General features: G+C 47.4%; 3 protein-coding genes across 5 annotated transcripts; 2 read left to right on the top strand and 1 right to left on the bottom strand.

Annotated features, from left to right (window-relative positions):
• Positions 1-12,722: 12,722 nt before the first annotated feature.
• UBASH3A (ubiquitin associated and SH3 domain containing A) lies at positions 12,723-49,394 on the bottom strand. Of its 2 annotated transcripts, XM_065943317.1 has the most exons (14): positions 49,282-49,394; positions 47,073-47,126; positions 42,478-42,664; positions 39,824-40,022; positions 35,164-35,333; positions 33,652-33,860; positions 26,992-27,118; positions 22,508-22,607; positions 20,836-20,958; positions 19,756-19,848; positions 17,306-17,450; positions 16,571-16,677; positions 14,297-14,403; positions 12,723-12,860 (listed from the first exon to the last, which is right to left on the bottom strand). In XM_065943317.1, the coding sequence occupies exons 1-14, from the start codon at positions 49,392-49,394 to the stop codon at positions 12,723-12,725; spliced, it is 1,872 nt and encodes a 623-aa protein (XP_065799389.1). The 2 variants fall into 2 exon arrangements, with proteins under 2 accessions (XP_065799389.1, XP_065799390.1); XM_065943318.1 differs by lacking the exons at positions 14,297-14,403; positions 16,571-16,677 and having other exon boundaries at positions 12,797-12,860.
• Positions 49,395-61,355: 11,961 nt separating this feature from the next.
• TMPRSS3 (transmembrane serine protease 3) lies at positions 61,356-82,887 on the top strand. Of its 2 annotated transcripts, none has more exons than XM_065943120.1 (13): positions 61,356-61,373; positions 62,714-62,855; positions 68,046-68,156; positions 68,999-69,115; positions 69,494-69,617; positions 72,755-72,880; positions 74,235-74,278; positions 74,855-75,020; positions 75,722-75,891; positions 77,711-77,806; positions 78,873-79,015; positions 79,654-79,806; positions 82,870-82,887. In XM_065943120.1, exons 1-13 carry the CDS (start codon positions 61,356-61,358, stop codon positions 82,885-82,887), a joined length of 1,428 nt encoding a protein of 475 aa, XP_065799192.1. The 2 variants fall into 2 exon arrangements, with proteins under 2 accessions (XP_065799192.1, XP_065799193.1); XM_065943121.1 differs by lacking the exon at positions 61,356-61,373 and adding an exon at positions 62,143-62,265 and having other exon boundaries at positions 62,711-62,855.
• Positions 82,888-108,994: 26,107 nt separating this feature from the next.
• Positions 108,995-113,418, top strand: TFF1 (trefoil factor 1). Its single transcript, XM_065943183.1, has 3 exons — positions 108,995-109,070; positions 112,661-112,804; positions 113,241-113,418. The coding sequence occupies exons 1-3, from the start codon at positions 108,995-108,997 to the stop codon at positions 113,252-113,254; spliced, it is 234 nt and encodes a 77-aa protein (XP_065799255.1). The 3' UTR covers positions 113,255-113,418.
• The last annotated feature ends 8,478 nt before the right edge of the window (positions 113,419-121,896 follow it).

Below are 121,896 nucleotides of genomic sequence, written 5' to 3'. Positions count from 1 at the left end.
CTGATAAAGAATTTTCTTTATATTTTTTATTATGTGGCTTTGCTGGTGATAAATTTCTTTAGCTTTTTATACTTGAAAAAGTTTTTATTTCACTTTTTTTTGATGCATGTTTTCACTTGGTATAGAACTTTATGTTGACAGGCTTTTCCTTCAATACTTATAGATGCTTGTCCACATTCCTCTTACTTGTATTATTTCAGACACAAAGTTTACAGTCGTTCTTATATTTGTGCCTATGTATGTTTTGTATAATTTTACTCTTTCTGCTTTTAAGATTCTATTTATTCCTGGTTCTGAACAATTTGATTATATTTTTTCTCATGTAATTTTCATTATATTTCTTGTATCTGGAGTTTGTTGAGATTCTGGGCTGTGGGTTTGTACTTTTCATCAGACTTAGAAACATTTCAGCCATTGCTTTTCAAAAATATTTTTTCCCCTTTCCCTTTCAAGGACTCCAGTTCTTCATGCACCAGCCCACTCAAGATTTTCTTACAATTCACCAAAATTCTAGTTTTGTTGTCAGTCATTTTTCTCTGTTTTTATTTGGCTGGTTTTTATTGTTATGTGGTCATATTTATCAATCTTTTCTTCTGCAATGTCTAACTGACCATAAATTTTATCCAGTGTATTTTTAAGCCTTAGTTTTAAAACTGTGGTTTTCCTCTCAAGAAACTTGATTTAAGTAAGGGTGCCGGGGACTTCCCTGGTAGTCCAGTGGTTAAGAATCCGCCTCCTAGTGCAGTGGACATGGATCCTATCCTCGGTCAGGGTACTGGGATCCCACGTGCTGCAGAGGAACTAAGCCTGTGTGCCACAACTAGAGAGCCTGTGCCCCACAACTCCTGAGATCGTGTGCTGCAACGAAGTCTCCCCCAATGCAATAATGAGCCCATGTGCCACAACTTAAGACCTGAAACAGCCAAAGAAGTAAATGAGTGCACCGCTGAATGATTGAAGTGTGCCCTCCCCATATCCCTGGAGTTCTCTCTGTGCAACGTTCTTGTCTGGTACAAGGTGAATTCTTGCTGCTTTGTCGCTACAAACCCTCACCCCATCTCACCTACTCAGGCAGCCTGCTGGGCTTACCTAGGCTCTCCCTCTGTGTACTGTGATCTGACCCTCTCTCCCCAGGCAGTAAGACAGGCAGTGGTATGGCCTACCTTGTTTGCCTCTCTCTCCCAGAGTTCATTGTCCTCTGTTGCCTGGCATAAAAGATCTCAATAACCATTATGTTATATATATATATATATATATATATATATATATATTTCCATTTCTGGGAGGAAGGAAAGCCAATCCCTTTAATTCCATCTTGACCAAAGGTTGAATTCCTGTCTAGTAGTTTTCGATTATACGTCTGACATTGTCAATTTGATACTGACCTCTAATTCCATTTTGACCAAAGGGTGAATTCCTGTCTAGTAGTTTTCGATTATATGTCTGGCATTGTCAATTTGATACTGAGCTCTGGGTTTTATTGTACTTCATTAAAGACTGTTGGAGTTTTTTGCTGTCTCACAGTTAAGATATTTGAAGACTGGCTTGATGTTTTTGTTTTATATTTGCTTGGAGCAGGTCTAAAGTGTCCTTTTACTCTGTTTTGTCCCACTGCTAAGATGTGACTCAGGCCATTTATCAGTTGTTTGCCTCTCAGCTCCTGCTCCACCAGGGGTTCTCCTTTGCTGCAGTAATGAAGCTTTAAGCCTGTCTCCTCTTCAATGGGCCTTCCCAGGTGACTCAGATGGTAAAGAATCCACCTGCAATACAAGAGACCTGAGTTTGATCCCTGGGTTGGGAAGATCCCCTGGAGAAGGGAGTGGCTAACCACTCCAGTAGTCTTGCCTGGGAAAAAAAAAAAAAAAGGGGCCTGGCAGTCTTCAGTTCATGGGGTTGCAAAGAGTAGGACATGACTGAGTGACTAACACTTCTCTTCTTCCTCTTCAAAAAGCACAGTATTAAGTTTTGTCAGCAGAGGGTGCTGGAGGGAAATTTCAGGAGGAAAGAGCTTCTATTTCTGGTTCTGGCATGTTGTCTTTTTTTTTTTTTAATGCTGAACACAGTCTGATCACCACCTGGATATGGCCGTCCAGACATGGACACCAGGCTTCATGCCACCCTGCTGGCAAGTGGACTTCCAATGTCCCATCCCTCTCTGCACACTGGCTCACCAGCTTTGGTCCATCTGCAACTGCAGGGTGTTTCCTGTTTCCATGGTTGCCGTGAACCAACTCTGGATTGCACAATCTAGCAAAGTTCTTTGCACCTAGTGACTTGCAAATACTGTCTCCAAGGAGGTCTGAACCCCAGCCACAGGGAGGAAGCCCTCCTCCTCCCACAGTTGTCCACTCTTGGATACTGACCCTCAGCTTTAAGTTGTTTTTTAGTATTCTCTTTCAATTTTTATACTTACTCCCCGGTTACGGTTCATTAATTCTTTATGTTAAATGTTCCTGTTCAAATTACTGAGTGGTATCCTGATTTGCTGTTGCTGTTGTTGCTTACTTGCTAAGTTGTATCCGGTTCTTTGTGACCCCCATGGACCACAGCATGCCAGGCTCCCCTGTCTTTCACTGTCTCCTAGAGTTGGCTCAATCTCATGTCCTTTGAGTCAGTAATGCTATTCAACCATCTCATCCTCTGCCACCCTCTTCTTCTCCTGCCCTCAGTCTTTCCCAGCATCAGGGTCTTTTCCAATGAGTCAGCTGTTCACACCAGGTGGCCAAAGTATTGGAGCTTTAGCTTTAGCATCAGTCTTTCTGATAAATATTCAGGTTGATTTCCTTTAGGATTGACTGGTTTGGTTTCCCTGCAGTCCAAGGGACTCTCAAGATTCTTTTTCAGCACCACAATTCAAAAGCATCAATTCTTTAGTGCTTAGCCTTCTATGTCACATCCACATATGACTACTGGAAAAACCATAGCTTTGACTAAATGGACTTTGGTGGCAAAGTGATGTCTCTGCTTTTTAATACACCATCTAGGTTTGTCACTAACATGTAAGTTTTTTTGGCCCCTAATGAATGCCTTACATATTCAGTGAGGATCTCTGCATGCTGACTGGTGGAACTTAAGTGTTTCATACACATGTAAAGCTCTGAGAAGTATTTTGCTTATGGTTCAGTGGCCATTCATTGCCTGACTTGGTGGAATTTCTCTCTACTCTTTCTCAGATGGGAATTCAACCAGAGACTCAAGGGAACCTCCATGTAGTTTCTACACCTCTTTCTCTGTGTGTCCCTCCTTTTGTGTTGCTTGTCCTACCATTTCTATCTGCTTCATCCATCACTCACCTCTGGAAGATCTCTAGATTCTGTTTATATTTCCTTCCCTGCATTCTGGTTTAGAAATTACTTCTAGGTAGAAAGCTGCAATGATATTAGGGCTCATTTCATTTTCTTTTTTTCCTTTTCAATCATCACAGTCTCACACTGCCTCTTGTCCAACATCCGAAAAAATTCTATTTCATATATTTTTAAGACCAGATTTCTAGTTGTTCTTGGTGAGAAAGCAAGTTCCATAACAGTTACCTTCAGGACTCAGTCACTTTTGATGCAGACTCTGCATTTCCATAAGCTCCCAGGTGATGTCCATCCTACCACAATTTTGAGAAGCAAGATGTTAGATGGCTTATTCAGAGTTTTTTGCTTTTCCTCAAAGGCTGGTTGTGTTTCCCCAGATTATGAGCTCTGAGATCTCCGCTTTTTAATTATGATGATATGAGCCAGGGTACAGGGTCTGTCCTTCTGTTAGCACCTAGACCAAGGAGAGCAAAATTTGTTCAAGGACCTCTGAAGGCAATAAAACATGTTTTCCAGAATCGGCTGCTAAAATAAGCTGGGCTCTCCTTCCAGGAAGGGTTCTAGGGAAGAGCTTACCTATAGCTCATTCAGAGCACCTCTCTTTGGGGTTTTTTTTTTTTTTTTTTTTGCTTTTGTGCTGTAGTTTCTTTGGGAATTGCAGTATTTGGCCTATTGCACTAACAGATCTTCATCTTATTGTGAATGGAACAGCATAAAGATAATGAGTTATGAGTTGAAAGAGACACTTTTGGAGGGAGAAGGAGAAATCTGAGATTTCCAGATCATTCATTTGGAGAATGCTTTCTTCCAGGACATCTTTACTTCACTGAGAAGATTGTGTGCGTGTGTGTGTGTGTGTGTGTGTGTGTGTGTGTGTGTGTGTGTGTTTGGTTTCTAGCTTTTGGGGAGGCCGAAGTCTTAGAATAAAATGGTACCCAACAGCTGGAAATGGCATTTCCTTGGAACCAGACAGGAACAAGAAGCTAAGGATTCTGGGAATTTCCTGCAGACACTTGCAAAGACCTTGAGACATAGCTGGCTTCCTATTACCCTTTGTGATGGAGCAGCCTTGTAAAACCTACAAACTCTCTGAAAGTCAAGTTCAGTTGGTAGTTTGACGCCTCCACCTCCCAGAGTTCACCCAGCGTGTGGAGTATTTGGCTTTGTCTTGCCTCGGAGGAAGTGTGTCCGTTTCCTGTGTGGGGGAGGCAGCAGGTCGGGGCGGGGGGCGGTGGTGGAAGGAGGCAGCACCCAGTTGAACGGGGTGACTGGGTACAGGCAAGGGGAGGGTTCCCTCCAGGCAGGGTGCAGGCGCCAGCATCGCTAACTGGGAACCCAAAAGAGACAACCTTGGAGGGATCTTAGGCGCCAAATGTCTGTCTCCTAGCTAGCATTTCACTCTGAACCCCAGGCCCAGCTCTTCTGAGTCTTTCCCCCCAGCCCAGGGCCTCGGTCTCTTCTGATCTGGCCCTTCCTCCTGCCCCTCCCCACTTTGTGAAAGAGGCTGGTTTTCCTCCGCAGGAAGTGGGCACCCGCCTGACGCAGGAAGCCCCTCCCACTAAGCCAACGGAGCAGTGGTGGGCTCAGCCGGTTCACACTGGATCAAGAGAGTGGGTTTTGAAATTCTCAGGCACTTTGTAAATCAACTGTTAAAACACCGGTGGTGGCTCAGAATCAACCAAGGTGAGACGAGTATTTGCCCCAAGGAAATTAACAAACATCAGAGACACTCCAGATCAGTCCTCCTCCCCCACCACGCAGCGGTGAGAGAATGAGGCTTCTTCCAGAACAGAGTGGAGGACGTTGCCCCGTGTCACAGTGGTGAGCCCAGGGCACACGGAGATTGTGTCTTCAGTCTCATGAGTAAAGGATAGAATTGGAGCTCACACCCAGGTCCCTTGAACCCCATGCATTTCCTCTGCTAGAGGAAATGTTTATACACAATGCTGGAGGTGATGTTTATACACGTTGAGTAATTAACGTCTCCTTCATTATCGGAAACTATTTCAAGCAATTCTGTTAATCTTTGTGCATCCACACTCTCTCCTAGCCCTTGGTGCCTGGGGAGGGGGGAATGTAGGGAGGGATTGAGGAGAAGCTTACTCTGATTTAGGATTGAGAGAGTCATTTCCTAGGCAGGTTGATAAGAAGTCTAGGGGTCCCCAAGGAGAGAGGTCTGGAATACTCAAGGAGGAAGAAAGGACAAACTTTTTACTTTTTCCCCCTCTACATTCCTTATGATTACATAATAATAATGTATCCTGCCTGAGGACAGTCTTTGGATTAAACCTTCTGGCTAATTCTATTATTTTAAAATGTAAATTATGTGAGTAGGTCTGGTGAGGCCTTTACAACCTCTAGACATTCTTTGGACTCATTGGAGAGTATATAACTCCATTGCTAACACTAGCAAGCGGGTACTCTTTCTATCCCCTTCTGATGTCTATGTCAGAAGCTTTCTCTATCTCCTTTATACTTTAATAAAACTTTATTACACAAAAGCTCTGAGTGATCCAGCCTCATCTCTGGCCCTGGATTGATTTATTCTCCTCTGGAGGCAAGAACCCTGGCGTCTTTGCGTGATTCAGCAACAACCTTTCAGGATCATGTGCTGGTTCCAAGGACTCTACAGCCTTTGGGTGTTCATGGCAGACTTTCATATGGTATTGCTTTTATGTGGAATCTAAAAATGCGAGCAAATGAACTTACTTACAAAACAGAAACAGACTCAGGAAACAAGATTATGTTTACTAGAGGGGAAAGACAATGGAGAGGTATAAATTATGAGGTTGGGATTAACATACACATACTACTGTATATAAGATAGGTAATCAACAAGGACACATTTTATAGCACAGGAAACTCAATATTCTTTGGTAACCTGTGTGGGAGAAGAATCTGAAAAAGAATGGAGATATATATATATATATATCCTTTCAAGATCTAGAATTTGGTTGGAAGATTCAGTCAAACAGACCGAAAGACTAGAAGCAAGGCTGGGCTGTCACCAGGACTGGCCACCAGGACAGAAAGCTCTGGTCACTGGACAGAGCTTATCCACGCTCCTCTCGGACATCTGTCAGAGCAGCATATCACTGCCACTCATACATCTGTTCACGGGCACCTCTAGGCCTCCTCTGTCCACTAATTCACAGAGCCTTGCACTTCAGATCATCACAAGCTGCTTAGCTCAAGAAGAGTCCTATTCATTCGGACATCTGTCTCCACAGTAGCACGTGTACCCAGCAGGGGTTCTGCTGGCACACCTGTGTGGGTCCTGGGGAGCCTGAGTGCCTTGATATGTCATCACCCAGGACCAGGGTATTCGGCATCTCTGCCAAAGGAATGCATCAGTGGTTTTCAACCAGGGCTCTTTTGCTCCCAGGTATGTTTGGCAATGTCCAGAGACATTTTAGGGGCTTCCTTGGTGGCTCAGATGGTAAAAAGAATCTGCTTGCAATGCAGGAGGCCTGGGTTCAGTCCCTGGGTTGGGAAGGTCCCCAGGAGAAGAGAATGGCTACCCACTCCAGTATTCTTGCCTGGAGAATCCCATGGACAGAGGAGTCTGGCAGGCTACAGTCCTTGAAGTTGCAAAAGAGTTGGTCACGACTGAGCAACTAAGCGCACACAGACACACACACACTTTTTGGTTATTGTAATAGGGAGGAGGGGTGCTTCTGGCATCTCACTGGGTCTAGACCAAGGATGCTGTTGAATGTCCCTCAATGTGCATGGCACCCCCCACAGCAAACCGTGAACTCTCCCCAGTGTCAATAGAGCCGAGATTGGGAAACCCTGGGCCATGTGAATGGAGCAGGTTGGCAGGTGCATCACTGTCTCAGAGGTGACTGGGTGCCACTCTGTGCCCAGATCCTTGGCACCCAGTCACTATTGCACCCTCTGAAACAAATGATGTCTATGCAAACAAGTGACAGCAAACAGCAGAGCAAGGCAGAGCATGGTTCAGGGCATGGGGGTCCCTGGGGTACAGATGGCAGAGGCTGGGAGGGTTGGACAGCAGGAGAGCTCCCAGGAGGAGGGGGCTGCAGGTAGGGAGGAGCAGATGGCTTTTCCAGCTTGTACTTTTAAATTTTGTTTAAGGTGCCTTTTAAAGCAGATTTGAAAAATGTTTTAGTTGAATTTATCTCTTTTTCCTTTTACAGTTCTAGATTTCTGTGTCATGGTTTTACAAAGCCTTTCCTCCTACTCTGAGATACTTTAAAAAAATTCTCACATGGTGTATTCGACTACTTCTACAATTTCACTTTTTACATTTAAATCTTTGTGTTTTTTTTTTTTTTTTTGCAATGAGTGAGGGATTTTTGCAATGAGTGGCCCCACATTTCCTTTCCCCAGATGGTGACCCCATTGTCTCAACATCACTGACTTAACCACCCAATTACCCCCAGTCAACCCATCACCCAGTTTAACAAACATAAACCCCTGTATTCTATTTATACCTCTGCTCTCTCTGCCTGAAACCCAGCATGTCTACCACACTGTTTTAACTACAGTAGCTCTGTCGTGTGTTTCCTATCTCTTGGGGTTACTTCCCTTCCTTCCCCCATCGCTCTCTTTGGAATCTGTTCATTGTTTCTGGGATGCTTGTTTTTCCACATGAACTTTCAAATCCGCTTATCTTCCTCAAAAGTCATTTTCACAATTTTCATTCAACTGGGATCCCTCTGTGTGTTCATTTGGGAGATAGCATCTTTGTGGATATTGAATCTTCCTTTCCATGTGGGAACTGTCCCGGCCTTCTTTGTGTCCCTCAGGGATAAGCTATTTTCACCAGTCCTGTGTAAGTGTATTCCTAAGGCATTTATGTTGTGCTGTCATGGCCATGCAAATAGGACATTTTCTGCCTTATAGCTCCTAAGGATGTGTCCATAAAGAAAAGCTATTTCCATCTGAATTTACCCTTGAACTCAGCCATATTGCTGAATTCTCTTCTTGGGGTGTGAGGATTTCAGTCTATTTCATGGGGTTCCAGGCTTGTGGTCCAGGCATCTGCAAATACTGACAATCAGGTTTCCATATGACAGTTGCCTGGAAGGAGCTGGGGTTCTGCACATGTGTGGGTGGGAAGGATGTTTCTGTTCCCACTTCATCTTCCACGGCTCCTTGTGCTGATATGGATGGAGTGGGAGGAGCAGTTACGGCTGTTTGTAGACCTTTGTGAGCCCCTGAGACCAAGCAATAAAGGGCCTGGGAGAAGGTGAGAGCCCCAACTTGTCTCTGTGTAAAGAGGTTCTGGGAGCCCTGGCTGTGACCTAGGTGGGTGCCTGGCCCACCTCCAGGTGGCAGGTTGGCAAAGACACCAGAGTCTCATGAACTTGGGGGCTGAGAAGGGCAGTGTCCCACAGACCCCCTCCTCAAGCACTCATGCTCCCTTGAGGACTCCGGGAAATACATGGGGAGGGGGGAGAGGAGCTCAGGGTGTCGGCACAATGTCCCCAGACCTCATTCTTCCCCAGGACTAGGGCGAGAGGACCTTTGTGTGGCCTGGGTTCTTGCCTTTATTCCTTGCAAGAGCTGCCCACAGGGAGTCAGATTTTTGTGTTTGCTGTTTGAAAATAGGTCCAGCAAGAGTCAGAAGAGGTCATGAATGAATCTGGATGCTTTAAATGGGGTCGGTTGGTGTGACATTTATTATCTTCCTTGTGTGGAGCTGCACACCTCTGGCTGGCCCAGCCCTTCAGAAACATCTGTTCTTGGCATTTGTATCATTGTTTATCATGCTCTGTATCAGTGTCTTGGGGCTGCCTTGACAAAGTGCCATAGGCTGGGCAGCTCAAAAAATAGTTGCTAATTACAGTTTTACACTCTGGAGGCTGGGAATCCAAGGCTGAGGTGTGGGCGGGTCTGGTCCTCCTGAGGCTTCTCTCGGGCATATGGATGGCTGTCTGTTCCCTGTCTGTGGTTTTTCCAGTGGTCATGTATGGATGTGAGAGTTGGACTATAAAGAAAGCTGAGCGCAGAAGAATTGATGCTTTTGAACTGTGGTGTTGGAGAAGACTCTTGAGAGTCCCTTGGACTGCAAGGAGATCCTAAAGGAGATCAGTCCTAGGTGTTCATTGGAGGGACTGATGCTGAAGCTGAAACTCCAATATTTTGGCCACCTGATGCGAAGAGCTGACTCATTGGAAAAGACCCTGATGCTGGGAAAGATTGAGGGCAGGAGGGGAAGGGGACAACAGAGGATGAGATGGTTGGATGACATCACAGATTCAATGGACATGGGTTTGGGTAGACTCCGAGAATTGGTGATGGGCAGGGAGGACTGACATGCTGCAGTTCATGGGGTTGCAAAGAGTTGGACACGACTGAACTGAACTGAACTGTTCCCTGTGTCCTCACATGGTCATCCTGTGTGTGTCAGGGTCCTCATCTCCTCTTCTTATAAGGACACCAGTCATCTTGGGTTAGGGCCCACCCCAATGAGTGCATCAGTTCAGTTCAGTTCAGTTCAGTTCAGTCGCTCAGTCGTGTCCGACTCTTTGCGACCCCATGAATCACAGCACACCGGGCCTCCCTGTCCATCACAAGCTCCCGGAGTTGACTCAAACTCATGCCCATCAAGTTGGTGATGCCATCCAGCCATCTCATCCTCTGTCGTCCCCTTCTCCTCCTGCCCCCAATCCCTCCCAGCATCAGGGTCTTTTCCAACGAGTCAACTCTTCACATGAGGTGACTAAAGTATTGGAGTTTCAGCTTCAGCATCAGTCTTTCCAATGAACAACCAGGACTGATCTCCTTTAGGAAAGACTGGTTGTATCTCCTTGCAGTCCAAGGGACTCTCAAGAGTGTTCTCCAACACCATAGTTCAAAAGCATCAATTTTTCGGCGCTCAGCTTTCTTCACAGTCCAACTCTCACATCCATATTCTTTAAAGGCCTCTCCAAAAAAAAAAAGAAAGAAAAAAAGTCCCGTTCTGAAGTGCTGGGGTTAGGACTTCATCTTAACAAATTTTGGGAAGGGAAGACAGGATTCAGCAACATGACTTGTAGCTGAAGCATCTCAAATTTGGCTCTAAAATAAGACTGGCTTCAGTGGAACGTGACGGGTCTTTCTTCTCAGAGAAACTTAGCAGAGTGTTTGCAGGGACTGATGGCCCCAGAACCTGTGGTTCAGTGCTTCTCCATCATGGGTACGAGTTCAGGAACCCCAGCTCCTCTGCAACCCAGCCCTAGGCCAGCTCTTCTTCTGGTTTCAGCTTCCTCCCTTCTTCTGAGAAAGCTTGGCTGGGAAGAATCCCAGTCATCGTGGCCTCAGGTTCATAGACAGTGTTTGCGGGGTCTGGGATGCAAGCAAACCATGCTGGAGGATTCTTTTCCAGTTTTGTTCATGCCCATAGGTGAGGACATCAAAGAGATGATGTGGGGGGTGGGGAGGGGGTTGGAGGTGGGAGCTTATGGGAACAAGATGTCTGTTTCCAGATGACGTCAGCAGGGGTCAGATGAGGCTTGTGAACCCTGAGGACCAGCAGGGTCAAAGGAAAGAAGAAAGTGCTCAGAAATATTTTTTTTTGGTTTCTTATTAGTTCATCAAAAATTTATGCCAAATAATGAAACGCTTCCAAAGACACTTCCCTCCTTGCCCCTGTCCAGCATAGTTTTGTGCTCCAGCCAACCCCCCCCCCCCCACCTTCCACTTGAGGATCATTCTAGAAGTCAAGAATGACAGAAGAGGGCTTTTCTACCTTTGTTGCAGGAAGTCTTGTCAACCAACATTATAGGATATAAAGACAACTGTGTTTCTTGCATACTTGACCTCAAGCTCTGAGGTTCAGACCCATCTTGTTGTCCCATGTGGACCCCAACAGGTAGTCCAGTGAGGAGGAGGTGGTCGTCTGCCTCCTTCATCAGTCAGGCCATGAGACTCAGAAGCCTCACCCCACAGAGGGTGAACCCAGCAACCGCAAAGAAGTGGCGACTATGTAAATAATATGAGTTTGACTTGTGACATTTTTATTCACCATCATGATTAGGAATGTCGGTGTGGCACTGGTGTATCCAGGAAAGAACAAAGGTATTGGGGTCGGGTAGCAGGTCTCAGCATGACTGCGTCCTCCCTCTGAGCACTCTGAGGGCTATTTCTTCTTCTTGGGCAAGGATGGGGTGAGAGGACACAGCTGGGTGCCCCCTACATTGACTGCCTGGACCAGCTTGTTCGAAGTCAGAGCACCCTTGGATGCACCCTCCCTGGAAGCTTCGCTGTGCCTGAGTTGGGGGTCCTCTCTGGTTTCTCTCTCCTGATAGTCAAGGCAGGACCCCACCCCCTCCATTTACAAAGCCCGCCTCCCCGCTCCACTTGATCAAAATGGAGAAAAAGAGAAACGGAGTGAGCCCTGCACCAAGGGGATGTCACAAAGCCTTCCAACCTGGCCTCTGTATAAACAGCCCGATGTGCTTAGGAGGACTGGGGGTGATGGACTGAAGGGTGGCCTCTGGGAGGACTGGGAGTGATGGGCTGAAAGGTGTCCCCTGAGAAGTGCACACCCTGATCCCTGGGCCTGTGACTGTGTCACATGGTACAGTGAAGGGGACTTTGCTGGTGGAATTAAGTTAAGGGTCTTGAGATGGGGAGATATTCCTGATTATTGGGTGGGCTCAGTGTAATCTGAGGGTATTCACAAAAGGGAGATAGGAGAGTCAGCAGCAGAGGTGACATGACTGTGTAAGGGGAGGAGCAGGGGGATCTGAAGGGGCGCCACCGCTGCCTTTGAGGATGGAGGAAGGTGCCAGGGGCCAGGAGTGTGGGCACCTCTGAAGGCCAGAGAAACAGAGAATCAGACTCTCCCTCAGGGCAGTGGAAGAAGAGTACTCCTCTGGCCCATTTCAGAACTGCCGGCCTGCAGGGCTGCAACAGAGTAAACGTGTGTGTGTGTGTTCCAAACTTGTGTCTCTAATCACCACTGTGGGCTTACTCGTTACAGCAGCAGCAGGTTACTGATACCTGGTCTGTGGACACCAAGCTCAGTTCTTGGTTTTGATCTGGTAGGTGGTTTCCTTGCTCCATTTTAGTTCAATATTTTACCTCCTTCAGCCTGTGTGGAAACAGCCTTAGAGTGTTCAAAACAGAAAAAGGAAACATAGCTGGGAACTTGACAAAAACATATAAAGTGGAATTTTCCCTGGGGTGCGCTTGGGGTGGGTCTTTAACTCCTGGAATCAGAGTCACGGGTCCTCATCCCCTGCCAACTGGCACAGCTGATGCACAGGGTACAAGATGGCATCCCCACAGCCCAGCTCGCAGGACGGCGGTTGGCAGATAGCCAACACTCTGGTGTCTGAAAGTGCGTTTTGTGCTTCTACGAATCACCTCGGGGAGACCAGCATCCCTTCAAGATAACAGTGTCTCACGGCCTCTGCGAAGTCCCTTCTCTCCAGTGTGAGTCATGCAAACACAAAGCTGGCATCAGTTGCCCTGGATCCAGTTCCTCCAGTTAAACGCGGAGTTGGAGCCATGAGTCAGCGTCTTCACGGGCGGGTTCACCAACTCCCATTTTCCTTCCTCTTTGTTTTCTTCGCAGAAGCACATACCCAGAGACGGGATCTGGAGCAGAGTTAAATCAGTTATTAATATTCCATACCAGGTCGGTCGATTTTAGACTTGTTCTCAAGCCCGCAGCCTTGAAGCCTGGCGTGATACATCCATGCTGGTACTGTGACCCTGAACTTGGCACTGACATCCAACACAGCGGCCCCCAGGGGGACTGCCCGCCCCTTCCACGGCAGTGGGAAGTGTCTGCAGACCTCATTGTCTGTCATAACTGGGGTGCCATGGCATCTCAGGGTGAGGGAGGGCTGTATTTTTTCCTGGCAGTGCAGGGAGGGGCTCAGAGACCCAAGGGCTTTGCACAGCAAAGAGAGGTGCTGGTTCAGCCAGGCCAGGCCAGGGGTCTGCTCTTCTGCAGCCCCCAGGCCACTCGGGCTTAGAGACACCTTGCTGCCCACACCTGTGGCAAACAAGCTGTGGCCAGCAATGGCCAGGTCAGGGACCTATTGCTCATCACAGGTGTTGTATGCACTGCTGCATTCCCAGCCTCAATGTCATTGGTCAATCAACTGATTAACTTGCTGAAAAGGACAAGGGCGGAGGGCAAGTCTGTCCCTGAGTAGGTCTCTGGGGCAGGGAATGGGGAGGGCTGAGTCCTGAGTTTGGCTGCCTCCTTCATCTCGCCAATGCTGCTCATCCTCTCTGCTTTGCTGGGTGATGCTCCACAGGTTGGTCCACCTGTTATTCTTCTCTACACATCCAGCACCCACTTGATTTTTCAGTATGTGTTGAGGGCAGGAGGAGAAGGGGGTGGCAGCTGATGAGATGGTTGTATGGCATCACCGACTCAATGGAGAAGCATGTGAGCAAACTCCTAGAGATAGTGAAGGGCAGGGAAGCCTGGTGTGCTGCAGGCCATGGGGTCCAGAGAGTTCATAACTGAACAGCAACAGATGACTCCGGCCCAGCACCGGGTGCTCTGACAGCTTCGACAAGCTCCTATGTTTCATGGCTTGATGACTCCAAAGGCTAGAGGGAGGGGCTGCTTTCTGTCTGTCTGCAGCCTCCCCCCTCACCCACCCCATCCCCGGAGCAAGCCAGGCCCCAAACTGCTCTTTCTCTTCTTTCTTAATTAGCTCAACCCCCGCACCTACCCTCTCCAAATGGACCGTGTGCTCGACTACTACAGTGGTAAGGAATTATCATATGACCTGATTATAAAAGTCCTCTGTCTTGTTGTTTATATTAACTTGGCAGCAAGTGGCCAAAGCTGCCATGATGATAAAGATGACAAACATCTTCTGACAGTCCCTTGGCTGCAGCTACCCTCTGCAAAAGAGCCAGTGGACACCTTCTCAGGGGACAAGGGGGATGGATCCCTGCTGCCCTGGGTTGTTCAGGACATTTATCTCTGTTCTGAGAAGGGGGTGTGGGGACCCACATCCTCAGGCTGCCTGCTTCCATGGGCCCAAGAGAAAAGAGGGGGCGCTTACCTTTCTCACGAGCTGGGCGAAGTCCGCGCAGTCCCGGGGCGGCAGCCCGAGCAGCGGGCGGGTGCAGGTGTCCAGGGCAGAGCCATGGCCCACGACCAGGATGACGCCTGTTGTGGAAGGAAAGCACCCCGAGTCAGAGCAGGCACGGAGGATGCCCCTTATCAGACGGTGGCCCCAAAGTGGCTGGGTGGAATAAACTTGTGGTGCCCTGAGGCCTTGGCAACCCCGGATGGAGGTAGGTGTGGTTGGTAACAGGTTAATAACACTGGCAACTGGCCTTTGGTTTGCGTGTAAGGTCTTCTGAGCCCGTCACATCCTCACGCGGGGCCAGCACAGACATACCTGCCCTCGAACTTCAGGAATGGCACAGTGCCAAGCTCTGAGCTGTGTCGTCCAGGCCTGTGAACTTGGGCTTGATCAGCTGGTCATCACAACGGACCACGGAGGACTCTCACTTTATGGAAGGACCTCCAGAGTCCAGGGCAACGTGTCCGGGCAGCCAAGGCTGGGATGATGCCAGGCTGGTGAGTTAGACCTGCTGCCGAGTCAGGGAGACCCTGGGGCTGTACCCCCTGCACCGCCTGAGGAGGAAACTGGAACCCGAGCTTCCTTGGAAAGTCCTGGCCCACAGAATGGCCCATTCAGTTTGCGCTAACGTGACTGTAAGGACTTCCCAGGTGGCATAGTGGTAAAGAACCCACCTGCAATGCAGGAGACACTAGAGGTGAGGGTTCAATCCCCAGGTCGGGAAGATCCCCTGGAGGAAGGCATGGCAGCCCACTGCAGTGTTCTTGCCTGGAGAATCCCATGGACAGAGGAGCCTGGCGGGCTACAGTCCATGGGGTTGCAACCGCACCATGACTTTGAAGGCCACATCTCTTGCATCTCCTGCACTGCAGGCGGGCTCTTTACCACTGAGTCACAGGTGAAGCCCGTAACATTCCTGCTCTTCCAGATGTGTCCGCCCCTTTCCTCTAATAACATTCAAGTCCCTTGAGGGTAGATTATGTGTCTTCTTCACTGACATTTTCCCATGATGTTCCATTTGATGCCTGACATATGGCTGATGTTCACACTTGCTAACTTAAATCTTATAGTATTAGCTTTTCATGTTTCACCATGGACATTTTCACATATACCCCAAAGGCAGGTCTGATGAATCCCCGTGTCCTCGTCAGGGAGCTCCAACAGTTGTTGATGTTCTGCCCATCTGGTATCATCTGTCTGTTACCTGACATCCTTCCCCGTGAGGTATTTTTATTTTATTTTTACTGAAGTATAGTTGATGTACAATATTATATAAGGCATACAATATAGTGATTTGCAATTTTAACAGCTACACTCCATTCATAGCTACTGTAAAATATTGGCTATTTCCCCCATGTTGTACAATAGATCCTTGTAGCTGATTTTATACCTAGCAGTTTGTATCTCTTACTTCCCTCTTCCATCTTCCCCCTCCCTACTTCCCTCTCCCCACTGGTTCATTCTCCCACCACTCATTCATTCCCTATATCTGTGTGTCTGCTTCTTATTGTGTTATATTCACTAGTTTGTTGTATTTTTAGATTCCACATACAAGTGCAGTGTTTGTCTTTCTCTGTCTGACTTATTTCACTTAGCATAATGCCCTCCAAGTCCATCCATGTTGTTACAAATGTCAAAATTTCATCCTTTTTATGGCTGAGTGGTATTCCATTGTACATATGTACCACATCTCAATTTGTTGATTGGATGATGGACACTTAATGCATTTTTTAAAGTGTAACCCAAATATCACGCTGCTTTGTAGGATGTACCACAGTTTGCATCTCCAAATGAGGACTTCTCATTTTTACACAACTGCTATGCCATTACCCCACTAACTAAATTAACAGTGCTTCTTAATTATTTCTGTATTCAGCTTCCATATTTAAATTTCTCTAGTAGACTTAGCCATCAACTTAAACAGATGTTTTGTTTGAATTGTCATTTAGACATGATCCAACATTTGGTAGTTTGGTTCTTAGCTTCTTCTTTTGCTTCCTGGGAAACGGGCATGGGTGGTCTGTGTTGACCCTACTATCCTGGGTCCCATCGGTTCCAGAATCGGGGGTCCCAGGGTGGGGGGTGGGGCGTGTGTTTCTACAGAGGCAGTGGTGTAGCACTCTGGAGGTGGGGAAACTGGATGGGGGAGGTCGGGGCACGCCTAGGTTCAAAATCAGCCAGTTCCAACTCAGAGGTGGGTGACCCCGACCCCCGGGGCTGCGATACCAAGGTCACTTGGGCACTTACCGTCCTGTGGGCAGGTACTGACGATCTGTTCCATGCTCACTGCACACCTGTGCACGTAATCATCATAACCCTCGGCTGGCAGGAGAGAGGCAAGGGGGAAGGCCGGCCTGGAGGAGGAGAGCGGAGCTGCCATTCTGACCCAAGTGTCAACAGAAGGAGCGAGATGGCTTTGCCTCTAGCTAGGGCTCACGGTCAGCAGTGAGCTTCCAGTTCTGTGCCCCAAACCAGCAAAGGGCTGGTGCTGGGGGCTGCAGCCTGCATTATCACTGAGCAACAGGCACACAGGCTTGTGATGGCAGAGCTGGCGACGGGTGGTTCTCTGGCTGACAGATGCTAGCTGGTCTCCCTGACCCTCATCTCAGTGGGCCTGACCTGTAGGTTTCACGTCCAATCTTGTGGACTCAGTTCAGTCAGAACCCCTCACCCCCTGTATCTGACCACCCTGGATACCTGAGCAAACTCGGCTCCCCCTCCACCCCCAGATGTGTCTGTCTCCCTGCCTATCTGCAGTAAGGATAGTTGAAGGTCTGCAAGGATCACCCTATTCTTATATGAACTGCCCACCCCACCTCTCTCCTGGCTGAAAAATTCCCACTGGGCCTTGTATTTGGAGAGGAGTCCGATCTCTCTTCTTCTGCCACGCCCCACTGTGGTGGTCCCTCGTAAATAACACCTTCTTCACCATCTTTAACAAAAAGGAGGAAGCCTAGTTGCAGACATCGTGAGGTGCCTCACCTGTAATCCAGGCTGACATTGAAATCCGCCTCCTTCATCTCTTCCAGGGTCATGAGGGTAGGGGTGGTTTTGCCGGCCTCCCACTTGGTCCATTCAAAGATGCCAGGTTCCACTCTTATCTTAACTTTTTTCTCCAGTTTGAACTCTGAATTCAACAGAACACAAGTGTTTATCATCTTCAGGGTTTATTTTGACTTTCTGTAAATAAGTCTCTTCACAGGTCTAAATCAACCCTTTGGGGGGGAAAACGTGATTTTATATCACTTGGTGAATATTGTCCTGTGATGACACACAGTCATGCTAGTTCTCAGACAAGAGCCACGGCAAAGTTGGAGGCAACAGGATGACCCTCTGTCCATCAGGAAAGACCAGAGTCTCCTGGGATCTGGAAGACACCAGCAGCCCCCTGGTGCTCGTCCTATCCTTGCATGGGCCCCACTGCATGTGGCATCTGGGCTCATCCTCAGGTTAAGAAGGAGCACACCCATGAGGACTTGGTCGGTCCACTGATCCTCGGAAAAGACGAACAACTGTGGAGCCTGTCAGTCACACAGTCACACAGAAGCGTCATCCTGGTAAACACTTAGCCCAGACCGAGCCAAAGCAGAGGGTGGATGGGAGTCATCTTCCAGAACATTCTAACTCTATCAACTCACCCTTCCCTAGGATATTTTTTAAATGAGAAAAGAAAAAGTTCCACTTTCTATTGTAAATTAGAAAACTGGAAATGGAAGTCACGATCTATTTTGCCAAAAATAGTACATATTTTTGCTATAGAAAAACACATTCCATAAACTGACTTTTTTTTTTAATACCTTCATAACTCCTCCTCCAATGACATCTTTTCCACCACACACCCGACCCACACCGGCCAACCTGATCCAGTCTGTCATTCCCAGCGGTTGCAACCCTCTCCAAGCTCAGTGCCAACCTCTCTCTTCTCTGTGTCCAGCCAATCCCCCTTTCTCTGCAGCTTTCTCCCTCTTGTATCTGACTCTAGCCTTCCTATTGCCTCGAGCCCACTCTTTTCTTCGAATCCTTCACCTTCCCCAGCCTCTAACTCCCCGCTTCGGCAGTTTAAAATCTCAGCTCCGTCTCCTTGGCCCTCCCTTGTACACCCTCAGCATCTCTTGCCCTTTCCTGTTCCATCGTGTTCACTCCTCAGACTTGTCCGGGGTGAGCCTGGCTTCTCCCTGCCCACACCTGCCCCAGCCCGGCTGATGGGTCTCGACATCAGGCCGTGCCCACGGTCTCACATGGTCATCCTGTACATCCCCGTTTCCGTCCAAGTCCCCTTCCTGATTGGCATGTCCCAACTTCAGTGTCTCCTGCCTTGTGCTCACCTGGTGACCTGACTTTCTATGTCTCTGAGAACACGGAGGCAAGCCCCCTGCTCACTCCTGCCCCCAGGTCCACACACTCTGCTCTTGGTCCCATCACTGCCATGCTCCTAGGGTGACCCAGGTCTCATGCCCTCTTCCCCATATTGGGTGGGGGTGGAACTGGGGTCTCCAGGGCAGCTGCCCCTCTGGCAGGGACTTGCTCCTTCCCATAGGTGGATACCCACTCAGAAGGGTCTGCTGCTGGCTTCCTGACACACAACAGGCTTTGACAGCACTGGACAGCTCCCAGGAGCCCCTTCCCTTGCTCCAGGGAGGCCTGCATTTCAGACTTAAAAAAAAAAAAAAAGTATGTATTTTAATGGAAGGCTAATTACTTTACAATATTGTAGAGGTTTTTTGCCATGCATTGACATGAATCAGTCATGGGTGTACATGTGTTCCCCATCCTGAATCCCCTCCTCCCACCTCCCTCCCCATCCCATCCCTCAGGGTCATCCCAGTGCACCAGCCCTGAGCACCCTGTCTCATGCATTGAACCTGGACTTGCCATCTGTTTCACATGTGATAATATACATGTTTCAATGCTATTCTCTCAGATCATCCCACCCTCGCCTTTTCCCACAGAGTCCAAAAGACTGTTCTATATATCTGCGTTTCTTTTGCTGTCTCGCATATAGGGTTATCGTTACCATCTTTCTAAATTCCACATATATGCGTTAATATATTGTATTGGTGTTTTCCTTTCTGGCTTACTTCACTCTGTATAGTAGGCTCCAGTTTCATCCACCTCATTAGAACTGATTCAAATGTACTTTAGAAGGGACCAGAGCAGTTCCCAGTTCTCCGGGAAGAACCTCACCCTCAGGTTTTTTAAAAAACGCATGCATAAGTTGGTCAAAGGCAAATTAAAATCTTGACCTTCCAGAAATGCTAACAGGCTCAGTGCCTCCTCACAGTTCTCAGGGGCTGGTTTGCAACTGTCTTGTAAATTTAGACAGTCATTCACAGCCATCCACTCTCTTTGCACCTCTGCTTACTGCCCTCGCCCCCCAGAGAAGAACCATGAGGTCACGGCCACGTGAGAAGGTCGCTGCAGTTCTCACTGACCTCCCAGGATATGTTTGGCCGTCTGCACACAGCGGAGGGCGGGGGAGCTGAAGACCGAGGTGATCCTGATGCCGCTGTCCAGCAGAGCTTCCCCTGGAAAACAGCAGTGGGAAATGTGCCCTCTTCATCACTGTAGCCGCCCAAGGGGGAAACTCCGGGGGGCAGCTTACTACCTGTGGCAGGAGGGCTCTTATGTAGCTCCAAGATTCCCACCCCCAAGTGTATGCACCCCATACAATTGTGTGTGATGAGTGGGTGGAAACTGTGATTAAGGTCAGCTAGCATGCCCCCAGGGAGGAGCCTGTTTTAGTGTGTTCCTCCAGTTAACCAGTGCGTGACTTGGGAAGCCCATGAACCTTCCCGATTCTAGATTTGAGTTTCTTAACTCATAGAATGCAGACCAGATGAGCTCCATGGCCTCTTCTCTGCCACAAGGTCAATCATGTGGAACCAGAACCTCAGACAAAACAAAAGCCCAAAGGGACAGATTTTGAAATAAAATCAGACAGGATGTATCTTTCAATTTTAAAATGACATCCTTAGTGTACACAGTGGTCAATGATTTTTTTTTCCTTTTCTTTCTTGTTCTTTTTATCCCTTTCATTCCTCCTGACTTCCCCACCAACCCACTCCCGGGTCAAGTCTCTGAGCTTCCACTTACTTGCTGTGTGATCTTGGGTTGCTATGTGATCTTGGGCAACATACTTAACCTCTCTGGGCCCCAGTTTCTTCAGCAGCAGAGTGAGGATAATGCTATTACTGCCCTCAAAGCACATGGCAAGGGCTTAGTACAAGTGAGTGATAATCACTGCTATAATCATTGTTACTCTTCTCTTGGTTGTTGCTGTTTAATCGCTAAGTTGTGTCTGACTCTTGCAACCCCATGGACTGTAGCCCACCAGGTTCCTCTGTCCATGGAATTCTCCAGGCAAGAATGCTGGAGTGGGTTGCCATTTCCTTCTCTAAGGGATCTTCCCAATCCAGGGACTGAGCCCTTCATTTCCTGCCTTTTCAGGCAGATTCTTTACCACCGAGCTACCTGGGAAGCCCCATTCCTCCTAGGTTGAGCCTCAAACATACCTGTCATCCTGGATTGGAAAATTCCACAAGAAGATAATGGTGGATCATTTTCAAAGTCTTTGATACCACGGCTCCGTTTGGGCAGGCTGCGAGGGAAGTTCAGGTCTGGCCGGTAGTATTTTCCTACAGCATAAATAAGCACCAGTTGTTCAATTCCATCAAGTTGGTTCATACCTGTCCCACTAAATGCTTAAGATCAAGAACCACATTTGAAGCACAGTAATTAAACTGTTGTCAACAGCGTTTTTTCTTCAACGTACTCTGCAATGTAGATTGAATTTCAGGAGGAAATTCTACTCTACCCAGCACACATTTCCTCAAAATCAGAAAACCTGTGTTTCATCTACAGGCCCCACCAGACTGTCTTCATCCTCTGAAAACCCCTCCCAAAGATACACTTGTGCAATTGCCCTGATTAAGAACAAGCATCTCCATGACTGACTTAGCTTAACTCAATAAGAATCTCAAATTGGCATTAATTAATTAGATGCAATTCAACCCATCTCCTTGGCTTTAAGGTGTCACATTGCCTGTGGGCCAGAATACAGATGGCAGGAGTGGGTCCTGCATTGTGTGTTGTTAGTCAATTGCTTCAGGCTGGAGAATTCCATTTGGACAGAGGAGCCTGATGGGCTATAGTCCATGGGGTCACAAAGAATCCAACACGACTGAGTGACTTCATGTTCACTTTCACTTTTCAGGGGGGAGTGGACCTCAGGGGGATTCACTGGAACTGCCCCACCCCCACCCCAATCCATTCAGAGGCTCAGAGCACTTTGGTTCACCTTGAGTTTGACCTTGAACTCTACGCTTGGACGGTCTGGTGCACATCTTGGCACCACCAGTGACTAGTTGCGTGATTAGAGGCAGCTGACTGACTCCCCTTATCTGTAAAACACGGGTGATGATATAGTTGTTTGAATGAGTCAGTAAGGAGATGCCTGGAGTCCAAGGCCTGGCTCAGAGTAAACAGTCAGTAGGGTTAGGTCTGATCTCATCCTCAGATTATCAGTGATCCCCACAGAGGACTCTGTAACACACCAAGCCCTCACATCCTCTCACATGTCCCCCAAACGTCCTGGCCACAACAGATTCTAGCGGCCAAACTCCTGCCCCAAGACCTGCTCTATGGATGTCATGTGGCCGGTCAGTCACTTGTGCCTGAACACATCAGACCAGCCTTCCAACAGTTCACCAATCAGAGAGAGGTAGTGGCTGTTTTCCATGCCTTGTTTTTTTAGGTTCCATGCAAGATTTTTTAGAAGCCGCCTCCCCAGAATTTCCATTGACAGAGACTTTGTTGGACCTGGAAGCCTTAAAGGCCTTTCTTAAATGCCAAAGTGTTAGCTGAGTCTGCATGGAAGGTGGTATTTGTTTTCCATTCAAAGAGAAGGTCCATCACTTTTATCATATTCTCAAGAGCATCTATGACTCCCCAGATGTGAACCTATTCTTTTGAGGTCTTCTGCCCTCACTGATGCTTCATCTGTGGTCACTTTGCGAGGTAGAGGGCAGAGCTCCAAAGAAGCCAAGGATCTAGGAGGAGGTTAGGTTCTGATGGGAGTTCAATCTGAGTAAAGAATGGTGCCCCAGCGCTCTGACTAAGAATATTGAGACGTGATCTGTGTTAGCTCTAATTCCTCCATTTGGATCCTGCCAGGACTATACTTACCATCGGGTGTTGTACACTGCTGCAGCCAGGACTTCCCAAAGATCTGGTCCACCCGCTCCCCATGGCGTACCACCAGGATGCTTCTCCTCACTATCGTGGCCTGGGATGGGGGGAGGAGAGGCACCTGAGGTTTAACACTGCGTTCTGAGACTTGTCCCCGGCCCCCACTCCAAGGCATCCCTCCTGTCCTTGTTCAAGAGCTATGCTGTGCTGTACTCAGTTGCTTTAGTCGTGTCCGACTCTTTGCAACCCCGTGGACTGTAGCCCGCCAGGCTCCTCTGTCCATGGGATTCTCCAGGCAAGAATACTGGAGTGGATTGCCATGCCCTTCTCCAGGGGATCTTCTCAACCCAGGGATTGAACCCATGTCTCTTATACCTCCTACATCGGCAGGGGCGTTCTTTACCACTAGTGCCACCTGGGAAGCCTGTTGAGCAGCTACAGCCTTAACAATGAAATGGGACTAGGAATCATCTATAATTTCTTGCAGCCTTTAATGTTCTGGGCACTAGAGCACACACAGGAAATGCAGAGAAAGTGGAATGAATGGCCCACCCCTCAGCACATCGGTTTTCCACCGTTCCTACTCTTCCAAGTGCCTACCCTGGTCTTGGTCCCTTCAGGCTGAACTGGAATGAAACACCCTGCATGACCAACAAACAACAGACATTTGAGTCTCACAGTTCTGGGGCTGGAGTGTCAGGTGTCCGAGGTCAGGCCCAGCGGTCGGGGGAGGGTCCTCACACCGTGGAGGCTGGGGGTGCCTGGGATCTTGGTCCTAAGGTCACTGACCATTCTCGTGAGGGCCCCACCCGAGTGGTCAAGCACCTTCCAAAGGCCCCACCTCCAAACGCCATCATACTAATCAACAGATTTCAATATAGGATTTTGGGAGGGGACACAGTCTTCATCCCTCCAGAGTGACTACTTAGGATATTGTCTGCATCTACCTAAGTATAATAATATGCACATTATTACCATATGACATAATATGTAACTGTAATCTATTCTATCATATATTAGAATATATAATTATATATAATCTATAGTGTATGAGTGTGTGTGTGTCCCTTGCTCAGTCATGTCTGACTCTTTGCGACTCCATGGACTGTAACCCTCCAGGTTCCTCCGTCCATGGGATTCTCCAGGCAAGAATACTGGAGTGGGTAGCCTGTCCCTTCTTCAGAGGATCTTTCTGACTCAGGGATTGAACTTGGGTCTCCCGCATTGCAGGCAGATTCTTTACCTTCTGAGCCACCAGGGAAACCCATAATCTATAGTATTAACATAAGAATATAAAATACATATTACACGATATAATAGATGTATATATATGATACATAGATAAATACAGGTCTTTTCTCAATTTGTGATGGGTTACAGTCCAATAAAACCATCGTAAGTTGAAAATGTCCTAAGTCAGAAATGGATTTAATGCATCGAAACTAGTGAACATCTAGTTCAGCCCAGTCTACCTTAACCGTGCTCAAACGCCTACATTAGCTGACAGCTGGGCAAACTCATCTATCACAAAGCATATTCTATAATTGTGTTGAATATCTCCTGCGATTTGCTGGATACTGTACTGAAAGTGAAAAATGGAATGGCTATCTAGGTGCAACACGGTTATCAGTGTATCAGTATTTCACCCTTGTGATCACGGGCTAGTGGGGCTGCTGCTGCCACTGGCAAGCGTCAGCGAGAGGACTGGACTGCATATCACTAGTCTCGGAAAAGAGCAAAATTCAAGTATTTAAAATTCTACTGAATGCATTTGCTTTTATATCGTAAAGTCAAAAGATTGTAAGTTGAACCTTTAAGTTGGGGACCCTCTGTATCTAATGTATCTATCTATGCATCTTCTATGCATCTATTATCTGTCTATCTATCTATCATTTATCCATCCATCCAACCTAGTCTCCTCTGTTACTGACACTTGTCTTCTTCTGAAGGGCCCTCCAGGACCACCCAGGAGTTGGTATGTTAAAGATGGTTCTCTGCTTGGTGTCAGGGTATATGTTTAGCTCTGAGTAACCAGGGGAGAGGGGCTTCCCGGGTGGTGCTAGTGGTAAAGAACCCACCTGCCAATGCAGGAGATATAGAGAGACATGAGTTTGATCCCTGGGTTGGGAGGATCCCCTGGAGGAGGGCATAGCAACTCACATGGAGAATCCCAGGACAGAGGAAGCTGGCAGGCCACAGTCCATGGGGTCACAAAGAGTCAAACATGACTGAGCGACTGAACAGCAGTTCTGGAGCAGAATGGGAAATGCCACATCAGCACAGGCCCGTGGTCTCCTGTGACTTGCGCCGTCAGCATCCGGAGCACCTGTGCCTGATTCTGGTACACAAGGTGTCGTCCACAGGTGCCCCACTTAGGGGGTCTCATTGGGGGCTGAGGACAAGTGTGGAAAGATGAGTCACAGATGGCAGGGGATGGGGGGGCAGAGCGGATGGTGCTGCCACAGGAGGAGGGCTGGGGGGACTCCACGGAGGATGCAGGACTTGGTCATGCCTGGAGTCAAGGTCACCAGGGATGTTTGGACTGAAATCACCGTGGATGTTACAGCACCCACTTCAGGGGCTGGAAACAAGAATAGCTCATTCCCTTCCAGTTCTGAAGGCTCAAAATGAAGGTATCACAGGGCCAGGTCCCCTCAGAGGCTCTAGGGGAGGGTCCTTCCTGCCTCTTTGAGCTCCTGGCAGCCCCAACATCCTTGGCATGTGGCATGTATGGCTCCATGTTCTGCCTCCTAGGCACATGGGTGCTGAATCTCCTCTTCTACGAGCATCACACCCCTGCTTTCGGTGATTCGGTTTAGAACCACAGGATAATCCAGAACAACCTCTCCACTGAGATCCTCATCTCAGCCCCACAGGCAGAGACACGTTTCCTTGTAACTTTCACAGGCGGCAGGAACTGAGACCTCACTTCTCTGGGGCTGTTGTTAAGCCCACTACATGATTGTTTTAGCACACCTGCGGCCAGTTTTCCTTTCTCACTGCATGGATGAAGTGGTCTCAGACCAGGGGAGGGTTCCGCCCACAGGACTGGTATCAGGGTCTCACCCACTAAACACCAGCACGTTCACACAGAGGCTGAGCCCAAGGCTGAGCTTTTCCACCTAACTCCTCTCCTTGTTCAATCTGAAAAGAGGGGGCTCAGCCTCAGGGAGCCCCCAGCCCTGGTCCAGGCCAGTTCTCCCCCTCCCCAGTGAGACTGAGGCAGGCAAGGGGTGGCGCCCATCTGTGACTGCCTGGGGCTAGCAGGCCTCTGGCTCCCAATCCGTGGCTCCGCTTCCCAGGTCATTGTCCCCCTGAGGACCTGGCTAGAGGTCACCATGATGCCCTCACACTGTTCTGGTGTCCCCTGCCCTGTGTTCAACTTTTGTCTGACCTAGAGGCATCCTCTGGGATCTGGTGGGTTCTTGGAGCAAAAGTCAGCTGGCTGATGGCAGAGTTAGGGAGAGAGCATGGCAAACTGGGAGGGCTGGGTCTCTGCCCCTTCCCCACCATGTGTCCTGGCCCCGTGAGTGAACTTTGGTCACGAGCACCGAGCCTTGGACAAGAGCTGTATGTGGACACTGTGGACCCTGTATGTGTCCTGTGGACACTGGACAGGTTCACAGCCATGTGTATGTGTGTATGTGTGTGTATATGTGTATATGTGTGTATGTGCATGTGTGTATGTGTATAGTGTGTATGTGTGTGTATACGTGTGTAGTGTGTATATGTGTATATATGTGTATGTGTGTGTGGTGTGTGTATGTGCATATGTGTGTATGTGTATGTGTGTGTATATGTGTGTGTATGTGTATATGTGAGTGTGTGTATGTGTATATGTGTGTATATGTGTGTATGTAGTGTGTATGTGTATATATGTGTGTGTGTATGTGTGTATGTATATATATATGTGTGTATGTAATATATATATGTGTGTATGTAATATATATATGTGTATATGTGAGTGTGTGTATGTGTATATGTGTGTATATGTGTGTATGTAGTGTGTATGTGTATATATGTGTGTGTGTATGTGTGTATGTATATATATATGTGTGTATGTAATATATATATGTGTATATGTGAGTGTGTGTATGTGTATATGTGTGTGTAGTGTGTGTGTATGTGTATATTTGTGTGTGTAGTGTGTGTGTATGTGTATATGTGTGTATGTGTATGTGTATATGTGTGTGCGTATGTGTATATGTGTGTGTATGAGTATATGTGAGTATGTGTATGTGTATATGCATGTGTATATGTGTGTGTGTGTGTATGTGTATGTGTGTGTGGGTCACCCTCTTTCCCGGGGTGGATGGAGCAGAGGGACCCAATAGCAGAAGGCTGGGCCCTTTGCTGGTCCACCCGGGCCTGAGCTCTGGGAAGCAATGTCTGAATGAAAGCTGCTCCTGGGAGGCCGAGTCTCCCCGGAGCTGACCCAGGGCATGGCTATGTGGCTTGTTTGATATCAAGTGCCCTGTCACCTGTAGGGACTGCAGGCTGCTGAGGCTCCTGGATGAGGATTGTGGGTTGGGCTCCCCGTTCCGTCTGCTGCTGGCCTCACCGTCCTTTCTGGAGCTCATGTCAGGGACTACACTGAAGGTGTACGTCCTGTGGGAGAGGAAAGGGATGTCATGTCACGTGGACGCTGGGAAGTACCTGGTCGTCATGTGAATGAGAATGCAGGAGACCAGATGTGTGGGTGGGGCCAATATGAGGGTGAAACAAAACAATGGTTCAGAACAGCTCTGTGCCCAAACGCATGGCATCTCCAGAAGAATGGTGGTGGTTTATCTCCATCACCACCTGTTATGGACTGAACTGTGTGTCCCCAAATGTCTAGTCATGACACTCAGGACTTCCAACTGGGACTCTATCTGGAGGTAGGGCCTTTGAAGAGCAGATGAAGTTAAAATGAGGTCACCAGGGTGGGTGCTCATTCAACGTATCCAGGTCCTTCTGAGAAGAGATCAGGACACAGAGAGGAGACGACCATCTATGCACCAGGAGAGAGGCCTTGGGAACTTGAGCTTGGACTTCCAGCCTCCAGGACTGTGAGAGAAGGGACACCTGTTTAAGCTGCCCCATCTGTGCTACCTTGTTACTGGGCAACCAGGGCATCATCCTCTTAGATTCACCTTCCAAAGGCATGAAGATGCTCGTGGTGGGGATGCAGGGCTAAGGAAGCAAAACAGACACATTGGTGCCATGGAAACACACAGAAAAGTCACCCATGCATGAGTGGGCAGGTGGGCAAACACAGTACCCAAGCAGTTGCAGACAGAGTCGAGGCTGCTGCTTGTCCAGGGGATCAAGAAAGCTGCTCTGGGTGGGCAGTTGTTTGGGACCTCTGAGGACCACCAACGGCAAAGATCACAGCACACAAGAGCTGTGAGAACTCCAGAAGGCCAGCGGGTGATGGTGCCAAGGTAGAGGACAGGGTAGGGGCCAGAGGAGGAGTGTGAAAGAGAAACTAAGAGTCAGTGGTCATGGAAATCCTCCAACAACAAGAAACTGCCAGGTTCCCCCAGTGGAAACTCAGTTTATAAAGGGAAAGGCCATCTTTTTTAAACTGTATGTAAGAATGATCTGGGCTTGCCAGGTGGCGCTAATGGTAAAGAACCTGCCTGCTACTGTAGGAGATGCAAGAGACACGGGTTTGGGCCCTGGGTCAGGAAGATCCCCTGGAGGAGGGCAGGGCAATCCACTCCAGTATTCTTGCCTTGGAAATCCCATGGACAGAGGAGCCTGGCGGGCTACAGTCTATGGGGTCACACAGAGTGTGTGTGACACTCTGTGTCACAAGACTGAAGTGACTTAGCGTGCACACACACAAGAATGATCCACAGGCATCTCTTGGTTCCCTTTCTTACTGGATCTGAACCTGGGTCCTGGTAATTGTGAGGGGAGAACTAGTTATACTGGAATATAACTATAGTTGAGTATAACTATATAACTAGTTATACTAGTTACACTCATGGGGCCTGTAGGCTGCTTTATAGCATGTGGGCAAGTTTCAAACAGGGTCGAGCAAAAGACATAGATGTTCAGAGCAACAAAATGAATAGTAGCTGGAGAGGGAAACAGGAAAAGAGAGCTTGTGTTTGATTTTGTTTTTAAGATGACAACATCTTTTTCTGCTGGTGGGAGCCATTGGGGAGGGTCGCATAAGGACAGGTGATGCTGGTACAATGTGCTTGGAGGAGGCAGGATGCCCAGGAGGTGGAATAAAACACTACAAATGGGGACCCTCAGCTCGGAGTTGGGACCGAGCATCACAGTGTGACGAGGGGAGAAGGGTGAGTGGCCCAGAGGCTGCAGGTGACCAGAGTGGGGGACATTCTCCCCAAGTTCACCTTTCATAGCAGACAGGAGTGGAGAATGCAGTAGGTGGCCCATGGACTAGATGAAAAAGTCAGACACAAAGCAACTGGTTCGCAGAGTGTCTGGGATTTATGGTGGGCGAGAAGGATGCAGACAGTCCTCTCACGTGAGTGACCGGTGGGGGAGCATCGTCTTTATCACTATTTACTTTCTGAAAAGCATTATCACCTTGCTCTTTAAATTGTAGCTTTGCCTATGATTTTAACATAGAGAAGGCTTACCATTTGGGCATTTAACAATCATGATTAAAGATGAAGGCTGCAGCCCAGGAGACAGCACCTCAGATAGCCCCGAGCGACTGCTCCAAAGAGGCAGTGCTGTACTTAGTCATTCAGTGGTGCTGACTCTTTGTGACCCCACGAACTGCAGCATGCCAGCCTCCTCTGTCCATGGCATTCTTCAGGCAAGAATACTGGAGTGGGTTGCTGTTTCCTTCTCCAGGGAATCTTACTGACTTAGGGATCGAACTTTTGCATCACGAGTGGCTTCTCACCGTCTGAGCCACCGGGGAAGCCCGAAAGATGGCTCTGTTACATCTCATTTAAGATATGTTCTATTGCTTCTCTGTTTTCAAACTCTACCCAGTCCAGAAATCAGAAATACCATCATTTAAACTGCCTTCTATTTTTTTTTTGCCTTCTATTTAAAAATAATTTTCATTTTCTGTTTAACTCAACTCAGTGTGTGCTATACGATCATACAGAATACCACCTATTTTATACCCATTTATTTTCCTATTTCTGATGCACCCGTCAGATAGGAACCCCTAACATACCAGGTCTCCTACTCTGCCATCTATTCTCTTTCCCTCATCAGTACCGTATTATAGATTTATAACATGCTTTTAATATCTGGTAAGGTAGATGTCATTACTTTTGTTTTCCCAAGTGTTCTCAGCTCTTCTCTCCTGTTTATTCCCCCAGATAAATTTTTCAAACATTCAGTGAATTTCCAACAAATGACCCCATTGGGACTGTCCTAGAAGGTACTTCACCAAACCTGGAAACGACTCTGACAGGATTCATCTTGCTCCATCGTGAACCTGGTGTGTCCTTACTTATTCAGCTCATTCGTAAATGTTTTCCTTGCTCTCTCAGAGAGGCCCCAAGCCCTCCAGTTCTTGTAAGGCTGATGGCTCCCAGGCCTGCATCCCGAGACCCTCACCGGGTCCTGAGCTGGGAGTGGAGTCATTTCTTCTGCATCTCAGGGGCCCACGGGCTTGGTCACCTGCCTTTCATCCTCACAACTGTACAACAGAGTTAAAGCATTTAACTTTGAATGAAGTTGTCTGCGAGTTGTACCTTCTCTTTCCATGTCTCTCCTATCTTGAGGGGTAAATCCTACTAGATGGGTTCAGGTTGAATAGATTTACTTGGCACGTATTCTTACAGCATTTAGGGCTTTAGCTGGTGGTAAATAGATGAGAACGTGATTCCTGTGCTCGGACCATTGACGTTTCCCCCTTCAAGCGAGCACGCTCTCAGTATTTGTAGAGCCTCACGTTGATACAGGAAACCCTGATTGGTTTCCCCTTCCTGAGGGCGGGGTGGGCCACCCCCCCCCCTCCAACACACACCCTGCTTGTGGCCCGCAGGGCAGGTAGTGAAGCTGCGTTATCTATAAATAACATCTGTGAAGCTTACAGTGAGAGAGAAGAATTTAATTTTTTTTTTTTTTTTGCTAGTCTGTCAAATGAAATACACCCTAGATTATGAAAGGGATGTTGGCAATGAGAAGAAAAAAGAAAGAATGTAGCATTTCGATATTTCTGTTTTCCTCTTAAGCCTCAGAAACCTACTTAATGCTTAACTTACACCATAGAGATAGATGCGTTTAAATGCTCCCTGACTTTTACCAGGGGCGCAGCTGCCATTTGTGGGTTGTGTGGACTGTGTCCCAGCGTGTCTTCCAGAGATTGCCAGAGTGAGGAACCATAGGCGAGGTGGCTTAAAGGACAGATATTTATTCTCACACAGTCTGGAGCTTGAGAGTCGAAGACCGAGGTGTGGTCAAGGCTGGTTCCGCCCGAGGCCTGTCTCCTGGGCGTGTGCGTGGCCATCTTCTCCCTGTATCCAAGTGTGATCGTCCTTCTCAATGTGTGTTTGTGTCCTCATCTCTTACTCTTCATATAAGGACACCAGTCAGATGGATCAGGGCTCATCCTTGAGATCTCCTTCTACCTCAGTCACCTCTTTAAAGAACTCCCCTGGTGACTCAGAAGGTAAAGCATCTGCCTACAATGTGGGAGACCCGGGTTCGATCTCTGCATCGGGAAGATCCCCTGGAGAAGGAAATGGCAACCCACTCCAGTAGTCTTGCCTGGAAAATCCCATGGACAGAAGAGCTACAATCCATGAGGTGGAAAAGAGTCGGATATAACTGAGCGACTTCACTTTTTCACCACTTTAAAGACTTATCTCCAAATATAGTCACATTGTGAGGTGCTGGGGCTTAGGATGTCAACATAAGAATTTGGGGGACCCAGTGCAGCCCATGATAACACCTTTATAACTGCTGAGCTACTTGCCACCAACTTGCTCTGTGGTTTTGGAAACTTACGGGAGTGTATGGCTTCCAGGTTGGGACTCTTATCCTGGCTCAGAGAGGATGTGTTCTCTGAGCTCTAATATTCCCAGCTCCTTGTTTGACGGTTTACTACATCCTCCTTCTCCATGGAGGGCTGAAAACTGCTATGATTCATGTATGAACTCCATCGTCATCACATTGGTGGCCTCTGATCTTTTTCTTCAAAGTAATGGGCAAAGTAATAGTCATTTTGTTGCCAAGTGAATCCAGAGACCCTGAACTATTGGCACAAGGATTGAATTGTCATACTGAAGATGGGTCACTGGTGCAGGAAAATTTTTCCTGCTTGGATTGCATGTGCCAAATGTGAATTCTGCACTGACATTTTTCAAGATATTTATCCACTGTCTGAACAACAGTGTGTCTGCCCATAGCCAAGGTAGCCTTGGGACAATGTCACTGAACTGCAATTTCTTAATTTCTGCTTAAGCAATTAGCAATGTGTCCTGACATTCTGGGGCCGGTTTCTGATTAAAAAGCTCTGAATGTTTAATAAAGTACACTTTTGGCCGTTTTAAAAGACATAGCCAGGACACCTGAGTCTGACAGCGGAGCTGGGTCTGCCTTTCTGAGCCATAATCACAGGCCACTGTTTGCCATGCGTCTTCCCCAGCATGAATGGGGCATTTCCAAAACACGGTCGTCAGACACCCACAGCCACAGCCCAGCTCAGCACTCCGTTTTCTCTTCCTTTGCTGTGATTCTTGTTAATGCTTATTCATTTCTACAGGAAACTTGCTTCTAGAAGGAACAGTCCCAGAAATGTCCAGCCTAAAAGCTGGAATGGTTATTTTGGTGGCAGGTGACTGACAGATGAACTGTAAGATGCAAAATGTAATAACCGCAAACTCATTTTCTATAGAGTCTTTGCAGCATAGTTCTAGCAACATCCAGCTTGCCAGTTGCCTGGTGCCAGTGAAGCTCTTTTGTCTTGAGCAAGGACTGGAGGACTTGCTAAAGGACAGTAGCCAGACGGAAGCCCATGACTCCTGGGCCTCAGATGGTCAGTTAGGGTGGAACCAGCATCTTCTGCCTGTTACTCCTTAAATGGGCTGACTGAACAGGTTCTACAAGGAACCAAGTGCTTCCTTAGTTGCATGATGAATTGGCCCCACCAGCTCCCTGGGCCCAAGTATTCTAACCTCTCAGAGAGGATGATGTAGCCAATTATCTCTGCAGTCCCTCGTGGTGCCAACATGCTGTGATTTCATTCTGGCTACTGGACCCATTGCCATAGCCACATCCAAAAAATTGTGCTTCTCTGGAATGACTGTTGTCCTTGCGCCTGGGATGACTGTGATGGTTTCGTGGAAGTTGTGTCCCGTTCCATGTTGGGTGTGGGAGGGCTTGGAGCCTGAGTCCTACAGCGTGCACGGTGGGCACAAAGCTTGGCCCCAGGCTTGTCTGACTGCTCTCCCTTTGACCCAAATTCCTTATATTCTTTTCTTTAAACTTAAAATTGATTATCTTATATTTTGAAGAAGCAATGCATTTCTAAGTTTCAAAAATTTTAAAAATTATGCAGTTGTAGAGACCTAAAAAACCATTCTCCCAATTCCACCTTCAACCCTGCAGGGTAGCACTGTTGGGAGTTTCTAGAGGTTTTCCCTTCCAGGGAACTTTTAGGCATAAACGTGCATTTAAATATATGTGAGTACAGATGATCATGTTTTAATTCATCTGTTCCCCACAATTAGTACTATCCTATATGCATTGTTCTGCAATTTACCTTGTATTTTTTTTATATCAGTGCGTAAATACCTCCTCGTGATCATTTTTATAAACCTCAAGTTTTCTATTGTATGGGCCTATCATAATTGATTTCAGTGGCTTATTTTTTAATTTAATTATCTCTTTCACAGTACTTGCATGCTTCCATAATTTATCAGGTTTGAAATAAGAAAGTGTATTTTGTAGTCCTCTGGGAATTATGGTCTCACAAAAGTTTTATAGAGTAATTGATGTCTTCTGAATGTTTTCAGTGGAAAGCCAAGAATTGGTCAAGACATTTATCAGATGCCTACAGGGATAATGCTGCCAGCATCAAGCAGGCCATTTTCACTGATGGTGGAATGATCTAGAAGCATACAAGCACTGGGAACACTGCTTCCAGACAGACACTGTCTGTGACTCCAGGAGAGACGTGTGGGCTGCGGGGCGGGGGCGGCACTCACCTGTGTCTCACCCAGGTGTCACACTCGCTGGCTCGCTCCGTGTAATTCTCCGGCAGAAAGCCCCGGCAGCCCGTCCGCTGCGAGATCCCCATCACCCAGCCCTCGCTGGCTTCCTCCTGCTGCGTGGGGTCCACAAAGATGTAGTCCCCGGGGCTGAGCGTCAGCTCATCCACGTTCTGGGGTTTGTACTGGAACAGGACCCGCAGGGTCTGGAAAGGAGGTGGGAGTCTTCAGGTCTCAAGTAAGGACAGGTTCTGTGTCTCCAGGACACACCCAAGCCTTCGGCTGATGACAGTGCAATGTGACCAAAGGATGCACAGACTTCTTGGGAGAGATTTAGAAATGGGTATTGGTATCTACCGGTCATGTCTCTGTCTCTCTCATCTATCTATCAAGGTATCTGTATTCCTGCTCACTCAGTCACGTTCCCCGGTGAAGGAAATGGCAACCCACTCCAGTACTCTTTTCTGGAAAATCCCATGGATGGAGGAGCCTGGTAGTCTACAGTCCATGGGGTCTTGAAGAGTCCGACATGACTGAAGTGACTTAGCAGCAGCAGCAGCAGTCACGTCCCACTTTCTGTGACCCCATGGATGGTAGCCTGCCAGGCTACCTGAAGGCTCCTGCCAGGCTAGAAGGAAATCTAGCCATTTCCTTCTCTGGGGGATCTTCCTGACCCAGGGATCAAACCTGAATCTCCTGCATTGGCAGGCAATTCTTTACCATTAGTGCCACCCATCTATCATCTATGTAACATCTATCAATCATCTATCATCTATATTTCTGTATCTATTATCTATCTATCCATCATCTACTAAACATCTACCTACCTGTCTATCCTCTATCTATCTATACCTATCTAATTATCTGTCTACCTACCTACCTACCTATCTCTGTTTACTTATTTCTTATGTGAAAAATCTCAAAGCATAACCAGATGTCACATCTGCCCCCATTGGAGTGAGGTTATTTACAGCTTCTCTCATGTGAAGGAACACAGTGGGTTCATTTATACTTGTTCCATGGGTCTGAAAAGGAGTATAACAAAACCTTCTAAACCAATCAATCTTACGGGGAGGAAGTCCTGGACTAAGGTGTCACTAAATCACTAAACAAATTAACAAGCAACATAATGCATTCATAAATCTTTGCAACAGTCCATTTTTAATACTGGTCTGGCGGGGAGGGAGTCCTGGACTGAGGCTTCATTCAAGTCACTATTTAAACAAATTAATAACCAACATAATATATTCATAAATCTTTGCAACAGTCCACTTTTAATACCAGAAATGTTCCTTTTTTCCCCTCCAAATTTCTGGACATCTACAACTCATAAACAAAAGAACGTTAATTCCAAAATGCAGGCAACAAAATGATTTTCAAGAAGGGATTCAAATTCTTCCTTCTACTTCCTTCTCCAGCCAAGGGCTCTTGGGGTCAGGGCTCTGTCGGGCAGGCAGCAGCTCACCTGATCCCAGGGTGGGGGACCCAGTCCAGCCTGGCCTTACCCACCTGATAGTGTACGAAGCGCATGTCCCGGGAGTAGAGCGCGGCCGTCCACTGGCACCTGTGGCCGGGGTTGATGGCTCTGGCCAGCTGCTCCAGCGTCCTCTGGTGGTGAGGGTAGAACTTGTGGGCCAGGGTGAGATGCAGCTGCTTGGTACAAGGCTTCACTGAGCAGTCTGTGAAAGGAGGCACATGGGCACCTTGACCCAGATGGCTGCACTGCACGCCCAGGGCTCCCCGTCCAGGGCGATTATGCGACCAGGGTGGCGGTGCAAATGCCTTTACACAGGGTCCTCCTATCTCTGCCCATCCTCACCCCCGCCCTCTGCACCAGCGCTTTCCCGACGAGGCGAGGACTCGGCCCAGATGGGCCGCTGCATAGAGGTCAGTTTGTGAAGGAGATGGCTGAGAGCATGCACATCTGAGGAAGCAGATGTGCATATCTGAAGGTGAGCAGAGAGAGTAGAAAAACAGGTTTGGGGGATATGCTTGGGCGAGGGGGCGGTCTATCAATTTGCAAGCTAGTTGCTCCAACAATTGATTTAAATCTCCCTTGTCCCCTGGGATGCACGTTACTTGGTGGCCTGGATGGGTGGGATCCCAGCCAGATCATGTTTTTTTTTTCAGTTGCCAAGTCTCTAGAGGAAAACACCTCAGCACCTCTAATATCCAACTGGCTTTGTGAAGCAGGAAGACTTTGGAGAGGCCAGGCCCTGGCCTTTTTGAATGACCTCTGTCCCCAGGGTCCCAGCTTGCCTGGTCCTCATTCCAGGGCCCTCAGGTCAGTGGGCGGTGGTGTCCCAGAAGCAGCCAGGATCTGATTTCAGCCAGGCCACAAAGCAGCTCTGTTCTGGGGAGGCGGTGATCAGTGGAACTGCATAGACTTGGGAATCAGATAGACCTGACTTCAGACTCATCTGCCCTATTTGACAGGTGACCTTGGGGAGCGTCTTGGTCTGACTCAGCTTCAGTTTCCACAGCGACAGCCTGAGGGTGAGGATTGCTAGGCTGTCCTGGGAAACCAGCCTCTTAACCATAAAGTCCCCCAAGGACTTGCAGTAGATATTAGTTGCGTGCTTGCTTCCATGCTCAGATGCTTCAGGCGTGTCCGACTGTGTGAGTCCTGTGGACTGTAGCCTGCCAAGCTCCTCTGTCCATGGGATTCTCCAGGCAAGAATATTGGAGTCGGTTGCCCTGCCCTCCTCCAGGGGATCTTCCCGACCCAGGGATCGAACCTGCGTCTCTTAGCGACTCCTGCATTGGCAGGCTGGTTCTTAACCACTAGTGCCACCTGGGAAGCCCAGATATTAGTTACCCACGGGCAACGCTGAGCCCAACACAAGGACCTGTCCTCAACCGAGCAACGTCAATGACGCACTTCCTGGAGCCCAGACTTGGCGGCCCCACCAACGTCTTTATCCTCTGTCTGAGCCTTTGGTAGCAAAAGAGAAACCGCTGAGGTCTCCATGCCCCAAGCTGTGGGGGTTGAGGCGCCCGAAATAAGAGAGTGTGTGGGCGGCAGGGAAATTCCTTTTCTCAGGTGTTCCAACTGCGGTGGGGAGGGCTGTCTTGCCGGAGGTGAGTCAGCACGGCCTGGGAAGGGCCCGCCACGGTAGTCATCCAAGAGATCACCGAGTCACCGGCCTTCTGAATGGGCACTTGTGTATCTTCTCTCCATGGCCCATGCCCCTGAGGACTGTGTGCTGGGCAGGCACACACATGCCGGCAAGGCCCCCCGGAGCTGTGACTGACCCCTCCCGACCCAACAGGGTCAGGCCCAGGGCGGTGGCCATGGAAGGCAGGGCAGAACCAACTCAGGGTTGGGTGATGGACAGGGGGTCAACACCAGCTCTCGCAGGACGTGGGGTCAGTCAGCAGGAAACCCAGGTGGGGCAGGAGAGGGCTGGACTCCAGGGCTGGCTGTAACACTCACTGGTTCGGGGACTTTGTCAGTTTCCTGGGCTGATGTCACAGATGACCACACACTGGGTGGCTTAAAACAATGGAGATTTGTTCTCACGGTTCTGGAGCTGGAAATTCAAAACCAAGGCGTCGAGGGCTGCCCGCTCTGAAGGCTCTCGGGGAGGGCCCTCCTTGCTTCCTCCAGCTTCTTGGCTCGTTGCGCGTCACTTCAGCGCCTGGCCTCTCCTCTGTGTCCCTGTGTTTCTCGTCTCACAGGGACACTGATCACTGGACTTAGGGCCTGTCCTACACTACTGTGACCTCAACTATTTACATCTACCAAGACCCTATTTCCAAAGAAAGTCCTTTTCGGAGGTTTTGGGAGACGTGAATTCTAGGGGACACTTTTCAACTCACGATAGTGACCTCAGGAGGGTCACAGCCCTTCACGGCCCTTGGTCACTCCACTTTTAAAATGAGAGGCCATTGAGAGTCACTCTTGGTCGGGGGCAGAGGGTTGGGAAAGTAAGTGAGGCACTGGTTCTGTGTGAAGGCTAGCAGCTGACACATTGCATCCTGACAAGAGCCACATCATCCTTTTAGAGACAAGGGGACTCCAGAGTCATCCTCTGAACTCAGGTTTGCATAAAGGAGACCACTCCTCACAAATGGCAACTCGCTCCAGTATTCTTGTCTAGAAAACCCCATGGACAGCGAAGCCTGGTGGGCTACAGTCCATGGGTTCGCAAAGAGTCAGACATGACTGAGCAACTGAGGACTCCTCAAAGACATGGATAAGTTTATAACTATCTGGAAAATATGATCCCAGACTCATCAAGCCAGGCTCCGGGTGGAAATCTGGGATGGATGAAACTATTCATGTGACCAGGATTGAAGTTCATACCCGTCTTGGGGGCAGAGGGGGGGTCCTCCCATCAGGGCGCCATGATCTCTCTGAGTCTAAGACACAGCAAACTCGGCAGTGCCAAGCACCTCTGTGTTCTAGGACCACTCGGAAGTTCCCAGACAGGTTGCACCGTTTGAAGGGTGGGCCCAGTCATTCGAAGAGAAAGACGACTCAAGGGTCAGAGGACACGATTCAGGGTCACATCACCAACCAGGAATGAGGGAAAATTCACACCTGAGGTCAAGTCCAGAACGCTTCCCACTATACCCCAGCTGAAGCCCCAGTCCCCAGACCAGGGCTGCTGGTTGAGAAAAGGAAATTTGGCTGATTCTCAAAGTGAGTCTAGGTATTGCACCTCTCCCCCATCCCCCTACCAAGAGGCCAAGGAGACTAGACTATGCTCATACCTAAAAAATTTAAAGAAATCAACTAGGACTTGTGTTTTACACATAGCCCTGGCCCCTTGAGGACAGGTGTCCCAGGTGGGATGTTGGGCTGGGGGAAGTACCCCAGCCTACAATCCCCATCGGCACAATGACTCCCAGGGCAGTTTCCCAGCAGCTGAGTGTTTTGAAAAACCACATCAATGCGACAAGGCTTTTCTCACTTAGAAAAGAGCTCTCTGCTTGCTCAGAGTCTTTCTATTTGCTCACTTTTCTTAAAAATTAATTTTTTTTGGCATATCAGTTCAGTCGCTCAGTCATGTCCGGCTCTTTGCGACTCCAAGGACTGCAGCACGCCAGGCTTCCCTGTCCTTCACCATCTCCGGAAGTTTGCTCAAACTCATGTCCATTGAGTCAGCGCTGCCATCCAACCATCTCATCCTCTGTCGTCCCCTTCTCCTCTCACCTTCAATCTTTCCCAGCATCGGGGTCTTTTTCCAATGAGTCAGTTCTTCACATTAGATAGCCAAAGTATTGGCGTTTCGGCTTCAGCATCAGTCCTTCCGATGAACACTCAGGACTGATCTCCTTTAGGATGGACTGGTTGGAAAGTCCAGAGTCAGTCAGTTATGCATATACATGTATCCATTCTTTTCAGCTTCTTTTCCCATATAGGTCATTACAGAGTATGGAGTAGAGTTCCCTGAGCTACACTTGTTGTTGTTTAGTTGCTCAGTCGTGTCCACCTCTTATAGTGACTCCACGGACTTTAGCACACCAGGCTCCTCTGCCCATAGGATTTCCTAGGCAAGAATACTGGAGTGGGTTGCCACTTCTACCTCCAGGGAATCTTCCAAACCTTGGGGTTGAGCCTGCATCTCCTGCACTGGCAGACAGTTCTTAACCACTGAGTCACATGGAAAGTCCCATACCATACAGCAGGTTCTTACTGGTTACCTATTTTATATGGAGCAGTGTGTGTATGTCAATCCCCATTACCCGGTTCATCCCTTCCCCCTTCTTGGTAACCATACGTTTGTTTTCTACATCTGTGACTCTATTTCTGCTTCATAAATATGGTCATTTGTGCCTTTTTTTTTTTTTAAGATTCCACAGATCAGCGATATCATATGGTGGTTGTCTTTCTCTGTCTAACTTACTTTACTCAGGTTTCTGAAGGGCATTCTGGCATTTTATGGAGGTTCTAGGTAATTGTTAAACCTCAGGCTAAGGCTAAGTCATAGTTGTTGGCCATAAAGGGCCAGGTGAGGGCAGAAGTGACCTGATGATGGGGCAGGCACCCCCGTGTCTCGCCACCAGACTAGCCCGCAGGCTGACCATCGCTGCTCTGGGGAAGAGCCTCACTCTTGCAGCCCTGGGCTCCACCCTTAGCATCCGAGCTCAGCCCCAGGCACAAAGGGACTCTTGTCTGTAAACTGGGGCTCTGCGTGCACCACCGCCCAGGGCTGCCTACCTGCCAAGATGGAGGCTTCTGTGGCGAACATCACAGCAAATTCCCGGATGACGTCTGCGGGGCTGTCGTCCACAAAGAAGCCCAGGTAGCTGATGGAAGAATGCAGGACCAGAGGCACGGCCGAGGGGAAGGCGCCCAGGGTCCTGTCCCCGGCTCTCTTCAGTGCCTCGTATAGACACTCCACCTTTTGGTCCTCGCACTGAGGGACAGAGACAGAACGGTCACCTGTCACCCTAACTAATGAAAACCAGGCAGCCGTGGGAGCCTCCTTTCTGCTCACGACACTGTAACACAATTTACCTGAACCCGGGATTTGGGATGATGGGTCTGTTCTATAGCTGGTCCCAGTTCCTTAGGTAATTCAGGTCAGCTCTTATTGGAATGGAATAGCCTCTAAGTGCCCAGGCAGGAAACCCTGGGTCCCTTGAACTTCATCCTTCACTCTACCTTGAGTTGACCCAACCCCCCCATATAGCATCCTGAGCCCTTCTCCCACTCCCATGGTGCACAGATGTCCTCAGCACTGCATTATTGGCTTCTGGGGGTTCCTGTAGGCTCCACTGAGATAGTCCTGGGGTGCACTGCTCAGAACTTAACCTATTGAGGAGGGTTGTAGCCTATTCCTTGGCTGTTGGCCTTCAGACTGGGCAACGGGCCTCGCACTTGGCCAGTGATTGAGCTGTCCTTGTCTACAAGGGTCTCCTCTGATGTGGTCTTGGCTTATAAGCTCCCTATCAATCCCCACTGTCACCCACACACACCCACTCTCTGACCACACAACTCCTGGCTCAGTGAGGAAGATTCCATGAGGCTATGGGGGACCCACTCCAACACAGCAATGCCCATGGGGAGCTGGCTGATCCCTACTCTCCCCAACAGCAGGCTCCCCCTGGGTTTCCCATAGCCCTCCTTGCTCTCTGAGTTGTGAACCTTATCATTGTTGTTAACATGTACCCACAGCTCCCCAATAACCAGGAGCTCACTAAATTCACCTCTGCCATATCTTTGCAGCCCTCACAGGCCTGGAAGGCATGGGATATACCCACAGGGCACTCAACTCATAACCGCCACATGGACGAACATCTCTTCACATGTATTTCTTGGCCTCAGTCATGTAACCTTGGAGCTTGGAGCCACATTATACACAGAGCTCTAGTTGATGCCACCATTTGGTGGCTGTATGTTCTTAGAATTAGACAAAGAGTGAATTCCTGTTATACTCCACTGCTGGAAAAGGACCCTCAGCCTCTAGGGCAGGGTGGGGGAAAGTGGGGCAGCTACCTTGGGAGAAGGGAACTGTGTGTGTGATGTGTGCATGTGTGCACGTGTGCCCATGCCTCAATGGGCTGTGAGGAGGAGCTGAATCCCCAAGTCAGCTCCCTGGTGGTCATGATCAGGCACATCCATTTCTAAGGTCATGTTTAGAGCTGGCTTGGCAGCCACTCCTTTCCCTGATGAGCTCCCAGGACAAGCCACAATGGAACCCGAGATCACAAATGCCAGCGATGTCCAAGCAGGGTGACCAACTCACCCAGCTTACCTGGGACTCTTCTGGATTCAACACCTGGGAATCCCTCCCCACCCCATGGCAAATGAGGGTGTTTATCAGGGACTCTGGGAAGCACTGCTTCTCCTGGGCATCTTCTGGAAAACGTCCTGCACAGGTTTGCAGCCCCCATTCTGTGTAATGCAGCGGAGCCTGGATCAAAGGACTCCTTGGGCCCCAGTGGGACACTGAGAGTTTGCTGACAGCAGAGCCAGGGTGGCATGGGATATGCCCTCGCTACATTTTTCTGGTCAAGAGCCCCAGTGGTGTCCTTCCCTCCTCTCATTTTCATGCCTCCCTCTTGTCCTTGAGCAGTCCAGTCCTTCTCACCTTCCCAGGACGCCTGTAGAACTGCCTCTCTGACCTCTTCCGAGTCAGAGAGCTGATCCCCAGGGCAGGAAGAAGTCCTGCATCTGTGACTGGTCAATCTGTTCACTAATTGGTCCATCACAGGTTTGTGAAGCCCCCACTCAGGCTGAGGCACTTGCTAGTCTCTGTGGGTACAATAGTAAGCGAAGCCTCCTCCCTCCCTTGAAGGTTTCAGTCCAGTGAGGGAAGTCAAGTTGCATCAGACACACTGCCATGCAGCAGGAAAAACGTCACTAGATAGAGAAATGAAAGGATGGTGGGAGCACAGAGCGCAGCAACGCTTCTAGCTGGGGAGATGTTGCTGTTTAGTTGTTGACTCTGTTACAACCCCATGGACAGTAGCCCATCAGGCTCTTCTGTCCGTGGGATTTTCTAGGCAAGAATACCAGAATGGGTTTCTATTTCCTTCTCCAGGGGATCTTCCCGATCCAGGGATCAAACCTGCATCTCCTACAATGCAGGTGAATTCTTTACCAAAGAACCATCAGGGAAGCCTGCCTGGGGAGGTGGGGAAGACTTAAAAAGGGAGAGGATAAATGAGTTGGGTTCTGAAGGATGAATAGGAGTTGACCAGATGAAGATGAGGAAGAAAGTAAAGGCTATCTCATGCAAACATCACTGTTGTGGACCACTCTGTGAAAATAAACCCCTTAGTTTTGCCCCATCACCACCTAGTTATTACAGGAAATGACTCAGCTGCTATGTCAATGAGAATTAAATGTGCCCTGGGCCAACTCACCGTGAAGAAGTCACAGAGCGTTATGTGAGGAAAGACCTCGTGGGCTCTGTTCTTGGCGCACTGCCGCCGGCTCTCTCTCCAGAAGTCTTGCAGCTTGTCCAGCAGGGGACCCGTGGGGCAGAGGAACAGGGCGTACTCCTGGGGGATGGGGTCATCCAGAGAGGGGTCATTGCGATGGCAGTGTAGCCTGGAAGAGAGGAAGGGACGCTGTCACCTGGCACTGTGGCCAAGCGAGTCCTTCCCCAGGGAGGGCAGAGGGCAGTGCTGACGGTGACTCGGAACAACCGGCCATGTGGAGAGCGCCAGGTTGTCTGGGCCCAGGCAGAACCCACCGAGCACAGGGCTGAGTGTGATCGCAGAGGAGCTGGGCATCCACCCAGGTCTCTCTGCTGGGCTGAGTCACTTCAGTCGTGTCTGACTTTGCAACCTCAAGGACTGTAGCCCCCCAAGCTCCTCTGTCCATGGGATGCTCCAGGCAAGAGTACTGGAGTGGGTTGCCATTTCCTTCTCCAGTGGATCTTCCTGACCCAGGGATAGAACCTGTGTCTCTTATGTCTCCTGCATTGGCAGGCAGTTTCTTTACCACTGGCGCAACCTGGGAAACCAGGTCTCAGACCCTGGCTAGTCTGTCCCAGGCTAACAACCAAGACAAGGTGAGCAGGTGACCAAAATACTCAAAACCTGGTTTTCTAATGGTCTCTCTGGGTCAGATATCTCCTTAGGGTTGAAGTTTTCTGGGAAAAACCTGCATTTTAATTTTATCTCAGTCTTCAAATTAAGTATAAACATCAAAGCCCCAAAGACCTGGACAGGACTTAGGGAGCTACTCTATTTTCTCCCAGTTCAGAAAGTCATTTCTTTTTCTTTGGCTGTTGCAAGCCTTAGCTGCAGCACGTGGGGTCTTTGGATGCAGCGTGTAGGCGTCAGCATTTGTGGCTCGTGGGCTTAGCTGCTTCTAGGGATGTGTGATCGTACTTCGTCCACTCCGTTGCAAGGTGGGTTCTTAACTACTGGGCCACCAGGGAAGTCCCAGAAAGTTACTTTAAATACTATGAAAGATGACATGCAGCCCCCAAGTCAGGTTCATCCTCACCAATAATAAAAAATGAATAAAACTGAGGCAACCACGAGATACCACTTTTCTCACTTGTAAAATTAACAGAATGCCTTTCAGAGGATTGAAGCTATGCTTCATTTTGTCAATGGTGCCCAGAGACTGAAGGATGAATTTCTACAACCTTTACATAAAGCAATTTGTCAAGATGTATCAAGAGTGTTAAAATACCCCTTCCATTTGAACTAATAAATCCTTTCCAGAAACTTATTCAAGGCAAAAAGTGTAGATAACACTGCCTGAATAAAATATTTATTATACCATTATTTATAACAGGAAAGAAGGAAAAACTACAAAAGTGATAATAGCTTTATCATGTAGTCACTGGAAATTATAGATTCGGATAATTTTTAATGGCTCAGAGAAATGTTTGTGATATAATATTAAATTTAGAAATCAGGGTACAACCACTGGAGAAGACATGAGATACACACAAATACCTTCTTCTTAACAATTAAAAAACCCCAAAGAGAAAGCTTTGCTCCCTTTATCATAGCTCACTTATCTACTCTAGAAGAGGAAATCTCAACTCTTAATCTGCTTTGTTTCCTTATAGACATTTAGGTAACAGGTGCATAGATAGCACTTGTGTATATTACTTAAATCATAAGCTATTGCTCAAATTATACTACAACTCGCATTTTTTACTCAGCAATATGCTTTTGTAATTTCTCCCTGTTGATACACATACATCTGATTAAGTATGTCAGAGTGAACCTTCTAAGGGCTGTAAAACAGTCCATACTTCATCCATCCACACCACTGATGGACAATTAGATCGTTTTCTTCTTTTAAAACTTCATAGCACTGTAATTAAGATCTTTTCACATTCTTTATTTTTTTTGGCTACTCTCTGAGGGCATGTGGGATCCTAGTTCGCTAACTAGGGATAGAACCTGCAAACACTGCATTGGAAGCAGAGTCTTAATCACTGGATCAAACACCAGGGAAGTCCCCTGCACATTCTTTTTAGGATCTTTGAGTTTCTCCAAGGAATGCACAAAGACATGAACTGCCAGGCAGCATCTACCCACATTTTCAGTGTTGATATTCATCCCAAATTGCAACCAGGAAAGTAAGAGAGAGAGACCCCCTTCCCCTCATCCTCACCACTACTTGAAGCTGTCTTTTGTTGTTAACGGCATACTAATTTACACCCCCCTGATTACCAGTGAGGTTGGGCCACTCTTGCAGAGTCCAGGGGACTCACGGTCTCCCTAATCCTTGGCGGGTCTGCTGGTGTGTCTGGCTGAGTCACTACCAGCAGGGACCAACCACGACTTTCACAGTGGTACGTTCGTTTTTTAATTCCAATTTGGCCACTGACTTTATTTTTTTTTTATTTTTATTTTTTTGGCCACTGACTTTAAAATAAACTCAAAATGGATAAAAGATCTAAATGTAAGACCAGAAACTGTAAAACTCCTGGAGGAAAACATAGGCAAAACACTCCTTGACGTAAATCATAGTAGGATCCTCTATGACCCACCTCCCAGAACAATGGAAATAAAAGCAAAAATAAACAAATGGGACCTAATTAAACTTAAAAGCTTTTGCACAACGAAGGAAACTATAAGCAAAGTGAAAAGACAACCTTCAGAATGCGAGAAAATAAGAGCAAATGAAGCAACTGACAAAGAATTAATCTCAAAAATATACAATCAACTCCTGCAGCTCAATTCCAGAAAAATAAATGACCCAATCAAAAAATGGGCCAGAAAACTAAACAGACAGTTCTCCAAAGAAGACATACAGATAGCTAACAAACACATGAAAAGATGCTCAACATCACTCATTATCAGAGAAATGCAAATCAAAACCACAATGAGGTACCATCTCATGCTGGTCAGCATGGCTGCTATCGAAAAGTCTACAAACAATAAATGCTGGAGAGGGTGTGGAGAAAAGGGAACCATCTTACACTGCTGGTGGGAATGCAAACTAGTACAGCCGCTATGGAAAACAGTGTGGAGATTCCTTAAAAAACTGGAAGTAGAACTGCCATATGACTCAGCAATCCCACTGCTGGGCACACACACCGAGGAAACCAGAATTGAAAGAGACACGTGTACCCCGATATTCATTGCAGCACTGTTTATAATAGTCAGGACGTGGAAGCAACCTAGATGTCCCTTGGCAGACGAATGGATAAGGAAGCTGTGGTACATATACACAATGGAATATTACTCAGCTATTAAAAAGAATGCATTTGAATCAGTTCTAATGAGATGGATGAAACTGGAGCCTATTACATAGTTCGAAGTTAGAAAGAAAAACACCAATACAGTATATTAATGCATATATATGGAATTTAGAAAGATGGTAACAATGACCTTATATGTGAGACAGCAAAAGAGACACAGATGTAAAGAACAGACTTTTGGACTCTGTGGGAGAAGGCGAGGGTGGGATGATCTGAGAGACTAGCATTGAAACATGTATATTATCATATGTGAAATAGATCACCAGTCCAGGTTCAATGCATGAGACAGGGTTGTCAAAGCTGATGCACTGGGATGACCCTGAGGGATGGGATGTGGAGGGAGGTGGGAAGAAAGGTCAGGATGGGGAATACATGTACACCCATGGCTGATTCATGTCAATGTATGGCAAAAACCACCACCATATTATAAAATAATTAGCCTCCAATTAAGATAAATAAAAAAAGAAAAAAAATAGGCAATTCAAATAAAATAAAATAAAGTCAGCCTAGTCTAGAGGGTCCTGGGTGTTTCTTTTTTTCCTCTACAGGGGTTGCATTTTTGCCCTTGGCCTAGAGTTTTTGGAGGAGGAGGGGGTTCCTGCTGAGGACACGCTGAGCCCCTGGTGTTCACCATCCTGCTCTGGGGACGGCCCCCCAGCTAGTGGGACCTGGGGCTTCTGTTTGATTTTCTGTAGCTATTCCAGGGTGGAGCATGAGGGGACTTCCCACTGCGGGGCAGAATGATGGCATCATGGCACATGAGGGCGGGCCCAAGTTTTAGAGAACAGGGTGTCCTCTTTGATTCCTGGGGCAGGAGAGCAAGGCTTGTAGCAGTGGGCGGCTGGTAGAGCCGCAGAGCCGGAGGCTGGCAGGGCTGCCTGGAACCCTGAGCTCCCTTGCACCCAGCACCCTTAAGGTGCAACGTGCCAAGGCCTGGGGGCTTTCACCACCACCTACCAGTTCTCCCTCCATCAGAGGGGGAGAGTGGTGACCTTGATTTCACATCAGCAAAAATGTCTCTTTCTTGTTTATTCAATAAACCACATGAATGTTTTTCTTCATTGATAGTCACATTGGGATCAGATCAGAATTTTAAGAAGTCTTAAGAAAGCGTTGTTCAAAGTTTTATCTCTTTTGTTTTCCGTTCTAGCTGGGGGCTTTTTACTGCTTTCCCTGGGCACCGTGGGCTGCATGGAGGTGCCTGCATGCCCAGGGGATCCTGGGGACCTCCCAGCTCCCCTACAGAGACCCTACAACACCTGCAGGCCCCCCACTCACCAGTTTGACGCCTCCTCTGCCGTCTTCCTTCCAGTGGCTGCCAAAGCCTTGAGCCTGTGGGAGGCAGAGCACAAGGAGTTCTCAGAATGCTAACTTTCATTCTTTGGAAAAGGTTGGGGTTGGGGGATGTCTCTACAACACCCTGGACCTTCAGGAGGGACTCCAGTGGGCTAGATGCTGAGACCTCAGAGGCGGGATGTAGTGCCCAGGCCTCTACCCTCTGTTGCAGCATCACTGTGGTTTTGGAAACACAGACTGCTTGCATCTCTCCACTCCCACCCATGATTTCCCTTCCCTGGCCCCCACCCCCAGTCCCTGGCATGGAGACCAAGGGTTCATGTCCTGAGGTTCTCTCATGCCTGAATCCCACCTTCCTGACCCTCCCGCATGCACTCTCAGATCTTCAAGGCAGCTGTGCAGGGCCATGTTCCTGGCTTGTACACGTGGCTCCCTGACCAGATGCCCGAGGGGAAATGGCACAGGGTCATCCAGGCTTGGCTCAGGTGTCCTTCCTCCAGGAAGCCCTCCCTAAAGTGCTCAAGGAGGGTGCCCGTGCAGCTCTCCTGTGCTTCCCCACCAGACACATGATCACCTTGCCCCTCATCTCAATGGACTTGTGTTGCCTGTCTGCCTGTCCAACCATCTGCGAGCTCCCTGGGCTTAACCGTGTCTTACTCATCCTTGGAACTGGGATGTATGTAGAGTGAATTGAGTGTAACCGAAGGGGCCCAATCTAGACAGAATGAAGTTTGATGAAGGCAATTCATCCTCAAAGTTAGCCTGGATATCGCCAGGAACCTGAGATGGCCACTGCCCAGTGGGGCTATTTCAGAGGATGCTGGTGGGGCTGAGGCCACCTGGAGAGGTTAGCAGGAGACTTACCGGGGTGCTCCCACCCACCCCAGGGAGACATTTAACACATGTTTCTCCACCTCCAACGCATAGCGAATGTTTAAACTGGAAGGAATAGGGTTTATTTTGGTCACACCTTGCGACACATGAGATCTTAGCTCCCCACACCCCTTGCATTGGAAGTATGGTGCCTTAACCACTGGACCATCAGGAAAGTCCTTAAATTGGAAGGAATTTTCAGTATGCCTCCAACAGCAACTTCAGTCACATAATAAAGAGTGAATTTTACAGGCCCCGGGACTGGGGTTCCAGCCCTGCCGCTCCACTAAACTTCCCTTTCTTTTTATTTGTCCTCGTCTACACCTGATGGACGGTGCCCAGGATAATGTCCAGACTACGGCAGGCACCTGCACATGCCTGATCCTGTTCCTGTCTCACACGCCCCGGGTTTACTATGAACACGATGTGAAAACAAAGTCTTGATTTGGGTTGGGGAGAAAAAGGGTCCAGCCTCAGTCATTCCGCGCAGTTGGGCAGGGGTTTGTTATCTGTTTAAGGCAAGTTTGACCCCTCCCACATCCACAGTCACCTAAGGGGACTTCTGATGCATTATCCACGTGAATACAGGCGTGAAAAGGACCAGATCTAAGAACAACGTGGAAGCTGCCACCACTGTCAGGGTCAAAGCTCGTCATCCTGGGGGGATCCTTCCCTGCAGGAGGGCATGGCAACCCACTCCAGTATTCTTGCCTGGACAGTTCCATGGACAGAGGAGCCTGGCAGGCTATAGTCCATGGTGTTGTGACTAACACCTTCACCTTCCCTCTCTGGCGGGGATGCTCAGGGTGGAGTTGTCTGTGTGTGGCCCTTCTCCTAAGATCACATCCTCCCTACTCTGGGGGTTTCTTAACCATTTCAGTCCATTATCACACAGTCAAGATGCCTTACCCACAAGGGGTTTCTCCGCACATTTAGAAGTAACATTCCTGTGTATTTCAACAGGTCCCAGCATCAGAGACCGCCCCCGACCGACTTAGGGGCTTTCAAAACAAGTCTCAAAAGCCATCTGTGATTATCCAAACTGCCCACAGAGGGGGTACAGCTAGGCATCTCCAAACCCTGGTTCCAATTTCAGAAACTTCAGGATCCCACCATTACCAGACAGCAGAGTTTGTCTTTAAAAGGCAAAGCTCGTGTCATTTATAAAAGCAGAAAAAGCCTCATTTTGAGATGAATCCCGGGCCTGCAGGGTGCACGCCTTGACAGGAAGTCAGGGCTCTGAGCCGCCCACAGTTCTGTGGCCACAGCAGGGTCAGCTTGGGGTCTGGGGAGCCGGACCAGGCCGGGCGGTACTCACGCGGTGTGCGCCGGGAAGCCCATGCCCAGGAGGGGGTCCAGGAGGGAGGGGGTGCTGCGGCACTTGAGTTTGTTGAAGACCTTGGCATAGAGCTGGGTCTCTCCCGCTGCCATCGCTTCCTGCTACAGACTGAGGCGAGCAGATAAAGCTGAGAGGCTGAGGCTGAGAAGAAAACCTCAAGCCCTTTCTGATCTTTCTGACAAAGCTAATATCCTGTTTGCATGAGATACTGCTTTTCAGAGTTCTCTTTGCAGAGTGTGGGTGCAGGGTCCACCAAGCCTCTTCCACAGTGGGGTTTGGAATCAGGAGGTCATGGGATCGGCCTTGGTTCTGACTTGGGCTGCACTTGGGAGGAGTCTGCCTGGCATGGGTGGGGAGGGAGGCTCGGGGAAGAGAATCTGGGGTGGGGTTCTCTACTGGGTTGGCAGAACCGTGAGCCACCTGGATCTTAGTTTGCCTATCTGTAGAAGACATTAAACTACACTGTATCTGTTGTCCCTCACAGTTCTAAAATTTTTGGCTCTTTTAGTTGTTCATTGTCTTCTTTTCTGTAAAAACTTCATGAAGTTTAACATGCATGCAGAAAAGCTGATGAATCCTACGTTACAGTTCCTTGCATTTTCCTAGTCAACTGACTTCCCCAATCCTCCAGGACCAGCAGTAAAACAGAGGTCCTCGACCTGGGAATTTTGGCCCCCATTCCCTAGGACCACTGGTATTGTTGGGAGACATTTTGATTGTCACAACCAGATGAGGGGGTGTTTGCTAACGGTGCCTAGTCGGGGGAGGCCAGGAATACTGCAGCCTACACGACAGCAAAGAAGGGTCCAGTGTCAAAGCTGAGATCCTCTGTTCTAAACATCATCAGAATCTGGAAGCCCCCCGGGCCCCAGTGCCCCACCCCCAGCCTCCTCGTTTTCTCCTCCCTTTCCCACTAAAAGGTAGCTGTTGCTCTCACTTGTATATTCATTTTACTCATCTTTGAACCTGACAGAAACAGAACTGTATAGTGTGTTCTCTCCCATGTCTGGTTCCTTTTGCCCAAAATCACGAGCATGAAATTTATCCATGTTGAGAGTAACCTTATTTCACTGTATTGCTGTATAGTGTTCCATCAGATAAAGGCACCATGCTTTATTTCTCTAGTTCCCAGTTGATGTACATTTGGGTGCCTTTCAGTTTTGCCGCTTCAGACATTCTTGGTACATTCCTTTGAGCACCCGATGCACGCATTTCTGTTAGGCACCTGTCTCAGGGTAGGACTGGGCGATCACAGGACGTGTGCATCCTCCATCAGACACTGCCAAGCAATTTCACTCAGCAGTCGTACCAGCTCGCTCCCTCGGCAGCAGCGGATTGAAGCTCCTGCCCACACTTGATGTTATCAGTCTTGCAGCCAATCTGGGGGTGTGTCGTGGTATCTCACTGTGGTTCTAAATTTGCATTTCCCCAGAGGGCGATGACATGAGCACCTTGAGATGGGTTATTGGCCATCTGGACTTCCTCTTAGGGGAAGGGCCTCTTCTAGCAGTTCGCCATTTTTCAATTGGGTTGTTTGGGCTTTCTTATCCATTTGTGGAAACTCTGGAGAGGAATCTTTTGTTGGATGACTTCATTTATTATTTTATTTTTAATTAATTTTTAGTGTTTTATCAGTTTTAAAAGATTTTTTATTCGAGTATCACTGTTTATAATGCTGTGTTTCTGTGGTACAGTAATCATCTATATGTGTAGGTACATCCCCTCTTTTTTGGATTTCCTTCCCACTTAGGTCAACACAGAGCAGTGAGTAGAGTTCCCTGAACTGTGCAGTAGTTTCTCATTAGTCATCTATGGTATACATAGTAGTGTGTGCATGTATAAAGCACCTACTTCTGCTTCAGTGACTATGCTAAAGTCTTTGACTCTATGGATCACAACAAGTTGTGGAAAACTCTTAGAGAGATGGCAATACCAGACCACCTTACCTGCCTTCTAAGAAATCTGTATGCAAGTCAAGAAGCAACCGTTAGAACTGGACATGGAACAACAGACTGGTTCCAAATTGGGAAAGGAGTACGTCAAGGTTGTCTATTATCACCCTGCTTATTTAACTTGTATGCAGAGTACATCACGTGAAATGCTGGGCTGGGTGAAGCACAAGCTGGAATCAAGATTGCCGGGAGAAATATCAATAACCTCAGATATTCAGATGACACCACCCTTATGGCAGAAAGTGATGAGGAACTAAAAAGCCTCTTATGAAAGTGAAAGAGGAGAGTGAAAAAGCTGGCTGAAAACTCAACATTCAAAAAACGAAGATCATGACGTCTGGTCCCATCACTTCATGGTAAATAGATGGGGAACAGTGGAAACAGTGACAGACTTTATTTTTGTGGGCTCCAAATTCACTGCAGATGGTGACTGCAGCCAAGAAATTAAAAGACGCTTGCTCCTTGGAAGAAAAGCTATGACCAACCTAGACAGCATATAAAAAGCAAAGACAATACTTTGCCAACTAAGGAGTGTCTAGTCAAAGCTATGGTTTTCCCAGCAGTCAGGTATGGATGTGAGAGTTGGACCATAAAGAAGGCTGAGGCTAAAGAATTGATGCTTTTGAACTGTGGTGTTAGAGAAGTCTCTTGAGAGTCACTTGGACTGCAAGGAGATCAAACCAGTCAATCCTAAAGGAAATCAGCCCTGAATATTCATTGGAAGGACTGATGCTGAAGCTGAAGCTCCAATACTTTGGCCACCTGATGTGAAGAACCAACTCATTAGAAAAGACCCTGATGCTGGGAAAGATTGAAGGCAGGAGGAGAAGGGGACGACAGAGGATGAGATGGTTGGATGGTATCACTGACTCAATGGACATGAGTTTGAGCAAACTTCAGGAGATGGTGAAGGACAGGGAAGCCTGGCGTGCTGCAGTCCATGGGATCACAAAGAGTCAGACATGACTGAGCAACTGAACTGAACTGAATAACTTTTTCTGGCCTTCCAGCTCAGTGGGTAAAGACTCCTACTGCAATGTGGGAGACACAGGAGACTTAGGTTCAATCCCTGGGTTGGGAAGATCCCCTGGCTGAGAGCATGGCAACTCACTCTAGTATTCTTGCCTGGAGAATCCCCATGGACAGAGGAGTCTGGAGGGCTACAGTCCATGGGGTCGCAAAGAGCTGGACATGACTGAAGTGAATGAGCACATGCAATAATTTCTTCCAAGCTGTGGTTTGCTTTTTAAACATCTCTTAGTAATGTCTTTGGGAGGAACAACATTTAATTAATTTAGCAATCTTTTCTCTTATTGTTAGGATTTTCTACATCTTGTTGAATAAATCACTGTTAATACAATATGGATGTAGATAGTCTCCTATGTTTTCTTCTTGGCACTTTACCAAGCTTACAATTCATATTAAGCTCTACTATCCATTTAAGTTAATTTTATATATGGTGGGAGGTAGAAGTGAAAGTTCATTTATTTCCCCACGTTTTTCTTCATTGAAAGGAGGATCCTTTGCCCAGTGAATTGCAGTAGAATGTTTACTGTAAGTCAATTGATTGAATAAGAATCAGCCTGTTTCTGACTCTATTATGCTTTATTATTTCACTTGTTCAATTTTGTGTCCACATTACACTATTTTAATTACTGTGTACTGAACCCTCTGATATTGTCTCCTTCTTCAAGGTTGTCTTGCTGCTCTATACCCTTTGATTTTTCATATAAATTTAAAAGTCAGGTTGCTGTAGTGAGCCATTGGAAGGTGCAGAAAGACTCTCATATGTTGCCATACTGGTTCTCAACAAAGAGGCCAATGTAATTCCTAAAGTGTTAGTCACTCAGTCGTGTCCAATGCTTTGTGACTCTATGGACTGTAGCCCGCCAGGCTCCTCTGTCCATGGGATTCTCCAAGCAAGAACACTGGAGAGGGTTGCCATTCCCTTCTCCAGGGGATCTTCCTGACCCAAGGATCGAACCTGGGTCTCCCACATTGGCAGGCAAACTTTTTACAGTCTAAGCCTCCAGGGAAGCTGATGTAATTCATAGGGGAGAGGATAATGCTTTCAACAAATAGTGCTGTAAACTGCATTTCAGTATGGAGAAAGTATGAATCTCAACACTTTCTTCACATCATGTCCCCAAATTAACTCAAAATGTATGATGGACCTAAATGTAAAAGCTAAAACTGTGGAACTTCTAAAAGAAAAAAGAAATCTTTCCTATGTTGGAGATTGCCAAGTTTTCTTAGTACATAAAAAGCATGAATCTTACAAGCAGAAAATTGATAAATTTGGCTTCAAAATGGAAAACATTTACTCTTTAAAAGGCATCATAAGGAAAATAAAAAGGCGATGCACAGACAGGGATAGGATATCATCATATACATGCCTGACAAAGGACTTAAATCCATGATATAATATAATATAATATAATTGTATATGTATCTACTGTGGGTATAGTAGTGTTAGTCATTCAGTCGTGTCCCACTCTTTGCAATCCCATGAGCTGTAGCCTGCCAGGTTCCTCTGTCCATGGGATTCTCCAGACAAGGATACAGGAGTGGGTTGCCATTCATTTCTCCAGGGGGTCTTCCCAACCCAGGAACCAAACCTGAGTCTCCAGCATTGCAGGCAGATTCTTTATCATCAAGTCACCAGGGAAGCCCCAAAATGAAAGTGTTAGTCGCTCAGTTGTGTCCCACTCTTCGTATATATATATATATATATACTTTTATCAATAATAAGAAAACAAACAATCCAGTTTAGAAACAGGCAAAAGATCTAAGTGAACACTTAACACAAAAAGATACAGAAATGGCTATTGAGGATGTGAAAGCTATTCAATATCATTAGTCATCAGGGAAATGAAAATTGAAACCACAATGTGATGCCGAATACACTTACTGTGCTGTGCTAGTCACTCAGTCACGTCTGCCTCTCTGCATCCCTATAGACTGTAGGCCGCCAGGCTCCTCTGTCCATGGTGATTTTCGAGGCAAGAATACTGGAGTGGGTTGCCACGTCCTCCTCCAAGGGATCTTCCCAACCCAGGGATTGAACCCAAGTCTCTCACGTTGCAGGCAGATTCTTTACAGTCTGAGGGAAGCCCAAACACACCTACAAGAAGAGCTAAATTTGAAAAGACAGACAGTACCAAGTTTTGGCAAGGCTGTGGAATAATTGGAACTCTCATATGGTGTTGGTGGGAATGCAAAATTGTCCAACATTTTGACATTTGAGTTTCTTGAGTTAAACATACATTTGCTATATGACCAAGTCAATCCTAGCAATCTTCCAGGGAGAAATAAAGATATATGTCCAGTAAAACTTGTACCTGGACCTCCGTCATGGCTTTATTCATAGGAGACCCAAACCGGAAAAAATTCACATGTCCATCAACTGGTGAATGGATACACAAATTATGGTATAGTCAATCAATGGAATGACATTTATCTATAATAAGGAACACACTGTAGATTCATGCAATATCATGGATGAATTTAAAAGAACATTATGTTGGCTAAAAAAAAGCCAGAAACAAAATCATGCTATATGATTTTATTTAAATGAAATCCTAAAAATGGTAAAACTAATCTATAGAAACAGAAAGCAGATCAAGTGGTTGACCAAAACTAGTGTATCTAGGGGCCCTGCAGGATAATGGAAATGTTCTATTTCGCGATTAGGTGGTGACTATATAGGCACATAGATCTGAACTAAACACTTAGAATGACTGAACTAATACTTAGGATGAATGCATTTTATAGTGTGTAAACTAAACCTCAATAAAATTGATTTTAAAAAAGGAAAGAAAAGGAATCCAAAGGACAATAAAAAGCAGTGTGCCAATTTCCACCAAAAAAAACAGAAAACAAATCCTTCTGGGATTTTGTTTGAGATTTTGCTGACTCTGTAGATCAATTTCAACAATACTGAGTCTTTCATTCTCTAAACATGATATATCTGTCTATTTAATTTCTCTTAATAGTGCTTTGCAGTTTTTAGGGCTTTATACTTCTGTCATTAGGTTCATTCCTTCATGTTGCTTGTTTTTGGTACTGTTGTTTAAAAATAATTTCTACTTACATTTGTTTGCTGCCTGTGTATAAAAACATGACTGATTTGTGTGTACTGACATCACATCCAGTAATCTGACAGAGGTCACATTAATTCTAATATTTTGTAGATTCTCTTGAATTTCATATGTACACAATTATGTAATCCTCAAATAAGGACTGTTTCCCCCTCACTTTTTAATATTTATAAACTTCATTTATTTAATATTTATGAACTTTATTTCCTCTTTTTGCCATATTGTCTGGCAAAGACCTCCATAAAAGTGACTTTTTGGTAGGCAGTCTTTATCAAATAAAAGAAAATCCTTTTCACTCCTGGTTTACTGGAGTGTGTTAAAATGTCATTAATAGATATTAAATTTTATCTTATGGTTTTTCTGCATCTCTTATGGTGATCATATTGTTTTCCTTCTTTATTCGATAATTATACCAATTGACTTTTTAAAAAACCAACAAATTAAAATAATTTTATTAATCCATTTAAAAATAACAAAAATAAACCGTTATATGTTAATGTAAATATCATATTTTGGTGACAGAAAACTATATTTTACAAAACAAAAAAATTACTGATAAGATTGGCATGTTTTACATTTTTGCAAATCTCTTTAGTATCCAACTTAACATTAGAAGACACCTGAATTCTCACTTTTGCTTCTGCATTAAATCAGCATCAATATTTGTAGTTCTGGTTGAAGTATATGAAGAAAACCTGGCCTTAGAGAGTTTGATACCAATGGACTCTTGAATGTTAAATCAATCTTATTTTCCAAAGATAAAACCTCCTTGGCCATAATATGTTACCCTTTTTCTATATTGGTGTGCGCATGCTCAGTTGTGTCCGACTCTTTGTGGCCCCATGGACTCCTGCCAGGCTCCTCTTTCCATGGGATTCTTCCAGCAAGAATACCGGAGTGGCTTGCCATTTCCTCCTCCAGGGAATCTTCCTGACCCAGGGATCAAACCCATTTCTCTTATGCCTCCTATATCAGCATGCAGGTTCTCTAACACTAGCACCACCTGGCTTGCTGGAATCAATTTGTTAATGCTTTGCTTAAAATTTTTGCACCAGTAATTGTAAGTTAGTATTGCCAGTTGTTTTCTTGTAATTTCCTTGTCAGGTTTTGTCAGTAGAGTGATCAAATTCATTCTGATTGACCTGTGAATTTCTTGGTCTTAGCATGAAAATTTCCTATCCTTGGAAACCCCCTCAGTCCCAGGAATTTGAGGGGTCAGTTGGTCACCCTAAGGGTCAGTGTTATTCTGCTCTCATAAATAAGTTGGTAGGTGCTATCGCTTTCCAAGTTCTTGAGTTTTTGTAAGGTTGATATAGTTTCTTTCTTCAATTACTTGAAAAAATTTATCAGCGAAGTCATCAGAGCCTTCACCTCTTTTGGGTGAAGTGGCTCAGATGGTAAAGTATCTGCCTGCAATGCAGGGGACCTGAGTTAGATCCCTGGGTGGGGAAGATCCCCTGGAGAGGGGCATGGCAACCTACTCCAGTATTCTTGCCTGGAGAATCCCCATGAACAGAGGAGCCTGGTGGGCTGCAGTCCATGGGGTTGCAAAGATTCGAACACAACTGAGTGACTAACGCTTTCACTTTCACTTTAAACTGTAGATTTAATTTATTTAAGTGGTATAGGACTAGTCTTCTGTTTTCTCGAATTGTTTTTCAAGGAATTTGACCATCTTATGTGAGCTGCCAACGTTCCAGGCACTCCCAATTGTTACATAATCTCCGTGTCCAGATTGTTGATCTTAAAAAAATACAAGTCAGTTATTTTACCAGTAAAAATGGGTTCATTTGAGAATAAAGAATTGCAATTTGGGACAAGCAAATCAAAGTAAAAATCATGGACAAGTCCAGTAAATAAAGGAAAGGAACATTACTTTTAGTTAAAAAAGAGGAGGTTGGGACGGCTTATTTTGAACTAAGTCCATTGGAGAAAAGTGAGAGTTCAAGGTGATGATGGTTTCTCATTGGCTGAGTTACCGAGTCGGTCAATGCCTTGAAGAAGATGCAGTGTGTATCTTTTCCTGATGGGATCTCATTACTGGTAATTCTTTCCTCTTGATTCTTCTGTTGGGGTCTGTTATTGATAGTTCGTCCTGAAATTGGCATTTCTACCTGTATGTCTGCGAGAGCTCCCCCTTCTGGCCTCTGAATTCCATTTCAGTGAAGTTTCCCTCTTAATTTTCACATTTTGCAATATCGATTCAATTATTCTTAGATATTTGATTATTATTGATGCATTGTAAATTATATCTTTTTGAAATTTCATGTTCTGATTCTGTTGCTCAGAGATCAAAATACTATTGGTTTCACATTATTTTATATTTAAATTATATTCACCAGTCTTGCTTGACTAATTTGTTAATTCTAATAGTTTATCTTTAGAATTTTAAAGATATTCTATGTGCAAAATAATTTTGTCTATTAATCAATAATAGCTTTATTTCTTTTTATTAGCCACTACATATTTTCTTTTAAAAATTCTCCATCCCTTGCTTACTTCTTCCCTTCTCTCTTTCGAAACTTCCTTCCATTATTCATTTCTTTTTTCTTCTCTTCTTTTTTCTTTTTTCCTTATTCTTTCTTCTTCCTCCTTCGCTCTCCCTCCTCCTCCTTCTCCTGGTTTTATTTCCCTGGCTTGCATATCAAATATTGAATACATATGATATATATCTATATATAGTGAATCTCCTTATATTGTTCTCCACCTCAGGGGAAAAGGCTTTCACATTTCACCTTTAATTGTGAAATGTAAAAATTATATTTTAAAGTATTATCTTCTTCCCTTGAGGACATCAAAAGATGAAATCACTTCAAAATAAAATGAATTGCAAATCTTACATTTGAACATCTGAAAAGAGACAAAGCTTGCTACCCCAAGGGAAAAAGGCAGTTTTGGATTCTGAAATACAGCTTCTACTCAAACACATTTTTCTCTTCTAAGAATGAACCACTTCTGGAGCAATGATGATTATAACACTAAAATGTATATCTTTTTTTTTTTTTTTTTTTAAAAAAACTTACTTCCGTATACCAGGAAATGCCTTATCGAGGTTAACTCACTTTTCTTAGAATGAAAAGCTATCTTCAAAGGCCAGCCGTGAGAAGACTGAAGCTTCCTGACTGATGGTCTCTATTGTGACTGACCCCTCCCTTCACTCACTAAAGGAATCAACAGACCACACCTGTAACTCCCGCTGTCTGCAGGTGGTTCCCACAGCTTCACAGAGCCTGGGGGTGGGGCTGGGGTGGGGGGGAGCTCTCGGGGGAGGATGCCCTTCTCACACCTCCAAACCAAGACCTCTGAAGACATCGGCTTGGTAAATACCAGATGCCAGCCCTAGGTATGCTGATTTCTGTTTTCTTAACATTTATCGTGAGCTTGATGGAATTGAATTGTAAGTTACCTTTCTGAAAGGCTACTTCATGGTGGTAGAAGTCCAGCTACCTCCATGGGCTCTTTTCCTAATACCTTCTTGGTGAATTGTCTCAATCTTTGACCTCATCTGACACATGTGCCAACATGTGAACACATGTTAATACGACCTTGTGATAGCTTTTGTTTCCTGCATGTCTACTCAGTATTGTTCATCCACCTTAGTTTATAATCAGCTTGTATACATGGAGCTCCATCATACACTCATCATCGTGCTGGACACCCAAAAGTACATTCTGGACTCTGTCCTCCAAGGATTGAACTGCACTTGGGAGCAGTGCCCATGACATCTGGATAAAAGCAAAGGACGGATGAGGTTCTAAGCTTCCTGTCGTTGTCTTTAAGAGCAAATATTCCAAAAGAAAAAAAGAAAAAGAGCAAATATTCCTTCAAGGAGGCTTCCCTGGTGCTCAGATGGTGAAGAATCTGCCTGCAATGCAGGAGACCCGGGTTCGGTCACAGTGTCAGGAAGACCCCCTGGTGAAGGGAATGCAACTCACTCCAGTATTCTTGCCTGGAGAATTCCATGGACAGAGGAGACTAGTGGGCTACAGTCCATGGGGTTGCACAGAGTCAGACCTGACTGACTGACTAACACTTTCACTTCTCATTTCATTTCTTCAGGGACTGGAGATGATAGTTAAGAAAGAATGAAAGTGAGCGACGACTATGAGCCTGTACTTTGAAGCCTGAGAACTGCAACTTTTGAGCCCACATGCCACAACTATTGAAGCCCAAGCCACTGCAACAAGAACCCCACACACCACAAAGAAGAATAACCTCCACTCGCCACAGCTAGAGAAAAGACCTGTGCGACAACGAAGACCCAGTACAGCCACAAATAAATGCATAAATAAATAAACATGATATTAAAAAATCAACCCCAAATCCAGCCTTGATCTCCACCTGCACCATCAGCACCTGGTCATGGCTGCAGGGGCCCAGGTTTTCAGTAGCCTCCTCCTGGCTCTCTACACTCACTCCTGACCCTACACACATGGGTAGATCCCCACCTGACCCTGCTCAGCTCCTCCAGCCTGTCCCTCACATAGATGCCAAACCAGAGTCCTTCCAGGGGCCCAAGCCCTTACCTGCCTATTAGCCTCTCCAGGCACAGAGGCTTCCCTGAGTTTCTCCAGCACCACTAGCTCACTCCCTCCACTGGGCCTTTGGCATTGATGCTCCCGTGCTTGGAGCCCCTCCCCTCTTTGCTGGGATCTGAGACCGTTACTTCAGTGCTTGCTCCTGGACAGACATCTCCTCAAGCAACACAATATAAAGAAGGTATAAGGGACTAAAAACAACTGCGTGCATGCACAATGGGGACAAATTCTAGACAAGATACAAAAAATACAAGACCAAAAACAAAGCCACCCAACTGCTGCTTCTGAAGAGCTGGGAGCAAAAGCAGGGTACTGCCCATGCCCCCTGCCCTCAACATGACCAAAGGGGTGAGCAAACCATCTAAGCCACCCCTCCAGCCTGACCACTGGACCCACTCCCATCTTCAACCTGTATAAGGAACCTGCTCAAGCCTCCTCGAGGAGCAATCAAGGGAAACGTCTTGTTTTTGCTCCTTCCTGGGGCCGCAGGAGCTCCTGTTAAGCCTTGCCTGAATTTCTCATCTGGCCTCTTATCTATTTCTATTGATTAAGGAGGTCAAGAATCCTGGTCAGTATCAAGCTCATAAGACCCACTTCATCACGTCATCAAGGGCTCTGCTAAAATGTCACTTCTTCCTGGAGGCCTTCTTCTACCACCCTGTCCCACGATTCTCTAAGCCTCTCCCAGCCTCATTTCTTCCCAGTATTTGTCTTCACCTGAAACCACAGGTGAGTCCTTTGACCTCTTTGCCATCTGCTCTGCGTCTAGATGGCTGGCCCATGGCAGATGGCCTGTGAATATTTGCTAAATCAATGAATGCCTGATTTCCATCTAGCTCACATTCTCCCCAGCCTTCCAAAGGGGCTCCTAGTTCCCGGCCCACAGCAGCAGGGCTCTTTGCTCTCCTGGTTACACATAGTGGAGCTGTATTGTATGCAGGGGCCTCTTGGGATGCAGAGGCCCCTGCAGAACGGAGCCAGAAAGTGTCTCTGCACAGCGCTGAGCGCAGGTCCCTCGTCTTTTGTCTGCAGAGCGGCTGCAAGTCTAAACCTAGGCTCAGGCATGCAGGGGGCTAGAAGTACCCACCAAAGCATCTCCCTGCCCCCTGGGTGAGCTTGCTCAGCATTGGGCAGGACCTCTCAGTTCTTTTAAATAAAAGGGGTGCCTGTGACCCAAAGCCTCTAGGATGAAAAGTGTCTGAAAAGGTTGCTCACTTACTAATTAAAGGCGAGCCACACTTTCCCCTTCTGGTCTCTGCAGTCAACCCCCAGTGGCTACCTGATAGTCGCTGCCAGGTAGGGTTACACAGAGGCCCGCGATCTTGCCATTTGCTGCGACGATTGAGTCGACAAGGCTGAGTGACTCGGTGGAAATATTTCCCAGTTGGACTGAGCTGTTGGCGGCCTGCTTACCATCACGCTTGCATTTATAATGAAAAAGGAAGCTATTTCTGCTTTGAAAGATGGCGGCTCCAGAAATGGTGAGTGAAGTGGGTGGGTGGAGAGACTATGATTCTAGAAGTTGACTTCTCAACTTTTCTCAGTGGAAACCTCCCAACAGTGGCCTGTTGGGAAGAGACTCCCTTACCTAGCTTCCCTGTTTCAGAAAGCATTTTGCTGTTGATTCTTATGTTTGTTCTAAAGTTGGGCTGTGGAATTTGCCATAAGCTGATGGCAAGCAGCATGTATCAGCAAGCATCAAAGTGAAAAATGTTGAGTGTGAATTGATTAGTTTCCTAAGATACACTTTGAAGTTACTCTTGCAATGGAGATGAAATAAATGTTTTTTAACGTTTTTAACTCTTGCTTAGATTTTCTCATAACTTCGAGAAATGACATGAAGATAGAGTTTAAGTGGCTTAATAGTTCCCTTTTGAATTTCAAATGTTATAAGTAAACAGAAAGTAACAATGTGTGATCTATATATCCATGTTTGTATGACTGTTGGAATGTTCTAGGTTTTAGCTCTTTGAAGAAGCAACTTCCTGGGGAACTCATGCCTGAGTCCTGGGAGAGTAAGCTGGAATTTAGTTGGGAACATTAGGCCCCTCCCTTGCCCCCTCCATCTCTCTTTGAGTTACTGCAAGTGACTTCCAAAGGCTTCTCACCTGCCCAGCATCCTGACAAGTGGAATTCCCTTGGAGGGGAACAGAGCCCCAGCGTAGCTCTGGTGCAAGTCCTTGGTCAGTACCCAGCCACTCCTTCCTTTGCGAGGGAAGGGGGGCACTGGGCACCCAGAGGCCCAGGATCCTCCCATCCTTAATTAGGTCAAGCCTGTGCGAGCCAGGAAAGGGTTGTGTTTATGGGAAGCTCCGAATACTGGGGATGCCCGTCACTTCCCTGGTGCTGTCTGCATTTTAGCACGGACATCATGTAAGTATCAAAACTTATGATTACCGTACGTGTTATCACCTGTGCAGGCAAAAGGTCAGTTTATGAGGGACAAAAGAGAGGAGGAAAGTGTTTGAAAGTAATTTATCTTCTGAAGACTAATGGCACACTGACTTTGAAATGGTAAACTGGCATATCTCTAAGGACGTGCTATTCAATTGAGCTGAAAATGGGTTGAGCAATCTGGGAAAATCATTTGGAAGAATTATGTTCATAGTTTTTCACTCTCTCTAGACATTTCTCTGTTATCTGCTGGGGCTCAGAAAAAAAAAAAAAGATGCATTCTCCCTGGACAAATAGTTTTGATTTATCGGGACCAAGTGCATTTTATGTGGATTGTCAGATTTCAAAGATTTCTCTCGACAAAGATTCTTTTGATGTGAATACTCTAAATAGAGAAGCAAGCACTCTGTTCTTTCCCGAGAAGGAGGTGGAGGTGGAGGTGGAGCCCGGCCTCCGAGGTCCTGAAATAGTCACAATGGGGGAGAACGACCCGCCTGCAGCTGAAGCCCCCTTCTCCTTCAGATCGCTTTTCGGCCTTGACGATTTGAAAATAAGTCCTGTTGCACCAGGTAAGTGGGGCCAGGTATAATGTCTGCCCCCGCCTCACTTCCCAGATACAGATGATCCATGTGGCTGAAGGTCCCCTGTAGAAATATCTCCCCAGGAGTCCTCACATTCATAGGCCGCTTCCTTGGGTTTGCAGAATCCCAGAGGGAAGGGGCTTTAAAAAGGCAATCACTTTGTTCAGGCCTCTTTGAACAACTCCCTGGAGACAAGTGGTATTTTTTTCTGGATGGAAGTTTTCAGAAATTGAGGCTCCAATTTCTCCTGGGGAGTTAAGGGTCAGATCCTGGCCAGGAAATCTCTGAGCTCTCCAGGAAGTTCTGACAGTCAGTGGTCACCAGCCCCTCCAGAAAACTTAAAATAAGCTAGATCCCTTGAAGGTATTGGATGCCTAGATTAAAATTCATCAGCAGGTGATGGAGTTGCTTCTAGCAACTAAAGAAAGGAAGTTGGTTTTGTAAGTGGGTCATAAATGCTTGGAGAAACGGCGGGCTCTTTAATGCCTGGTTAGGATCCTTTTGAAAGAACCTATCAGAACTTGTCACAGGAAGCTGCGGCTCCTGGTCCTGGATGTGGTCAAGAAGACTGAACTGGGGAACACTTGGGGGCTTTGCTGAGGTTCCAGAAAGCATGGTTCGGGGCTTATCATATGATTCCTTTTAAACCACTTGGACAACTGATGTGAACGAATGAGAGGTGGGAGAAGAGGGTGAAATAAGGGAAAAGATATACAATTTACAAACACTTTTCAAAAATTAGCATCAGTGCAAATGAAAGAAAAAAGTGCCCTGCAATTACCTGACCACCAACACTTAGCTGGGTTTTATATCTTCTTTATTTTCTCTGTGTCCTTGTCAATAAATACATGTTCATCTACAGTGCAGAGAGAGACATGTATTGTTCCATGTGTTTTCTTGGTTTTATAAACATGCTGCCCCCCTTTTTTTAAATAGGATTACAACTTTGCATCAAGTCGATGTATATCTATGTGGCCATTTGGCATCATTTGACATATAATTGTTGCTAATACTTTATAATATATATCATATGAATACCAATAGCAGTATACATATTCTTTTCTGCTAATTTTTGAAAATTCCTCCATGATTAATTCCTAGTTTCAGGAAAGAGTAAAAACTTTAAAAATTTTTCTTTTTTAAATAAGCCAATGCATTGTTCATGATAGAGATTTAGAAAATATAGTTAATCAAGAAGATTTTTTGAAATGACCCACAATTTTATACTTTTACTCAGAGATAATGCTATAGCATTTTATAGGTTTCTTGCCTTTTTCCTATCCTATCAACATATCTGTATTTCTCTTTGAAAGTGACATATAAAGGGAGAACCCAGAGATATTTTGGGTTTGGTTCCAGACCATTTAGTTCACAAATTAAGCGAATACTGTAATTGAGTCATATTAATTTTTTGATTTCCCCATACACATAAAAGTCAAACTTATTCTATAGTGTAGTCTATTCCATGTGCAACAGCATTATGTATAACAACAATGCACATAATACCTAGTTAAAAATTGAGTTGTAACTTAATTAAACAGTTAACTTATTTCTAAATAATGTTAGCCATTATCTGATTATACAGTGTTGCTACAAACCTTCAATTTATGAAAACTGCAATATTGGCTGGCAAAGAGTAATAAAATGAGGTCTGCCTATGCTATTTGTACAATTTTGAAGCTTTTTTGAAACTTAAAAATATCATGTTCATCTCTCCATGGCAGTAAGTAATTAGTGATCTTTTAGGGTTGTCAAACAATGGCTCCTGGGTCAAATCTGGCCCACCATCTGTTTTTATAAATTAAGTTTTATTGGGACACAGATATCCATTTATTTACATTTTGTCTGGCTTCTGTCATGTATAGCTATAGAGTTGAGTAATGGTGACAGGGACCAATATGGCCCATAAAGTTGAAAACATTTATATTGGGTCCTTCACAAAAAAGTTTGCCGAGTCCTCTTCTTTATCATTTTAAGCATTTCTATACCATTTGCTATTTCACCAGATCCTTTTTGGGGGGCACTTAGGCTATTTTCATTTATCCATGTATCAATATTATCAAGGTCATTCCTTTAAGCGTACTTGTTTGTAGAGTTTTGTGTATATCTCTGATGACTTTTTAGAATAAATTCCTAGAAGTGAAATTAATAGGTCAAATATTCTATCCATTTTTTAGCTTTTTGATGTGAAATGAAAGTCACTCAGTCATGTCTGACTTTTTGTGACCCCACGAACTATACAGTCAATGGAATTCTCCAGGCCAGAATACTGGAATGGGTAGCCTTTCCCTTCTCCAGGGATCTTCCCAATCCACGGATTGAACCCAGGCTGGCCGCATTGCAGGTGGATTCTTTCCCAGCTGAGCCACCAGAAAAGTCCAAGAATACTGGAGTGGGTAGCCTATCCCTTCTCCAGCGGATCTTCCCCACCCGGGAATTGAACCGAGGTCTCCTGCATTGCAGGCAGATTCTTTACCAATACATATTTCCAGTTTGACTTTCAAAAAGTTTACACAAATTATACTCCTATTAATTGTTAAGTGGAGACCTATTTCTTTTCCCTTGGACTTCATTAAGAATAATACTAATAATAATACACTGCAAAGTTGATACACAATTATGTCTAATATGCTTTTCTCTTTTTCTATTTCTGAAGAGATTGAAGGTTCTTTTGTGCTTGTTTATCATTTGCATTCCTTCTTTGGAGAGATATTATGCCTTTTGCTTTTTGTTGCAAGCTTGTCCTCAAGACAGAGCAAGGAGGAAGGGGTGGGGCCGGGAGGGGGCCACAGGGCATGAGGCTGAGGAGCTGTAAAGGGGCAAAGGTAAGCTGATACAGAGGTTCTAACTGAAGGAGAATCTTTGGATCTACAGGGGCTTCCTTGATAGCTCAGTGGGTAAAGAATCTGCCTGCAATATAGGAGAGCCCGGTTCGATTCCTGGGTTGGGAAGATCTGCTAGAGAAGGGGAAAAGCTACCCACTCCAGTAACCTGGTCTCGAGAACTAGTCCATGGGATCACAAAGAGTCGGACAGGACTGAGCAACTTTCACTTTCACTGGGGCTTCCCTGATAGCTTAGTTGGTAAAGAATCCTCCTGCAATGCAGGAGACCCTGGTCTGATTCCTGGGTCGGGAAGATCCCTTGGGGAAGGGATAGGCTACCCACTCCAGTATTCTTGGGCTTCCCTTGTGGCTCAGCTGGTAAAGAATCCAGCTGCAATGTGGCCAGCCTGGGTTCGATCCCTGGGTTGGCAAGATCCCTGGAGAAGGGAAAGGCTATCCACTCCAGTATCCTGGCCTGGAGAATTCCATGGACTGTATATAGTCCATGGGGTTGCAAAGGGTCGGACACAACTGAACGGCTTGCACTTGGATCTACAGTTAGGGCTCACTTCCTAAATCTCACTCTTAGCTACAGAACATTTAGAAGGGTGAGCGGCCATCCAGGGCTCCCGCTGAGTTGTAAGTGAGATTGGAGAGTGGGCATCTCAGTGGGGAGACTGACTAGTTTGGGGCAGGCTTCCTGGGGCAGGGAAGGTAGAAGGGAGGAGTCTGCTTTGCTAACAGTGAATTGGTCATCCTGGAAAGAACTGGTGTCTGACCCTGAGATAAAACCACCTTCATTTTCCTGAAACCATCCATCCGTCCATCCATCTGCCCATTCCTCCCTCCCTCCCTCCCTCCATTCAATCTGTTAACATTTACTGAGGACTGCAGTGTGGCCACTGCTGTTCTGGGTGCTGAGAGTGCAGCCTGGACCAAGCCACCTGCTCCTCCATCCAAGGCTAAACAAGGATGATGCCAGTGGTCCCTCCACCCTGCCCTATACCCTTGGCACTAAGCCTAGTGTGCTTCTCTTGTCTCCTCATTCTTCTCTCTCCCCACCCGCCCCCTGCCCTTTTCTTCTTTACACTTTTCTTCTTTCTTATTATTTCATCACCCCTTCTCATTTTTGTTTCCCAATTCTCTTCTGTTTTGGACAACTTGGAATGCTATTGATCATTTTACAACCACAGTCTTTATTGTCAGAGGGGTCTTCCTGTGTGGCTCAGATGGTGAAGAATTTTCAATGCAGGAGACGCGAGTTTGATCCTTGGGATGGGAAGATCCCCTGGAGAAGGGAATGACTACCCACTCCAATATTCTTGCCTGGAGAATCCCATGGACAGAGGAGCCTGGTGGGCTACAGTCCATGAGGTCACAGACAGTTGGACAGGACTGAGCAACAAACACTTTCACTTTCTTCATTTCAAGTTGTGAGTTTCCAGGCACAGGCAGGGGGACTCTCCAAGAGATGATCTGGAATGGAGGCCATCAGTGTCTGCACCCAGGACAGGTGGAGAATGACCTGCATGCCATCTGGTGACCCTCTCAAAAGTCCCAGCTCTTCCTCTCCTGAGAGCACCCTGTTTGGGTTTTACATGTTGCCCTCTTCTGTTGGAAAACATCCTTGGAAGTGGGGTCCTACCTCCCCTCTGTATTAATTTCCTAGGGCCACCAACACCACAGACTCCATGGATTAAAACAGCAGAAATCTATCACCTCCTCATCTGGAGGTTAGAAGTCTGAAACCAAGGTGATGACAGGGCATTGCTCCCTCTAACACCTGCAGGGAAATCCTTCCTTGCCTCTTAGATTCTGGGGGTTACTGATAATTCTGCCTTTCTTGGCTTATAGATGAATCACCCCAGTCTCTGCTTTCATCTTCACATGGCGTTTTGCCCGTGTCTTTTCACATTATCTTCCCTCTTCATGTATTGGTCTATGTCTGAATTTCCCGTTTGTAAGGATGCCAATCATTTTAGATTAAAGCCCATATTGATGACCTTGTTTTAATTTGATCATCTCTGTAAAGACTCTATTTGCAAATAAGATGATATTCTGAGTTATGAGGGTTTGAACATAAACATGTCAACATGTCAGGGGGACACAGTTAAACCCATCACATCATCCCCAAATGGAGGATGAACAGAACTGGGTTGGTGTCAGGGAGCGTCGGGCTCAAATTTTAGAGAACGTGCCCCTGATAGGCGGTCACTTCTCTGAGTCAACTTTCTTTGGCTGGAACATTCTCTGCATTGAGGTCAGGGGGAGGAATAGCTAAATTTTGTTTTCTTTCATTCAAATTTGTGTTTCCATGGCCTTTTGCTCTTTCCTCCCCACTTTTTGGTTTCTAGATGCCGATGCAGTGGCTGCCCAGATCCTGTCTCTGCTGCCACTGAAGTTCTTTCCCATCATCGTCATTGGGATAATTGCGTTGATATTAGCGCTGGCCATCGGTTTGGGCAGTGAGTACCATCCATTATTTAGTAGCTTCTCAAATACTTGTTAAGCATTTAGACTCTCACAAGGTTCTCTTTCCTCCCAGGGCCACTGCACAGCCTTAATTACTGAGGCAAACACTCTGGGTTTGCTGATTTGAGCTTTATTTGCCTGCAGGACTCTGGAGGGCCCCAGTCAGAGCCTTTGGCCATGCTGAAGGCTTTGTCACCAAGGAGCCTGCCTTGTTAGATGTGTCCAAAGGCAGCTGATGAAACTGAACCCACAGGCAGGAGGGGGTGGAGCCGGTGGAGGAGACAAGGAGGTCATTCATGCCAGGCCAAGTCAGGTTTCAAATAAGGTGCAAGTGGCTTTTGAGAAAGTGAATCATTTGAATGGTCTCTGATAGGGAACAACTTCTCATTTACTCCTCAAATAAGGAGCTCTCAGATCAGTTTAACTCTCCACATGCTCGCCATCGGGGTCCACAGTTCCCTCATTTCTCACCCAGGGTCAGAGATGACAGGAGGTAGACTGGAGGCCGGGGTCCTCACTCAGGGCTTCTTGTTCAGCTGGCTCAGCCAGTCAGCCGCAGCCATGCACTTTCTCTGTTGACCTTGAGTCTCCAGGTCTAAATTCATCTTGAGTTGTGGCTTGAGGCCACTTAGGGAGACAGAGTGGGGTGCAGCTGCCCCACCCTCTGGAATCCAGAATAGAAACTGGGCTGAGGGCAACAGGTTGCTGGCAGGGCTGCAGTTTCGGTGCAGCTTCTGTGACTCTGGAGCAAGTTCAAGGCTGCGTGGCAGGTGCATGGTTGTCCGTGTGGCGCACTGAAGCAGCCCTTCTTTGACACCCCCTCTCCTTTCCTCAGTCCACTTTGATTGCTCCGGAAAGTACAAGTGCCGGTCGACTTTTAAGTGTATTGAGCTGACGGCTCGATGCGACGGAGTGTCAGACTGCAGAGACGGGGAGGATGAGTACCGATGTGGTAAAGTCACGGCTTTTCACTGCAAAAGCGGGAGGATGTCAGTAAAACTTGGCCTTGACATTCCTCATCTGTGAAATGGGTCCAAGGCAATGCCATTGTCAAGACCTAGGACCCAACAGACATTCACCCCAGGAGACTCTGGGCTGGGTGTTAAGGGAGGGCTTATATAGACCTTAAATTAAGTTGGGGGGACTCCATGAGCAATTGGAAGAGACTCAGGTCCAGATGATAAAAACTGTGGCTGCCCTGTGGGAGTGGGATGCTGGTCAGGGGGAGGTCAGACTCAGCACAGGAGGGTCTGGGCTGGCTTCAGAGGAACTCTGCCGGGTCTCAGGGCCCTGCAGGCACTAACGACCTGTCTTCCTGTGTGCCTGCCAGTCCGTGTGAGTGGTCAGAATGCCGTGCTCCAGGTGTTCACGGCTGCCACCTGGAGGACCGTGTGTGCTGAGGACTGGAAGAGTCATCATGCAACTGTTGCCTGCGCCCAGCTGGGGTTTCCAAGGTAATTCAGGGTGTCCAGTGGTAGGCAGGACACACGCAGTGATCACGATGAGGGCGGACAGCTGCTGTTTATCTGGGCACCCACAGGGTGCCTCGACATCCTCATGGCAACCTCACAATGTCTGACGTCACAAACCAAGGTCCCAACACACTAAGGGATGTGGCATGTTTGGGCGCATCTCAGGCCAAGACCCTAGATGCAAGCATTCTGTAAAGAGCTTCAGAGCTGAAGATCGAACCCCCGGTTCCTCTGACCACAGTTGCAGGGGAGCTTCCAGCCACCACCCTGTTTGGTCCCACTTCCCAAGGAAACCCAGAGAGTCAAGTTTGAGAAGTCAGTGATTTAATGAAAGTCTAATCATTTAAAGCAGTTGTTTAGCACTAAATCGGAAAAAGAACTCTTACAGTAAAATCTCTGCATTTTAGCATTCTGCCTATGTGACTTTTTGCACAGGGGCGACGTATTTTGGCCCTGATGCAGCCCCTCCCCTCTCCTGGCTTCTTCCTTCAGACCCCCAAGCAGCTGCCCAGGACATTTCTCTTGCTCCCCTTTCACTCCGGATTCTCAGAGTTCAAAGTATGCCGGCTCTGAGTGCTCATACTACCCACAGAACGTGAGCATCCCTGTTTGTACCCAAGGAAATGGGCATCAAAACCTCAGTGCTCTGGACCCAGGGACCCTGGACTTGCAAAATGTGAAGTATCATATTCTTAGCTTCTTCCTCTAAAGCTGGTGAAACCTGCCCTCCAGCCTGTATCCCTGAGACCCGCCTCCTCTTCTCCAGCAATGACCTGAATTCAGGAATCAGCTGCACTTCTAGGCCGATGACAACAGGAAATCACTCCAATTGCCTTCAGAAATGATGTAGGCTCAACTCCTCATAGACTTGGAGGAAGCTCTCAGAGCACACACACACATACATACACACACTGCAAACACACCATGCAGTTCTTACTCACACACTACACACACACACTGCAAACACACCATACTCACACACTACACACCATACACATACCACATCACGCGACACCATATCTCACACACACACACACACACACACACTGCAAACACACCATGCAGTTCTTACTCACACACTACACACACCACACACACACTGCAAGTACACCATATTCACACACTACACACCATACACATACCACATCACGCAACACCATATCTCACACACACACACACACACACACACACTGCAAACACACCATGCAGTTCTTACTCACACACTACACACACCACACACACACTGCAAGTACACCATATTCACACACTACACACCATACACATACCACATCACGCAACACCATATCTCACACACACACACACACACACACACACACTGCAAACACACCATGCAGTTCTTACTCACACACTACACACACCACACACACACTGCAAGTACACCATATTCACACACTACACACCATACACATACCACATCACGCAACACCATATCTCTCACACACACACACACACACACACACACACCAATTACACAGACACACAAGCTCCATCACCACGGCTCACACCTGAAAGCTTCCCTTGGACATATCTGCTCCCTGGTAGGTGGTTTCTTGGCCTCACTAGGGGGCGTCCCTTCCTCTTCCCTTCTGCCTTCCCTGCCTCTCCCTCCTGGAATACTTCCCCTTCTGGCATCCTTGACCTCCTCCCCATCAAGCCGAAGGGCCCAGTGACTCCCCTCCCTGGATCCAACACTTCCTGGCAGCCCTCGTTCTTTTGCTCACCCCTCCCTATCTGCCAGGATGGTCATCCCCTGCTACCTCTCAGGGTAAGTCCAGTGGAAACAAATTTCCAGGCTATCCCCTCAAAAGTGTCCATTTTTCTTCCGTCTAAACTTGCTCTTTGCTTCTCTATCTCTTGCTCCAGTTGTAAGATTTATTCTATGTCTGTTCTTGTTTATTCTACTTCTCTCTCGAAAGCCCTCCTTTGATCCCTGAGCACTACAGCATCCCGGTCTGTGATAAAAAGAAAAGATGGACTGACAACTCAGATTGCCTGGGTCCAAACCCCAGGGCACATGCAGCCCTGTCGTGTGACTGGGCCTCAAAATCAAGGCTAGTAATAGTACCCGCGTTTGAGGGTCGCTGTGAGGTTCAAGTGTCTCAGTGCTTCAAAGCCAGCCTGGACCCCAGGGATACCCTGGAAGACTGTGGTCATGGCTATTGTTACCACTGAGACTTTGACGATTTGTGGGATTCCAATAGCAGCCCTTGGGATGCCTTTGCACCATCCCCACTGCTCTGCCTGCAGCCCAGCCCACCTACGCTGGGACCTCCATCTCAGTGACAACTGGCTCTTTCACCTGGCGCCTGCCGTATCAGCGGGTTGAGCAATACCTGAGAAGGATGGGAGGGTCAGTGCCACGGCCTTGATTACATTTTCCTCCAAACCAAACCCTGCTGGACTTTGTATCCCATGCCTGCCACCAGCCCCGCCCCTCTGCATTTGCAGTGACCTGATGAGATCCTGTGTGATAAGTTGGTGCATTCAAGAGTGAAGCAAGTCAGTGACTCTGTCTTTTGCTTGTTCCACGTCCTGCGATGTCATAACTCTTCCAACACCTGATCTGAAAAAAATTATGTCCTCTTCATCATTCTCCACTGGCCCTTCAAACACAGGCTTGTGCTGGAGCCCTCCAAAGTGCTGTGTCTCCTGCTCATCTCTCTGTAACAGGAGCCCCACCAGCTCTGGGCAGCCTGGGAAAATCTTCCATTCCCACCTGGGTTTCTCAGCATCCCCATTTTGGTGCCCACCTGAAAACACCCACTGGACTTCCACGTTCTGTCCCCCCTGGGACTTGTTTTAGGCAGTATCAAGGTGGAGGTCCACCTAGCTACATCAGGAAGTAGTCCTCTCTCCCACGTGCCTGGAGCTGGGAGTGGGTGAATGGACTTCAGGGAGGGGGCTGTCCCAGACTCTTCCAGGTCTGAAATGCCTTGCTAGGTTGGCAGAAGGAAGCCACTGATGGTTTGGGAGCACAACAGGACCTTCCTTCCCCCCACATAGTGTGATACCTGTGACACTTTGACTTGAGCCCAGGTTGATTTGGGGGCGCAGAGTGAATTTCTCAGGTCCGGTCTGCATGTCCAATGTGCTTGCAGCTACGTGAGTTCAGACACCCTCAGAGTGGACTTGCTCGAAGAGCAGTTTCGAGAGGACTTCGTGTCCATCAATCACCTCTTGCCAGATGACAAAGTGACCGCTTTACACCACTCGGTCTACGTGAGGTAAGTGGCCAGGTGGTGCTGAGTCCCCTCTGCTTGGTCATGCGCTGAGTTTGACGATGAGGTTGTGTCCTCCAAGTGCAAGTTGAGTGCTTGGCCAGTTTGGTTAGATAGGGTGGACACACCAGGCTGGGGGACAGAAACTTAACCCCAAACCAGGCAGATACAGCCCAGCAGAAAAACGGAGAAAGGATGATGAAGTGGCCACCTGATGCGGGGAAGTGCGGTACTGGCTGGGCACATAGTGGGCACTGCAGATGTGTTTGGGGAAAAGAAGGGAGGGAAGGAAGGAGGGAAAAATATTAGAAAGAAAGGAATTAAGAAAGAAACTTAACTTTCTTTATTTACAAAGTACTTTAATGTTCACCATTTGTATTACATGTTTCCCCAAATAACTTGTCAGTCAATTAGTCAGTTGCTCAGTCGTGTCTGACTCCTTGCGACCCCATGGAGTACAGCCTGTCAGGTTCCTCTGTCCATGGGATTTCCCAGGCTAGAATACTGCGGAGAGTAGCCCTTTCCTCCTCCAGAAGATCTTCTAAGGAAAGTGAAATGAGGTATCCATAAATGGCAGGTGCCTGAAGCTTAAAGGGGTCACCTGCCTGATGCAAGGAGGTACCACAGGCTTTCTGAACCCACATTTCATACTCTTCCTGACTTCTTGGACCAAACCCCAAGAGAAGTATATCCTCTGCTCCAGGAAACAATAGTTTTCAGCCTGCCATCATGGAGTTGACAATTGCCCCCCTGGACCCACATGCAGTTTGCAGGGACAGTTCATCTCTTGGGTCCTAAAACCCTGGACTGGTGACATTTGCTTTTTCTTGTACAATTGAATGACAGGACTGGGCTCTAGTGGCAGAAATTTCCAGAAGGCTTGCAGGGTGGACTTTCCTGTCTGACATGCGTGTGTCCCAGGCTGCAAGGACTTGGTGCCAGGGGAGTCCGTCACGCCATCCGATGGACATTCTGTGTCCCACAGGGACCAGTGAAGGACATTGGCGTAAAATGGACAAGCAAATGATACCAGTATATGTTTATCTAACATAGCTCATTGTATGTCTCTTATCGTTAGCTATACAAAGCCTAGAAATACTCGACAGTGGTCACACATGCACCACACTTCACTTGGTCATCGGTTGTTAATGACTTGTTTTTTTTAATAAACTAAAAATTGAAATCTGTATTCAAGAGCCGGGGAATAGAGTTTACTTATTTATTTTTTTTAGCCCAGGATTTAAGTTAAAAAAAAAAGTGGTTCCCAGGCCTCGGGTGTGTGAGTGCTAAGACGCTTCAGTGGTACCTGACTCTTTGAGGCCTGGGGTGTTTCATTAAACACACTCTTTTTCCACTTTAGGGAAGGATGTACCTCGGGCCACGTGATTACCTTGAAGTGCTCAGGTGAGAGTTGCAGGACTGCAGAGAGAAACAGATGGAAGCCCTGGCTCACAGGCTCCTGTCCCCTCTGCTTGGACCGCTCTGCCATCAGGCCCTTCCTCCTGGGTGCTAGGTGGGAGCTCTGTGACCCCACCTGCCAGGTCAGGGGAGTGAACCTGGAGAGACTTCTCAGCAGCAGACAGGACCACAGTGCACAAAGTTCTGTCGTTCCATGGTGGCTGCAACCTCCTGACTCACGTTTCCCCTCCTCCCACCAGAAAAGTGGGCACAGCCTGCTCTGTCCAGCCCCTCAGTCCTAGCCTGGGCAGGACCCTCTTGTTCCTGGCGGGGGGCCCTTGTTGCAGGGGCTGGAGCTGAAGAAGTCAGCCCCTGCATTTGTGAGGCTCCCCAGCTCCCAGAGCGCTGTCACCATCCTGGGGACATGAGCGTCATGGGGAGGTCGATGCTAGCTCCCAGCTCTTTGCTCTAATGAGCTGTGCCCACTGCACCCCACAGCACCCTGCCCATCCCCTGTCTCAGGTGACTTGCCCCCACCCTTCCCCCGAGGCATCCGCCCCACCGCTCCCTCTCCCCCTGCAGCCTGCGGTCTGAGGACTGGCTCCAGCCCCCGCATTGTGGGTGGAAACACATCTTCGCTGGCACAGTGGCCCTGGCAGGCCAGCCTGCAGTTCCAGGGCTACCACTTGTGTGGAGGGTCCGTCATTACCCCCCTGTGGGTTGTCACCGCTGCCCACTGTGTTTATGAGTGAGTTTTCCTGACGTCCTGGTGGGGGGGGGGCATCCTCATCTCCCACAGACCCCTGTCCAGTACAAGCCATGTGGGGACAAGGCTGATTTGGGTGGTCAGCAGCAAGACAGGTCAAGAAAGCATGAAAACAGACCAGATCGTCACAAGGTAATGTCCACAGACCCTCCTCACTGTGGATCCAGCTCCATCAGCTGGGTGGGATTGGTGACCCCAGGATCATTTTAAGGACCTTCAGCTCTTACAGAAAAGATAGAAAAAGGGGAAGGAAACTCTCATATATAGGAAACCCAGCAATGCAAATCCCCTAGACCTCCTTGTAGCTCATTCCCATGGACCATGTTGTGACTGAGAGAGAGAGGGACAGTGCAGGCTGGGCAGGGGTCTCCCCAGAGCAATCTCTGTTAGGGAGTTTGGTGTGGAAGAAAACCACAGAAAATACTCCCAAACACAGTAGCAAGTGTCTGTGTTATTTCCACCTGCCTCTATTTCAATTTCTGATGGAGAATGGGCCATTATGGAAAGGTGAGCTCATTTCTCAAATGCCCAGAGGTGCAGAGATCAAGGCCTGTCTAGGGGACACATGGGTGGATCTACACTTCTGCAGGGCTTGTGGGGGCATCTCCTGCCATCTCCTTAGCACTGGCTCTCGGGAGACTTGTGATCTGTGGGTGAAAATGCTTGGGTCTCTCTCATTTCAGTCTCTACCTCCCCAAGTCCTGGACCATCCAGGTGGGCCTTGTTTCCCTGCTAGACAGTCCAGCCCCCTCCCATCTGGTAGAAAAAATCATCTACCACAGCAAGTACAAGCCAAAAAGACTGGGCAATGACATCGCCCTCATGAAGCTGGCCGGGCCTGTCACTTTCAATGGTACGTCCAGGGATCTGTCATTTTCCTGCTATCATTTGTTTCAGGAGAATTTGTATTGCTTGTTGAAGCATGTTGATGAAGGCTGCCTTACAATTTCCAGTAGGTAAATCCAATATCTGACTCATTTCAGTGTTGATTGTTCTCAGCTGATTGTCTCTTTGCATTAAAGTTGTGATTTTCCTGGTTCTTGGTATGATGAGAAATTTTCAATCATGTCCTGGACATTTGGGCCATCGTATTAAGAGACAGACATCTTCAGTTTTAGCAGATGGTCACCCTGTTCAAGTTTGCTGTGCAGGTCTTGGTCTACTTTTATGGGTTGTGGTTCTGATGACTATTTGACTTCAGAGTCTTTGTGGTTCTAGTTTGGCCAACTTGGTTTGCCTGGGGCCACTGAGGTCTCACTTGAGTTACTTTCTGTCACTTAGTGCGTCTTGGAGATTAAAGGGGTTTCCCCAGACCAGGCCACCTGGTACCTGTGGGTGGTAGAAGGGGGGGTCTTAGGCCCCTGGGGACAAAGAGCTTTTCCTTGTTTGGTGCTTATTCTGGTGAGGTACTTTGCCAGTGCTACCCACGTGCCTGGGATCTTGACATTGGCTGAGGAAGAGAGGGCCTTCCAGCTGGCCAGCTGGCTGGGGTGGGATCTTCTCTATGGCCCTTTCTTTATAAGCTGGAAGATACTGGGCATCTCCAATTCCTGGAAATTCTCAGAAATATCCTCTCACAACCAGCTGCTGAGTTCAGCTCTGTTTACCCATGGAAATGTCAAGTCCTAATGATTGGAGGTTTCAAAAACACCAGAAAAGTCACCCAGGACAGAATTCTCCAGTGTCTTGCCGTTGTAACAAAGTACATGAGCCTCCACCTAAATCAGTAAAAGCCCCCCTTCTCCTTCCCAAGAACTTGAGCAGCTTGGAGATGAGGTAGAGTATAACAAACAGCCCTTGTTGGAGCAGAAACCTGGCTCAGAACCAACGGCAGGTTGGAGCTGGTAGAGTCATCAGCGTGTTTATCACACAGCACACGGAATTCTCTATGCGTCACACTCTGAGACAAATATTTCTAGAAAAACAAAGAGAAATTGTAATGGTGGTGTTCCTTTGCTAATTATGATTAATGACCCTTGGTTATAAAAAAAAATGAGGTGCCAACACTTGCACTTTGATAAAACTGAAAATGAGTGCCCTTGTCTTTTCTCCACCTTTCCGTTTTTGTCCTACCTGTAAAGCTTAGGTCATATCTCAGAATGTAGTCATGTAAAGGCCCTGTGACAGTTTCTGGTGGAGGGCTTATGTGATACAGCCCACATGGACGGGCAGGCTCATTGCCTCCAGATGTGTCAGGAGGGACGGGAAGATTCACGGAGTGATGTTCCATAAAGCATTGTGCCCACAGTCTAGACCAGGAGTGGGCAGACTAGGGCCCATGGGTTGAACTGGACCTTTTGCCACCTTTTAAATAAAGTTTTATAGGCACACGGACCACCCTGTTCACCACTGCCTGTGGCTGCTTTCATGCTTCAGTGGCAGAGGTAAGGGTTGAAATGGAGACCACGTGGCTTACAAAGCCTAAAATATGTACTATTTTCCTCTTTATAGAAAATATGTTGACCTCTGGTCAGACTCACTCATGTTGCCGTGGTCTGAGGTTGTTTTAGGGCTCTGGTGGGGGAGAGGTCCCAAGTCTGAGCAAATGGCCAAGGGCCTGGCCTTTCTCTGGGAGACACCCCCACCCCCAGCCCGAAGAGCAGACGCTGAGTGCTGGCTTTCTCAGACAGCAACTTCCATGGCCTCAGCTCTCTTGTTTCCTCTCCAAACAGAGATGACCCAACCAGTCTGTTTGCCTAACTCCGAAGAGAACTTTCCTGATGGAAAATTGTGCTGGACATCAGGCTGGGGGGCCACAGAGGATGGAGGTCAGTGGTCTGAGATCAAGATTCTGCGTCCAGTGTGCCCGGAACCAAGAGGCCCGGGTGCCTGCTCCCCTCTGGCGTCCCAGTGTAATGTCCCCCTGACATGTCATGGTCGTGGGGAGCACAAACCCTCAGCTGGACGCTGAGACCCGAGAGCAGTGAGAGGCGGGGAGTGCCCTGCGGTGAGCCCATGAGACGTGAAGATCGCAGTTTACAAACAGGTGGAGTTAGAGGGGGTCCATCCCTCGGGGTGAGGGGGCGAGGCTGAACCACTGCAGATATGTATGTTGTTACTTTCTAGTCGCTGCTGAAACACATGACCCCAAACTTAGAGGCTTAAAGCAACACTTGTGGACCGCCTCACAGTCATGGCCGTCGGAAGTTGTAAATCAATGTGTCTGGGTGGGGGCTTCCATCCTCCCCGAGGCTCTGGGGGCAGATCTGTGCCCCTCTTTCCAGCCTCTGGGGCCCCCACATCTCTTGCTCCTGCTCCTCCTCCCCCTTCACAGCCAGCAGCACAGTGTCCCCCAGTCTCCTCTCCCCTCTGACCTCTGCTTCTTCCATCATCACATCTCCTTCTCTAGCCCTTTGAAGGACCCTTGGGATGACGTTTAAGGTCCACCCACCAAGGTGGCCCCATCTCAAGGTCTTATCACATCCATGGCACATCCTTCTGCCATGGAAGGTGGCAGGGTCCCAGGTCCCGACGTCTCTGCTGACCACCCCCAGGCTCTACCCCAAGGCTGTGTGTGGGACCTTCACAAGCCTCAGTTTCCTTCTGTCACCTGGGTTCAGGGAACTAAATGGGCCGGTGTAGGTCGAGGGCTTGGTCTAGGAAGGACCCTGGGGGAGGGGTGCCTGCTGACTGTGGTTGCCCCCTCCTTTCACACTGGTGACCTTAGGGAAATGAGTGGCCCTGGGATGAAGCAGGGTCTCCCCCAGCCCACTCACTAGGGGACAGAGCTCTAAGGCTGTCTACCTTCAGGCCGCCCCACCCCTAGACAGTCATCTGGGCTCCCGGTGGGGCCCCCTCACTGCACAGACCTCCCATCCCCTTGCTCTGACCCAGGTGACGCCTCCCCGGTCCTCAACCACGCAGCCGTGCCTCTCATCTCCAACAAGGTCTGCAACCACAGGGATGTGTACGGTGGCATCATCTCGCCATCCATGCTCTGCGCTGGCTACTTGAAAGGCGGTGTGGACAGCTGCCAGGTAGGGGCACCCAGTGACGTCTGGGGGCCACGCCGTGGGCAAGGCGACCCAGCCCTCAGGACAGACTACCGTCAGCACGTCCCTGTGACCGACTGAAAAGCAAATTTACAGGGCGTGGGAAGAAGTTTGCTCAAGATATCGCTCCCTTTCCTGTCTGGCCGGGCCTGTGTTTACTCAGCGCTCCCCTCTGCCTGGGTGCTGGGCGGAGGTGGCGGGGAGGGTCTCAGAGTTTCCAGGGGGTCCAAAGGGGCAGAGGGCAGGGGAAACCAGTGAATCTAGCCTGCACAGCCACAGCGGACAAGACTCCAACACTGCCTGGTTCAGCTGAAGCCCCTGGCCAGGCAGATCCTCCCTTTGAAAGCACCCCTTTGCTCCCCAAGCTGCCTTGACTTGGTGGGTTCAGGATACTGAGCCCTGGCAGGGAGACAGCTGGAGGGGGACCATCCCCGAAGGACGAGGACCCCACCCTCAGGAGGGCAAATCAGTTCCAGAAGGGCAGTGGGGGAGGTGGTGGATGCAGCACCACCCATGTGCTGTATTTTGTGATACAGTGAAGCAGGGTCCTGTCACCAGGACAGGGGCCACATGGTGGCAATGTCTGTTCCATGCCCTTGCCCTTTGCTTTCCCTGCCTTCCAGGGAGACAGCGGGGGTCCCCTGGTGTGTCAGGAGCGGAGGGTATGGAAGCTGGTGGGAGCCACCAGCTTTGGCATCGGCTGTGCCGAGGCGAACAAGCCTGGAGTCTACACGCGCATCACTTCCTTCCTGGACTGGATTCACGAGCAGATGGAGGTGGGTGCAGTCCCCATGTCCCCTGCAGCTCACTTAGATGCCTATCATTCTAGCTCTAGCATCCTTTCTATGGGCCCCCAGCCCTGCTATCTGGAGCCAGGAAGTGACTAATTAGGTATTAATTTGTCAAGCAGTGACTTTGTGCTCCTGGGTATGAACTAGGCATGGCTAACCCCACAAGCAAGGCCCTGGCAGGGTGGGCCTGGCGGGCTGGACACACACAGGGTGAGTGTGGCTGGGACGTGGAGGACCATGTACTTCTGCCAACTGGGGAAAGAGGAGGGGCGACTGAGGACCAGCCCTGGGGGTGGAGAACAGTCAGGTGGGCATGTGAGGGCATGGAGACAGGTGTGAGTGGTCTGGACTGGAAGCCCTCAATGCCCACTGGGGAGTTTGACTTTGGGGGAAACGGGATGGGATGGAGCGTCTGGAATCAGGAGGGGCCTGGGTAGCTCTGTGCCTTGGGGGCCTCCCTGCGGTGGGAGTGGGAGGAGGGAGATGGGTCAATGAGGTCCCTGGCAGGACCAGGGTGGGCAGGAAGAGCCCTGGAGATGGCGGGAGGAAGAACAGAGCATCCAGGGACAGAAAGTGCCCAGCTGACTCCAGGTTCTACCACGAAGGCTTAGCGAACATGGGGTGACACCCTCCCCAGGAGCAGGAACCTCAACAACCTGCCCTTCCACCCTGTGGGCGTGCAGCAAATGTTTACCTACTCAATCACCAGGCTGGGCCCCGTGTCAGGCCTTGGACCACTTTTAAAGAACTTTGGTTTTTGGTTTTGCTGAGGTTTTTTTGTTGTTGTTGATTGAGGCTAAATATACGCAATGTGAAGCTGATGATCCTAAAGTGCAAATCTGGCAGCATTCAGCCCATTCAGGATGTTGTGTTGCTGCTGCCTGACCTGTACCCAAAACATTTTCACTTCCTGGAAATGAGACTCCATGAAGCAGTCACTGTGTTGCCAGGACCCTGTCCTCTGGCGGCCAGTAATCTACTTTCTGTCCTGGGGGATCAAGACCTTTTAAAATGGTCCCTGATAGCTCAGTTGGTAACCAATCCGCCTGCAATGCAGGAGACCCCGGTTCAATTCCTGGGTCAGGAAGATACCCTGGAGAAGGGAAAGGTTACCCACTCCAGTATTCTGACCTGGAGAATTCCATGGACTGTATAGTCCATGGGATCTCAAACAGTCAGACATGATTGAGTGACTTTCACTTTTTTTTCATTTAAAGCAGCTGGCTAAAACGGACCCCAAACTGCTCAATTGCCTTGATGTCACTTTCCACTCCTTCTTCCTTGAATATCTGCCTTAAATCAGGAGGGCAGGGCTGAGGCCCTGGGACTGGGCCTGGTTAGAATTCCAGCCCTGCTGTTGTGTGGCTGTGTGCTATCAGCCCACTGCAGGGCGAGGCAGCAAACCGGCTGCAGGGGAGCTGCTGGGGCACTTTGGCTGTGAGCTGGCTGCCTGGCCCAGGGCTGAGGGCCGTGCAGTGCTGTTCAGCACAAAATTCAGCCCAAACCCATCACTCCCTCAGAACACAGATGTTTGAAAGAGCAGCCTCCTCACTGCAGTGGCCGCAGACAGCCTGTGAACAGGACTAAGGGGTTGAGAACCACGTGGGGGGAGGGGGAGGAGGGACCTCTGGGTGGGGAGGGGGAGGGTCACGTGGGCAGAGAGCCATGCGGACAAGCGTCGGGCGGAGGACTCTTCCCCTTCACCCTGGGAGCCTCAGAGGTGCACCCCCATGAGGGTGCTTGCAGCGTCAGCGGGTCTGGATGATGAGGCTTGTCGCAGGGGCAAGTTGAAGAAGCCTGGCTCAGTCCTGAGCTGGGTGGAGTGCAGTTCAGGTGCAGGGTTCCCAAATCACTGTGGGAGCTTCTGAAGGGAGGTGCCCTCATATCTCAGCCCGTGTCCTCCCTGCTGTTGGGCCCTGGGACCATCCCCCATTAGAGGTGATGGGACCCTCGTAAGCCCCCACCCAGGCTAATGAGGGGCAGAGCCTGAGTCTGACCAGCTCCGAGAGCCCAGCCCCACACCCACCGCACAGCCCAGTGACGAGTTCCAACCTGGGGTGCAGAGCACCGCCCTCAGCTGCTTGCTAGCATTGAGGGTCCCAGGACCTGTTCCAGAGGTTCTCATCAGCCGTCCGGCGGTTCAGATGAGGGAGGCTCCAGGGCATGCTGGGGGAAGTGGGATGGCTAGAAAGGGCTCCCCTTCCTCCCGGAGCTGGAGGAGCAGGCTCTTCTGGGCAGGTGGACGGCTCCCCTGAGGCCTGGGGAGCACATCAACCAGGGCTGCCCCCGCCCCTGAAGGCCTTTGAGTCACATTCCCTGAAACGTCTCAGGGGACAACCCAGAAGAGGCTTCCCTCCACGAGAGGTTTTCAGCAGGCCTGCTGTTCTAGTTGTTTCTTTTGAGCATCTACAGGAGGGCCTTCCGGTAGCTCACACACCTCGAGGGGAATCAGCCCATTTTTTTCTCTGATGCTAAAGGTTACTGCATCCTTTTTCATCCAGTAGTCTTCTCTCCCTACTGGGAGCTTGAATCACTGTTACAACTCAGAGCAGGACACAGGAACACTGATGCTAAGAGCTGGAAACTGTGGAAAAGTCTCAGGTTGGTGATGGAGAAGGCTGGGTGTGGCTGGTAGGAGGCACACAGGGCAGGGAAACTATTTAACACTTACCTGGGGTCCACATGGAACAGAGACCAATTTTATCCCCATTAATTGTGAACTGCTGACGTCCTCCTCAGGGCAAAATGCTGGTACTCACTTGATCTTGGGCTTCCCCAGGGACTCAAGCAGTAAAGAACCCTCTGCAATGCAGGAGACATAGGAGATGTGTGTTCAGCCTGCGGATGGGGACGATCCCCTGGAGGAGGAAATGGTAACCCACTGTGGTATTTTTGCCTGGGAAATCCCGTGGACCCTGGCAGGCCACAGTCCATGGGGTCAAAAAGAGTCAGACACGACTGGGCAAGCATTCACCTCACGCTTTATCTTAGTATAGGAGAGATGACTTGACATGATGAAAAAGGTAATACATATGTTTTCATTTCCAGAGGGACCTGAAAACTTGACAGGTGAGAGGCAAGTGACCACCATGCGTTCCTGCCAAGATGGAGACATTCCCATCCTTCCATGGATTCTAACAGCAGAGCCAAACGAAGGAGCATCTTCTCATCCCTCCACATCTAGACCAGTTTTCTTCTATCACCTCTGACAAGCCAGAGGGGCATCAGAATAAAACGATCCTGAACCTCCTTTTTCTGATCTTCCCAAGAATAGGAGCAGGAACACCTCCAAAGCGCTACCTTTTCCCACTTTTCCATCTGGTTTCCTCCCTCGCAAAGCCCCTCAGCAAAGATATGCAGTCAAGACCTACAGACATGCAGTCAGTGTAGACACAGCTGTCCACACATTTTATCTAGGTACCAGAACCAAACCGATTTTTTTCTACCAAGATCTCCTTTAACACATGGGAACTTATAGGTGATTTTAGTTTCATAGTCTTTGGTCCTCATTGTTTCATTGTCTCTTGCTTCCGAAGGACATAGAATTTCTTAGCAAGTTCATCACTCGGAGTTTATTGAATGAATCTTGATTGCTCATGTAAGCTTGATTCAAGAGGCTTAATTCATTTGATCTGTTGGAACAGATTTATTGGGAGATCGGAATCATCTCCTATTACATCAGAGTAGTCAGAAGCAGAGCAAGAAAAGAAAGGAGTAAGTCAGGACCACCTAACTCCCACACAATGTTACCGAAGGCCAGCTAGACAGTCTCATGTCATTAAGACACTAGGGCTTCTCTACCTCTCCACATGGGCCTGTTAAATCTCCCACACAGCTGCAGGTTAGAGGCTCCTCCTGGTACCCACCCATCCCCTGAAGTCCCCATAGCACACGCATAACAGAGGAAGAGTCCTTGGTAAGTAATCATTGTCCAGTGGTGCTTTATCACAAGTGACTTTATTAGAATATGGATCTGGGCCACGTGTTAGAGGGGGTGGAGGAAGACATGGAGGGGGAGTTCAGGGCAAATTACTAGGACACACTTCACTGTATCAGAGTTCCTGCATAGATCTCTCTACATGTCAGAAAGGGACAAGACCATTTTTGAGTATTTCTGCCCAGCTCTCTTTGAAAGCAATGGTAGCTCACAAAAGCATCTTGAGAAGGATCAACAAAGCTGGAGGTATCACTCTCCTGATATCAAATACAAAGTTTCAGTCCTCAAAACAGTATGGTACTGGCATGAAAACATATACATCAATGGAACAGAATAGAGAGCCCTGAAGTAAACCTGCATTTATATAGGCAATTAATTCACAAAAAGAGGCAAGGATATACAGTGGGGGAATGGACAATCTCTTCAGCTAATGCAAAAGAATGAAAGTGTCCTACTTTCACACCATACACAAAAATAAGCTCAACAGTGCTTAAAGACATAAATGTAACCTGAAACTACAAAATTTGTAGAAGAAAACATGGGTAGTAAATTCTTTGAAATTAGTATTAGTATCATTTTTTTAACCTGTCTCCTCAGGCAAGGGCAAGAAAAGCAAAAATAAATCTTACTAAAAAGCATTTTGCACAGCTAAGGAAGGCATCAATAAAATGAAAAGGCTGCCTACTGAACGGGAGAAGGTACTTGCAAATGATATAACCAATAGAGGCTTAATATCCAAAATATACAAAGAACTCATATAGCTCAATAGCAAAAAAATGCAAACAATCCAATTTTTTAAATGAGCAGAGAATCTGAATAGACATTTTTTCCAAAGAAGACATACCGATGGTTGACAAACACATGAAAAGGTGTTCAACGTCAATAATCACCAGAAAATGCAAATTAAAACTACAATGAGTTATTACCTCACTCTTCTCAGAAGGGCTATTATCAAAAAAGACACAAATAACAAATGTTAGTGAGAATGTGGAATCCTTGTGCACTATTGGTAGGAATGTAAGTTGGTGCAGCCACTATGAAAAACAGTCTGGAGGTTCCTCAAAAAACTAAAAATAGAGCTACTATTTGATCTAGCAATTCCACTTCTGGATATACATCTGAAAAAAAAAAAAAACAAAAGCACTACTCAGAAAAGATACATGTACCCCAGTGTTGATAGCAGCCTTGTTTATAATAGCCAGATACGGAAGTGTCCATCAGCAGATAAGTGAATAAAGAAGATGGGGCACACACGTACAATGGAACATTATTCAGCCATAAAAAAAAAAAACACGGAATCTTGCCATTTGTGAAAAGGTGGATGGATCTTGAGAATATCATGTTAAATGAAATAAATTAGACAAAGACAAATACAAAAAAAATAAAGGAAATATTTCACTTACATGTGAAATCTAAAAACAAAGCAAACGAACAGACAGAAAAAGACTATTAGATACAGAGGACATCTGGGTGGTTGATGGAGGGGAAGAGGTTGAGGGTTGGGTGAAACGGGTGAAAGAGATTAAGGGGGACAAACTTCAGTTATAAAGTAAATAAGCCACAGGGATGTAATACACAGCACATATATATAGTCAAAAATACAGTAATATGTTGGTATGGGGACAGATGGTAACTAGACCTACCCCAGTGATTGTTTAGTTACTTAATAACGTATTTAAATGCTGAATCACTATGTTGTACACCTGAAACTAACGCAATATTATATATCTGCTATACTTCAATAAAAAAACAATGTTCTATAGGAAAAAAGAAAGAGAAATCATCAAGTTCTTCATATTTCAACCTATAATGGCATCATGGCACTTGATCATTTCTTGGTCTAAACCCATGTACCGCGATTAAAATTCGTTGCTGCTGTTCAGTCACTAAGCCATATCCAGCTCTTTGCGTCCCCATAGACTGCAGCATGTCAGGCTTCCCTGTCCTTCACTGTCTCCTGGAGTTTGTCAGGTTTATGTCCATTGAGTTGGTGATACTATCCAACTCTCTCATCCTCTGCCACCACTAGTGCCACCTAGGAAGCTGTGTCATTAAAATCACCCTGTTAGAAGTTAAATAGTACTCCAATAAAAAAAAATAAAATAAAAGAGAGCAGTGGTAACTCAAGTATTGAAGATCCAAGTTGTGAAAAGATGAAAGATTTCATATGTGATCATCTCAGGGTCACCAGAAATGTACTCCAAGCCTATTGTGGTTTCTTTCTGCTGTTTTGTTGGGAAATATTTGCTGGCTTACATCTTGTAGAAGGTCTTGGGTAGCGCTAAGGGCAGGCAGCTCCTTGGCAGGTCCTGGCCCCATTCTAAGCCTGTTGCATGTGCTGACTTGTTTCATGGTTACACCAACCCTATGACACAGGGGTGCTCCCAGTCCCATTCTGCAGGTGAGGAATCCAAGCTGTGAAACAGACAATATTTTCCCAGGACCACACATGGGGCCAGTGGCACACATTACACTAGCAGGAAGTAAAGCATGCTTTGGCATCTGAGTCCAAAGGGAACTTTGCACCAGTTTGAACCCATTTGAGACGTAGTTCAGTTCAGTTCAGTTCAGTCGCTCAGTTGTGTCCGACTCTTCGCGACCCCATGGACTGCAGCACACCAGGCTTCCCTGTCCATCACCAGCTCCCGGACCTTGCCCAAACTCATGTCCGTCGAGTCGGTGATGCTATCCAACCATCTCATCCTCTGTCGTCCCATTCTCCTCCTGCCTTCAATCTTTCCCAGCATCAGGGTCTTTTGCAATGAGTCAGTTCCAAAGTATTGGTGTTTCAGCTTCAGTTGAGACGTAATAGTGATTCAAAATCATAACCAACTTCTCTGTTACCTAGAAATGTTTAGTCCCAATGGAGATATTTGCTGGCTTGAGGTTTATGGGTGGAGCTGTTGGCCATCTTGTTCTTTTTTCCCGTGGAAAGAGCTTAGCACTTATCTGACAGCCAGCCAGAGCAGGAGCCAGGAGAGAAGGCTGGGCTCTCCTAACCCTCAGCCCGACCATAGCCAGAGGAACACTTCATAGATGGGATGTGCTGTCCTTCCTGGTGACTCAGATCTGAAGAAGCAGCTGTGGGACATTTAGGTCCTGAGTGGATGAGGGAGGCCCTGATCCCAAATGTCCAGGACAGTACCCCAGAAATGGCTCCTCTCTCTTTCTTTCTCTATCTCTTTTATTACCTTAGTATTTAATATGGTTATGGCGGGACTAGTGGTAAAGAACCCACCTGCCAATGCAGGTGATGCAAAAGACACAGCCTCCATTCCTGGGTCGGAAAGATCCCCTAGAGGGGCAAGTGACAACCCACTCCAGTATTCTTCCCTGGAGAATCCCAAGGACAGAGGAGCCTGGCGGGCTACAGTCCATGGGATTGCAAAGAGTCAGACACAACTGAGTGACTTGAGAGCACCCCTGAGAATTGCAGAAAACCTGATGATGTTATAGAAAGCTTGCAAACAGTGTTACAAAAGCGGTCAACAGCGTGAATACTCTAGTTGTTCACAAAAACTATCAGTTGCCTCACCTCCCAAACAGGAGGGCTTCTGCCAGGAACCGAGGAAACTGCTGGAGCCGATTTCGTCCTCTCCTCTCCTGGAGAGACCCCCTGGATTGTGCAGAAAGCTTCCAGGAAGGTCTAGCTGTGCTTTCCCCAGCCTGTCACCCTGTCCCACAGCCCAGCCCAGGAGCCACTGCTGGTGGGAGAAGCTCAAGGTGTAGGTGCAGCTGGACAGGTCTCAGTGTCCAAAGGCTCCTCGGCAAGAACGTCCCCATAGCATAGTGGGACTGGGGCATGTGTGTAGCAGCCAAGCTCTGACTTAATGGCAGATGCCTTTTGCAACGGCCCAGCCTCCAGCACACAGATGTGCTGGTGATGACCAAGAAGAATCAAGTTTCTGCTACGAAATCTTAAACAGCATTGGCTTCCAATCAATTAATTAATACTAATTTACTCATCTGGCCATGCTTCCCCCTCATTGCATGAAAGAAAGCCTGGCTGGCCTGCTGCATCTCGGTGAGGTGGGGCACAAGGTCCTCTGTGCCTGGCCCAGCCCCACACGGAGAACCGTGTTGGGCTGGCTATCTGTCTTTCTGCCTGAGAACAGCTTCTGGAGACTCGCTGTCTTCTGGGTCGTGTGCCTCTTCTGAGTTCCTAAATGGTCTGAGTTTTCCCCAAAGCTCATGGACCTGTCGAGAGAGGTCATCCTTCAGGGGTCCTGTAGCACTGTGTGTGTGTGGGTGTACATATGTGTGTGTGTGCGCGTGCACACACACATAGATGGAAGCATATTTATACGGCAACAAACTGCAACAAGGGAGTTTGTTTCTGAGCCTGCCTCTCATCTAGGCTGAAGTTCCTGAGTTCAGGCTATGTGTTCTTCACCTGCACATCTCAGCATCCAGCCCAGGACCCAGAAGCTGCTCAAGGACACCAGTGCAGGACTGAGTGATGACCATGAAATAAACACACCACCTCTACGGACTCTGCCTGGGCACCACTGTGTGAAAGACCAGGACATGTATATACGGAAGTAGGTGAAAATCCACCTAATAATTACATTCATGATGGAAAATTATGACTCTTTAGAAAACCATCCATATCTCTCCCCTTAAAAGTACACAGTAACTACCCGTTGTGTGAACACTGAGTCCTGCTACATTATGCTGCATCCTGGTGTGCCGTAGCATGATCATAATTCTGTAAAAAATTATGACTCCACGTCTAGTTCACAGAAAAACTATCAAGCCGTGAGAAATGGCAAAATAGAGGATTTATTCTAAGAATGAAAAGAAACGATAGTGGTGCTCTTTAAAATCCATCCACTAAGCACTGATGTCATGTTTTCAGGGTTGGAGAAAAGGACTTGAGATTTTTTTTTTCTATCAGGATCTTTTTACCGTTTTTCCTCCTTCTTTCCTTTTCATCATAGGTGCAAACTAGAAGTGCCCACTGGCCCTGGCTTCCTTGCTGGGGTCAGAGCAGCGGGGCAGGATCTCAGGAAGAGCTGGGGTCTGCTGTGTCCCCCCACCCTCCGCTCCCAGGTGCCTTGCCCTCTGCGGACCCCCCTCTCTCGGAGCGGCTGCAGACCTACCTCTGCAGGATTCCTCCTCTCTCCTCAGGCCGGGGGCGTGGCCCGGGCGGGAGGCCCCCAGGTTGGTGCGTTATATATAATGGGTAACATCACTGGTTCCCAACACAGTATCTGAACTTGGCGCTCATTTCCCGCAGCCCCAGAGGACAAGGCCAGGAATGGGAAGGGACGGAGCAGGGGGCTGTCCTGGGGTCCAGACACTGCTGGTTTATTACACCCGTCCTCAGAGAGCCTCCTGTAAAGGAAACCGGGGCGCTTCCCAGGCCTGACCGCCAGGTGGGGCTCTGGGGAGTGCGGACACTCTCTTCCACTCCTGTTGATCACTGGAAAACTCCAGACTCTCTCCCAGACCCCGGAGAGGAGCCTGCTGGGCCTGTGACCAGGGAGCCACATCTCCCCTTCCTCCCGGAGAGGGCGGCCAGGCCAGAGCTGCTCCCCGCCCCCACCCCTGGGGTGCAGGGGGCCGTCAGAGCCAGCCAGGAGGGATGCTGGGAGATGGCAGGGCCCAGGGGGCACTCCAGGGTCTGCACCCTCTTCACCCAGGGCTTGAGTCAGGCCTTCGGCCATGAAAGTGTGAGGACACCCCTACAGCCCCCAGCTTCCCTGAGGCTGAGGGAAGAGTTCCCCCCGTGGGCCCTTGTCGGGGGGATGCTGGGGGGCCTTATCTACCGGGGCAGTCACTTGCGTGCGGCTGGGTGGAGCGCTGGTGTTTCCGTTTACTTTCCCATGGCCAACCACACAGAGGGTTTGCTGACAAAAATAACTGTGACAATGATTTTTTAGTGATGTTTGGTTTAATGAAGCCGCAGAACCATGATTTCTGAAATATTCTTTTTAAAGGTTTTTTTTTTTTAATGTGGTGAAAGTTGCTCAGTCATTTCCGACTCTTTGTGACCCCATGGCCTATAGAGTTCATGGAATTCTCCAGGCCAGAATACTGGAGTGGGTAGCCTTTCCCTTCTCCAGGGGCTCGTCCCAACCCAGGGATTGAACCCAGGTCTCCCGCATTGCAGGTGGATTCTTCACCACCTGAGCCACCAGGGAAGCCCTTTTTTTTTTTTTTTTTCAAATGTGGACCATTTAAAGTGTTTATTGAATTTGTTACAGTGTTGCTTCTGTTTTGGGTTTTGATTTTTTGGCCTAGAGGCATGTAGGAGTTTAACTCTCCAACCAGGGATGGAACCCCATCCCCTGCATTGGAAAGAAGAATCCTACTCACTGGACCTCCAGGGAAGTCCCTCCCAGAAATATTCTTATCAGGCTAATATTTTCTAACTGAAATCTTGATTGAGATCATTGGAGCATCATGTGCAAGCATGAGGAATAAGGCAGAGAGGGGTCTCTTGTGAATGTGGCCCCGTTTTTCTTCATGATGACATTTTACAAACCTATAGGACACTATCTCAGGCAGGATGTGGACAGTGACAAAGTGTGTTGACCGTATTTGGACGTGTCCAGTCTTCCTTATACTCCTGTGCGTGTGTTTGTATGTGGTATGTGTTCTGTGTGTCTCTGTGTATGTGTGGTATGTATAATATGGAATCCTATCCCAACGCCCCAGAGATGACCAAGTTCATCTCTGGAACTGACTGAGCCCCATTGTAACCACTGCCTACACTCCCTGATCCTTAACAACCAGCTTCCTGACCTCAAATTAGGCAAAACTGTCCACCCTGGTAATCACTCTATGACACCCTAACTGATCACCTAACGCCACCCTTCTAGCAGGAGTTTTCTTTGTCTCGAGGCTATAAAAATTGGCTACCAACCCACGAAAGGGGTTGGCTCTGCCTGGTCTAACAGGCGGTTGACCTGCTGTGTTTGCAGCGCCCTCATTATCTCTGCTTTTTGCTCTTAATAAACTCACTCCCTCTGTGTCTAGAAATTCTTTTCCAATCCATGCTTGAATTGCCACAACATATGTGTGTGTGCGTGTGGTGTGTCTGCTTATGTGTGTGTGTATGTATGTGTCTGTGGTTTGTGTATGTGTGTGTGGTGTGTCTGTGTGTGTATGTATGTGTGTGTTTGTATATGTGTGTATTTGTGGTTTGTATATGTATGTGTGATGTGTCTGTTTATGTGTGTTGTGTATGTGGAGTGAGTGTGTGTGTTTGGTGGTGTGTGCATGCAGGCTGCGTCTGTGTCTGTATATGTGGTGTGTATCTGTATGTCTGTGAGTGGTGTGCACTTAGCTCTGTTCACTGTAGGACCTGTGTGGATCTGTGTACCCAACACCACAGTGCAGACACTGAACAGTTTCAAGGCTGCAAGGATCCCCCCTCTGCCCTTTTTAAAACCCCACCTATTAATAATTCACTCACGAAACTACCACCCTCGCCTCCAACCCCAGACCTATTCTCTAATCTCTGGCAACCACTAATCTGTTCTTCGTTTCTAAAATGCAGTCATTTCCCAATGTCCCATAGAGGAAGCAGACAGTTTCCATTTCTCTCAGATAGATGCCCAGAAGTGCACTTGCTGGGGGAATCCCCCAGTCACATAACTAGATTTTTAGAAAACTGCTGCCTTCTTTCTCAGAGCAACTCCAGCATTTGACAAGCCCAGAAGTGCACAAGAGTTCTGGTCTTCTGAACCTCTGTCAGCATTTGTTATTGTGATTGTGTTTTATCGGAGCCATTCTGATAGGTGTGTGGCAGTATTTCATTTTGGAGTTAACTTGCATTTCCCAGAGGGCTGATGTTCAACACCTTTTCAGGTGATCATTTGCCATCTGTGCATCCTCTTGGTGGAATGTCTGTTCCCGTTTTGCCTGTTTTCTAATTGGATTGTTTCCCCGCTGCTGAGTCTAGAGAGTTCTTTATACCTTCTAGATACAAGTCCTTTGTTTGGTGTGTAGCTTGCAAATATTTCTCCTCAGTCTGTAGCTTGTCTTTTCATTCTCCTCTTACAAACATCCAGAGAGCAAAAGTTTTAAATTTGGGGAATGGGTTACACAGTTCATTTATCACAATTTTTATGTGTCTTGTTCATGGTATGAAGTTAAACAGCTTCTTGCCTAGTTCTTGGTCCCAAAGATTTTCACTTATTTTCTTCCAAAAGATTTATAGGTTTATGTTTTACATTTGATTCTATGCTGTATTTTGAGTAAATTTTTTGCATAAGATGTGGATTTAAGTCATAGTTCCCCCCTGTGGATGTCCATTTGCCCAGCACCATTTGTTGACAAGGTTGCCTTTCCTTCACTGAATTGCCTTTACTCCTTTGTCAAAAATCATTTGGGCATATTTGTGTGGGTCTATTTCTGGGTCCCCTGTCCTGCTCTATTCATCTATCCCTCTGTTTCGATTATTGCCACTAGATAGAAAGCCATATTATCAGATAGAATAATTCATCTCACTGTGTTCTTTTTCAAGATTGTTTTAGCTATTCAAGGGATTGTGCTTTTCCATATAAATTTTAAGGTAAGTTTCTCTATGTCTCTAATGCCTTACTGGGATTTTGATAGGAATTGCATAAACCTATAGATTAATTTGGAGAGAACTGCCATCTTGACTATGTTGAGTCTTCCAACATATCTATTAGATTGTCTTTGATTTCTTTCATCAGAATGTTGTCATTTCTAGCATTCAGTTCTTCAATGTGTTTTGTTAAACGTATACCTAAGTGTTCCTTTTTTAAAGTGGTTATAATAGTATCACATTAGCTTTAGTTTGTGCCTGTTAACTGAGAGTTAGACCATAAAGAAGGCTGAGAGCTGAAGAACTGATGCTTTCTAATAGTGGTGCTGGAGAAGACTCTTGAGAGTATCTTGGGCTGCAAGGAGATCAAACCCATCAATCCTAAAGGAAATCAACCCTTAATATTCATTGGAAGGACTGATGCTGAAGCTCCAATACTTTGGCCACCTGATGCAAAAAGGTGACTCATTGGAAAAGACTTTGAAGGCAAGGAAGATTGAGGGCAGGAGGAGGAGATGACAGAGGATGAGATGGTTGGATGTCATCACTGGCTCAAAGGACATGAGTTTGAGCAAAGTCCGGGAGCTGATGAAGGACAGGGAAACCTGACATGCTGCAGTCCATGGGGTTTTCAAAGAGCTGGACACTATTTAGTGATTGAACAACTGAGAGATATAGAAATACCTTTGATCTTTGCATATGGATCCTGAATCCTATGACTTCATTGAACTTTTTTTTTTTATTATTTCTAAGAGTTTGTTTTTAGTGTCCTTGGGATTTTATACATATAATCATACCATCTACAACTGGTTTTATTTCTTGCCTTCTCATCTGTGTTCTTTTTATTTCTTTTTCTTCCCTTATTTCAGTGGCTAGAATATCTCAGACATATTAAATAGTAGTGATAAGAGCAGATAGCCTTGCTTTGCTACCAGTCTTAGGGGGAAGCATCAGTCTTTTTCAAGTTTGACCTCAGCTCTAGGTGTCGATTCCATTTTCCCCACTATTTTGAACTTGCTGAAAGGTTTTGTTATGAATGACTGCCAGAATTTGTCAATTTTTTCCCCATGTTAGTTGATATGATTACATGGTTTTTCTTCTTTACCTTGACACTGACGATTTCCTGATGTTGAACCAACCCTGCATACCTGGAATAAACTCTATTTGGCCACAGTATACAATTCTCTTTTCCATATTGTTGAATTAATTTGCTAATATTTTGTCTCGGAATTTCGCATCTAAACTCAAAGGAGACGCTGGTTTCTAGTTTCCTTTCGTGTGTGTGTTGTCATTGTCTGGTTTTGGTATCGGGGTGATTCTGGCCTCATAAAATGAGCTGGGAAATGTTTATCCTTTTTCTATTTTCTGGAAGAGATCATGTAAGATTGTTGTTAACTATTCTTTTAAAACTGGGTGGAAAATTTTTTTTCAGAGATTTTACATTATAAATTACAATTCTTTGATGTTTATAAAGATGTTCAGATTTTCTAGTGGCTTCCCAGGTGGCTCAGATGGTAAAGCGTCTGCCTGCAATGAGGGAGACCTGGGTTCGGCCCCTGGGTCGGGAAGATCCCCTGAAGAAGGAAATGGCAACCCTCTCCAGTACTCTTGCCTGGAAAATTCCATGGACGGAGGAGCCTGGTGGGCTACAGTCCACTGGGTCGCAAAGAGTCGGACACGACTGAGCAACTTCACTTTCTTTCTTTCTTTACAGATTTTCTAGTCCATCTTCACTGAATTTTGGCTGTTCATAGTTTTTGAAGAATTAATCCATTTCTGCCATGTTGTCAAATTTATAAGCGTAAAATTCTTCACAGAATTCCCTTATTATCCTCTAGATGTCTGCAGAGTCTGTAGTGATATCCCTTGTTTCATTTCTGATGTTACTTGTAGCTTCCTGCTTTTAATTTTTGTCAGTTTTGTTATAGGTTTGTCAATTTTACTTATTTTTCTGAAGAACTAGCTTCTGATCTCATTGGTTTTTTCTACTGTTTTCCTATTTTTCAATTTCTTTGATTTCTGCTCTTGTTTTTCTTGTTTTCTTCATTCTCATTGCTTTGGATTTATTTGGCTCTCATTTTTTTCTAATTTTTTTGAGATAGAAACTTAATTTTTTGGAAATTCCCTAGCAGGTCAGTGGTTAGGACTCTGCACAACACTGCAGGGAGCACGGGTTGCATAGCTGGTTGGGGAACTAAGATCCTACAAGCTGCACAGTCAAAAAAATTTTTTTAATATGTTAAAAAAAGAAATTTTTTTTATTTAAAAACTTTTCTCATTTCTAGCGTATTAATAAGTCTATGCAATGAATTTCCCTCTCAGCACTGCTTTAGCAGGTGGCACTAGTGGTAAGGGACCTGCCTGCCAATGCAGGAGACATAAGAGACATGGGTTCAAACTCTGGATCAGGAAGATCCCCTGGAGGAGGAAATGACAATCCACTCCAGTATTCTTGCCTGGAAAATTCCATGAACAGAGGAGCCTGGTGGGCTACAGTCCACGGGGTCGCAAAGAGTTGGACACGACTGAGTGACTGAACACACACATGTAAATTTTGATATATTGTGTTCACTTTCACTCAGCTCTATGTACTTTTAAATTTCTTTTGAAACTTATTTTTTAACCTGTGAATTATTTAGTCATGTGTTCTCCCATGTGTGTTAGTCACCTCATTGTGTCTGACTCTTTGTGAACTCATGGACTGTAGCCCACCAGGCTCCTTTGTCCATGGGATTTCCCAGGCATGAATACTGGAGTGGGTTGCCATTTCCTCCTCCAGGAGAATCTTCCCAATACAGGGATCGAACCTGAGCCTCTTATGTTTCCTGCATTGACAGGTAGGTTCTTTACCACTAGAGCCACTTTAGAGATGATCAAATCTAGAACCTTGGTCTAGTAAATGAATTTCTCCCCACTGGTCAGTCGTGACTGATCACCAAACCACAGGATAATCTTGGGCTTGTGAAATAGTGTTGCAGAAGTAGCTTCAGGGGCAGTAACTGCCATCCTTGGGCAGCTCTACTTAAGGGTAGTTTACATGTAGTTCTTCTTATCCTTTTCTTCGCTGTTGTTTTCGCTCAGTCATTCATGTCCGACTCCTTGCACCTCCATGGACTGCAGCACTTCAGGCTTCCCTGTCCTTCACCATCTCCCGGAGTTTGCTCAAACTCATGTCCACTGAGTCAGTGATGCCATCCAACCACTTAATCCTCTGTCATCCCCTTCTCCTCCTGCCTTCAGTCTTTCCCAGCATCAGGGTCTTTTCCAATCAGTTGGCTCTTTGCATCTGGTGGCCAAAGTATTGGAGCTTCAGCTTTGACATCAGTCCTTTCAAAGAATATTCAGAGTTGATTCCCTTTAGGATTGACTGGTTTGATCTCCGTGCTCTCCAAGGGACTCTCAAGAGTCTTCTCCAGCACCACAGTTCGAAGGTATCAATTCTTCGGCGCTCAGTCTTTTATATTGTCCAGCTCTCACATCCATACATGACTACTGGAAAAACCATAGCTTTGACTATACAGACCTTTTTTTTTTTGGCAAAGTAACATCTCTACTTTTTAATATGCTGCTAGGTTTGCTGAAGTGAAGACAGTTCTTCACCAGTCCCAGCCAGATGGCCAGTCCTCATGCCTGAAATAACAATCACACACCTTTGTCTGGGGTAGACAGGGATTGAAATCAACCAAAGGATCATATCAAAGAACTCCATCTGGGAGTCTGGGGGATGGAATGCAGGAGGGAACAGGGTGGACCACAAGAGCAGGAGTTATTGGGCTGGACCAGTCAGCACTCTTGGTCAGGAGAGGAGCAAAACTGAGGCCCAAAGAGGCGAGACTCCAGCCAGGGCCTGCTGGCAGGAAAAATAAACAGATCAGCATCATTCAGAGGGGCTGACCCAGTGTTCACTGTGGGGACTAAGGTCCAGATCAGGGGGTGTATGTACTATGCCTACACTTAGCCTAGGCTCCCTGGAACCAAGCTGAGGAAGCGGCAGATGAATCCAGATGCACTCGCTGAGAGGCACAGACCTGGCTGGTGCCAAGACAGTGTGGAAGATTTAGCTGCAGTTTGGCAGAGTCAGGGAGGCTGGCTTGGGGGTGAAGAATCAGGTACTGGGCTCCCTGACTTAGAGGCCATGGTTAGGACGTCATTGGTTTTTGGAGCCTTGGTCATTGAAAGAGATTGCTGTGTCTTGGGACCACCTCCCTGAACAGGAAGGGTGGTGAGGGCTATTGCTGGGTTCAGAGGCTGTGGGGGGAGACCTGGGGGGCGAGGGGGCAGGGAGGGGAGGGGCAGGGAGGCCTCTGGGATTTGCCAGGTGGGCCTAGGACTCCGGCGGCAGGCATGGGCAGCTTTGCACAGTGGAATTGCTAAAATCTCAGAGTATAGGCAGTTCACACCAACCCCAGAGTTGTGTTTAACTTTAGGGAAGGTGGGGGCCAGCAGGTCAGAGGGGCATGGACTGTGGGTAGCGCCCCCAATGTCAAATACCTGCTCCTAGACTCACTCACTGACTCATTGATGAGTAGGGGAGGCATGGAAACTCCCCTCTTTCTTTCTTTTTGGGGAGGGCAAAATCATTATACTTTATTTTTTTAAATATAGTATTTTTCTATCATAAAAGTTAATTATACTCATTGCAGAAACAGTTCAATGACCAGGAAGGCAGAAACTAAGGAAAGCAATGGAACTCCTCCTTTCACAGTGACACCCACTGGCGCAGCTTATTTTTTCTCCTTTTTTTTCTACTGAGTTGTTGTAAAGCTTTGTGATCTCATTCTTTCTGATTTAACACCACAGGATGAAAATTCTGTATATGACTACAAATTCCATGATTGCTAATTTCCAAATTCAGGAAATCAACCCTGAATATTCATTGGAAGGACTGATGCTGAGGATGAAGCTACAATAATTTGGCCACCTGATGTGAACAGCTGACTCATCAGAAAAGACCCCAATGCTAGAAAAGACTGAGGGCCAAAGGAGAAGGGGGTGACAGAGGAGGAGATGGTTGAATGGCATCATTGACTCAATGGATGTGAATTTAAGCAAATTCCAGGAGATAGTAGAGGACACAGGAGCCTGGCGTGCTGCAGTCCACAGGGTCACAAAGAATCGGACATGCCTGAGCACACCCCATAGTGGTGGTCACATGATATTTTACCATGTAGCTGTAACCAACACATGTTAGTGATTTCTCTATTGCTGGTAACTTGGGTTGTTTACAATTTTTAATTATTACTAAGCTTTCCTTTGATGAACATCTTCATGCAAAATGATTTTTCTTGGGGGAAAAACTCGATTTTTCTATGCTTAGAATTCTTTCTTCAGGGCATCCCCAAAGTAGATTTATTGAGTCAGAGAGTGTGAGCTTTCTCAGATTCTCAGTACAAAGCATCATGTTGATTTCCACAGAGGTGATGCTGTATTTCCACTTATTATGGATATAAGTGTTCATTCCACCTGAATGTCATTCACCAGCATTGAATCTTCTGATTAAAAAAATAAAATCTTACCATTTGATTGGTTTGAATATTGTTATTGTTGCTTCAAATTATTTCTGTGATTGTTAATAATTTTTCTCACTTTTCCTGTAATTTTTGGGCATTTGCATTATTGTCTTCTAAGAATTTTGTGATAATATTCTTTGCTTCTGTAACTGTGGGAGGATTCCAGGATTTAAACATTGTTTTATGTAAGAGCTTTAAGTCTCATAAGTTTCTAAACCTTTCTCTATCATATGTCCTATAAACATTTTACATTTAAAAATGTTTTATACCCAAAGTTCAAGACATTTTACACAGTCATATTTGCTCTCTACCTGTTTTTATATACATTTATATCATTTATCTTATTGTTATAAGGCTTAGAAACCTCTAAACTATCCAGAAATGTGCTGAATATTTACTATCATTTTCTTTCATTTTCATTAAACATAGCTGCTTTTTCTTTAGACAGTACCTGCTTTGCTTGCTGGTCAAGAAGTCAAAGTGGGTTGTCTTAACTTCCTCCCCATTTCATGTTCTGTTATGACTGCCGTCACTCCAGATGGATGTGGTTATTTCCCCGGTGCCTGCATATGTGCTCAATCACTTCCATTGTGTCCGCCTCTTTGTGACCCCCATGGACTGTTGCCCGCCAGGCCTCTGTACATGGGATTCTCTAGGCAAGAATACTGTAGTGGGTTGTGATGCCCTTCTCCAGAGGAATCTTCCTGACACAGGGACTGAACCCAAGTCTGCATTGCAGGTGGATTCTTTACCACTGAGCCACCAGGGAAGCCCATTTCTCTTAGTAGGTCTTCCCAAAGGTGTCATATAATATCTGTGCCTGCCATGAATATTTCACAAGCCATTGAAACTTCTGGACCCAGTGGCAAGGCATCTTGAATTACAGCCTGGACCAGCTGCTGCAGAACTCTCTATGACTCTGAACTCCACTGAGAAGTGAAAAATTATTGGTGACCTGGAAAATAAGCCAGAACAATATGTTCAATGTCATGTATATTACCTCAAAACCCCATGAGTATTTTGAGGGAGTGAGTGGTACCAAGTGCAGAAATTTAACTTTTTCTTTCAATAGAATTGCCCCAGATCTCCTAAACACCTCACTCATAGTCCCTGAACCTTTCTAGTTCCTATCTCTGCTGCAAGTATGTTTTAACAAGGCCTCTAACTTCCCATTTTCCAAATCCAATCAACATAGCATCATGTCATCAATGTAATCTTCAATGTAATGGGCCAGCAGGATGTTTAGCATAATGTTCAAGTTCCCTCTGAATGTGTTAGTTATATCAGAGAGTAGGGGACTTGGCATAACCCAAGCTCACACAGCAGAAGTATATTGCTGCTCCTACCATGCAAAGGCAGTGTACTTCTGATTCTCTTTTCTGAAGAAATGGGGGAGAATCAAACATTTTCTAGATCAGTAGCTGCATGTCAAATACCAGGGCATTTTTTGGTCCAGGAACAACACCATGTCCAGAACCTCAGCAACAAATTGTCACACTTGGTTAAACTTATGATACTCTATACAAAGGACACTTGATACATGTCACTCTGTGGGCCAGACTCTGCCTGAGGCCTGTTTTTATACAACTTGCAAACTGAGAATGATATCTACATGCTTTAAGGGTAATGAAAACAAAACAAAGAACATACGAGCAACTATACTCCAATAAAAATTAATTAAAGAAAGAACATGTGACAGAGACCAAATGTGGCCCACCAAGCCTCAAATAGAGCTTCCCTTGTGGTTCAGCTGGTAAAGAATCTGCCTACAATGAGGGAGACCTGGGCTTGATCCGTGGGTTGGGAAAATCCCCTGGAGAAGGAAAAGGCCAGCCACTCCAGTATTCTGGCCTGGAGAATTCCATGGACTGTATAGTCCATGGGGTCACTAAAAGTCAGACTCGACTGAGCAACTTTCACTTTCAAGCCTCAAATATTCACTGGCTGGCCCTTTATAAAGAGTGTGTGCTCTGTAGTCATTCTCCATAACTCACCTGCCTTGAGCACTGGCCAAACACATGAGCTCAAAGGGCATGTGCAGTGACCATTCCTGAATTTTTCATGTCCTTGATAATGGCATTGATTTCAATAATTCTTTCCTGGACTGTGATAGTGGTTTTGATTCCCTGTCTTGGTGAGAGAGACTTCTGCTATAATCAGTCAGATCAGTCACTCAATCATGTCTGACTCTTTGTGACCCCATGAATCGCAGCACGCCAGGCCTCCCTGTCCATCACCAACTCCCAGAGTTTACTCAAACTCATGCCCATCGAGTCGGTGATGCCATCCACCCATCTCATCCTCTGTCATCTCCTTCTCCTCCTGACCCAATCCCTCCCAGCATCAGTGTCTTTTCCAACGAGTCAACTCTTCACATGAGGTGGCCAAAGTACTGGAGTTTCAGCTCCAGCATCAGTCCTTCCAATGAACAGCCAGGACTGATCTCCTTTAGGATGGGCTGGTTGGATCTCCTTGCAGTCCAAGGGACTCTCAAGAGTCTGCTCCAACACCACAGTTCAAAAGCATCAATTTTTCGGTGCTCAGCTTTCTTCACAGTCCAACTCTCATATCCATACATAACCCCTGGAAAAACCATAGCCTTGACCAGACAGACCTTTGTTGGCAAAGTAATGTCTCTGCTTTTTAATATGCTATCTAGGTTGGTCATAACTTTCCTTCCAAGGAGTAAGCATCTTTTAGTTTCATGGCTGCAGTCACCATCCGCAGTGATTTTGGAGTCCAGAAAAATAAAGTCTGACACTGTTTCCACTGTCTCCCCATCTATTTCCCATGAGATGAGACCGGATGCCATGATCTTAGTTTTCTGAATGTTGAGCTTTAAGCCAACTTTTTCACTCTCCTCTTTCACTTTCATCAAGAGGCTTTTTAGTTCCTCTTCACTCTCTGCCATAACGGTGTTGTCATCTGCATATCTGAGGTTATTGATATTTCTCCCAGCAATCTTGATTCCAGCTTGTGCTTCTTCTAGTCCAGCATTTCTCATAATGTACTCTGCATATAAGTTAAATAAGCAGGGAGACAATATACAGCCTCAACGCACTCCTTTTCCTATTTGGAACCAGTCTGTTGCTCCATGTCCAGTTCTAACTGTTGCTTCCTGACCTGCATACAGGTTTCTCAAGAGGCAGGTCAGGTGGTCTGGTATTCCCATCTTTTTCAGAATTTTCCACAGTTTGTTGTGATCCACACAGTCAAAGACTTTGGCGTAGTCAATAAAGCAGAAATAGATGTTTTTCTGGAACTCTCTTGCTTTTTAGATGATCCAGCGGATGTTGGCAATTTGATCTCTGGTTCCTCTGCCTTTTCTAAAACCAGTTTGAACATCTGGAAGTTCTCAGTTCACGTACTGCTGAAGCCTGGCTTTCAGAATTTTGAGCATTACTTTACTAGCGTGTGAGATGAGTGCAATTGTGTGGTAGTTTGAGCACTCTTTGGGATTGCCTTTCTTAGGGATTGGAATGAAAACTGATGTTTTCCAGTCCTGTGGCCACGGCTGACTTTTCCAAATTTGCTGGCATATTGAGTGCAGCACTTTAACAGCATCATCCTTTAGGACTTGAAATAGCTCAACTGGAATTCCATCACCTCCACTAGCTTTGTTTGTAGTGATGCTTCCTAAGGCCCACTTGACTTCACATTCCAGGATGTCTGGCTCTACGTGAGTGATCACACCATCGTGATTATCTGGGTTGTGAAGATCTTTTTTGTACAGTTCTTCTGTGTATTCTTGCCACCTCTTCTTAATATCATGATTATCTGGGTCATGAAGATCTTTTTTGGACAATTCTTCTGTGTATTCTTGCCACCTCTTCTTAATATCTTCTGCTTCTGTTAGGTCCATACCATTTCTGTCCTTTATTGAGCCCATCTTTGCATGAAATGTTCCCTTGATATTTCTAATTTTCTTGAAGAGATCTCTAGTCTCCCATTCTGTTGTTTTCCTCTATTTCTTTGCATTGATCAGATTGATAAGAAAGGGAAGGCTTTCTTATCTCTCCTGGCTATTCTTTGGAACTCTGCATTCAGATGGGAATATCTTTCCTTTTCTCCTTTGCTTTTCATTTCCTTTCTTTTCACAGCTATTTGTAAGGCCTCCTCAGACAACCATTTTGCCTTTTTGCATTTCTTTTCCATGGGGACGTTCTTGATCCCTGTCTCCTGTACAATGTCACAAACCTCCATCCATAGTTCATCAGGCTGTCTGTCTATCAGATCTAGTCCCTTAAATCTATTTCTCACTTCCACTGTATAGTTGTAAGGGATTTGATTTAGGTCATACCTGAATGGCATAATGGTTTTCCCTACTTTCTTCAGTTTAAGTCTGAATTTGGCAGTACGGTGTTCATGATCTGAGCCACAGTCAGCTTCTGGCCTTGTTTTTACTGACTGCATAGAGCTTCTCCATCTTTGGCTGCAAAGAATACAATCAATCTGATTTCAGTGTTGACCATCTGGTGATGTCTATGTGTAGAGTCTTCTCTTGTGTTGTTGGAAGAAGGTGTTTGCTATGACCAGTGCGTTCTCTTGGCAGAACTCTATTAGCCTTTGCCCTGCTTCATTCCGTATACCAAGGCCAAATTTGCCTGTTACTCCAGGTGTTTCTCGACTTCCTACTTTTGCATTCCAGTCCCCTATAATGTAAATATCTTTTATAATACCCCTCTCCAAAAATCAGAGATGCAAGGTATCTACTAAATGTATCAATTCTGGGCCTGAGGAGATCCCCAGGGATGCCTGTGTCACCTTGCTGGACCCACAATGAGACAGACTTGGGCCAAGGTCTCAACCAGCACCTGAAATCCACTGGCTCCATCTTTGGTGAACCACGTGATGTTTGGGCTCTGAGGATTGGTGTGAGTTCAGACCTGATATTTAATGACCTTCAGAAAGTCTTATTTTTCCTTCTCCAGTACATAGTCACCCTGGTTATATTAGTTGTTGAGACTGCTGTAATAAAGTACCACAAACTGAATTTAAAACAGAAGCTTATTGCCTCTCAGTTCTAGAGGCTAGAAGTCTGAGATGAAGGTGTCACTGGGGTTGGCTCCTTTTCTGAGGGTGACTGTTGTTCCTGGCTGCCCCCCAGCTTCTGTCAACCTCAGGCATTCCCTAGGCTATAAATGGTATTAACCGTCTATGTCTTTACATCACATTCTCTCTGTGTATATCTGTGTCTAAATGTTCTCTTTTTATAAGAACACAGTCATAAAGGATTATGTTGTTGTTTAGTCACTCAGTCATGTCCAACTCCTTGCAACCCAACCCCATGGACTGTAGCACATCAGGCTTCCTTTTCCTTCAGTATCTCTCTGAGTTTGCTCAAACTCATGTCCATTGAGTCAGTGATGCCATCCAACTATCTTCCTCTATTGCCCTCTTCTCTTCCTGCCCTCAATCTTTTCCAGCATCAGGGTCTTTTCCAATGAGTCGGCTCTTCCCATCAGATGGCCAAAGTACTGAGCTTCAGCTTCAGTGTCAGTCCTTCCAATGAATATTCAGGGTTGATTTTCTTTAGGATTGACTCATTTTACCTCTTTGCTGTCCAAGGAACTCTCAAGAGTCTTCTCCAGTACCGTAGTTCAAAAGTGTCAGTTCTCACTTGGCCTTCTTTATGGTCCAAATCTCATATAGAAAGACTACTGGAAAAAACATAGCTTTGACTATACAGACCTATGTTGGAAAAGTGATGCCTCTGCTTTTTGTCTAATGAGTTTATCTCAACTTGATTATCTGCAAATCAATTCCAAATACACTTATGGGTACTAGGGGTTAGGACTGCAGCATCTTTTGAGGGGACACAATTTATCTCTAGCAAACGAGCCCTTGTGGAGGACTCAGATCACTCTGCAGAAGCCTCAGCACTTGCATCTGTGGCCTTACTGTGAGGCTCTTCCTCAAGGGGGCCTGGCCTTTATTCCTGTTGAGAGACTCTGGATTCCACATCAACTCTGGACTACAAAGGCTCGAGGAGCCATGGGTCTTGTGAAGGATGCTGGTGTCTCCTCAGGGCAATTATGAACACCTGAGTGACAGGTGTATGCAAAAGATTGCAGTACTGCATCAATAGGAGCCTGGGGAGGATGGTTGAGGGTGGAGTTGAGGGATGTTGGACCCCTGGGTGGTTGAGAAGGGTTCACACCGTAGGTCCTTCCAATAGTGAAACCTCCCTGAGCCTGGCACCCCTGCATCTGCTTCATCACTGACCTTCTCACAGCTAATGTGCCTGTGCAGTGCCTGAAACTTGTAGAATGCAGATTTGACCTCATGAAGTCCAGGGTGGTGGGGGAGCATGTCTTCTGTAATCCCAGGGTGGGATTCTGCTAACCCAAGACCACCTTGAGTAGCGAGGCTGCTGTGATTGGGGGTGGAGGGTAGGATTCCAGTATTTCTGCTGCATGAATTCTTGGCCGCTTTTGACCCAGGACTTGGTTAACCACTAGCAGGATGGTCACAGACTGGTTCCAAATTGGGAAAGGAGTACATCAAGGCTGTATATTGTCACCCAGCTTGTTTGACTAATATGCAGAGTGCACCATGTGAAATGCCGGGCTGGATGAAGCATAAACTGGAATCAAGATTCCTGGGAGAAATATCAATAACCTCAGATATGCAGATAACACTAACCTTATGGCAGAAGGTGAAGAAGAACTAAAGAACTTCTTGATGAAAGTGAAATAGTTGGCTTAAAACTCAACCTTCAAAATATCAAAATCATGGAATCCAGTCCCATCATTTCATGGCAAATAGATGGGGAAACAATGGAAACAGTGAGAGACCTTATTTTCTTGGGCTCCAAAATTGTTGCAGATGGTGACTGCAGCCATGAAATTAAAAGACATTTGCTCCTTGGAAGAAAAGCTATGACCAACCTAGACAGCATATTAAAAAGAAGAGACATTACTTTGCTGACAAAGGTCTGTCTAGTCAAGGCTATGGTTTTTCCAGTGGTCATGTATGGACATGAGAGTTGGATCATAAAGAAAGCTGAGCACCAAAGAATTGAGGCTTTCCAATTGTGGTGCTAAAGAAGACTTTTGAGAGTTCCTTGGACAGCAGGAGGATCCAACCAGTCAATTCTAAAGGAAATCAGTCCTGAATATTCATTGGAAGGACTGATGTTGAAGCTGAAACTCCACTTTAGCCACTTAATGCAAAGAGCTGACTCATTGGAAAAGACCTTGGTGCTGGGAAAGACTGAAGGCAGGAGGAGAAGGGGACGACAGAGGATGAGATGGTTGGATGATATCATCAACTCAATGGACATGAGTTTGAGCGAACTCCAGGAATTGGTGATGGACAGGGAAGCCTGGTGTGCTGCCGTCCATGGGTTGCAAAGAATCGGACACAACTGAGCAACTGAACTGAACTGAGGATAGTCACGGCCTCTCATGTGCTTGGTCAGCACATCTCTCCCAAATCTTGGGGAGTGTTATGATGCCAGTCCTCTGAGAGTGGCACCTCATCCTCTACGGTCCAACACCCCACACACTGTCCTTCCAGAGTCCTGCTGATGCCACTCTGCAACTCTCCTGGACACAGGCTGTGCCTCTGTCTGAGCTATGAGGCATCACAACCTCATGCACCTGGAAGTGATGCAGAGATGTGGAGACGATCCCATCCTGTGGCTACATCCCGTGTGAGCTGGGGATGGGGGTGGGGGGCAATGGTCAGTGGAAGTGTTTATGGAGAGGAAAGATGCTCGGTCTCAGATGGGGGTAGAAGGAACACCTCTGCTGGGGGAAAGGGTCAGGGAGTTTGCTCAGGATCCCAAATTGTCATTCTCATCTTTCTGCCCAAGCATCCCAATACCATGTTTAGAGTTTAACTCTTTGCTCTCCAGTGTCAAGGCTTTGGTGTAAGGAAGCAGGAAATGATGGACATCTAATTGGTGTTGCAAACCTAGGATCTGGGCTGGACCTGAGCCCCACTCTCACTGCCCTGCCACTCTGGGGGCTTAGCCAGGAAAGCCTTTCCACTGTCCCATTCCCAGGAGGACACTCTCAGTCCTCCATTTCTTCTTTCCTTCTTGAATGTTGTGTAGCTCTTGGAAGAAGCCAACTGACCCCCATCTTTACCACTTGACTGTTACCAGGGAAATGAGATGCCCCCCTCACTCATGCTCCCCTCAGGTCCCCTGCCTTACCTTCACTCCACAGCTCCTTTGATGGGTTTGTGACCTGTGCCCAAAGACCTGCCCAGGGAGCCAAACTTGGGTCTCATTTTCAGGATCTGTCAAGAAAGAGGGTCACTGTTGGTAGCAATTTCTGTATCAGTCAGTCGGCCTGTCATTCCCAATGCAGGAAATTAAAGGAAAATTAGATGGACAGTGCTGACCTCTCTTTGGGGTTTGTGAACCCCTCTGCCAGAGGAGTGAGGGGAGGGATCAGTTTTGGGGGGCTGGAGAAGACCACTGTGTGGAGAACAGTGCCCATGGGGCTGTAGGTGGACCTGGGATCACGGCCCATCCAGAGTGACTCTGCTGACTTCCTCCCAAGGACCCGTGTCCTGCTGGCTCCACCACAGTGGCCAGAAGCCAGAGGACCTGAGGGCAGGACACAGCCAATGCAGCGCCACCCCCCAAGGGCTCAGAGAGCTGATGGGATGGGCAGACAGAGGACACCCAGCTCTCCCAACTCAGACACTGACCCTTGAGCAGAACCAGTGTGGCTCTGGGATGGGGGAGACAGGGTGAGGAGATGGGACAAGTCAGGCCAAGTCACACCACGGGCAGTGGGGATGGGGAGGGGGCCTGGAGATGGAGAACTTTATCCCCAAAGCAGGAAGGTCTGCTGGGCATGCAAAACCAGGGGCATCCTCCACCCCAGAACCCTAGCATGAGAGGATGGCAGGTTAGATCAAGCACCAGCTCCCTTGGGGTTCAACCACTTTATTTTCCAGTAAGAAAAGTGAAACCCAAGAGGACTTAAACTATTTATACAAGATGATACAACCCCTTAGCGGACCAACACTCAATTCAGTGCATTGCCTTCTTCAACAAGTGGTCATTAAAAAAATATAGAACCATAAATTATCCTATGATTCTGCGATCTTATGTTAGCCTTGTCTTCTAGGAGTCTTGGAGTTGTTGCTGCAAGTCTGGGACGGCCTGAGAGTGACACAGGCTCTGCCAGCCGTGCCACCTACACGAGGTCAAAGTCATACACGCACAAGGAGTGAGCAACAAGCATCCATGAATCCTGCACATTGCGCCTCTCCTGGAGACCCTGTCTTGGGATTGGCAGCTGGAGTCGGGGTGTGGGCTGGGGGTGAGCCTGACTCAGAACGTGGCTGCCCTGGTTCTAACTCTGCTCCCTTCTCCTGGAGACCCTGTCCTGGGATTGGCAGCCGGAGCCAGGGGGGTGGGCTGGGGGTGAGCCTGACTCAGAATGTGGCTGCCCCGGTTCTGACTCCACTCCCCTCCCAGAGGGACCCCCCATGGCAAACTTAACAGGTCACCCAAGAAAAATCAGTCTCACTTCAAAGCTTTACTATTTCCCCAGAGCCTAATCTTTCAATGAAGAGAGAACATTTCCCCTATATTCATTCATTCATTCTTCAACAGATATTTATTGAATAAGGCACCCCAGGTGCTGGGTCCACCTGAGCCCACCAAGCAGGTGAAGCCCCCCGTGTCATGGACCTTCTGCTCTGCTGGAGGGCTGGGAGAGGGTCGATAAGTAACAAGCCCGGGGCGCAAGCAAGTCACTGTGTCCCATAGAAGGTAGTGAGAGTTGCAGGGCAGGAAGGGCCAGAGCTGGGGAGGGACCTGGGACACGGGGCTAGGGGAGACCCTTTGGGATCGGAGTCAAGGAGGCCGCACCTGGAGGACCTGAGCAAGGGAGCCCCTCCCAGATGCAGGTCTCCTGCTTAAGGGAGCGCCCAATACATCATCAGTGTCATGTCAGCTCTTGTACACACAACCTCATTGTGAAAAGGACTCCATTGTAAAGGAAAGAACAAAGCAAAAAAATTTATTAATTAGTTTTTAAGATGTGCTGCTGCTTACTCTCTAAGTCGTGACCAACTTTGGCAGCCCCATGGACTGTATAGCCTGCCAGGCTCCTCTATCCACGAGATTTCCCAGGCAATAACACTGGAGTGGGTTTCCATTTCTTCCTCCAGGGGATCTTCCCAACCCAGGGAGGGGTCGAACTTCTGTCTCCTGCATTGGCAGGCATATTCTTTACCACTGAGCCACCAGAGAAGCCCGATTTTTAAGATAAATCATCTTAAATAATTTTGAAGAAAAATAAGGTAATTTATCCTTAATTAATTAAGATAAATAAGTAAAAATGCTCCTACAAGGCCACAGTGTAAGTAGGAGGTTGAACATATGTGATTTTCAATGTGGATGCCAGCAGAAAGGGGCCCCTCAGGACAAGGCCAGGTCAAAGAGCCTATGGGTGCTTTGCACATGCACCAGTTTCCCAGGAGGAAAGCCTGACACGACAAACAAATGGGGAAAAGAAGTTTGAAGTCCAGGTCCTAGTATTTTCTGCTCTTCTTGTCCGGGCACAGCGGTTCCATGAGACGTGAATCCTGAAAATCATTGAAAACAGCTGCACGCCCACTTGGAAAGGACCACACCAGGCCGGCGGGCCTCACCTGTCCACTGTCCTTCTCTGAACCACTGTGGGGGGAGCCCACGGCCACTGCTGACCCTGTGCCTGGCATCGCTTGGGCATCTCTCACTATGAATCACTCTCAAATGAGTGTGCTGTTGACTTAGTGGGACCACGGTGGGGGAAGCCCAAGGTTACTGCCGACCCTGTGCCCGGTGTGGTGTGGGCGTCTCTCTCTGAATCACCCTCCAATGAGTATGTTGTTTGCTTAGCAGGAGGGTCTCTGAACAGTTCAGGCGCTGGAAGAGGTCATGACCAGGGAGACTCCCACAGGATAAGAGAGGAACTTTCTGAATCTCCAAGCCTTCAACCATGATGACCGCAAGATAAGGCATTTTTCTCTATCAGCAAACCTGTCAGTTTGGCTTGGCCGCGTTTGGGAAACACCTTCTAATCAGTGGCGATTACTTGGAATGAAAGGTTTCGGGGCCCTCCTTAGGCAAACGTTATCTGGCCCTCTGTAGAAAGCAAACAGAGCCTGCAGTATAAGATTGAGGGCCAGGACCCACTCTCATCCTGGATCGCGGGCCCCTCTGGAAAGAGCAGGAAAGTCACGGCCGCTATGGAGCCCAAGGTGATCTGCGTGGTGGTGCTGGTTTTCGCGCTGGCCCTCGGCAGCCTGGCGCAGAGTGAGACCGGTAAGACAGCCCCTTGCTGCTCCTCACTGGGCACCTCGGGCAGAGGCCCACCTCTGGGGGGAGTCAGGGCTTCATAACATACTTTTGAGCCAAGTGCTGTTTTGTGCCAGGATCTGTTCTAGGCCCTGGAGAGATTTTGGATGGCAGAATACATAGAGGACAGCGGGAGGGTAGAGGGGCCCGTGGAAGCGTTGGGAACTGCAGTAAGAAAGTAACGATGACTGTCTTCAGTTGTTCAGTCGCTCAGTCTTATCCAGCTTCTTGCGACCCCGTGGACTGCAGCACGCCAGGCTCCTCTGTCCTCCGCTGTTTCCTGTAGCAGCAGTGTTAGTCACTCAGTCGTGGCCGACTCTTTGCAATACCACGGACTGTAGTCTGCCAGGCTCCACTATCAATGGGACTCTCCAGGCAGAAATACTGGAGTGGATTGCCATTCCCTTCTCCAGCGGGTCTTCCCAACCCAGGGACTGACCCCGGGTCTCCTGTATTGAAGGCAGATTCTTGACCATTTGAGCTACAGGGAAGACCTCCTGAGGTTTGCTCAAATGCATGTGCATTGAATCGGTGACACCATCTAACCATTGAACTGGCATCTCCTGCATTGACAGGTGAATTCTTTACCACTGAGCCACCAGGAAAGCCCTGTCTTCAGAACTGCTGCTAGAACATCCTACTGCTTTTTAAGTATCACATTTCAAAGAGCTGTCTTTAAGGTCGGAAATAAGTACAGCTCTTCCAAATGTCTGAGCCAAACTCTGCCCCCTGGGGCTGGACCCACTCACGGTCCCACACAAACGTCCGAGAGCCTGTTCCGAGGGTCACCGTCTCTGGGAACCCCTCTGACAGGTGCTGTGGGCCCCTGGGCCCCCTGCTCTAAGGAACCCAGACCCTGTCCCACTGGAGTGTGTGTACTGTCAGTGCCTAGTCCATGGGCATCACCAAGTGAGGGTCTGAAGGCGGGAGGTCCCACTGCCTCCTCTCAATATGTCTGTCTCAAATCTTTTCTCTGCACAACGGGGTCAGTCTTCAGCTTTAGAGGATTGTCACAAAATTAAGTGGTATTTGGGAAAAACTACAAAGTGCCATATAAACGTTATTTATTACTGGTAGATATATTTTTAAATGGAGGGGACAGGAGAAGAATTTTCCAAACTTATTGAAATGAGGATTCCCATAGAGGTTTGAAGGGAGGTAAAGGACAGTTCCCATGTGTCTCTGGGCTCCTTCCAAGGACATCACGACTCAGGAACAAAGGATCAGGTGTGGGGGTTCAGGGGAGGGGGCCCCACAGTCTAAGGTAAGGAGGAGGGAGCAGGCTGGACCTGAAAGGAGGTATGACCTGCTTTTAGGGATGGAGGAGGTGGTCTGTGCCTGGCCGTCTGCACCCACCAGCCCATCTGCATCTTCCCTGCCAGTCTAGCACCTAGCTCTGTCCACTGCACAGCCTGGCTCCAGGAGGATGTGCAGCCCAGCCCTGTTCCCCACCCTCCAGGCTGCTGCTGGCTACCCACTGGCCCTGCCCTGGGGCCCAAGGCTCAGCTTTTCTCTGTGGATCTCACAGGTCAGCTACCCTGTGACAACGGAAAACTCCATCCAATTGTAGTGTAGCTGCTGCTGCTACTCCTGAGTCGCTTCAGTCGTGTCCGACTCTGTGCGACTCCCAGAGACAGCAGCCCACCAGGCTCCCCTATCCCTGGGATTCTCCAGGCAAGAACACTGGAGTGGGTTGCCATTTCCTTCTCCAATGCATGAAAGTGAAAAGTGAAAGTGAAGTCGCTCAGTCGTGTCAGACTCCTAGCGACCGCATGGACTGCAGCCTACCAGGCTCCTCCGTTCATGGGGGTCTTCCAGGCAAGAGTACTGGAGCGGGGTGCCAGTGTAAGTGTAGACTTGGATGGAAATCATTTCTGTCTAATCCTGTTATGCAACAGAACATGGTGGGCAAGGGAGACTCCTGTGGACAGAACCCTTGGAGACCTTCAGTTCCTATTTGGGATAGCAATTGGTGTGGCGGGGGCAGTGGGGGGGATCTGGTTACCCAGCCAAGTAGCCCCTCCCCCTCCTCTAGGGAGAGAAAGGACATGAGAACTATGGTACCAGTTCTGTATACGTAGCCCGTCTTGACCTTTCCCACCGCTTTGCCTAGTGGAGTGGGTGATAACCACCTTTGCTCTATGTCAAGACAGAAGCCCTACAAAGATCAGGTTGTGTGATGGGCTCTGATTTAGGACACTCAGCTGGACTCCATGGGGGACAAATGTGGCCTCCTGCCCCTCAGTCTAGGGGAGGCCCTGCATCTACCTGTCTTAGCTGGACTGTCTTTTAGAACGAGCGCGATGCCCTAGGTCAAAGCCAGCCCATGACAACATCTGCTCTGGATCTCGGTCCTGCCCTCCTCTCTGACTCTCTTCCCTCTTCTGTCAGGGCTCCTTCCCTTCCCGTCTCTTTATCACCCACACTCCTAACGCCTCGTGCACATCCCTCTAGCTCCAGGACAGACTGTTGTCTGGGAGTGAAGGAGCACCTGCACAGCCAGGCCTCTCTCTGGAACCTGGCTGATGGTCCTCATCCATGGGCACCCCGAGACCAGGTGCAGAGAGAAGCCCCCCATTCTCCATTCCCATCCCCAAGAGACAGAAGGGGCTTCAGACTCTTCTGCCCCTGCATCAATCTGTCCACCACCAGATCCGAGCGGTGCTCCTTCTCAGAGCCCCAAGTCCAGACCCCACAGACCTTGCATCTAGATCACGTGGGCACTTCTAGCTGCCCATCTCCCCTGCATGTTCTTTGCCTTGGGTCAATGGCCTCACGTACCTGGCTAGAGCTTCTGAGGATAGCTGCTTCTTTGCTGTAGAGCTCTAGAGCTGCAGTCATTCACTCCCAGCCCTCAGCCTGCCTTCCCTGCACTGCCCCACCCGCCTGCCCCTCTTACCTGGAACACACCTTGCTCTCTCTCTTTGTCACCTTTGAACACTCTGCTCTCTCTCCTTGGGATACCCATTGCCTCGGTCTTATCTGGTCAGCCTCCTCCAACAAGAAGCCCTCTTCACTGTGTTCGGTCTGTAATCAATCACCCCTGCTGGGCTTGCCCTGTGGCTGGCTGCAATATGCTGTTTTGTATGTTTACTTGGCTTCCTCCTCCATCAGACTGTTAGCTTCTCAACAACAGCTTCTCTATTTTCAATTTCTGGGCCCCTGTTACCCAGCACGGGGCCTGGCATGAACTTGATCTTTGAGAGGATAAAAAAATTCCTGTCTGTGTCCCGTGCTAGCTCCAGTTTCTAGCACCCACAAACAGTGCTCAACAGATATTTACTTATCTAGTGACTAAAGTTTAATAATTGTTCATTGACATTAATGAGCAAATGGGTACATTGCCTGGGTAGGTGAAAAGTCTATGAATCCTGGACACCTCGCATTTTTCCTGAGTTTCAGCGTTTCCGCGCCAGTAAGTGAGCTGGGTCTCCATGGGCTGTTCGTCTGATGGCTGATTTAACTGGGGAAGGAGGCAAAGTGGAGGGTGGGTGGGTCATAACAGTGAAGGTGTCAGCTCATGACTTACTTTCACCTCCTGGTCCATATCCTTTCAGAGACATGTCAGGTGGAACCCCATCAAAGACAGAATTGTGGTTACTCCGGCATCACGGCGAAGGACTGCGAAGAGAAAGGCTGCTGCTTTGACAACACAGTCCGTGGAGTCCCGTGGTGCTTCCATTCTGCGCCCGTGGAGGAAGGTAGGGCCTTGTCAACCCCACAGAGTCTGAATACACGGGACCACGGGGCCCTAATTCAAGTTGCCAGCTGTGTCTTTACCCAGAGTCATGGCCTCGGGGTGACTAGGAAGATGTAGTTTTGCCTAAATCAGTGTGAATCCAGGGCTGGGGGATGGAAAGAGCTGGAAAACCTGTTTGGTGGGGCACCCTATTTTTCCTGGCTTTTCTTCACATGTCTAACCATGGATCTGTGAAGAGTTGTCCTTGGTCATGCTTCATTGCTCACTTCGGGTTGGGGCTTGGAAAAAATGACAATTACAGGACAAAGACCATCCTTGTTTTCTAGAGAATTTTCCCAGTGAGATTTTTAAGTAAATTCTCTGTGATTATTTAAAAGTGAAAGAAAATACTTATTCTCACGAATGCATCTCTTCTCTCGGACACTTCACCCTTGCAGAGTGTGAGATTTAGACGCTTTTCCAGTGGAAATGGCATTGGGGTGAGAAGAACATCTGCCTGGTACCAGGGGCTCAGCTCCATCGCTGGTCGGATGTCTTGGGGTCCTATGAACCTGAACTCCCCGCCTGGATTGACTGCTCAGATTCTTTGTATTCCAAATTAGCCTAAAAATTAAAAGAGATGAATGTTCCTCTCTGCTTGCACTTCTTATAAAAATGTAAACAATTTTCCCTTCTTTGAAAGAGAAATGCGATACTTGTGCCTCTGGGTTCTCACTGTGGATTACACATTAACTCAGGCTATCTTGGGCCAGAGGAGACCATGACTTGTAACATTGTTAGGTTGTCTTGGTGGATGTTCAGCCATCGGTCCGTGCACCAGGCCATCAGGTTAAAAAGCCTCAGAGAATCAACGTGAGCCCATGCCCTTGTCAAATCATGAAAACAGGCTCCAACTCTATCACATTCTTTACATATTCATTGTGGTAACAAAAATTGCCTTGCAATTTCTTGACTTCCCTCACACGGAAACTGACTTAGGAGATAAAACCCACAACAAAGTGTCTGAACGTGCTCATAATAAAAACAATTGCAGAGGACGGCATGAGTTGACCCCCTGAGGAAACTCCCCCACCCACGTGGCTCCCCAAACTTGAAATCCGAGTTGGAAAATAGGACAAAAGGGAAGGGTTGAGAGCCCCCAGTGATCCCTCGTCACCGACATAAGGAAGACAGAAGGGAGCCAATTGGACCTGCCTGGACCTGAGCAGACGCCCCCACCCAGGCGGGCAGTGCTGCCTGAGTAGCCTCTGGTGCCCCCAGCCCCACTTGCTCAGTGGGAACAAGAAAAACACCCCCCACCTCCCATCTACCCTGGGCAGTCAGCCCTGCTCCAGGGAGCTCAGCCCAGCCAGCCCCGCTCCTGGACACCTCCTCCCCTCCCAGGTGCTTGACCCTGGGGTCCCTGGAGCCCTGGGAGCACTCTGGCCCTCCAGAGCCAGCTGGTTCCCAGGAAGTAGGGGACAGCGCTGTTGGTGTGACCAGTTGTTTCCAAATTTACCAGAAGATCTGTCACCCACCCTCAGCCCTGGCCACCAGGGCAAGCACGCACAGATGTTCCAGGGGCCAGGGGATACACTGCACACGTGAAACAGTCAAGGTGGGGCCCCCGACACACGCACACAGCAGCAGACGTGTGCCTGCACTGGCACATGTGCCGTGAGGATCACTGTAGCCTTCCTTCCCTGGAGAACATGCAGAAACATGTGGGCTTGTTTTCTTTTTAATCTGTAGCATCTCTGATCTTTTTCAACATCTTTTCCTGCTAGCAGCAGGTAAAAACCAACTACGCGGTTGGCCTCTTTGGAAATGCAGTGTGTGATTGTAAATTATGCAGCTTCTGTAGGTAATACTGTGGCCCCTGGGGGTAAGTAGCCAGTCTCCTCCTCCTCTCCCTCCCCCACTTTCCTGCCCCTCTTTAGAGTTGGTTGGATGATGGGAAGTGGACCAAGCACCCACAACTGTGGAATGAGGGAGTCTTTTGGATTTCCACTGGCCAGTCTGGGACCTCATCGGAGCCTTCTTGAAACCCAGTCTGTCTGCCCCCTGCTCCTTGTTCTCCCCATATTCCCCAGCCCCTGAGAGAGGGGCTTTCTGCCAGGACACAGCAGGCCCATTTCCCCGTGACTACCATCCATTATTTCCCTCTTTCTTCCCTGACCCCACCCTATAAAGAATGATGGAAAGACTCACTTTCCCAACCTTTTCTGTCAGTTAGAAGCAGGTCTCCTTTCTGGCCCATGAAGCAGAGGGGGCATCTACCTAAAGACTCTGGGGAAAGGCTTTACCCCTTGGTGAGAGAAGAGCTCCCTCTAGCTGTCCTGGACGGACTTTGCAGCCTGTCTTTGGATGCTATGTGGTATGAGGGTGTGATGCAATGCTTCAGGCAGCCATTCTGTGATAATGAGGAAAAGTCATAGCACTGGAAACTTAAACTTGTTATCCCTGAAATGCTGACTTGGCGCCAGGATCACCCATCCCCAGACTTCATGTTAAGTACATCTGAATATTCTTATGGATTAAACCAATGCTGGTTGAGTATTCTCTTCATTGTCAGTGTTTTACCAAGGCCTATGTCTTCCCTGTACCTTAAAGCAGTGAGCCTTCATCCCAGATACCATGGATGGGGAAAATTCTCACCCAAGGTAAATGTCCCCACCCAGCCCTTCAGCCTGGGCTCTTCATCTATTAAAGGAATGTGGGCAATTCGCTCTCTCCAGCACATCTAGTGTTTCAGTAACTTTTCATTGAACCATCTGCCTGTCTCAGGCTCTCATGAGGAACCTCAGGCTCAGAATCAGGAGTGATCAGGAGCAAAGGGAGGTGCATGTAAGGGGAAGTAAAAGACATTTCTTTAGTTTTCAAAGCAAACTCCACTACAAATGTCATCTCACTCTCATCTTCATCCCCGTTTTGTAAGCTGAGAAACATTTAATAATTCACCCAAGTGAGCAGACACACAGATCAGACTGGCACATCAGATTCTTGTGAACCAGAGAGCCTCCTGAATCCAAGTTTTACTAATTTCAAAGATGCAATCAACAGAAAGCCAAAAATGGGGTCTGGGACATGACCTGGGCACACTCCTCCTTTCCCCAGGCATAGTACCGTGTGGGTGACACCACTTTCCAGGGGGCTGTGATGCACAGATTGGGGGTTCTTGATCCTAAGTACTCTGGCAGTCAGGGTTTCTGGCAAGAAAGTGCCTTCCTTCTGGCATATACAGCAGACTGTGGAGCAGAGGCCAGGTGATAGGAGGCCAGGTGGGTCTCCTGCTTTCCTTCAGTTGCTCTGGACTCCTGCTCAGTGAGGAAGTGCATGGACGAGGGCCAGTGCCTTCAACCACCACCCCTGCCCACTCCCACCACGTTACACAGAAAAAATCCGAGATCTGTGAGCCACGATGGCTGGACCACCTCCTCTAGCATCCACCGGCATGGATGTGTGATCTCGAGGCTCGATCATCTGGACACCAAGCCTCTCGGGCTCACCAGTGTGAGGAAGATAGAGTAAGGGACTCCTGCAGAGGCACCCCCACGTGGCCCAGCCCCATGCTCAGGCAGGAAAGAGGATTCCACTTGGCTCCTGCCACACTGTCCTCCCCAAGAAGCACAAAATGCATAAGAATTCTGACCGTGGAGGCAGTTGAGAGCAGGCACCCAGAGAGCACATCGGGCAGACCTGTCAGAACAGATGCAGGGTGCTCTGGGAAACCAGGTGTCCTAAGAAGGTGATCAAGCCCATGCCCACCTGCGTTGTCCAGACTCTGCTGTCCGGGAGGTCCCAGTGGGTCCCAGTGTTCAGTGAGGCTGTGGAGGGACAGAGGCAGGACCTGAGGTGTCATGTATTTCCTGTGTTCACAGCCAGGATGGGGGAGATGAGGGAGGAGGTGGGGGGCAGAAGAGGGTGAGGTCCCACGAGAGTGAAGTATCTTCTCACCATTGTAAAGGATTGTAGAGAAGTGACCACAACCCACAGGCCCCTCCCATCACGGTCCCCCATCCTCTGCCTCTCCCATCATGCACCCACCTGCACCGCCCGCCCCATGAAGGTGATTGGCTGGCCCCAGGGAGGGACGTCTGGGTTTCTCGGGAGCCTTGGCCACTGCCCCACCCCACACCTTGCTGCAGCCAGGAGTCCACGGCCAGAGAAGCAGAGCTGACGGCAGGTCAATGGGCACCTTTTCACAGCCAATGTGGAGGCCTTGAAACATCCGGGGGTGGTGGGAAAAGCACAGGCTGCTTGATAAAGTGCCTGAATGAACACAGCCCTGCTGATAAGGCGCGAGGAGCCTCTAACAGTTTGGGGACCTTCTCACATGCACGCACACACGCACATGCGCACACACACAGGGACACAGAAACACACAGCTCGGAAAGGGTCTGTGCGCCTCCCACCCCAACCTTGGACACCAGTTGGGGACGAGCTCTCTTGCTCCGCAAACCCACTGGATTTCTGCCAGAAGAGGGAAGGCCACCTTACTATTTTCTACATCTGAACACGCCACTTGTTAGTGGGAAGTTTTATGTTTTCTCTTTGTTTTTCGAGATAGGCCTTCAACTCGAGAACAGTACAATGGAGTGATGTGTCTGTGTAGTTTTCTTGGCCTTTGCACATGTGGAAACTCTGAGGCTAACTGGCCGATTAGCACAGCTGAGTGACATCCTACGTGCTGCCCTTTCATCCTGGAAGCTGCCAACTCGGGGAACTTTCTAGAACTTTCCATGTCCTTGAAGAGCTTCGGCATTACACAGAGAACAGAAGAGGGAGGAAGGAGACAGAGGTGGCCAGGAGGATAAAAGGGGGAATCAAAAGGAGAGAGACAGATCCAACCAGTAATCAGTTCCCTGAGTGTTCTCCACAGCCCAGAACACAAACAGAGATTCACTGAGTTGGGTGGAGAAGAAAAGGGGAAGGGGGGAGATAGAGGCGACCTAGTGGAGGAAAAGGAGAGTCAAAAGGGGGAGAGAGCACTCAGGCCAGTGATCTCGCTCCCAAGTAAAAATTGGGTACTGAAGGTTGGGTTCTTCAAGGTACAAAGTTGATAACAAATACCAAAAAGCAAAAATGAAAAATCTTGAGTAGAGGTTAGATTCTCAAAAATACAATATTATACACACACACACACACACACACACACACACACACACACTAAATTAACAAGCAAAAAATAAAAGGTCACAGAAATTATAAAAAATATATATATATGAAGTTTGCTTTAAAAATAGGGTCTTTTTTTTGCAAGGTAATAATAGGTTATAAAAATGGAAATTAAAGTAGTAATGGGGACTTATAAATTTAAAAAATTTTTACTAAAAAAAATTTTTTTTAATTAAAAAAATGATAATAGTAAAAATATATCTAAGACTTTTTCTGGAGCTGTTGTGGACAGTGTGGGGTCAGTTCATTTTCAGATAGTTCCTTGGTCCAGCTTGTACTTCTAAAGGTCTATAGGCCCCCTCCTATGTAGTCGGTGCTAACTACAGGGTTTTAATCCATTGCGCCTGTCACTTCCAAGGCGGTTCCCTCTGTTTATTTTAGCTTCTGTTTGCTGGTCTTTTCAGTGTCTAATTTCAACCCTGACACAAGGAGCATGGTGGTGGTCACTTTTTTTTTAGGCTCGCTTGTTCAGTCATGCTTTGGGGAGGGAAAGTGAAGTAGCTCAATTGTGTTGGACACTTTGCGACCCCATGGACTGTAGCCTATCAGGCTCCTCCATCCATGGAATTTTCCAGGCAAGAATAGTGGAGTGGGTTGCCATTTCCTTCTCCAGGAGGTCTTCCCAACCCAGGGATTGAACCCGGATCTCCTGCACTGTAGGCAGACGCTTTAGCATCTGAGCCACCAGGGAAGATTTGGGGAAGGAGGAACATTGCCAACAAATCTCACTGGTGTGTGTAGGGGAGTGCTCACAGTGATTCAGCCACACTGGGTTTGCCCCCGCTCACAGTGTGTGTGTTTTCCCAGTCTACACTGCTCAGACTCTAGGTTGCTCTGCCGGGAACTGTCTGATGCAGGCCCCAGTTTGCATGCACTTCCCAGGTCTAAGCCTCTCAGGTTCGTGTTCTCGGGTACTCCACGAAGGCGCAGACTTGGTTGGGCCTGCGTTTTGTGCCCGTCCCAGGTCCGAGCAGCTCAGGCAACCAGGTGCTTGGCACGCTGAGTCGCCCCCAGTTGAAGGCTGCAGCTTATTCCCTCCCCCGTTCCAGCCGCTCGGTTTTCTGGGTGCACAACGGGCATGCCTTCTCAGGTGTGCCGTGTGTCAATTCTGGAGAGCTGGTCTCTGGCTACGATCCTCCCGATGGATGCTGATCGTCCAGAATCCCAAGAAGTCTTGGTTATCAAAGACGTCTGCTTGCAGTTTAGTATAGGATGCCTTTCTGGAGCGATTGCCCACTTCCGGCTCTGGCTGCCCTGCCTGCCTGTCTCTGGCGGGGGATGGGCCAGTCCTCAGCCAGACAGCTCTGCTCCGGTCCTTTGTTCTGTGAGCAGGCCTGGCGGTATCTTGTGAAAGTGAAAGTGCTCCATTGTATATCCTTGTCTCCTTTGTCGAAGATAAGGTGTCCATAGGTTTGTGGATTTATCTCTGGGCTTTCTATTCTGTTCCATTGATCTTTATTTCTGTCTTTGTGCCAGTACCATACTGTCTTGATGACTGTGGCTTTATAGTAGAGTCTGAAGTCAGGCAGGTTGATTCCTCCAGTTCCATTCTTCTTTCTCAAGATTACTTTGGCTATTCGAGGTTTTTTGTATTTCCACACAAATTGTGAAATTATTTGTTCTAGTTCTGTGAAAAATACCGTTGGTAGCTTGATAGGGATTGTGTTGAATCTATAGATTGCTCTGGGTAGAATAGCCATTTTGACAATATTGATTCTTCCAATCCATGAACACGGTATGTTTCTCCATCTGTTTGTGTCCTCTTTGATTTCTTTCATCAGTGTTTTATAGTTTTCTATGTATAGGTCTTTTGTTTCTTTAGGTAGATATGCTCCTAAGTATTTTATTCTTTTTGTTGCAATGGTGAACATGTGGTGCTGGGAAAACTGGTCAACCACTTGTAAAAGAATGAAACTAGAACACTCTCTAACACCATACACAAAATAAACTCAAAATGGATTAAAGATCTAAATGTAAGACCAGAAACTATAAAACTCCTAGAGGAGAACATAGGCAAAACAGTCTCCGACATAAATCACAGCAGGATCCTCTATGACCCATCTCCCAGAATATTGGAAATAAAAGCAAAAATAAACAAATGGGGCCTAATGAAACTTAAAAGCATTTGCACAACAAAGGAAACTATAAGTAAGGTGAAAAGACAGCCCTCAGATTCGGAGAAAATAATAGCAAATGAAGCAACAGACAAAGGATTAATCTCAAAAATATACAAGCAACTCCTGAAGCTCAATTCCAGAAAAATAAATGACCCAATCAGAAAATGGGCCAAAGAACTAAACAGACATTTCTCCCAAGAAGACATACAGATGGCTAACAAACACATGAAAAGATGCTCAACATCACTCATTATCAGAGAAATGCAAATCAAAACCACAATGAGGTACCTTTACACGCCAGTCAGGATGGCTGCTATCCAAAAGTCTACAAGCAATAAATGCTGGAGAGGGTGTGGAGAAAAGGGAACCCTCCTACACTGTTGGTGGGAATGCAAACTAGTACAGCCACTATGGAGAACAGTGTGGAGATTTCTTAAAAAACTGGAAATAGAACTGCCATATGACCCAGCAATCCCACTTCTGGGCATACACACTGAGGAAACCAGATCTGAAACAGACACATGCACCCCAATGTTCACTGCAGCACTGTTTATAATAGCCAGGACATGGAAGCAACCTAGATGCCCATCAGCAGACGAATGGATAAGGAAGCTGTGGTACATATACACCATGGAATATTACTCAGCCTTTAAAAAGAATTCATTTGAATCAGTTCTAATGAGATGGATTAAACTGGAGCCCATTATACAGAGTGAAGTAAGCCAGAAAGATAAAGAACATTACAGCATACTAACACATCTATATGGAATTTAGAAAGATGGTAATGATAACCCTATATGCAAAACAGAAAAAGAGACACAGATGTACAGAACAGACTTTTGGACTCTGTGGGAGAAGGCGAGGGTGGGATGTTTCGAGAGAACAGCATGTATATTATCTATAGTGAAACAGATCACCAGCCCAGGTGGGATGCATGAGACAAGTGCTCGGGCCTGGTACACTGGGAAGACCCAGAGGAATCAGGTAGAGAGGGAGGTGGGAGGGGGGATCGTGATGGGGAATACATGTAAATCCATGGCTGATTCATGTCAATGTATGACAAAACCCACTGCAATGTTGTGAAGTAATTAGCCTCCAACTAATAAAAATAAATGAAAAAAAATAATAAAGTGAAAGTGCTCAGTCGTGTCCGACTCTTTGCAACCCTATGGACTGTAGCCTACCAGGCTCCTCTGTCCATGGGATTCTCCAGGCAAGAATACTGGAGTGGGTTGCCATTGGTGGTGTCTTAGTTTAGGGCTTTTCGCGGGATCGCGATATAGCTTTTCCACAGTCTGGGTTGCTATCTCAAGCTAGTTCCCTCAGATTGCCCTCAGGGCATTCAGGCCCGGTCCTTACCCTAAGCAGTGCAGCCTGCTCCTCCCTGTCCCTCTCCTGCTTGCTAGTGGCGGATGCAAGCATCTGGGCTGCTGCTCTGCTGGGAGTTGCTGTTAGGCATGTAATCTGTGTGTTTTAATTATTTATTTATTTTTCCTCCTGGTTATTTTGTCTTCTGAGATTTCAAGGCTCACCACAGACCCACTGGAGAGAGTGTTTCCTGGTGTTTGGAAACTTCTCTCTTTTTTAAGACTTCCTTCTCAGGATGAATCTCCATCCCTACCTATTTTGTCTCTCTTTTTACCTTTTATATTTTGTCCTACCTCCTTTCAAAGACAATGGGCTGCCTTTCTGGGTGCCTGATGTCCTCTGCCAGCATTCAGAAGTTGTTCTGTGGAATTTGCTCGGCGTTCATATGTTCTTTCAATGAATTTGTGGGGGAGAAAGTGGTCTCCCCATCCTATTCCTCCGCCATATTAGG

Source organism: Muntiacus reevesi, chromosome 8 (assembly GCF_963930625.1).
Source record: "Muntiacus reevesi chromosome 8, mMunRee1.1, whole genome shotgun sequence".
NCBI lineage: Eukaryota > Metazoa > Chordata > Mammalia > Artiodactyla > Cervidae > Muntiacus > Muntiacus reevesi.
This window is presented reverse-complemented; position numbering and strand designations above follow the sequence as displayed.

What these genes read in the sequence shown, in the direction of transcription:
- TMPRSS3 (XM_065943120.1), top strand. An exon ending in GCTGGCCATCGGTTTGGGCA is followed by an intron (nt 68,157 to 68,998) that starts GTGAGTACCATC and finishes TCCTTTCCTCAG; the next exon opens with TCCACTTTGATTGCTCCGGA. An exon ending in GGAGGATGAGTACCGATGTG is followed by an intron (nt 69,116 to 69,493) that starts GTAAAGTCACGG and finishes TGTGCCTGCCAG; the next exon opens with TCCGTGTGAGTGGTCAGAAT.
- UBASH3A (XM_065943317.1), bottom strand. Translation starts at nt 49,394, where the DNA reads ATGGCAGCGGGAGAGACCCAGCTCTATGCCAAGGTCTTCAACAAACTC. An exon ending in CGCTCTGTGACTTCTTCACG is followed by an intron (nt 40,023 to 42,477) that starts GTGAGTTGGCCC and finishes TCTGTCCCTCAG; the next exon opens with TGCGAGGACCAAAAGGTGGA. An exon ending in GCAGTGTACAACACCCGATG is followed by an intron (nt 20,959 to 22,507) that starts GTAAGTATAGTC and finishes TTTATGCTGTAG; the next exon opens with GAAAATACTACCGGCCAGAC.
- TFF1 (XM_065943183.1), top strand. Translation starts at nt 108,995, where the DNA reads ATGGAGCCCAAGGTGATCTGCGTGGTGGTGCTGGTTTTCGCGCTGGCC. An exon ending in CCTGGCGCAGAGTGAGACCG is followed by an intron (nt 109,071 to 112,660) that starts GTAAGACAGCCC and finishes ATATCCTTTCAG; the next exon opens with AGACATGTCAGGTGGAACCC.